The following is a 140,969-nucleotide window of genomic DNA, read 5'->3' as shown; positions in this document are numbered from 1 at the left end:
ATGGGCAGAGGACATGAAGACACATTTCTCTAAAGACATACAGATGGCCAACAGACATTAAAAATGCTCAACCTCACTAATCATTAGAGAAATGAAAATAAAAACCACAATGAGATACCACCTCACTCCAGTCAGAATGGCTATCATCAATAAATCAACAAACAAGTGCTGACAAGGATGTGGAGAACAGGGAACGCTCATGCACTGTTGGTGGGATTGCAAATTAGTGCAGCCACTATGAAAAACTACGAAGTTACCTCAAAAAATTGAAAATGTAACTACCTTGTGACCCAGCAATTCCACTCCTGGGTATCTATCCAAAGAAATCCAAAACACCAGTTCAAAAAATATATATGCCCTGCCCCCATGTTTATTGCAGCAGTATTCACAACAGCCAAGATATGGAAATAACCAAAATGCCCATCAAAGGATGATTGGATAAAGAAACTGTGGTATATTTATACGATGGAGTATTACTCAACCATAAAAAAGAATGAAATATTAATATTTGCAATGGTATGGATGGACCTAGAGAATATTATGCTAAGTGAAAGTCAGACAGAGAAAGACAAATACCGTATGATCTTACTTATATGTGGAATCTAAGGATAAAGGAACAAACAAAACAGAAATAGACTCAGAGATATAGGGGGAAAAATACTGAGGGTTGCTAGGTGGGAGGAGGTGGGGATGGGTGAGAAGGTAAAGGGATTAGAAAGCACAAGTTAGTAATCACAATATAGCCACAGGGATATGAAATACAGTTTGGGGAATGTAATCAATAATGTTGTAAAGATTTTGTAGGGTGTCAGATGGGCATTTGTCATTTTAGGGAGACCACCTCATGGACTATGTAGATGTCCGATCACTGCACTGTACACCTGAAGCCGAAGCTGAGTAATATTGAATGTCAACTATAACATATATGTAGGCAAGGGATGTGGAGTACAGCATAGGAAAGAGAGTCAATGAAATTTTAACAGCTATATACGATATCGGATGGGTAGTAGATTGGGGGAGGGAGGTTATCACACTTGTAAATGTCTACCTATTACATTGTTTTGTACACCTGAAACTAATATATGTATATATTAGTTTCTGCAATATATATAATATATAATATATATATTAGTTTCTGCAATAAGTTTTGGGATATAGTAATAGAAAACAAGCAAATGAAAAAAAATGTAATTATCAATTCCAGAGAGAACAAAAGGCTGTACAAGAAAAGAAATATAACCATAATTCAGTACATGAATCAGCTGTGAATAGTGTTTGTACAACTATCATAATGTAAACACTGAACATTGATTTAAGCAAAAACTGTAACTTAATCATTTTAAAAGGATATTGGGGGCCGGTCCGGTGGCTCAGGCGGTTAGAGCTCCATGCTCCTAACTCCGAAGGCTGCCAGTTCGATTCCCACATGGGCCAGTGGGCTCTCGACCACAAGGTTGCCAGTTCAACTCCTCGAGTCCCGCAAGGGATGGTGGGCAGCGCCCCCTGCAACTAAGGTTGAACACGGCACCTTGAGCTGAGCTGCCTCCCGGATGGCTCAGTTGGTTGGAGCGCGGGCTCTCAACCACAAGGTTGCCGGTTCGACTCCCGCAAGGGATGGTGGGCTGTGCCCCCTGCAACTTGCAATGGCAACTGGACCTGGAGCTGAGCTGCGCCCTCCACAACTAAGACTGAAAGGACAACAACTTGAAGCTGAACAGCATCAGCTGAACAACTGAGATTGAAAAGGACAACAACTTGACTTGGAAAAAAGGCCTGGAAGTACACAGTGTTCCCCAATAAAGTCCTGTTCCCCTTCCCCAATAAAATCTTTAAAAAAAAAAAAAAGAAGGATATTGGGAGGAAGATTAGGAGGAAGAGAGAGAGAGAGTGTGTGTGTGTGTGTTTGTGAGTTAATTCTTCAACTTCTGCAGAAAGTCAATAGGTGATATACAAAATTGAAAAAAATAACAGAATAGCATGTTTTTAAAAAATATGGTGGGAAATATTGGGAGAAGTAGCTGAAAAAGTTGAAACTGTTTGCCCTAGGGAACTGAAATCAGGGGTGAAAACAGGACCTTTTAAAAGTTATAAGCCTTAGAGAATTATTTGATTGAAAATAAATTTTAATAATAGAAATATATATTAGGCATAAAGTTTTTTAAAAGTAGAAATTGCAATATTAACATCAGAAAAAACAAAATGCATTAAAAAGAAAAGGAGACTGTTTCATATTAATAGATGATATAGTCCACCAAGAAGATATAACAGGCATAAACATTTATGCATCTACTAATACCACTGTGACAGAAGTATAAGGAGAGAACAGAAGTAGGAGATTTTTAACACATTTCTCAGAAGATCAGATCAGACAGACATAAAATAAGGATATGGGTGGTTTGATAATAATTAAATAGCTTGATGAAAAATGTGACCTAAAATATTTTACCCTCGGAAAGAACACATTTTCTTCAAGCACATATGGCATTTTCCAAAAAAATTAAATATTTTTAGGCCACAAAAAATATAATTAAAACTCAAAAAACAGAAATTATATCATCACACCTTCACAAACCACATATAATAAAATTAGGATTTAAAAAAAAAAGAATAGCCAAATGCAACAACCATCACCAAACCATCCACTTGAAAAATTTTAAATACACTTATGAAAGAAAGTGCTTGAGTTAAACAGGAAATTCAAACCAGAATTACAAACTTTTATTGTTGTAAAATATACCTATCATAAAATTTTCACCATTCTTAAGTGTACAGTTCAATGGCATTAAGTACCTACTGTTGTGCAAGCATGACCACTATCGGCCTCTAGAAGTTTCTCGTCATCCCATACTGAAACACAGCCTTTTTAAAAGAACAAAAACATTACACAGTAAAACTTGTGAGGTTTATGTAAAACAATATTCAGAGGATCTATAGCCTTCAATGAATTTACTCAAAAGCAGTAAGGATTTAAAAAGTTAATTAAGCTCTCAACTCAAGGATCTAGAAGAAATAAATAAACACATAAACCCAAAGAAAGTAGAAAGAAAAAAATGGTAAAAATAAAAATAAAAAATTAATAAACTAGACCAAAAAACAAAAAAGAAGAAGAAGAAGTAGTGTTAATCAACAAAAGCTTTTCTTTCTTTCTTTTTTTTTAAATCCACCATTTGGGAATCTGATCAGAAAAAAAGAGAGAAGACATGAATGAATAACACTAGGAGCAATAGTGAGGACATGACCATGTGGATAAATAAAAATTAAGAATTGATCAAAATAGAACTACCATAGGACCCAGAAATTCCACTCCTGGGTATTTATCTGAAGAAATCCAAACATTAATTCAAAAGACATATGTATCCCTATGTTCATTGCAGCATTATTTACCATAGCCAAGATATGGAAACAACCTAAGTGCCCATCAATAGACAACTGGATAAAGAAGAAGTGATATATATATATATAATGGAATATTACTTGGCCATAAAAAATACAAGCTTGCCATTTGTGACAACATGGATGACTTAAAGGGTATTGTGCTAATTGAAATAAGTCAGACAGAGAAAGACAAATGCCATATGATCTCACTTATATGTGGAATCTAAAAAACAAAATAAACAAATAAACAAAATGGAAACAAACTCATAGATACAAAGACCAAACTGATGGTTGCCAGATGGGAAGGGGGTTGGAGGGCTGGGTGAAAAAGGTGAAGGGATTATGAAGTCAAACTGGTAGCTACACAATAGTCACAGGCATGCAAAGTACAGCACAGGGAATATAGTCAATAATATGGTAACAACTATGTATGGTGCCAGGTATGTACTAGACTAGTCAGGGGGGGTAGAGGAGGGGAGAGGGGGAAGGGGAAAATGTCTAATCACTATGCTGTACACCTGAAACTAATATAACACTGGATGTCAACTGTAATTGAAAAAAATTTTTTTAAAAAATACAAGGGGCTCAGGAGCTGGAAGAGCTTTGGAACATCAAAAGCTCTCCGCATACCCACCGGGACACTGCGCCCTGTGACCTAGATGAACTATTAACAGAGGAGAAGCCCGTCTCCCAGGGAATCCCCCCAGTGTGTGAGAAGCTGGAATAGTGCAGAGAAAACATAGCACTACCGTGTGGGAGAGGAAAAAAAAAAGCCTGCAGTCGGAGAAAAAGTAAAACGTTCTACCAACAAGTACTGGAAAACAAAAGAAAGACCTCTTCCTATCAACCTGTTGCAGAAGCCACTCCCGTAGATGTCTAGGAAGAGAAATAGTAAACCAGTAATCGCCATGAATAACCAAGGCAACAAGATAGCTCAGAAAGAAAGTGAAAAATCTCCAGAAAAGGCACTTAAAGATACAGAAATATGTGACTTAAATGACAGAGAATTTAAGACTGCAGTTCTGAAAAAACTCAACGAGATACAAGAAAACACAGATAGGCAGTTAAATGAACTCAGAAACTCAATCAAAGAACAGCATGAGCATTTTACGAAAGAGATTGAAATTTTGAAAAAGAACCAAATAGAATTTCTGGAGATTAAGAACTCAATAGAAGAAATTAAGAATGAAATAACCAGCTTAGGTAGTAGAGTTGACCAGATGGAGGAAAGAATCAGTGACATCGAAGATAGAAACCTGGAAATGACACAGATAGAAGAAGAAAGAGACTTGAGACTTAAAAGAAATGAAAGAACTCTACAAGAACTTTCTGACTCCATCAGAAAGAGCAATATAAGAATAATGGGCATACCAGAAGGAGAAGAAAGAGAGAAGGAACAGAGAATATATTCAAACAAATTGTCGATGAGAACTTCCCAAATTTGTGGACAGAACTGGACCCTCGAATCCAAGAAGCAAATAGAACACCTAGTTACCTCAATCCCAACAGGCCTTCTCCAAGGCACATTGTATTGAAGCTGTCTAAAATCAACGACAAAGAAAGAATCCTCAAGGCAGCCAGGGAAAAGAAGACGGTAACTTACAAAGGAAAACCCATTAGATTATCATCAGATATTTCAGCAGAAACTCTACAAGCCAGGAGGAGTGGAACCAAATATTCAAACTATTGAAAGAGAGAAATCATGAGCCAAGAATAATATATCCAGCAAAGATATCCTTTAGATATGAAGGAGGAATAAAGACCTTTCCAGACATACAGAAGCTGAGGGAATTTTCTAATACACGACCTGCACTACAAGAAATACTAAAGGAGGCTATTCGACCACCATCAACAGGGACAATTTGTGGCAACCAAAACTCAAAAAGGGGGAGAGTAAAGGCCTGAACCGGAATATGGGAATGGAGAAAGTAAGCGTGCTGAAGAAAATGGAATACTCTAAATATCAAACTTTCTTTTACATAAACTTAAGGGTAACCACTCAAAAAAAAATCCAGAACTGAAATATATACTGAAATAAAAGAAGAAACAGAGGGAAACATCATAGAATACCACCACAAACAAACAAACAAACAAAAAAAACAAGGGGCTCATATCCAGAATATATAAAGAACTCATACGAATCAATAACAAAAAGAATGACAGCCCAGTAGAAGAACAGGCAAAAGGCACTTTACGTAAAAGGATATCCAAGTGGACAATAAACAATGATGTTTGATTTCATTAATCATCAGGAAAATGCTAATTATAACCACAATGCAGTACTGCTACACACCCACAGAATGTCTAAAACTCAAAGCAGACACTGCTGAATGTTGATAAGAACTCTCACTGCTGGTGCCAATGTCAGTTGGTACATATTGAAACACTGTTTGGCATTATCGACTAAAGCTAAGTATACGCATACTCTACGGTCTTGCAATTCCACTCTTACATACATGTATAAATTCCCCAAAAGATACAGCATCATTTGTTATAAGAGCATTATTTCTAATAGCCCCAACTGGAAACAGCATAAATGTCTATCAACAGAAGTGTGAATAAATGAATTGTGTTATATTCACTCAAGGGAACACTATACAACAGTGAAAATGATATGCGACTAACGAACTATGTGCAATAACATGGATGATTCTCACAAACATAAGGTAAGAACAGGTAAAACTAACCTCTGATATTAGAAGTCAGGATAGTGGGGGCCGGGCAGTGACTGGAGAAGAGCGTGAGGGGCTGCTGGATAGGATATTTTCTTTTCATTGATCTGAGCACTAGTTATACATACTTTCTCTTTGTGAAAATACTTTTCTATATGTATGTTATACCTCAATAAAAATTTAACCAGAAACAATACCTCTTATGACATTGTTTCAAAAATACACAATGCAAAATAAGCAAAATTACAAGGAAAAATTGATAAATCCACAATGATAGAAGATATTAACACAACTTTCTCAGAAATTAATAGAGCAAGCAGACCGAAAAAATTGGTGAGGAAATAGAAAATGTAAACAAGACAATTAACAAACTCAATCTAGCGAACATATACTCATGTACCTGACAATTAACAATAAACATTCTTTTCAAACATATATTAACATTTACAAAAGATAACTACATACTATTCCTCAGAGCAAAATTTAATAATCATCAAATAACCAGCTTCATACAGTCCATGTCCTCTGACAACAATACAATGAAATTAATAACAAAAACAAAACAAAAGTGACCGGAAAAACAAAAACCACATCCATTTGGAAATTTCAAAGCACATGTTTAAATAATTCATGAGTCAGAGAACAAATCTCATGGAAATAAAATATTTAAAACTAAATGACAATGCAAACACTGTGTACCAAACCTTGGGGGTGGTATAGATCGGTACATAGGGGGGCATTAACAGCCATGAAGGCATATATTAAAATGAAGGAAGTTTACAATGAATGATTTAAGAACTGAACTCAAGTGTATTGGTCCGAGCAGCGCATTGGTCTGAGGCAGAGGGAGCCTGTGCCATACGTCCCACAGGGCTACACAGAGAGAAGGTTAGGATTCGTACCGACCGGATCCTGGGCAGCCTCCCAAGAGTCCCGTGCCCCAGTGTGGTGTGAAAGCAGCAAAAGACCTTAGTGAGAGGCCCCAGTGGGAGCTGAGCCCTGCCTGCAGGTCTCCCAGATGGTCAGGCTGGGCCTGGGCCCCACCTCGCTCTGCATGCAGTCAGTATGGAACAGAGACTCCACTTGGTTTACAGTCAACATCTTGCTCTGGGAACACCCAATAGGAGTAGCACCTCAGCTCTGCACTGAGACTGCGCTTGGTCCCCCCATGTGACATTTGTTCTTATAATATCCCAGGACCACAGTAGCTCAAGAGGAGGGCGAGTAGAGCCCTAGACCCTGGGTGGGGTGTGGATGGTGGGATGACACCTCCACATGCTCTTGGGGAGACGGAACGGAACCAGATGGAAGCGCCCTGAGCTGGGCTGTGCTCACAGCATCGTCCTATGTTTCCATACGGATACACGCGTGTTTATAAGTTCATGTCAAAAATGACCTGAAAAGAGAAACGCTCCCCTGTGAGAGTGGTCGCCAGTGGGGAGCGCTCTGGGAGAGCAGGTAGTGGCTCAAGGGGAGTTTCCGTTCATCAGTGGGTGTGTAGTCATCCCAGACAAAAATGCTTTCACATGCTACTCATGTAATTTAATAAAAAGTCTTTTAGAAAGAGACTGGAGGGATATAAAATGTTAACTATGGTTTTTGGTGAATGAGGGTATTTATTATAAAGGATAGATTATGTATCTATACCATTCTGTGTTTTTCAGTGCTCTCCGACAGCACTACCAGTAGAACTATCTGTGATGATGGAAATGTTTTACGCCTTTGCTGTCCAATGTACAGTAGCCACCAGCAAAGTGTGGCTGTGGGCACCTGTAATGTGGCTGGTGTGACTGAGGGACTGAAATTTTCATTTTACTTCATTTTAATTAATTAAAATTTAAATGTAAAGAACCACATTTGGCTAGTGATTGCTGTATAGGACCATGCAATTCTCTTATAAGTACATATTAGTTTTTTGCCTTATTTCCAAGAGTTACTTTTGCATTTTTAAAAATTGAGGTATAACCAATACAACAAAGTGCACAAGCCTTAAGGATACTGCTTGATGAATTTTTGTGTATGCGTACACCCGTGTAACCGCTACCCAAATTGAGATCTAGTACATTTCAGCACCTTGGAAGGCTCCTTTGACCCCTCCCCCCATCCTAGTCAGTGCCTTCCAACAGTAGTCTGACTTCTTTCGCCAACAATTAGTTTTGCCTGTATTTGAACTTCACATAAATGAAATCATGCACTGCATGTTCTTCTGTGTCTGCTTTTTCACGCACCATTGTGCCACCCAAGCTGTCGTGTGCAGTGGCGGCTCGTGTGGCATTCCACGGTTTGCTTATAACACAAGTTTTCTTCCCCATTCTACTCTTGGTGGCTAGTTTGATTATTTCCCATTTGGGTCTTGTGCTCGTCTTTTGACTGACATACATGCTGATTTCTATTGGATATGAGCCCAAGAGTGAAATTGCTGAATCATAAACTAATGTATCTTTAAGTTTAGTATAGTGTCAAAGATTTTTCCAAAGGGGCTATACTTATTTACATTTAATCATGCATAACTTTTATAATCAGGGGGAAAATGTTATTTTGAGAAATAAGAGAGCCAGCAGGAGAAACTCTCTCTCTAGACAAACTCCATAATTAGCAGCAATGTAACAATATATAACATATATTGTCCTTTGCTTACACTGGTTCATTAGAGGTATCAGGGAGCTTTGGCTTGGTGGCCGAGAGCTGGTGTTGGAGTCAGACAACCAAATACAAACCTCGACTTGCAAATCACCAGCTACATGACCGTCAGCAAATGATGAACCCTCTCTGCCCTTTGGTTTCTTTGCCTGTAAATTGGAATCATACTATTATCACCACACAAGATTATTGTAAGGATTAATACAATAATGCTTATAAATTCCATACTATATGCTGGAATATGGTAAGAGTCCCATAAATGTTCGCTACTAGTCTTGGTATTGTTAATATTTATACTAATATATTTGGTGACCATTAGCATTTTTAGTCAGTCTAGATTTTTACTTTATTAAACCTTTAAATCTTTAAACTAAAAATGTAGTTTATACAATTATATTAATCAAAGCCACTTTTATTAAAAAGCATTGATAATTAATTCTCCATTCTCATTCTTTTCCCATTTCAACACTGATCAATTGTTACGAAGGTCCTCTCTGATCTCTGATTGTGGCAGTTTTTCTCTCAAATGGTTGGAAGCCTTGAATGGCTTTTAGACTCAATTCAAGGACCAGTTTGCTAGTGTTGCTAAGAGAAAATGCAGCTAATTTGCCAAAACCAAATTAACTCCTAATACACAAGGGATGTGTTTAAGCGGCAAACAGCTGATAAAAGTATAAACACTTTTATTCTGCTCATTCCATGTGGACTTAAACTTAATTACTAAACTTGCATTTACATGTCCAGACAAAGCATACACAATTAGCACAGTTTAAAAAAAAATCATACCATTCTTCAAATTACCTAAATTACTTATCGAACCAAGAGATGATACAAAATCTTTCCAACTAATTTAATCCAACAAGTTGGTTTCATTTTCTACCCATCATGGGGTATTTGGATTTTTTTAAAAAATTCATATCAAGTCTCATTAGAATCACTGGACATATTTTGAACTAAACTCTAACATTGCAAGACATTTCATAATTCAATCTCTTTTATATGCCAGTCACAGCAGATCTTTCATTTTCAATATAATGTTATTCTCTATTGAGTCCTAAGGCAAAATCTTGTCACTGAGCACATATGTGTGGGTGGGTGTGTTGCAAATGCAATCAATTAATTGACACACTTCAACTGAAATGGCTCTTTCTCCACCCCTAATTTTCCAACAGAATTGCTGTTGTCAATATCTTTATGTCGATTTATAAGGTAAAAGTATTTGTTGGATCAGACTTGGCAATTTATGGCCTCTACACAGGGCCTTTCTTAGGTCTTATCCCTGGGTTTGGCTTTTCCAGCTGAGAACACTCCTCATCTCTGAAAGGACAAGGTACCCAGAATGCATCACCCTAAGTTCCGGGAGGGAAAACCGAGATTAGCATCACCACCAGGGAGTAACAGTCTCAAGTAATCTTTAGAGATGTTAGCCTCAGTTGTGGTTGTTTCTTAGATGTCATGGGTGGAGAGCTGCATTCTAGGCACAAGATCAACAGGCAGGGGACCCCACATGGGTTGTTGCTTCCTCAAAGAAGCAGTGCCTCCCTCTGTCCTTTTATATTAATGGACTTTCTCAAATGATCTGCAAGATGGTCCTCATCCCTGCTGCTCTTTAGGAGACCCTGCATGGCAGGGGATGGGGGGCCCTCCTTTCAAATTGCCATTCTGCAGACAGGGTTCTGATCTGATTCAAGGCCATATCCCAGGCATCTGGCTTCTCTAGCTCGGAGAATTACTGCTCTTGATAAATTGCTCTAAGTTCCAAGGCTACTGCTGTCATATTGCATTCTCTGACCATTTTCCAGGTCCCCTCAACACTCCCCCCCCACACACACACACATCCCTCAACCCAGTAGCCTCCATTCCCATGTAGCATCCAAATCAGTTTTCTGTCAAAACACACTAGAGATAGCTGAGCCAGCACAGCACCTGAAGCATATAATAGATGCTCAGAACAAGTGTGCACTGAATGAAAAGCTTTGGAGCCCTGGAGTGAGGGATGGAGGTGGGGATTACACCTTCAAACCTCTGCAGGTTCTCACAGAGCACGTGCCAGTGGCAGAGTCAGGCTTACGGGTTAAGTGAGGCAGAGACACACTTTAATCTGGTTTCTTGAGGGGAGGAAGTAAATCAGCTCTCCCATCTCTGGATAAGTACACATGGTGAGGATGCTGTAGAAAAGAATTAAACCTCAAAAGTAGGCCTCAAGATGGTGAAGTAGATACACACTGTGCTTGCCTCATCTGTGAACACATTAAAATTACAATTAAATTATAGAACAATCAACATGGAGAACCATCTGAAGTCTTGCTGAACAGAAGTTTTATAACTAAGGATACAAAGAAGAAGCCACATCAAGACCAGTAGCACGGGCAGGGATGTGAAATGGGCTGGCCCCCAACCTCTCCATGGAGGATAAAAACTGGGAGGGATATCTCGGCCACAGAGGTTCCCCATGAAGGAGCAAGGGAACCCACCCCACCCCCACACACCAGGCTCCTCAGCCTGGAGTACTGAAAAGAGTCCCCACAACATCTTGCTGTGAAAGACAGAGGGGATTCCGATCACACAAGTGGGACAGAAGGCTGCAGGGACCCCACATGTCCTCTTAAAGTGTCTATACAGACTTGCTTGTAGGCACTCACCCTGGACTCCTGTGGAGGGACAGTGACTCAGGGGGGCCTCACAGACATATGCGGGGCAGACTAAGGTGTGTGGCTTTGGGGTGTGGGCTGGAAGATAGTCACTATTTTCCCTGTGTGGGGCCCTTCTCCCATGCAGCTGACAGACGGATGCCATCTTTCCTGTGTTGAGCCCTCCCCCATGCCCATGGCCAAATCTGAATCTGAATTGGTCTGGTGAGCTCTACTTGCTTCACTCTGGCGACTTACTGAGACCCCACCACACCCAGCTCCCTACTGCTCAAGGCTTTATCAGTGGCTGAATCTTACAGCGGGAGCCGGCAGGTGGCAGCAGACCTTGTGGTATCCTGGCTTTTTGCAGAGCTACCCCAGACCTGGTACTGGTAGCAGCCGTCCTTGGTTCACAGCGTGGCTTTTCCCACATGCTTCCAGGTCCAGCATAGGCAGCCACCAAGTGTGGATCACTTTGTAGCTCCTACCAGGTAGTCCTCGGCCAATCACAGTCAGTGGCTGACCTGGGCCTAAACCAGAGCCCCTCCCAAGAGGCCCCAGAACCAACATACTTGGAAGTTGGCTTCAGACCACAGCAGAGCACCACCCAATTAGCCCCACAAGTGGCACACCCAAAGGGCAGTTCTTACCAGGCCTGCTGGGGGGAATCCTGCTCCATATGGCAAGCCCCGCCCCACCCCACAGCAGTTCATAAACTGTGGACGTGGCCAAATCCCACAGTCAGTCAGCCTGAGGGTCAATCCCACCCACTGATATACCAATAGCAATCAAGGCTCAAATGTAACAGGAGGGAACACACAACCCACACAAGGGACATTCCTGGAGCACCCAGCACAGGTGACCAGGGAGACTGTGCCACTGGGTCCCACAGGGCACTTACTACGTAAGGCCACCAGGCAAGACTGGGAGATGAGGCAGATCTACCTAATACATAGAAACAAACACAGAGAGGCAGCTTAAATGAAGAAACAAAAAAAAATACATCCCGAATAAAAGAACAGGACAAAACTCCAGAAAAAGAACTAATAGAGACAGAGTTCAAAATGCTGGTTATATGGATGCTCAAGGAACTTAGTGAGAACTTCAACAAAGAGATAGCAAGCATTTAAAAAAAAAAAAAAGATGTAGAAACCATAAAAAAGAACCAGTCAGAAGTGAAGAATACAATACCTGGAACGAAAAACGCACTAGAAGGAATCACAGCAGACTCGATGAAGCAGAGGACTGAATCACTGATTTGGAAGACAACATAGCAGAAGACACCCAATCAGAACAGCAAAAGGAAAAAAGAATCCAAAAAATGAGGAGACTTTAAGAGACTTCTGGGACAACATCAAGCATAAAAACTTTCACATCTTAAGGGTACCAGAAGGAGAAGGGGAAAAGCAAGGAATTTAGAACCTATTTGAAGAAATAATGACTGAAATCTTCCTTAACCTGGTGAAGGAAATAGACATACAAGACTAGGAAGCACAGAGAGTCCCAAACAAGATGAACCCAAACAGGCCCACACCAAGACACATTATAATTAAAATGCCAAAGGTTAAAGACAAAGATAGAATCCTAAAAGTAGCAAGAGAAAGACAACTAGTAACTTATAAGGGAGCTCCCATAAGACTGTCAGCTCATTTCTCAACAGAAACTTTGCAGGCCATAAGGGATTGGCAGGAAATATTCAAAGTGATGAAAAGCAAGGATCTACAACCAATATTACTCTACCCAGCAAAGCTATCATTTAAAATCAAAGGACAGGTAAAGAGCTTCCCAGACAAGAAAAAGCTAAAGGAATTCATCACCACCAAACTAGTATTACGAGGAATCTTAGAGGGACTTCAAGATGGAAAAAAAAATTCAAAACAGAAATAATAAAATGGCAATAACTACATATCTATCAACAATTACTTTCCATGTAAATGGATGAAATGCTCCAATCAAAACCATAGGGTGGCTGAATGAATAAGAAAACAAAACTCTTACTTATGCTGCCTACAAGAGACTAAGAGACTCAATTCAGATTGAAAGACACACACAGACTGAAAGTAAAGGGATGGAAAAAGTTATTTCATGAAAATGGAAATGGAAAATTAAAAAAGCTGAAGTAGCAATACTTATACCATACAAAATACACTTTACAACAAAGGCTATAACAAGAGACAAACAAGGACCCAGTAATCCCACTTCTGGGTATTTACCTGAAGAAACCCAAAATGCTACTTTGAGGGGATGTGTACATCCATATGTTCATTGCAGCATTATTTACAATAGCTAAGGTGTGGAAGCAGCCTGGGAGTCTACTGATGGATGAATAAAGAGGAGGTGGTACATATATACAATGGAATACTGCTCGGACAGGGAAGGGATGGGTTCTTGCCATCTGTGGTGGCATGGATGGACCTGAAGGGAATTGTGCTGAGTGGCGTATATCAGACAGAGAAAGACAGATGCAATGTAATTTTGCTTATATATGGAATCTAAAGAGCAAAATAAACAAACAAGCAGAATAGAAGCACACTCACAGATACAGAGAACATTTTGATGGTTGCCAGATGGGAGGGGGGTTGAGTGAAAAAGGGGAAGGGAATAAGAAGTACAAATTGGTTGTTACAAAGTAATCATGAGGATGTAGGTTATAGCACAGGAATATAGTGAATAATATTGTGATAGCGTGGTACAGTGTCAGATGGTTGCTGGACTCATGGCGATCACTTCTTTAGATATATAGATGTTGAACAACTATGGTGTACACCTGAGACTGATATAATGTTGTCTGTTAGCTGTATTTTTTAATAAAAATCTAAATAAAAAATAATTAAACCTCAAATGGGCAGTTGGATTAGCAAGTCTTCAGGGTCCCTTCAAACCCTGAGATTTTATGAGATTCTTGAGTAAGAAAAAAGGGAGAGGCAGAAAGAAAAAGAGGGAAGGAAATGAAAGAATAAAATACTAAAGGAGACAGAAAGGAAGGCCAGGGGCTACGGACCATTTTGTGCATATGACAAAGGTTCACACAGAAATGGGAGGGTTCCAAGAGGGCCGGTATGTCAGTGGGCCATCAGTGGAGTGTCACGACATCCTGGTCCTCCACCTCCAGCACCCACCCATTCCTGTCCTGTGGGCACAGCCTTTGGGCCTGACCTTGCTCAGGGAGCATGAGGCCTAGCTAAGCAGTATGTGCTCGTGTGTTAGGAAGTCTAGCCAGGGACAAAGAAGGCACAGAACTCTCAGCAACGGCACATCCCTCTGGGGACACTGAGCATCCTATGGGGTCTCCAGGAGAGCCCCTAATCCTTAGGACAGTAGGGGAAGGAAGGATCCCTTCTGCCCCTCTCTGGCCAGCAAAGCTGTGCCCAAATACAACCGTTGGGTAGATTCCTAAATCAGTCATAGGAATTGGGCCAGTCCCTGCCCCCTGCTCAAAGGCAGTATTTGCAGGTAGAGCAAAGCAGCCCTTTTCCTTAAAAGATTATATTTCTGAGCTGTGTCTGCCAGTGGGGTGGGCTGCAGTGGCAGAGCTCAGGCTGTGACTCTCAGAAGGGAAATTTTCTCTGAGACAGCTTTGCTGGTCTGGGCAGGCAGGGAACCTGGGGTCCAGCCCTGGGAAGTGTCACAGCTACCACCTCTGCCAGTAGTCAGGCTGGGACAGGATGCAGGGTCTCTAAACTTGGGCCTTGTCCACAACTTGGACTGGTCCAGTTAGGAAGACCTGACAGCCACAGAGAGAGTAGGATGGGCTCTTCATCTGCTCTCCTTATTTCTATTCCTTTCCTTTTCCACCCCACTTTCTGGCCACTCCCTGTCCTACCTGGGATTCAGCTGAAACACGCAACCCGCCCAGCGACAGCTCTTTAGGCTGAGCCTTATTCCACACAGCATCCACTCTGGATCTCTGTCTTTCCTGTTCCCCACCCAGGAAGCCCCATTTCTGAGACCATTAAATCAGTGTGCTTTCAGTCTGATTCTACGAGTGCACCCGCCTTAGCCCACCTGGCAGCCTCACACACCCTGACAGTTGTCCATACTCATTCACTGAGCACCCCACCCCCCAACACACATGCACACGCACTAGGCTCCTGCCAGCTTGTTGTGTGGAATCACCCTTGCCAGGTCGCCCCTTCTCTGCTCTCCATCGTTTGCCTACTCTGTAGTTGGTGACTTCTTTTGTGCAAGCCACAGCAGTCTTGCCCCTGTGAATCTCTCCGCTGGCTTCTCCACAGGCTGGTGTTGCGACACAGAAACTAGGCTGTCCTCACACACACAGCCACACCCCATCACAGCAACAAGAATTGTACACACACACATCACACCCACCCCAGAGTTCCTCATGTTCAGTCTGCAGAGACCCACCCTTTCCTTGCAAGCCCTCCCCACTCACTACCAGCCTTTCCCCTCCCACGTGGCTTTGCCCCTCCACCCCGGAGCTGGAAGCACCAGGAGTGGGCCCGGGTGTAAACACCTGGCAAAATCACAGGACAGTCAAACACGAGATCTCACAAAGGATCCCGACGGGAGGGGCCTCGGAGCTCCTTCTTCTCCGATTTCCTCCTGCACCCCCCAGGCTTCCTCCCTCTGTCCCCTGACAAAGAGTCACCGAGCCCAGTTCAAATCAATTGTTTTATTGACTGCACATACTGAAGCCTTTAGAAAAGGGCGCGGCCCGGCGCCCCCCACCCCCCACCCCCCCGGGCCGCACTTGTGCTGCGCCCCGTGTACAGGGCTGGTCCACACGCCCGAAAACCCCCACCCCAACCCCGACGCTTTCCTTCAAGGACCAAAAAAGGACCCCCGCGCGAGTCGCCGCAGCGCGTCCACCCTCCCCACCTTTCCCCCGTTCCCGCCCCTCGCCACACTACACGGTCACACATTACAAGACACAGACTTTTTTCCTACAGAGCACGCTCGGCTAGGACTACACGCCAGGCAAATATATTGTCGCGGAAGGAGAGGCGGGGCGGGGAGACGCTAGGGTCGAGGGGCTCTTCCCCATCCGGACCCCGCCATGCGCAGGCTTTGTGGGAACCAGGTCTCGCGCCCTCACGAGGGACCCTGCCCGGGAGGCCACAATCGGCTCCGATGGCCCCTGCGCTTCTCGAGCTGAAGTCTGGGCCCCGGGCAGCAGCGGAAGCGGAGCTGTCGAGTGCACCGATCTCCGGTAACCCCAATCAACCCCTAACGAAATTGGCCCGGGAGCAAGCCCGCACCCTCGGGCGGAAAAAGGGCCGGGTTCCGATGCGCTGTAAGTCAGGAGAGAGCGCGAAGGAAAACGGACCACACCACCCTCGACACCCACACACACACACACACACACACACACACACGCACGTTTTCCCAAAGGCTGGGAAAAGTGTTAGCACCAGACCAGGAGTGTCGCTGTCTTTGAAAACAACGAAAATATGAAAATCGGAGCGCGGAGCTGAGAGGCGCCCCAGGCACCGGGCTTCGCTCCAGCCAGCCGGTCAGAAGCCGAGTGGGGCGGGGAGGGGGGGCAACAGAAGAGTTTGGGTCCCAGTCGCAAGGGGGTTTTGAAACTAAAAATTAGGGAGTTGTCACCGAACCCTGGCTTCTGGGACATGCACCCGGGAAAGGGCAGAGTAGGGGTCTAAGAGGGACCCTACAAAGCTCCAAGCTAAGGACGTCTGCTGGGGGTCCCAGGCCGACGCCCGAGCCACAGCGTTACCGCCAGACGTTTCCAAAGTCTTCTCCCATTTCTGGCTCCAGGGCCCACAGTGGGGCGGGTTTCTGAGGGATGAATAAAGAGGAGGTGGTACATATATACAATGGAATACTGCTCGGACAGGGAAGGGATGGGTTCTTGCCATCTGTGGTGGCATGGATGGACCTGAAGGGAATTGTGCTGAGTGGCGTATATCAGACAGAGAAAGACAGATGCAATGTAATTTTGCTTATATATGGAATCTAAAGAGCAAAATAAACAAACAAGCAGAATAGAAGCACACTCACAGATACAGAGAACATTTTGATGGTTGCCAGATGGGAGGGGGGTTGAGTGAAAAAGGGGAAGGGAATAAGAAGTACAAATTGGTTGTTACAAAGTAATCATGAGGATGTAGGTTATAGCACAGGAATATAGTGAATAATATTGTGATAGCGTGGTACAGTGTCAGATGGTTGCTGGACTCATGGCGATCACTTCTTTAGATATATAGATGTTGAACAACTATGGTGTACACCTGAGACTGATATAATGTTGTCTGTTAGCTGTATTTTTTAATAAAAATCTAAATAAAAAATAATTAAACCTCAAATGGGCAGTTGGATTAGCAAGTCTTCAGGGTCCCTTCAAACCCTGAGATTTTATGAGATTCTTGAGTAAGAAAAAAGGGAGAGGCAGAAAGAAAAAGAGGGAAGGAAATGAAAGAATAAAATACTAAAGGAGACAGAAAGGAAGGCCAGGGGCTACGGACCATTTTGTGCATATGACAAAGGTTCACACAGAAATGGGAGGGTTCCAAGAGGGCTGGTATGTCAGTGGGCCATCAGTGGAGTGTCACGACATCCTGGTCCTCCACCTCCAGCACCCACCCATTCCTGTCCTGTGGGCACAGCCTTTGGGCCTGAACTTGCTCAGGGAGCATGAGGCCTAGCTAAGCAGTATGTGCTCGTGTGTTAGGAAGTCTAGCCAGGGACAAAGAAGGCACAGAACTCTCAGCAACGGCACATCCCTCTGGGGACACTGAGCATCCTATGGGGTCTCCAGGAGAGCCCCTAATCCTTAGGACAGTAGGGGAAGGAAGGATCCCTTCTGCCCCTCTCTGGCCAGCAAAGCTGTGCCCAAATACAACCGTTGGGTAGATTCCTAAATCAGTCATAGGAATTGGGCCAGTCCCTGCCCCCTGCTCAAAGGCAGTATTTGCAGGTAGAGCAAAGCAGCCCTTTTCCTTAAAAGATTATATTTCTGAGCTGTGTCTGCCAGTGGGGTGGGCTGCAGTGGCAGAGCTCAGGCTGTGACTCTCAGAAGGGAAATTTTCTCTGAGACAGCTTTGCTGGTCTGGGCAGGCAGGGAACCTGGGGTCCAGCCCTGGGAAGTGTCACAGCTACCACCTCTGCCAGTAGGCAGGCTGGGACAGGATGCAGGGTCTCTAAACTTGGGCCTTGTCCACAACTTGGACTGGTCCAGTTAGGAAGACCTGACAGCCACAGAGAGAGTAGGATGGGCTCTTCATCTGCTCCCCTTATTTCTATTCCTTTCCTTTTCCACCCCACTTTCTGGCCACTCCCTGTCCTACCTGGGATTCAGCTGAAACACGCAACCCGCCCAGCGACAGCTCTTTAGGCTGAGCCTTATTCCACACAGCATCCACTCTGGATCTCTGTCTTTCCTGTTCCCCACCCAGGAAGCCCCATTTCTGAGACCATTAAATCAGTGTGCTTTCAGTCTGATTCTACGAGTGCACCCGCCTTAGCCCACCTGGCAGCCTCACACACCCTGACAGTTGTCCATACTCACTCACTGAGCACCCCACCCCCCAACACACATGCACACGCACTAGGCTCCTGCCAGCTTGTTGTGTGGAATCACCCCCGCCAGGTCGCCCCTTCTCTGCTCTCCATCGTTTGCCTACTCTGTAGTTGGTGACTTCTTTTGTGCAAGCCACAGCAGTCTTGCCCCTGTGAATCTCTCCGCTGGCTTCTCCACAGGCTGGTGTTGCGACACAGAAACTAGGCTGTCCTCACACACACAGCCACACCCCATCACAGCAACAAGAATTGTACACACACACATCACACCCACCCCAGAGTTCCTCATGTTCAGTCTGCAGAGACCCACCCTTTCCTTGCAAGCCCTCCCCACTCACTACCAGCCTTTCCCCTCCCACGTGGCTTTGCCCCTCCACCCCGGAGCTGGAAGCACCAGGAGTGGGCCCGGGTGTAAACACCTGGCAAAATCACAGGACAGTCAAACACGAGATCTCACAAAGGATCCCGACGGGAGGGGCCTCGGAGCTCCTTCTTCTCCGATTTCCTCCTGCACCCCCCAGGCTTCCTCCCTCTGTCCCCTGACAAAGAGTCACCGAGCCCAGTTCAAATCAATTGTTTTATTGACTGCACATACTGAAGCCTTTAGAAAAGGGCGCGGCCCGGCGCCCCCCACCCCCCACCCCCCCGGGCCGCACTTGTGCTGCGCCCCGCGTACAGGGCTGGTCCACACGCCCGAAAACCCCCACCCCAACCCCGACGCTTTCCTTCAAGGACCAAAAAAGGACCCCCGCGCGAGTCGCCGCAGCGCGTCCACCCTCCCCACCTTTCCCCCCCTCCCGCCCCCCGCCACACTACACGGTCACACATTACAAGACACAGACTTTTTTCCTACAGAGCACGCTCGGCTAGGACTACACGCCAGGCAAATATATTGTCGCGGAAGGAGAGGCGGGGCGGGGAGACGCTAGGGTCGAGGGGCTCTTCCCCATCCGGACCCCGCCATGCGCAGGCTTTGTGGGAACCAGGTCTCGCGCCCTCACGAGGGACCCTGCCCGGGAGGCCACAATCGGCTCCGATGGCCCCTGCGCTTCTCGAGCTGAAGTCTGGGCCCCGGGCAGCAGCGGAAGCGGAGCTGTCGAGTGCACCGATCTCCGGTAACCCCAATCAACCCCTAACGAAATTGGCCCGGGAGCAAGCCCGCACCCTCGGGCGGAAAAAGGGCCGGGTTCCGATGCGCTGTAAGTCAGGAGAGAGCGCGAAGGAAAACGGACCACACCACCCTCGACACCCACACACACACACACACACACACGCACGTTTTCCCAAAGGCTGGGAAAAGTGTTAGCACCAGACCAGGAGTGTCGCTGTCTTTGAAAACAACGAAAATATGAAAATCGGAGCGCGGAGCTGAGAGGCGCCCCAGGCACCGGGCTTCGCTCCAGCCAGCCGGTCAGAAGCCGAGTGGGGTGGAGAGGGGGGGCAACAGAAGAGTTTGGGTCCCAGTCGCAAGGGGGTTTTGAAACTAAAAATTAGGGAGTTGTCACCGAACCCTGGCTTCTGGGACATGCACCCGGGAAAGGGCAGAGTAGGGGTCTAAGAGGGACCCTACAAAGCTCCAAGCTTAGGACGTCTGCTGGGGGTCCCCGGCCGACGCCCGAGCCACAGCGTTACCGCCAGACGTTTCCAAAGTCTTCTCCCATTTCTGGCTCCAGGGCCCACAGTGGGGCGGGTTTCGGAGGGGATTTCGAAGATAACAATTGCGTGGGAATGAAGAGGCGTGGATTTCGCCTCACGGTCAGCGGTGGTCTTACACGGGAGAGTGGAGCAGGAACTGTGCTTGCTGGATGGGGATTCAGTCCTCAAGGACAATGACGATAATGGATTGCAGGGGACTGGTGAAATCGTCCCACTCCCCACGATAAGTCCCCAGGAGTCAAGGTGGGGGGTAGTAAGGGGGCGGAGTAAGTGAGGGGGCCATAAATCCTGCCAGCCCTAGGCTTCCGTTCCCAGGCACCCAAGGTGGGGGATGAGAATGGGCGGGCCGGGCGCGCCGGGCGGGCAGGGGGTTCAGCCGGCTGTCTGCCTGTAGTTGCCGTTAATCTCCTCGGCAATGTTGACCGCCTCGGCACCCAGGGGCAGCCGATCACTGTACTCGGAGCTCGCCTCGAACTCCTCTTGGTTGGCCTTGGACTGGGACCCCACCAGTGAGCAGGTCGCCAGGCTCTCCTCTCTTTGCAAGGCCCCACCTGGGTCCTCCTGCTCCGCGTCTTCGCCAAGGCCCTCGCCAGGAGCCTGCTCTGGCTCCTCGCCGCCGGCTTCGCCGCCTGCCGCGTAGCTTTTCTCGGACTCGAGGTAGGAAGCACGAGGGTCGAAGTCGGCGGCGATGCGCTTCTCCATGGGGTCGGGCGCCTGGGGCCGCAGGATCAGCCGGTAAGGCTTTCCCGGGTGTTTGGCCAGCAGATGGCAGCAGGCGGCGCCCAGCAGAGGTACGGTGGCCAGCACCAGCAGGAACACGCTCACCCCTACGATAACCAGCAGCGAAGGCAACTCCTTCTTGGTGGCGAACACTACTTGCACGTGGCAGGCTTCCCCTGCCAGCGCCAGACACACGGAGTAGTTGGTGCCAGGCCGCAGGCCGCGGAACCAATAGGCGTTAACACCCTCCTCCACGCGTGACCACTGCACTGCTGAGCCGCCCCCCGCCGGGCACAGATAGAGCAGGCGCAGGAGCCGCCGCCCCTGCCGACCCGCTCCTCCAGGCCCGCCAGGTCCAGGACCCCAGCGCGCCGCCAGCGGCGTCAGCTGCACCCGCGCCTCGCGCTCTGCCACATCCAGCGCGATAACGCCCAGCTCAAAGACGTGTGGCTTCAGGTCGGCGCTCTGGTTGAACGCGTGGTTGGACACGTACCGCGAGGGGTCCCCGTGGCCACAGCGCTGCTCCTCCACCGGGTCTGCAGAGACCTGGTCTCCCACCTCCTCTCCCTCTCCTGCCTCCTCCTCCGGCCCCGCCTCCGTCTCCCCAAGGACGCTACCCTGGACCGGACCTTTGATTTTGCCCTCGGGCTTGGAGGGCAGGACGCTGTTGCCCCGGCCTTTAGCTGTGGACTTGCGCTCGGAGGTCGGCGCCTGCCCATCCGGGTCTCCCCCTGCGCCAGAAGCGTGCTTTGGGGGCCCGGCAGCCGCCACTGCCACGCGTACTGAGGTGGAGTTGGCGCCCAGCTCGTTGTGGGCACGGCACGTGTAGACGCCTGCTTCTTTGGCACTCAGGAGGGGCACCAACAGGGAGCCATTTGTGAGTGCCAGGAAGCGTGGGGTGGCTGGGGGCGCGGGCCAAGCGGGTGCCGGACTCGGGGTTGGAGCCTCTGTCTGCGCCGGCCCGTCTCCATCTCCTTCCCCCTCCCCGTCTTCTGGCCCGTCCTCGTCCTCCCCGCTCGGGACCGGCGGCTCTAAGACTACGGTACCACCCGGGATCTGAAGTTGCCATTGCAGGCGGGGCGTAGGGTGTCCTTCTGCGAGGCAATGTAAGAAGAGCGCCAGGCCAGCGCGCAGGGGGCTACCCGGCACCCCCAGCGGCGGCTCGGCACTCAGACTCACGCTGGGCGGTGCACAGGCCAAGGCCGGCAGGCGGTGCACCGGAACTCCCTGCAGCGCGGGAGGCGTGGCGCACGCAATGGAGTCGGGCTCCGGTAGCGAGACCCGGGTGCTGGCGGCCCATGCCTGCAGCCATACAAGGCTGCAACTGCAATGGAAGGGGTTATGATAGAGTTGCAGATGTGACAGCGCGCTTAGAGCGTCGAAGGTGCCAGGAGCCAGTGTACGCAGCCGGTTGTTGTTGATGCGCAGGGAGCGCAAGTCGGGCAACGCACCGAGTGCGTCCCGGGGCAGCGAGCCCAGGCGGTTGTGGTTCATTTTGAGCAGCTGCAGCGCGCTCAGGTTACGCAGATCGCTCCATGGGAAGCTGGATATGAGGTTGTGGCTCAGGTCGAGGTTCTTCAGCTGGCTCAGCACGGCCAGCGAGCCCAGCTCCACCGTGCGCACCTCATTGTGCGCCAGCCACAGCGACGTGACCTGCGTGACGTCGGCGAAGGCCCCGCGCCGCAGCACCGTGATTTTGTTGGCCGACAGACTGAGCGTGGTCACATTGGCCGGCAGTCCTTCGGGCACCTCGCTCAGCTCCTTGTACGCGCAGTCGGCGAACTGGTGCGCGTATTTGTCCACGCAGGCGCACGGCTCTGGGCAAGCTCCCGCCACTCCTAGCAGCGCCCAGGCCAGCCACACGGCGGGCAGGGGCACCATAGCGGATCCTGCAGGTGGAAGCGGGAGAAGAGGGGAGAACGTGACTTACTGAGCCCCAATTTCCTTCCCCCACCAAGCTCTGCCTCCGCAAACCAGTCTAGCATAGGCCCCAGGACTCCGATAACCTGTGTCCAGGAGCCTGTCTTGCGCACCGGTAGAGCTCAGTAAGCCTTGGGATCCAATGCATGTCCCCTCTCAGGGCCCCAACTTCCTTTTCCAGGGACCTCCTACCTGGCTCTTTTTTCCCTGCCTCTGCCCTCACCGTGGCGTCGGTCCTTCTGCACAGGCTCGGCCACTCGCCGGTCTGCCCTGGGCTCTGCACTGACCCTTGTCTGTATTTCTAAGCCTTTGTTTAATCTCGTGAAAGGGATACACGCAAAGAGCATTTTTGTCCGTGACTGCTGTGCTCCCTCGAGCTCTTTGGCCAACGCACAGCACTCGCACACACGCCCATACGGGCGCACAACAATACAAATACGTCCAAGCACCGCCACCAAACCGCCAACTTCTGCAGGGCTTTAGCGGTTCACAACACTTTTCGTAGACACACAAACGCACCCAGAGACAGACACAATACACTCTGAGACTTCATTGTTCTCACCTGAGCCCAGCATGTCTACAGCGTTCCCCACCACGGTGCAAACCTTTTCCCTGTTCACTGTGGGAACTGACAGATACAAGGATACCAGTCTTCACGCAAATCGACCCACACACAGGGACACAAGCGCTGGCGCGTGCACACAGCCCTCTACTGAGACTGAAATCCCAGCGGATCAGCAACGCGGAGAACTTAGCAAGAGCCATGGCACCCAGGGAAGCAGACTCGCAGGCCCCTCTCCCGCTGCGACCGAAGCTGCCCGCTCTGAGTTGCAGCTCCCGTCAGAGGAGAACCAGGGCTGCTCAGTCAGTCTTCGTCTGAGAAAGCAGGTCCTACTCTAGGCATGGACCAAAAGCATTGGGGGAATGTCACTAAAGATCTCTCCCCGTTCCCAGAGCCCAGGCAGCTGTCAGGGGAAGGGGGGGCAGACGGGTCCCCTGCTGATGGGTCATGGGGGCTGACACTTGCAAAGGAAGTAGGAGAGAAGGTTCGAGATTCTGCCCCTTTTTTGCAGCTCTACGATGCCCAAGGGCCCTCCCTCCAATAAAACCTTCTTAAACGCACTTACACACAGAATGCCTGCTCTCACCTGGGGCTTCAGGCAGGTGCAGCAGAGCCCCTCCCACATCGCCGTCTCTGGGAACCCTTGTACCCCACTCTGCCTTTGCTCCCAGGGGAGGGCCCCTCCCTTTCTCTTCCGGGTCTAGGCCGACCGCACTGGCCGGGTCCAGCACCCTAGGCGGGGTCTCCCCCAGCTGGATCGAGGTTGCGTGGCGGTCCCGCGGCTTACCCGCTGCTCGCAGACTCCCCGAGTGCTGCCTCGGGCTTCAACTCCTTCTCCAGACCCGATGTCTCGGAGCCAGGACGACAGCCCCAGGGGGCTTCCCACATCTGTTGCTGAGACTGTAGGGAAGATGGAGGAGGAGCAGAAAAAGGGTAAGTTTGGGGACTCCCTTGATCCTGAGGTCCCACTTCAGTCTTTCCTTTCGCGTCTGTTTCCCCACCTCTCGCTGGCTGCAGACTGAAAAGAGTCCTCGCGCGCTCCCGGCTCGGCTCGGCAGGGACGCGCACAGCCTCTCCCACCTCCCGCATCCGTCTACATTTGTTAAAGCTATAGAGGCTCTTCCCCTGAAGGAGACACGTTGGGGTCCCCACGCCCACCGTCCTCGTCTCGGCTCATCCCAGTTCACCGCAACCCCATAACCCACATCTCCTCCACTAACCCATCTGCAGACATTGCCACTGTCCCATATTACACCGATCCCCCCACGTTCAAACACATTAGCACAGACCCTCCCCACCCTCCACCAGTCGACTTTCACATGTTAGAATTATCCATCATCATGTAATAATCGCGTCGATATGCTGAGCTCCCGCCACGTTCACACACATTTTCAAAGGCACACCTTCACCCGGGACATTCACCATTCTCTCCCTCTCGCAGGCACACACATTCACGCGCCCTCACCCTCAAGCGCAGGTTGCGCCAGGGCCCCTGAGCTTCGCTGCTAATTAAATGCGAGTCGCTTTTATGCCCCTCAACACACGAGACAAACCATCTTTGAGGAATTTGGGGGAAGGCAACCACGACTGAAGGAGGTCTTTGCCTTTAAACTCTTTTTGCAAATGCAGGTTGTGGAGCAGAGAGACCTTGAGTGGGACCCGCTGCGCGCTCGCGCGGACCCTTCCTTCCCGCACCCCTCCCACTCTCCTACACCCCTGCTAGCCGCCTCCTCCCCGAAGCCATGTTCAACACGATGCATAATTGATAGTGTTAGCAGAGCGCCTCACCCTCCCTGCCATTTTTGCCTGAATCTGGGCAGATACAAGCCCAGGTCTCCCCTGCCCCAGGCCTGTTCAACCCGAAAACGAGAACGCATCGCCCTGCGGGGCGCACGGGAAAGCGATGCCCTCTCCCCAGCCCACCTCCGCCCCTGTCCAGCCTCTTAAACCCGAATAGTCACGTCTCATCTTTTGTGGCTAAAGTAGTACTGAAGCCCACCGCCCAACGCTTCAGCTTGTGCGCACTGCCCGGTGGGGCGGGGCGGGGCGGGGCGCGCGGGTGTCAGCCTCCGCCCCCAGGAAGCCTACCTGAGAGCACCCAACGCCTCCCCCTCAGGTCTAGCCAGCTAGAGGCGAGTGGGGGGCCTCGGGGCTTTAGCAGACATTGGATGGTACAGGATGGGTGCAGAACGCCTGCTCCTCTTGAGCATTGTGAGCTGGGAACTTAAGGTCCGAGCACCTCTCTTCCTCCCATTCCCCCGCCAATATCTTCACAGCTTCACAAGCGAACACGCCGCCAAACCCACACACGGCTTCCCACAGTCCTGCGCCGCTGGTCACCGCCCCACTGTCTCACACGCTCACACAACAGCCGGCCTCAGCAGACTCCAATACTCGCTGTTCCCGACTCTCGCTCCCTGCCTCTGGCGAGACCCGACATGTCTTTTAGCGACAAGGAGGTGGAAGCGCGGGACTGTCCAGGCTAAAACTCGATTCCTGTCTCCCTGCTCTGCGCACTGCGGCCCTGGAGACAGAGTTGCTGGTCAGAATTGGGCAAAGGGTACGGGCTCCTGGACACACGCAAAGCCCCCGCCTACCCCGTTCCTTTTCCTAGACACTGAGCTCTCCAGGGCGCCCTAGGCACCCAGCCCTCACCACACGCCGTGGAGGGGGGTTGTTTCTGGCGGTGGCGCGGGTTGGGGGCCTCTGAGCTCAGTTTCGCGATCTGAGTGTTGAGCATTTCAGTGAACTGGGGAGGTGGAGGAGAGAGACCGGCGAGGAGCGCAGCATCTAAAGAGACAACCCAACCGGGGTTCGGAGGATCCTTTGTAAATTAAATACGAACAGACTGGCGCACGCTTGTTCGGCGTCCCTTCCTCTCTCCTCCTCCTGCAGCCGCTACAGGCGGCGGAGCGGGCTGGGACCCGCGCATCTTGCTCAGCCCAGAATTCAGAACTCAGAACTTCATTCCATCTACTTGGGCCTGTGGTCCCCACAGCCGACTCAGGGGGAGGGCGGCGGAGCAATGAGGGCATCTTCATCCTGCGGCAGGACAGATGGAGTGGGTCCCTAGTTCGTGAGTGAGTCCCAGCGGTTTGGGCCTGGCGGTGCCGGGGAGTGGAGCAGTCCGCAGACCTGGCAAAGCCTCTTTGTCTACGGAGGAAGAGGGGCGTCCTGAGAGTGTTGTCCGCGCGTTGGGAAACCTGAAGGTGCGGTTCCGAAAGCCTTGGCCCGGGAAGAAGGGTCTGGGAGAGAGAGGGTCTGGGAGCAGCGAGGAAGGAGAGTGGGTCCTGCAGACTTTACCGGGCGGGGGCGGGGCGCCTGGCGCCGCGACAGGGACCGAGGCTCTGGCTGGGAGCGCAAGGCTCGTAGACTCTCCACCCAATTGTCACCTCTCTTCTAGCTCTTTTTACAAGGCAGACGGAGAGGCGGGCGGGCGGAGGACTACTTGGAAGGGTTGAGGGAGTGTAAGGCAGAGGGTGGAGAATGGGCTCGCTCACTCTCCGCGGAGCGCTTCCTGGGCCGCAGGGACCCGCCCTGCCAGCTTCCCGAGAAGCCCCGGGATCGGCGGACCAAGAAAGACCCCCTTTCCTTGTTTTCTTGCCGGGGCTGCAAAAGCCAGGGGAATTTGGCAGGGAGACAGGGCTGCAGGTGCCAGGACGGAGGTTAAGGGCGCGATGGTCCCCCGGCGAGGACGCTGGCTCCCGGGGGCCCTGGGGCTCCCGCCCACTCTCCAGCGAGCGCTTTTGTCCCCCGAGCTTGCCCGGGGGAAAGACAGCCCTTACCCCGGCCTTCGACCCTGGAGAGCCCAGTGCCTGTCCCTGAAGCCTGCAGCCAAGTCGCCCCGGGTAAGGTCCGCTGAAGCCTGGGGTGGGAGCCACAACTCTGGGTTCAGCCTCCGAGCTCAGCTAGAAGATTGAGCGCATGTCGACCGGCGCCGCCAGCCGCGCAGGAGCGGTTTAATGACTATAATGTTAATAATGGTACAGTTACTGAGAGGCTGGGGAATCGGGAGCGATGACACCACCCCTGCCGCCGCCCACGCCTTTGATCGTTAAAGAAACAGGCCTTTAATCAGGTGGGTGGAAATAGGTGTGGGGAGAGGCAAGACACAAGGTGCCAAGCCTCCAGCGCGGCGGGGAGGGGGGCAGATTCGTAATCTGTAGAATCCCGGCTAAGGCTTTTTGACTAGGCTGGAGTCCGAACCCTAGACAGACCCAGAGGCCGAGAGCTGGAGCTTGGGATAGCTTTTTGCGGAACGACCTCTAACTTCGACGTTGCGGACCCCGACGGTCCCAATGGTGGGGCGGGTCGAAACCCAGTGGATCCCGGCACTAGCTCCGCGCTAGCTCTGTTCAAAGTCTCTCGGGCCCAGGTCTGGTTCGCGCGCGCCCCCTGCTGGATACCGCCTGCCGGGCGCCGAGACCCGGGGTGAAGACTGGGGGAACTGGGCGAGGTGGTCTGAGGCTGGAGCCTGCGCTGCCAGGGCTCTGCAGACCGACCGCGCAGTGTTCGGAAGAGGGGGAAGCTTACGCAAGGCACCGAAGTTTTCCTTCCCATGCGCACCAAGCCTGTGTCCCAGGAGTCTGCAGCCTCCTCCCTTGCCTGCCACAGGCACAGCCCCCACTTCGCACCCCTTGTGTTTCTAGCGCCCGGGGCACAATATAGTCACCCTCTGAGTACTCGATGAACGAATAGTCCTTGGCACGAACCCATGAGCTTAGTCCTCCTGAGACGCAACGTACTTCTACACCTTCCCCTTTCTCTTCGAGCCCTGTTGGGAGACTTGATAGGAGACCTAGAAAAGGCCCGAGATTTGAAAAGTAAAATCTGTTGGCTCGAAGAGAGGGAAAGAAAACTGCACAGTTGGAAGTGATGGATGTTGATTAAGGTTCAGTGGCACTCGCTGCATTCAGAGTTGTATGTGCCTTGTATTTAACGTGGCACTGGGTGATTTAATGGATGTGCGAGGGCCCCTGAAAGTAGAAGAACCAGGGCCCAGGAGGGCATCAAATATGCCCATGCAGCCTGCTCAGGAGACCCTCCCCACGGCTGTTCTCTAGCCAGAATCTCCTGAACACTCAGCACTTCCCACCTTTCAGCTTCTGCAGTCCAGTCTCCTCCCCTCCGCTCCCCCCCACACATTCACACAGGGTTCCCATCATTCTCAAATGCGGCTTTTGGAATTTCCAGCAGAAAGCTCACTCCTCTGGGAAGCCAGTCCCTATTTATAAACCCCTTCCACCTCCCATCTTTCCTCCCCCTCATACACACGCTACGTAGTGGTTAGGTGGAAAGATTCTAGCGTCAGACTCAGCATGTACCAGCTGTGTGACCTTGGCCAAGTTACCTAACCTCTCTGTGCCTTAGAAAAAAGCATATATAAGAATGCCAATTTTATTGGGTTGCTGTGAGGAGTAAATGAGTCAATGCACGCAAAGCTCCTAGTACCTAGCACTTAAGTACTGCTCAGAAACGAGCGATTACTTTTTTCAACAATACCTAGAATTAACGACAGCTTTTCCAGGGGCATTGCATGTAATTATCTGTGCTTATCTCACTAAAGATGGGAAACTCCTGCCTGGAAGAGGCAACATTCCTGCCTATGAGGGGCAACGTGCTTACTGTCCTACCCAGTGCAGGCAAGACCAGCTTGCCCTGGAGGGGGCGTCTGGGACAGCCAGCGTCTCCATGGCAGGGTGAAGCAGAGAACCACAGTGCTCCATCTGCAGATAAGAAAACTCCCATATCAAACGGTTTTACACGATTAAGTATATCATCTCACAAGCAGGAAGCAGGGCTGGCTTCGGGGCAGGTTGAATGAATGACATCAGCAGACCCAGGTTCTCTCTGTGTCTCCCCTCTGCCACCCTTAGTGAGGTTGCAGCCTGAGACTCCTGTGTCTTGGTTCCACCAGAAAGCTCATGCTTGTTGGTAACAGATGAGTGGAACAGAGAGACTGCATTCTTCCCAGAAGCCACAGCCTCTCCTTAGGTCTTATCAACACATGTTGGCTTAGGACTCCCATCTCTGAGCCAATCACAGCAAAAGGGATGGAATTGATTGAATTAGACCAATGATCATCTAGTCCTGATTTGCTACAAACAAGAAATCCCCTTTAAATATAAGTTGCATAATCAGAGGAATCTAATATTGTGTCAAAATGAGTGGAAATGAGACTGACCGTAATTACAGTAAACCATATTAGACACCCCCTTATCTGGAGATGAGACCAGTTTATGTCCACAGTATGTGACAGGGGTCAGGGCTCAGCGTGTGAGCAGGGTCGGGGCTCAGTGTGTGAGCAGGGTCGGGGCTCAGTGTGTGAGCAGGGTCGGGGCTCAGCGTGAGCAGGGTCGGGGCTCAGTGTGTGAGCAGGGTCGGGGCTCAGCGTGAGCAGGGTCGGGGCTCAGTGTGAGCAGTATTGGGGCTCAGTGTGAGCAGGGTGAGGGAACTCTCTTGGGTAGGCATGCATACAAACTAGAGGATTGTCTGCTTTCACAAAATTCTTGAAAGGATAACAATCTGTTCTTGGAAATGCCTATGCTGGGATGCAAAGCTATTTTGGGAGCAGCGAGGCTTCAGTCTTCAGTCGGGTGCTTATGAACAGGGGTGTTTAGGAGTCAAAGATGTCCCTACATGACTTCACATCCTGAGCATGTTGCCTGGTCCCATGGCGGAGAAGAGGCACTTTACTGCTGAGGTGGAAAACAGGAGGAAGACTTCTACCCTGATCTTATGAGAAGCGCGGAGGCAGCACAAAGCTGCCAGCTTCACAGACTCGCTGCGTGCCCGTGACCGTCAGCAACCCCTTACCCTCTCCTTCTGAGTCTCTACCCTTTCCAGGGAAGGGGAATGGGCGGATGTGCTCTGAGGCCCTGCTGCTGCTCTGTTCCTCCTGAGACCGGTCCTTGGCTCTTCGGCTTTAGAAGCGAGTTGGCGGATGAGTTAGGGCCTCTAGGGGGCTCCACAGGGGTAGGTGGGGTGGGGGGCTTCCTGCAGGAGGAGGTCTTCAGAAAGTCTGGAGGCCACTGTTGGCCTTCCTCCTTGTGCCCCTGGGCAGTTTGTTTTCCCTCCCATCATACTGCATCTGCCTCATCTCGAGGCCATCAGCACACCTGAGCCCAGGAGCGAACCCTCGGCCTAAAACTGCTGCTCATTGCTCTGTGGGCAGGGGGTGTCCCGCTACAAAACACTTCCTGAAGGCCCTTCACATAGCAGGATTCAGGAGGTGGAGGGTGACATCATTAGAGATGAAATCTGACCACTGAACAGTGTGTAGGCCCAGGAAGAAAGGTCAAGCCTGCCAGGAGCACCCTGGCTGGCAGGGGCACGCAGGCTGGCAGGGGCATGCAGAACGGAGACACGGCTCTGCGGTCCCGGCCACTGCTCTCTGCTCTGAGACCCTTACTTCTCTGTCGCCTGGTGCCATCAGACACGCAGAAAGGCCTCCATAAACACATATTCTGAGACTCACCCAAGGCAGGGGACGAGTTCAAGGGTCTGTCCCAGGGAGCTTTGGGCAGAAATCACATCTCGGAGTTTGTCCCATTTAGGCAGCTCAGGTCCCTCCCCGGCAGGTGAACACTGGATACGATGCGACCGAAAAAAGACAACACCAGAGCCACAGACAGGGTGTTCATATTACTCTAATCTTGACAGCAGCAGGTGGAGATACAAAAAGCAAACATCCGCCAACACCCCAACAAGGGGTCTTCCCACATCACAGCCCTGATGGCAGCCGGTTGGGGCACAGGAGGCAACATCTATGTATCTGCCATTATCACACCCGGGGAAGCAGCCACGGGAGTTACACAGAATGTAGAACAACAGTGGCTATGTGCCAACTAGTTACAGAAGTGCTTGCCCAGGGGTGCGTCCTGTGAGTTCATGGGCAGCCAGAGACCTGTGAGCAGGGCTGAGAGCCTGGGAACTGCTCTCTTAGAACCCCAGCACAACAGCGGAGTGGCTTCCATCGATGCACACCAGTCAGACATTGGCCAGGGGCTACCTCTGGGGATGGAAATTTCCAGGCATGCCCTTCTCTGTGCTTGTGGGCAATCAGCTTCAGTAGCCCAAGGGCAGATCTCAGAAGAAAGTCACAGGTGTGAGCTGTCAGAAGCAAAGCACATAGAAGCCAAGGGATGGGCGCACAGAAACGGGTCTGCTATGAATTCGTTCCACAAATAGTAATTGAATCTATCCCACGTTGCCAGGGCTGCGTTTGGCATGGGTGTGCTGTGAACCAGGCAGATGCTGTCTCTGCCCTAGGAGAGCTCACAGGCTCCTGCACCTCCCAGCATGTTCAGGTGCCCTGTGTGTGAAGCTTGGGGCTTCTGGAAGACAACCGTCTCCAAGAAGGCTCCATCTGCTCCAGCAGGTCACCTGAGGTCAAGGCTGAAAAGACGACCTGCACCCACTGGAATGCACAGGGAGCTGTCCAGAGTCCCGGAGTGGCAGCTTGGGGCCTGGAGCTTCTCTGTCCCTACCCCATTCACAGTATTGGGACGAAGACAGAGGCCAAGAGGGAGGTCACAGAGCAGATGGGCTGGGAAATGTGCCCAGCCTGCAGCTTCTCTGGTCCAGGACAGGCCATGCTTGGTGGCCATCATTGACCTTGCTGGTTAGGAGGCCCTTGAGACTCTCCAGCAGATGTGGCCTCCCTGAGGGCCGGTACTGAATGGGACAGGTGGCCCACTTCAGGTCTCCTTTATTAGCCCCCTGTACCTCGAGAGACTGCGGTTGTGCCCTGGATTGGAGCAGCTTTAATAAGGGCACGCTGGTCCCCAACCAGGCCCCACAGAGAGAGGACCTCCAGCCAGGCAGCTGGCTGGGGCAGCAATTTGGAGGACGAGAGCCCTTCCTGAGGTGGCATGTTGCAGAAGTGCCTGTAATTCTGCACCCAGGCAAGGCCAGTTCTAATGGCCACATCTTGAGGACCACTAGGTACAATTCAGTGTAAGGGGGCCTGGAGCAGGAGATCAGGGCTCAGGTGGCTGTACCTGCTTTTCCACTGACTTCCTGTGAGATTTTGGAAAAGTCTCTCTTTTCCTGTGCCATGAGGGAGATGTCCCTCCCCACTTGCCTGCCTCAGCTGATTCAGCAGCTTGGATCTGTCCCATTCTCACTCCTCAGGCCTGTCCCTACCACATCCAAAATAAGGAAGGGCCCCTCCATGCAGTGCCCTCCCAGGAAGTACAACCCCCCAGGCACAGTTCGCTGCAACATCCTCTTTGAAGCGCCCCAAATAAGCTTTCCTGGAGAAGCTAGTGCTGAGGGCCAGGAAGGGGACTGCTGCAGTGCCTGTGTGAATGCCTCAGCCTCCTCTCCCTGAGAGCTTATCTCCAGACCCAGCTGGAAACTTGATGTATTTATTGGCTTCTCCCAGGATCTCCTCTGTACAACCCACATCTCTGCCGGTGCTGCAAGAAAGTGACCCCTGCGGATGGCTGTGTCTGGCAGCCAGCCGGGGGCTGATGGAGGGGACTGCTGTAAATCCCTCCAGCCTGCAGCCTGCAGGGTCACCCGGTCAGGAGAGAGGAGACAGTCCAGGAGGCTCAGAGAGATAGGGGGCAGACTCACCCGGATCCTAAATGATCTAGAACCAGGAAAGGGACAGAAGGAAGGAATGGAGACAGGAGAGGAGCGATGGGGAGGGGGTGGGAAGGCAGGGGAAGGGAGGGAGAAGCCCACAGTGCTTTCTAGAAGTCGGCACAGTATACCTTCTCCTCCATGGTGTTGGATGTATACTTATTTTTTATTGAGCATTGCCAAGTCACAAAGTTCAGTGTTTTATTTATGTTCTCATTTAATCCTCAGAAGTTTTGAGGTGTATATTGTCACCCTCCATTTGCATATGACCACAAAAACTAAGCAGTTTGTGCAAGGTCACACAGCAGAGCTGGCATTTGAACCAGGTCTGTCCAAAGCTCACGTTCTACCACATGTCACCCTTCCCTGCTCCTGAGCAGACTCTATGAGGGTACCACCATGGGCCCACCCTTTGCCTCCTCCTTGGGTGGTTGGGTTTACTGTAGGGTCAGCCCACTGTGGTGTCAGCCAGGGCTTTATGGCTGTACAACTCCAGGAGAGAGTCAGCCCTTGGGTAAGTTCTGCTCCCCAGGCCCTCTGTACTCAGTCTGGCCAACAAACACAGTTTTAGATAATCAGATAAGTGACACAGGATGTCGCAAATCTCCTATCATACTTGTTTGGTTGGCTAGCTTCGTGGAAAATTTCAGTGGTTAGCTAGTCAGTTTTTGCAATCTGCTTGGCAATCAAGTTTGGGATATTTGTATTTATAAACTGACTTTAGCATAGTGCAGGCAGCTGGTCTTTAAAGAATTCCTCTGGGATGAGTTTAAGGAAGTTCCTTGAGCCAAGAAGGAAGGAATTTTCCCCACTTGTCAGCAAATGCATTTTGTAAGGGTGGGTGGAGACGTCCAAACTTTCTGTTTTGTTTTGTTTTTTTGAGGAGGGGAGTTAGTTAAAATTCTAGACTCTTCTCTCAACAGAGTTACCACAGGCATGTGCTTTATTCAAGTACAAAGGGTCTGGAGCTGACATCTAGATTCAGACACACAAATGAATGATGCTGCGCCTCCATCCCTCCCCCAGCCCCAGCTTCCACCAGCAGGCTCCGTCCAGGACCTAGGTCACCCCAGAGAAGCATGTCCTCGGCCCATGTTTCCTTCCACCTCCCTGTAGCCTGGTCCCACCACCCCCCACCCCCATGAGCTGAGCCACACCCCCTGTCACTTCTGACTTGCATCCTGACTGGGGATAGGGCCTTCCCTGAACTCACGCGTTCTCAACAGGGGCAAAATTACCCCACAGAGGGTTGAAACTAGTTCAAGGGGGGACTATTAACAATCTTAGATATTCCAGTGGTTTCTGATCCCTAAAGGACCAGAGTTCATGAACAGATATACAGTATATCTATGTAAGGAAGAAGTAAAATGCTATTTGCAGATGACATGATCTTGTATGTAGAAAATCCTAAAGAGTCTATAATATAGCTATGGTATTAAAATTTAATTGTGGGGAGCCGTGCCTAGGAAAAAATGTCTAAAAAGTTCCTTATGGGGGCAATAATTGGGGGAAAAAGATTTGAGAAGCACTGCTCTGAAAGAAAAAGTTACAATTAAGGTACGTTTAAGTGCTGGGACCAGAAAGATGGTGTGAGCTTTCTGGGGCCTGAATTTCGCCTCCTGTGAGACCAGCAGACCAGGAGGGCGTGGGAAGGAGACAGCTGAAAACTGGTTCCACCGACCTGCAGCAATGCAGCTGGCAGTGTAGGAGAGGGCTCCTCCAGACACAGGCTTCCTGTGGGGCACATCCCAGCTCTGCCACATACAAGCTTAATGACCTTGACCAAGGAACTCAACCTGCCACCCCAAGTTCGCCTGTAACATGAAGATGACGGTTGTTGGGAGACTGAATGAGGTGACCTGTGCTAATGAGAAATGCTTGGGAGGGGCCGCTGCCCTTGGAAGGCCATATTTGGGGGTCTTCCTCAGAAGCTGCTGCTCAGCTGCCCATAGTTTCATGGACTTTGTTGCTAGAATCTCAAATACTTGCAGCCCCAAAAGTGACGCCAACTCCATTCCTAATTAAATTCCTAACTCCATTCCTTAACTTAATCACCAAATGTGACCCTAAATTTGATATAACCCCAAATCCTAACCTTAGGCCTCACCTCAACTCCTAATCCCACACCAGGCTTACCCCAATTCTAACCTGGCCCTGACCTTTGCTCTAACCCTTATCCATAACCCGCACTCACTGGTAACCCAGGGTTTCCCAAAATTGCCACTCACTTCCATGGTCACAAGTTTTGATATAGTGTTCCTTCTGAGCTGGTAGCTACTTAATATTTGTCCTTAGACCTTTGAAAAATCCCACTGTAGCGTCATTCTGAGCATGTTCCAGAACTGATTAATATTTTAAAAATGTTTCTCCGTGTACCATCTACCTAACGATATCTCCCATGCCAGCGTAGCGCTTTGGAAAAGACTGTGCTACCTGAGCCTAAAGTCCACGCACCACAAGTCCCGCCTCCCTCCCCTCTCCCCTCCCCCCCTCCGCCTCCCTCCCCTCTCCCCTCCCCCCCTCCGCCTCCCTCTCCCCTTGGGAGCAGCGGCCATCTTGCCTGGCCCGGTGGGGCTGCAGCGCCCTCTGCTGGCGGAGTCTGGAGGCAGCTCTAGCACAGCTCTGCTTTCCTCTGGGCGGAGTCCGCAATATACTACCCTCTCTGCCATGGCATTTGGTGTCACTGTCTGTGGGGTTCTCTTAGTTGTGAGTGAAGGTGAGAAAGGGCCCTCTTACTCTAGGCACAGGGGCTGGGACACTGGGGTGCAGGGCGGAGACAGGCCTGAAGTCAGAGGACGAGACAGGAGCAGGGCCTGCGGGGAGGTTTAGGGTACAAGATAAACTCTGAGATGTGGAGTACAGTCAGGGCTGGGACTAGGGGTCAGAGTGAGTCTAAGGCAGGGATAAGAATGGGAGTGGGCAGGCCAGCACCGGGTAAGGGGGGGGTGCAGAGGGGAGCACAGCGGGGCCAGGTACCAGGTGGCAGCCCGGTGTTATGCAGGGAGAAGAGCGAGATTGAAGCGGATTTTTTTTAGTGAGCTTTCTGGCGTGTGAATGAGCCCTGGGACCTCAGAAGGAGGTACTTAAGCAGCGTAGGGCCGCCAAGGCTGAGCTGAGCTGTCACAGGAAGTCTGTTCTCTGCTCCAGGTCCTTGTGGCTACAGCTCCCATCTGGGTGTCCTCAGGGCATAGCGCCACCGACTGCTCAGCCACTGCTGCTCTCCTTCCTGCCTCCCTCAGGCCCCAGGACTCCAGTTATCTGTTCTGCCCCACATCTTGTTCTTTATTCCCCTGAAGAAGGCCCATGTACTGTTTTTTTGCTAAGGTCTAGTATCTATTTTTCTATAACTTATAATGCAGGAACACTGTCATCTCAGCTGTCTGTAAAATAAGATCTTACATTTGTGTGGCTCTTCATATATTAAAGAACTATTTTCAAACATTTGATCACACAAGATACTGTGAGGTTAAAATTATCCTTATTATCTCATTTTACAGAGTCAGAGCCTGAGCTTGACACAACAGACCAGTCGTAGGCTACGGAGGATTGAAATTTAGTACCCTGAGCTCTCGCCCAGCAGGCTCATGGTTAGTTGGATAAACCTCAGATAGAATTCAAAGTACAGGTAACATGTTTGAAGTTGCTCTTAGAGACTGAAAACTCCAGGACAGGAATTTGGGCATCTGGGACAGGGAGATGTGGTTGAGGGTGGTGGCAGTGACCAAATCACATTACCTGGCTGCCCACCCAGGCCAGGGGAGGGCTGACACCTACACTGCCTGTCACGGGAATCCCTGCCGATACTAACGTGAATTACACCCGCGACATCCAAGACAGCAACACATTAGTCACACACTGCTAGTATACTGGGCCTCCCCAACCTCCCTTGTTAATGGTTTTACCACTTGTGGCTCTGGGGACACAGATAAGAGACCAGATTACCCAGCGGGGAGCAGAGGTAAGTTCCTACACACCCTGGTCCCTGGCTCCTGACTCCCTCTAGGAGTAATTCTTGCAGTTGTTGCTTCTTTCCCTCCATGTGCTCTCCCCTTTGGAGATGATCCTGGGTAAGGCCTACCCTGGTTTCCCCACTTAGAATGGGGGGCGGTTTGCATCCGAGGCCCTCAAGCACTCAGCAATGAGGCTCTCTGCTCTGCTAAGTCCTGAAAGGTCTCCACAAAGAACAGCTCCCCCAGGCCTGGGAGCGTCCCCGTCACCAGGCAAAAGGCTACTCAGTGGCTGCTCAGGTGGGCTGAACAGAGCTTGGGACCGGGGCACCAGGCTTTAGAGTCACATCTTTATTAAAGGTTGAGAAAGTGGAGAGAAGGTAGAACAGCCCTTTGTTATAAAACCTAGCATCAACTACATCTGAAAAAGCATTGTGGGGCTGGAAATCAGTGGGTGTCCTCAGGCAGGGTGAGGCTTCCTGGCAGCTGCCGAGACAGCAGTCATCACAGCCAGGCTGATCCCTGCCCCTCTCCCTGTCAGTCTGTGCACACCAAGCTTCAGTCAGCATCTGTTTTAAATCAGAATCCTATTTTAAATACATCGGAGCTCACTGTTAGAGGTAGCACTCCCACCATGGTGGCGAGGTCCTATGTGATCCCTCAGTGTGTCTTCGGGACACCCACTGGATGGGGGCTGATGTGTGGACACACACATTTCACCGCTGTGGAAGCTGAGGTCACAGAGGCTGAGGGCCTGGGCTGTGTCCCAGTAGCAGGGAACCAAGGAAGAAGGAAGGGAAGGGGACAGGCATAGCGGTTCTGCTCATTAGAGGGGACGGCCCTGCCTCTCTGTGCCCTGCTGCTGCCCTCGGGGGTGATCACAGGCTGGGGACCTTAGCTCAGGGCTGGGAGCTAGGGTGCGAGAATGCAACCGTCTTGCCCATGGTCTCAGTGGCCTGCTGGCCATTCCTAAAACCCAAGTGGCAGAGTTGGACTGGACTCTGAGCCAACCAGCCCATTTTACAGGTGGGGACATGGCAGCTCAGGAAGGGGCCTTTTCCTAGGTCACCTCCAATGTGCACCGTTGGGGCTGGGTCAGGACTTTCTCTGCTGCTTCACATTGCTTCTCCTTTGAGGATCAGTTACACAGCAATGGTTCTGGAACTTAGCAGGCATCAGAATCATCTGGAGAACTTGCTAAACTAAGCAGCTTGCTGGGCCCCACCCCAGACAATCCAATCCCAGAGGTCCGGGGTAGAGGCCGTCAGAAGCCAACGTGCAGGTCCTTGGACTACACAGAGAATGGTGCTGGGTTAGAGGACATTCCTCGGGAGGGCTGAGGTGGGCAGTGGAGACAGAGTGAAGGGTCGTGCTGAGAGAGGTTGGTGGCCTGAGGACCAAAAAGGAAAGGCTTCACTGAGGGGAGGCATTTGTATGGCCAAGAGGAAGGAAGCAAGCGTGGAGGGTCAGACTTTGTAAGTGGGGACAGACATGACACAGCAGCTTCTGCCTCTGCAGATATGAGGCCCTCCAGGGATGAAAACGCTTCAGAGAGAGCCAGCCTCCAGGCAGGCAGCAGCTAGGAGAACCCAAGCTCATTTGGGACAGTTTGGTTTAGAAGGCACTTTGGGTACCCATGGGGCAACTGGTGTTGTAGGCAGTGTCAGCAGGTCCCCCAGGCAGTGGCCGGGGGTCAGGGAAGCGCTGCAAGGACACTCATGGAAGTGGCAAGTCAGGTGTCTGGGGCAAGGTGGGGGCTGCTTAGAGAGCCCAGAAGCCATACCTTCATCACCCAAGACCTGGTTCTGGCTCCTGGAAGGGAGGGGCAGGGTCCTGATGAGTTCACCTACTGGTGCTCCCAGGGCCTGCATGGGTTATCTGATGGCCTCAGGAGGGGCAGGCGGCTGCTTGGCCTTGGAACGTTCTCTGTAGGGTTTTTAGAGAAGAGGAATTTGGTCCCAGAGAAGGAGAACTGATGCTGAACCAAATGCCAGCTGAGTACTAGGGACCAGGAACTGGGAATGTTGTGATGGGCGGAGCCTGGCTCAGGGACCCCCTCCCTGTCTGTCCCCAGAGATGCCAAGCTAGCCATCCTCTCCTTTCAGCTCTGTTGGGAGGCCAGGCTGTGGCCAGTGAGAGGGGCCGAGGGGCCTTCTGCCCGAGCCAAGGCCGTCCTTGCCAACAGGTCTCTGAAGTAGATGTTCAGAGCCTGCAGGTTGAGAGCAGGCTGGGCAGGGGGTGACTCAGGGTCCTGCAGGTAGCGGCTGTACTTCTTTAAGCCCCTCTGGGGGTCCCTGCGGTGTGCGGTCAGCAGCTCCGTGTAGCTCACATTGTGGAGGGCCAGGAGGCGGGCCTCGGCCCGGGACAGCACAGCCGCCAGCACCAGGGGCTGCAGGGACGCGAAGCACTGCAGGTTGCTGAAGAAATAGACGTGCTGGGCCAGCTGGGGGCCCGGGGAGACCTCGAGGAGGCGGCACAGGTCACGCATGGCCAGCACCGCGGCCAGGGCACTGCGCTCGCTCATGTTTCTCGCCAGGTAGGTCTTGGCCAGACTCCTGAGTTTGAAGCTGCTGGCCTGGGGCACACGCTCCTGGATGAGGGGCAGGGTGGCCAGGAAGCCTGAGGTGGCCTCCTTGAACTCCCACAGCCTGTTCATGTCCTCCAGGGCCCGGAAGAAGTAGGGGAGGCTGGGCCCCCACAGCTTATAGCAAGCCAAGATGGGGCGGCACATGGAGGTCAGGAAGCGAAGGAAGTGCTGCAGCCCCACTTCCAGGGACACGGCCTTGGAGTAGACGTTGAAGGCCTCGGGCTGGATGAGCACTCGGAACTTGCTTTCCTGGTTCACGGCGGCCAGCTGGCTAATCTTCTGGGCTGGGCAGGAGAGAAGGGCAGGGTGAGGCCCCAGGGGCAGGGCAGGCACCAGGCGGCAGTGGGGGACCTCTAGGGCCGCCATCCAGAGACCCCACCTTGGGGCCTGCTGCCAGCCACCAAACACTAGCCTCCAAATGCAGCTCTGACCCTGGCTGTGTGGGGAGGGGGGCAGAAGGAGGTCGGCTGGACCTCAAACGCCCCTTGCTTACCTGCAAAGGAGTCCAGCTCCCCACTCCTCTGCCACCTGCCCCAGGGCTCACCAAACCCTTTACATCCAGGTCCGTCCTGTCTGTCTTGTTTCTACCTGGCCCTCCACTCCCTGCCCCTGGCCTCCAATCCCATCAGTCACTTAGCTAAGGCTCCCAGCCAGTTGGAGCCCTGGGACAGACAGCACACCTGCCCAATCTACTACACTCAGTGTGGCCGAGCCTCCTGTGAGGTCTGCGAGTGAGTTCCCTGTCCTATGGGAACACCTGCTGCTTCTGGCTGGCTGGGCTTGGCCTGGGCTGAGTCTGTGTCACAGGGAAGGACCCCCGGCAAGCACTGTGGGAGTTGAGGGGCTTCTGGGAGAAGAGGTCCTATCTCTCTGTGACCTCAGCTCTGTTGGGCTCCCTGTGAAGCCCCTGTAGACTGGGCTCTGTACTCAGAAATGTGCAGTCACAGCCCAAGGCCTGGCTTGGGTTGCCGGTCTCTTAGCAGTGACTTCCCACACTGTTTCTTTTAGAGGTGTCTTCCCAAGGCTCTCCATCTAAGAGAAGCCCTCACCAGAGGTGAACTCCTAGAGGTGCTTGCCTCACGCTTTCAGGCACTGGTCGAGGCAGCTGTCATTCAAACAACCAACGGGTATACCTGGGAGTCCCGGGGTAACGCAGCGCTCTGCCCCCTCTCTGGCTGTGGTCACTGGCCAGAGCTCAGGGCTCCTCTGGGCCTTGCAGATGTCTCTGCCTACACTTAACTTGGGGACTTAGAGACTAAGCTAGAAAGGGTTGGGGATAGCCACTAGAGCACCCACTTTCATTGTCAATCTTGAGGTCAAAGAAAACCAAGGGCCTGTCTTCTGCTTGGGGGCTGGCAAGGCTGTCATCCAGGACCCTGAGGGAGCTGGAGCCCTCCAGCTGAAGGTCACTGGACTCGCTGCTGCTGTCATCCAGCTCTCGGAAGGACTGCAACACAGAAAAACCAACAGGTCAGGGGTCCAAAGGGCAAGAGGGAACATACTGGTAATAGGAGTGTGTGCCCATGAGCAGGTGTGTGTGTGAATGTGAGTGTGTGGGAACAGAGCAAACTGGTGTGGCCGATGCCTCTGCACGCACACGACGAAGGGCATGTCATCGGGGAAGGGAAGTGTGTCTAGGTGAGCACATGTGCACGTGAGAATGTGTGCATGAAAAGACATGGATGTGCGTGTGCACATGTGTGGGCCGTGCATGTCAACAGGCACACACGTTAGTGAGTGATGAGGGGTGAGGATGAAATCATGTGACAAGTGTGTGTGTGCATCTGGGTGTGCACGAGGGGCTGTGAACCTGTGTTGACACACATATGTGTGAAAGGGTGAACATGTGAGCGAGTGTGTGCAGGGGTGAGTAGTGCTGGGTGTGGAGGTTGGGGGAGGGCCCAGTGCTATGGTGAGTAGGGCCCGAGGTGTCTGTTCCTCACTTCATCTCTGAGCAGACTCAGAAGAAACTCAGAGACAGGAGGAAAGAGCCTCATCTTGAAACCCAGCTGTTTCTCTGGAAGGGGCCAGGAGCCTGGCTTTTCTTGTCCTCAAAGCTAGCCGAGGTCCCAGTGTCCTACACAAAGAGGAGGTGGAGGACTGCTCGGCCCCTAGGATGCCACATCTAGGTGGACACAGAGCCTGGGAGAGAGAACAGGGGAGGAAAAAGCTCAGAGCCTGGAGACCCTGCACGCTGCTTAAGGAAGCCTGAAGCCTGGGCTCCTGCAGGCTGAGCACCTGAGGGCCTGTTTTCTCCAGCACCAAGGCCAGAACAGTTTGAAAGGCCTCAGGGTAGGGGAAGGGCTCCGGCTTCCAAGGGGCTGGGACTACAGAGGGAGACGCAGCCTCTCACAATATGGAGTTGCTCGTCGTCTGCACAGCTGCCAAATCCAGACGTTCAGACTTTGGTGGCCTGCTCAGAACCTCCTGTGAGTGCCACCTGTGGACACTAGCCAGTGACCCAGAGGAAGGGACATGGCCAGCGTCCCAGGGCTGGCTGGGGGCACTGCTGAGACACAGCCCAGAGCAGGCTCGGCCTTTCCTGCTATGGACTGCCTCTGGCTGGCTGATGGAGCAGCCTCACCTGGAGCCAACTGAGGCCTCCATGAGCCCTGACCTCTGAGTAATGTCCCTGCCCTGGGAGATAATTAGCATATTCTCCTAGGCCCTCCCACTGTCCAGGTGAAACATTTGTTTGAACAAAACTTCAGCTAAGAGTGAAATTACTAACAACCACAGGTACTAAGTGCTGGATTTTCCTAGGAGTGGCTGGTTTTTACTTTATTTGCACCTCTAGCCCTACCCTGGGACCCCCAACTTCCTCCCAGTCATTGATAGAAACAGATATTCTCGAGGAATCCATCCAGAACTGGTTTGACTTAGAGAAGCCTGTGAGTTCTGGAACTTTAGACAGAAGGCCCTAGTAAGAGACTTTGGCAGATGCTTTGCATATCAGTCCCCTTGAATCAGCGGTATGTCAAAGGCTGAGTTTGCATGTCTTGCTCTGACATGGTCTTGCTTCCTGGCTTCCTTCCCTCCCTTGTCAGGAGTCTTCTACAGCAGCTCCTTAAGTTGCTGGCTGGTGCACCGGAGACCAGGCCTTCTTCCCCATGGGAGAATCCAGTGCCTTTCTCTCTCCCGATTTCCAGAGCCTATTCTGTTCTCAAGACAGTGGTGCTCTTGCACCTGGGCTGGTGGGAAGCTGTATCCTCCCCTGGGCCTCAGCTCCCTCTCACCAGTAGCTGAATCCTCTCTGCCACCCACCGACATGGCACCCTGGGCTTTCTAGTCTTCCTTCTTCTTTGTCCTCCAAACATCACTGCAAAAGTCCTTGCAGTGGCCCTGGGGGCTCCACCTGTCTCCTTCCTTCTGCCGAGTCTCTTCAGGTATTCTCTTCCAAAGGTTAAACTCCCTGAAGAGTGGCAGATGGGCCAGCTCCCCCATCTTTATACCTGGGTCATTTATGATGGCCATGCAAGCTTCCTGGGGTCATTTGCTCTTTTATAGTCTTGGAACTGTCTGTCCTTTGTTCTGAACTTACTTTGTCCTGAACCTGCTGACTCCCTTAATAAAAGTGCATCCCTTGTCTGCTGAACTTGTCAATGGAGGGAAGCTCCCAGATTCCCCCTGCCCTTGGGGACCTGCATAAAGTATGGCTTCCCTGTGGGGCTGGTCTCACTGGAACACCTTCCACTAAACTCTAGCCAGCTGTAAACTCAATTCCCCCTCCCTGGGATGTACCGGTACATTTAAAAGAGACTTCTCTAAGGACCCAGGTTTAACAGAAAGGCCATCAACCCATAAAGGCTTTGGCACAAAACATCTTTCCACCCCTGCTCACTAAGGAAAACACTCCTGTTTCATCCCCACAGCCCCATGTCAGGATAACTGAGTGGGTGGGGGAGCAGAGACTGGGACCATGGTGGAGACCAGAACCCCAGATGCCAGGAAAGGGCCTTTCCTTGCAAAAGGCTAAGGTTTGCTTGGCAGGGAAAAGACGGGCAGGGAGGCAGTGAGGAGAGATACGAGTCCACGTGCGAGGACAGGAAGTGAAGAGTGCAGACACGCTGAGGACCCAGTGAGAGGACGATGATGAGAGCTGAAGGAAAGCAGGAGAGGAATGTAAGAAGTGCTGCTATGCGTTGCGTATTGGATCCCTTTTAATAGTCTTTGAAAGATACAAGCAAATACTGGAATTTCCTTATTATACTTGGCTAATGGACTGTGTTTCTTAGACTGAGCCATGAGGAATCCAGGATTTTTTCAGGATACACATGCAATCTGGTTCATGAGCTGTATTTCCCTCATTTTCATCGCACATCAACTTAGCAGGTCAACCACATACCAACTCAACCCAGCAGGTCTGAAGGCCGTCCCACGGCTGTCGCTAGGAAGTGGCTGGGTTGATATCTTAATCACCTTCCAAAAGTCTAGGTTTATCTGGGAAGATCCAGCTCTCCTCTCCCCTGCTGGGTCCATATCCCAGGAGGTACATCTCACCTCCATTCAAGGCTGACACATGCACATCTGATACAGGTCTGCAACGGAACCCCACTTCTCTCAGGGCTCTGTCCTTTGACTCTGCATTAGTAGCTTGAAAAACTCTTGATGCCCAGCCTGCACCCCAGACTGACTCGGATCTCTGGGGCGGAGCCTAGGAATCCTGTCACTGGTAAAATCTCAAGTCATCAGTGTCAGGCAGGGTTGAGAACTGTCCTAATTACTGATTTAGTTCGTGTTTGGTCATCAGCCAGTCAGGAGCCAAACCCTGTGATACGCAGCACCCAGTCACCTGAAGATACCTCCCTAAGTATCTGAATATGACATTGCTTATCAAGAGTACTAGACTCTCTCAGCACCCAAGCTTTAAGCAACAGCTGGGATTAGTTTGGCAAGACACATGCATTGCTAGTTTCTGCACAAATAAAACCCCAATTCTTGCAAAGTCTGGAAGGCCCCTGAGATACCTCACATGTACCTGTGAACTGGACCATCCCATTAGCTGGCCTGTGGCCGGCCCGTCAGGGAACACAGCTCCCATCTCCTCAGCTGAGCACCTTTTTGTAACCTGATGTGCACATTCGGCAGCATCACTATCCCGTCCCCTGCTGGTCACCACGGCCACTTCTGCCAGGGGCTGCCCCCTTGGCTAGGCCCCTGGGACCAGTCCGGTCACAGGCGGTAACAACACCTATCTTCCTCTGGCTTGGCTGCTAACACAGGGCCGAGGGCAGAGGCACTGCTGACTACCCTTGTTTTTAATCAGCGTCCTCCCCCCAGGTCTCCATCATCAGGCCTGGGTCTTGCCCTGCCACCCGACTGCGGCCCCTCTGCCATGCCCAGCAGGTCCAGGGCTCTTTCAGAGTGCCCCTCCTGCCCACAGCCTCTCTCCACGCCCATCGGGCCTGCAGCGCAGCTCCCAGACACAGCAACTGACACGGCTGCAGCACAGGCACTGGTACGCTTGGGAAATTCAGATCTTAGCAGGCCAGCATTCTACAACTGTCACACACTGGAAGGTCGGATAAAGGCCACAGAGAGGGGGACATGGGAATGCGCGAGCCACGGGAGCCTGGAGCACCCAGCGAATATCGCCCTGCCCCCTCCAAGGTGCTGCAAACACTCTACAAGCACCAGGGGTCTGCAAGGGGCACAGAAGGTGGGTAAGAAATATAGCATGGGGACCTAATTTGTTTTCTGCTAAAGTTTTTTTCAAAAGTATGGGACTCCTATAATGGTTAATTTAAAAACTGTGTGGCTGAAGAAAGCCTACACAAAAGCAGTGGCCCTCTGGCTCTCCACACCTCCAGACCTGGGCTCAAAGGCGAGCAGCTGCTTCTAAATGTTTAATTCTTTGTAACCTGCAAGGCGCGTGCTTCTCCCTCATTCCCTGATTACTCTCAGGCATCACCTAGCTCCTGGCTGACAGCGGAGGATTAGACTGACACCCCTACCACCCAAACGTGGCTGGTGTCAGCTCCTCCACTTGACTTCCAGAGTCTGGGGAGACCAATGGCACCCAGTCCTTTCCTCTCTTGCCTTCCCAGGCTTCACCTCGACCTATGCTGTTTTGTTATAATTTTATCAAGGTTATGGGTGGAAAGAAGTGCCCAGATTTCAGAGGAATGCAGAACATGGAAAGATAAGACTCAAACATGGACTGGCTGCGAGGAATAATAGAAAGGGGGGGGGGTGTCCTGGGTGGCCCCGGGGTCTCAGCTTGTGTAACTGGGCAGATGGTGTAATTCGCTGAGAGGAAGAGATGAGTTTGCGGTCTCTACGGGGCATCTGAGTGCAGCTGTGGGAGGGCTGCGGGCAGAGGTCCTTGACCCCACTCCTACCAGACATTCAGATGTGGGAGAAAGAGGGACATAGCAACCCCACAGAACCAAGTTCCAGTGCAGGGAGAAGACAAAAGCCACCTGCAGGGAAGAGCTAAGTACAGCAGGGAATCTGTTGGTCATGGAAGAAGGGTTTGCAAGGTGATCTTTCAACAAATATTTATTGAGCAGCCACATCTGCCAGGTCCTGGGATTGACACTGTTCTCATGGGCTTAGACCCTGGCAGAGGCCCAGTGGAAAGGGCAGGGTAGGGGGCTGGGGTGCCAAGGGTGAGAGAAGCTTCCTTGTCTCGGGCAGAGGCCCAGGCATGCGAGGAGTGGTGGCCTGAATCTGCCTGCCCTCTCGACTGAAGAGGACTGGTCTCTCTGCCAAGTCCAAGCAGCCATTCCTTCCTTGGTTCCCTCCTTGACGGAGATGTATGAATACCTACTGTGTGCAGGGCCTGTAGGTGTGTGTGGGCTGGGCTGGGCAGTGGGATGGAGGAGGCCGAAGCAGGCATGGGTGTTGGCCAGGTTACAAGAGGATGGAGGCCAACAGCTGTAAAGGGAGGCACATGGGGTCCTCAGAGGCTTGTATGAGCGGTGTCTGGGCTGGTGAGGGGATTCTCTGGAGGGCGGGGTGGCAGGACTTCCAGTGGTACCTGGATCTGGGGATTCCCCAAGGGGGTTCTGTCAGAATCCTGGGGGAAGACTTCTGCCCCAAGGGTCTGGAGAGCTCTGCCTCCTGCCCTGTACCCCCTAACAGAGGCATCAGGCTGGGGAGCCACAGAGGACAGAGGAAGAGTGAAGACGTTGTTGAGCCACTGGGTTAAATGGGGGGATCCTCGGAGGGAGAGACCGCGGGACCGCCTTGCCCTTCGTGCCCGGCGGGGTTGGTCACTGGCCCTTTGGAGGTGGGCAGGAGACTCCTGGGGGTTGGCAGGATGGTTGGGAGGCCCTGTGATGGCAGGGATGGTAGCAAGGGAAGGACAAGTCCACATGGGGGCACAATGCATATTGAGCGGCAAGCGGAAGACATGGCGAAGGCGGATGGCTCTTTGCACTCGCCGAGACAGGCCGCTGGCCCCACGATGGATGGCATCGTGCTCCTGGTGTCCGGCAGGCTGGCTGGCAGACTCGGCATCGGGGATGACAGCCTCCTCGGCGGGACGGTGGGGAGGCCGAGACGGGGGGTGGCATGTGCCACGGGGCAGATGGGAGGCCCGGCTGGGGTGGGATGCTCCTGGAGCTCTCAGCAGGGAGTGGGCTGGCGGGGAGTGTGGCACATCGGTCTCCGTGGGCTCCGCGTGCTTTCCAATACAGAACCTCAGACTGAGGGCTGGAAGGGACTCAGGGGCCACCCAGTTCCACCTTGTACTCTGTTCAGAGCCCCCTTTCCCCTGGACAGGGTACTGCCCAACCCCCATTAGCAAACCTCAGGACAGAAGGGTCACAACCCACAAAGCCACTGTTCCATTATAGGATGGCTTTAAAGTTGTCTCTTACATGGTGTGAAAACTCGCTTGTCTGGCCCTGTACGGTGCTGCCTCAGGCCCTCACACCCCTGCAATGGTCCTTACTGCTGTCCACCCTTCTTGTTGAGGGCTTCAAGGACAGAAAATGCATGAGGACGCTCCCAGCAAAGGCATTGGCTAGTCCCAAAAGGAGGTAGGGCTCCAGAAAGAAGCACTCTACCAGCATTTCAGAAGAGAACAGAGGTTACTGGAGGCCCCTGCCCTGGTCTGGAGGGAGAGCGGGGTGGGGGAGGGTCCATGCCCACAGCTGGCCTTTAGTGACTGTCCTCAGGACAACTCAGGACTTAATGCCTCGCTGGACAACTCCCCAGGCCCGAGGCAAGTGTGAGAGTCCCCTGCTGCGGCTGTGACCCCTGGGAGCTGGACTGGGGGCAGGAAGAAGTCCGGGGGTGAACTTCTGGGCCACTCACCTGGTTTTCAGCATCGGAGTCGTCTGAGCTGATCACCACAACACGCTCCTCGGAAAGGGGCTGGGGGGCAGCATTCGGCCCTGCTGGGGATGCCTGCTGCCTCCCCCACTCACGGTTCTCCTGTGGGACTCCTTGTAGGCCCGTGGACTGGGTGGGTGACATGTGCCCTGCGGGGGAAATGTGAACAGTCACCGTGTGTGCCCATGTGGGTCTGTTTATTCACAGAGGCTTTCCACCATTGCCTGCCGCGCCCTGTCTGAACACTCCATTCAGTGGTTGGCCCCGAATGCACAATTTGCGTCCTGCACAGGAGGCTTGACAGGCCCACCTGGTTTGGAACCTTTCGCACTCCTGAAGAAGAAGCACGCTGGTTTATTCCAATTCCCATCCCTGTGAGCTGATATGTTCAAGTTCAAAGATACGCAGTGCCTACTTAATCAAAACCATCTGATGTTCCCATAGCACTTGTGAGCAAGGAACATACAGCAGTCAGGGCTGTGTGTGAGCAGGCGCAGGGCTCCGACTGGGACATAGAATGAAAACAAAGCTGGACTGTCTGAGACATCCCAGAATTCTATGGGTTGACCTCATGCTCAAGAACTCCCTGCCTGTAGTGTCCATAAACGATATCTAGGACACATGAGGACCTCGGGCAGAAAATTAGGGAACTGCCAGGACTTCACCCAAGTCCTGTCTGGAAGCATGCTAGGCACCCACCAGACAAGCGTTTCTTGGGGAGACCCACGCTGTGCAGAGGCATGGCACTGAGTTCTGTAAGAGTGTGTTGGGGGAAGGAGCTAAGGAACTATGGGCTTCAGCCCCTCATGACCCCCACACTGGAACCCAGCAAAGCACATAGTAAAAGAAACTGCATCCACTCTCAGCCCCCAGGCAAACCACGGGCTCTCCTTGCCCCATTTGGTGGTGGCTGAGAGAAAGACACGGAATGCTATTGGCTTTGGGCATCCTGGGTGTGTGCAGGATGCAGACGAGGGGCCCCACCAAGACCCTGGAGGGCAGCATGGAGGCCTCAGCCCCTGCTGACCCTTACCTCCCTACCTGCCTCCTCAGAGTCGCCAGTTGTATGGTTGCTGTTGAGCAGTAAGACCTCATTTCCTACGGTGGGGGTCTTGGGGCTGGTGGGCTCGTCCAGGTGGGGTGGCGAGACTGCCTTGGAGGTGCTGGGCCTGGGCTGCTCAGGGGAGCTCTGGGCCAACCTGGCCTCCTTCTCCGCCTCAGACTCCATCTTGATAACCTTCCTGGGGCTGTCGGTTTGGCAGGACTTCCTCTTTTGTGATGTGGCTGTGTTGGAGAACTCCTACGCAGTGGGGAATTACAGGGCCAGGTCAGGGTGCTCCAGAGGTCCTGGGGTGGTGGGCAGAGACCCAGAGCCGGGTGGCAGGGGCCTGTGGATGCCCCCTTTGCTCCTGCGGCTCCCTCCGCTAGCCGCCATGCAGACCATGCCTTGCTCCATACAGAAAGCCCTCCCAAGATGCCATGCACGCTGGCCCTGCCTGCTGACCACCCGCCTCTCTGGCCTGATGGCCCTGGGAGTGGCTCCTGCTCAGAGCAGAGAACCTCCTGACGGGGCAGCCAAGGGCAAGGAAGGTGCTGACTAAGGTCTGGATTTTCTCCCAGCTGTCTCTCTCACAGCCTGGTGGGATCTGGATCCTTGGGAGGGGAGGCGGGCGCTGGGGAGAACTCACCTCTCTGCGGGAGGGGTCTTTGATGGAGTAGGCATACACAGGCATAGGGTGTGCCCCAGGCACCGACTGCACCACGGCCACAGGCTGGGACTCAGCCAGCCCCACTGGCTGTGCCTGAGCCATCTGTGTCCTCTCTGGCTGCAAAGTCAGGAAAGGAGAGTCAGAAATGACTGGGCAGCAGGACCAGGGCTGGGAATCCAGGCCTGGGGTCAGTCCAACACCCAGGGGCTCAACCAGCCACAGGTGCAGGCTGCCCGGTCCAAAGCCCAGAGCCCACCGGGGCCCATGAGTCCTCCCCACACCCTCCATGGCTTCACGTCCTTGTGACCTGATGTGCTGGCATCCAGAGATCACTGCCCAACAACTCCTCCAGGCATGCTGGACATCTAGCCTACGCAAGTCCGGGACAAAGTGCTCACTGCTGCTGGAACCAGCTGCTCTACAGCAGCAGAGGCGTAACAGGAAGGACACCCTTCCACTGAGGTGAAACTAGCCTCACTCTGCCTTGACTCTGCCTGGGTTAGAACAGCCATTGCACACCTTGGACAAGTCATTTCAAACTCCTCGGCCTCAGTACCCCTCTGTACAGAGTGCCCACAGTATCTCCCTCACAGGGTAGTGGGGATGAAGTGCTTCTCCAGGAAAACGTTTACAAGAGCACCTGGCACGTAGCACATGCTGCTGCTGATAAATAAACAGTGTTTTCATTACTGCTCTGTCGGCACAGTGCTCTGAATATGCAGCACAAAAGGAAGTAGGCATGGCATTTTTATATGATCCAGTAATTCTACTCCTAGGTATGTATCCAAAGGAACAGAAAACGGATGTTCAGACGAAACCTTGCACATGAATGTTCACAGCAGCACTACTCACCTCACCAAACGTGGAGGAGTGGCTACACCAAGTGCAGTATAGCCATGCGGGCTTTATGCAGCCGTAAAAAGGAATGAAGTTCTGATACACACGGGACGAACCTCGAGCACATTATGCTAAGTGGGAAGAAGCCAGCCACTGCAGGATACATATTATGTTTCCATTTATGTGAAATATCCAGAATAGCTAGCTGCAGCTTCGTGGTTCCTGGGGCGGGGGGCAGAGGGAATGAGAAGTGACTGCTTCATGGCTACGGGGTTTCCTTTTGGGGTAATGAAAATATTCTAGAACTAGATAGGTGGGATGGTTGTACAAGATTGTGAGTGTACTAAATGTCACCTTAAAATGGTGAGTGTTCAGGCCTGCCTGGTGGCTCAGGTGGTTGGAGCTCCATGCTCCTAACAGCAAAGGCTGCCGGTACAATTCCCACATGGGCCAGTGCCAGATGGCTCAGTTGGTTGGAGTGCGGACTCTCAACCACAAGGTTGCCGGTTCGACTCCCGCAAGGGATGGTGGGCTGTGTCCCCTGCAACTCACAATGGCAACTGGACCTGGAGCTGAGCTGTGCCCTCCACAACTAAGACTGAAAGGACAACTTGGAAAAGTCCCGGAAGTATACACTGTTCTCCAATAAAGTCCTGTTCCCCTTCCCCAATAAATAAATAAATAAAATAAAACGGTGAGTTTTCTTGTGTGAATTTTATCACAATAAAAAGAAATTAAAGTTAAAAAAAGGGATAGGTACCATCCTATAATTATCACCACTCTACAGAAAAGGAAACTGAGGCACAGAGATTTCCTAAGGTCACACGCCTAGTAAGGGCCTGCACCAGGGTTTGAACACAGTGTTTCTGCAATGGAAGTTCTCTTCCTGCGCCTGCCCAAGCTTACTTTTCTTCAGTCTGTCTCCTTCACACCCCTCTCCACCATCCTTCGCTCCTGTGTGAAACTCAGCAGCTTACTGGACCATTGGCTGAAAATGAGTGAGTGACGTGGGAAGGACTCCTCTGAAGGGGCCCAGACTCGGGTCCCTGCCCCTCCTATCCTCAATCTCACCCCTTGGTGTCTAATTCCATGTGCTCTCAGTGGGTGACCATCACTCGGGAGCCTGCAGTCTGTCCACACAGTGAAGGACAGGCAGTCCAACACAGCCGGCGGGCTCTTCACGGAGCAGAGCTGAATCGCCGACTGGGAGCCAGGGGTATGCTTTCTGCCTGTGGGGGGTGGGCGTGGTCAGGCCACCCTCAGAGGGGACAGCAGCACACAGGACCCAGAGCCAGGCACAGCTCCTTTTGGCATCAGCACGCTGATGGCCTTTGGGCTCTTACTCGGTCTGCTGTAATGACTTTCTTCTTTCCTCCCTCATCCCCGGGTTTCTTTTGCTCAACTTCGTCACAAAAACGGAGGAGAGTTGTCTCTGGATCAGAGACTGGAGTCTGTCTCGGGGACGGGGAGAGAATGGACGATCTCTGACTCTAGGAAAGTACACAATCTCCACTGAGTGCTCTATGCCAGTGTTTTTCAAACTACACTCTGTGACCCATGAAGTAGGTCATGACCTGCATTTTTTTATATTACATAGAACACAAAGTATTAGAGTAATCCTATGTAATAAGTCTAATTTGTTTTTCAAAACTGCTGTTTTACTTAGAGGTGTGTGTGTATATAGAGGCTAGATGTAAAATATATTTTTTACAATGGGTGGCAGTCAAAAAAGCTTAAACCACCTACGATAAAACAAAAAGTGTGGGTGACAGTGTGGAGAAATTGGAACCTCTGTGCACTCTTGGTGGAAATGTAGAATAGTGCAGCCACTGTGGAACACTGAATGGCAGTTCCTCAAAAAAAACTAGAACTACAATATATACGATCCAGTAATGCCACTTGTAGGTAAACTTTATGTTAGTGTATTTTATCACCACTAAAATATGTTTTTATAAAGTTGAAAAGACCCTGCGCTCTGCCCTTTCATGTCTGGCTCTACGGACAGCTGGTATGTAAAGATTTCCCTGTGGGCCGTGGGCTGTGAACTCCCCCCAGGCAGGGCGCCTCATACCCACCTCCAATGTTAATGAAGCAGGGGACACAATGAGGAAAAAAAAATCATGATGACTGATTTATAGTTGTTTTATAGCTTTACATTCGTTTTTTATTTTTTTTCATTCAAGTACTATCACATCATTACAAAAAAAGCCTATGAGATACAAAGGAGGGAAAATGCCAGAGCCCCCCACCCCCATCCCAGCAGTCCTAGCTAAGCCTGTGGGCATGTTTTGTCATCATCTCCACCGAGGCACTTGGTTGCAATGAAAGTTAACCAACAGTTTCAAGAGGGATGAGTGTTGGCACTAGAAGGCCAGCTCCTGCCTCCTAAGGTAGAGACATGAGTCCAAGAGCTGCCTTTTTCTTGGGCCAGCTGATGGTCCTGACTCTCCTGCGACAGCCAGACCATGCCTGCCTCACTCAAGCTGCCACACCTGTCCTTTGCACTCAGTGTTACCCACTTCTTTCCCCAACTCCACCCACCTGCACGTTGCCCGACCCCCCACGCCTATTATTTAAAGAACACAAGAGGCTCCGCAAAAAGAGCATTCTTCTGATGTTCCAAGTTCAAGTTGCTTAGCAGTAGATAGTGACAGGTCACCTGAAGACGGACCTGGCAAAATGCCTGGACCTTACACAGATAGTATGGGTTCTCTCGCTATTCACTAACCAGCAACTGGCACCTGAGAGACAGCTGAGATCTGTGGACCTAGATCACTTTTCACGATTATTCAATGATATCTTTGGGGACATTATTCATTCTAGCACTGTTTGTAATGCAAAACAACCTAAATATGCATCGGCAGAGAACTGGCTAAATAAAGCATGCTACATCCATTCAATGGCCCACTCACAGGTGCAAAAAGGTATCAGGAAGGAATACTTCACTGGCTAAAAAGCCTGGGGCACAATACTGCTACCTTTGTACAAAAAGAGAATGGAAAAAACAAGTATCTCTCATCATATTTACTTTAATTACATAGAGAAATTCTGTAAGGATATATAAGAATTATTATAATAAGGATAGGCATGTGGGCATCAGAACTGACAGATGGGGGACAAGGTGGGAGTGAGACATTTCTACGTTTTTATTTCTAACCATGTGATTACCTATTCAAAAATTAAATTAATTATTTGATTTTATATTTTTTTAACTTTTGAAGCAGTGTATATGGGGATGCAGTACCCAAAGCAGTTCGGTGTTGGTTCCTAGGCCCCTAGCTCACCATGTGGTCTCAGGTTAAGTCACACCCTCTCTCAGGGCCTTAGCTTCATCCTCTGAAAGAAGGAGGGGTTAGACTCTATGCTCTTTCCTAGCTCTAAAACTCTCAGATCCTCAATCCTGCCTCCTCCAGGAAGCCTCTCTTATTGCCTCAGCCATCTCTCTCTATAGGCTATGCCATAGCAAGGCTAGGAAGGCTTGCCACCCTGACCACCCCACCAGAAGACCTGCTTTCCATGGAGGTCTGATCAGTCCTGGGCCCAGAAACCTGGATGAGCAGGATGGGGAGGAGACCAGGTGCCTGGGAACTGAGGAAGCTGATCCTGATGGGGAGAAACCATGCAGACAAGCAGCACAGAGGGCAAGGCATTAGGGTGCCATTGCCTTTCTACCCAAGGAAGCACTCTAAGTCAGAGCAGTCCAGAGGTGGGAATAGCTGCCTCAAGAATGAGCGAGTTTCCTGTCCCTGGAGGTATGTGCATGAAAGCTGAACAGCCACAGGTCAGGGGCACTGCAGAGGGAATGCCAACATTAGAGGGGGTATGGGCACCTTCCTGAGAAACTATGGTTGTTAGATATATGCTGGCCTTGAAATCACACCAATGGAACCCAGTCTGACTCCTGGCCCCATTCTCTATTCCTTTCCAAGAACCATGTGTAGGGGGAAAGGAGGGGAGGGTCGACATGTTGACCCCAGGAAAAGGCCCACATATCTGGGGTGGAGTGCAGAGAAGGTAGAGGTCATCAGGGGCACCTATCAGCTCCTTCACCTCCTGTCCACCTCTGGGTCGAACAGCTCTTGAACCCATCAACAGCTACTGTAGCATTTAGGAACCCAGAGTAAACCTTCCTTTACTCCCTCCCAATGAAAGCTCCAGTCCAGCCATTTGCTATCCCTTTCTCAGGCATTCTTCCTTTTCTATTACCTGCAGACCCGAGGTCAGCAAGACTCAGTTTCCTTTCTGACACAGGGTAACTCCCAACCTGCCTGACCTGCTGGACCATACTACGTCCCCTTCAGACCTCAAACCCATCTCACCAGGTCAACAGCAGAAGGGTCCCTGGGACTGCTGGCAACCTCTGGGTTGGCTCTCCTCGGTGGAGCTGCATCTGGAGAACAAAGTGGGACATAGGCAGGTCAGGGACATCCTTAGTGAGGTATCCTGGCCTGGGACAGTGGCAGAAGTGCTGCTTTTCCTGGAGACCCCTTTTCCAGGACCTCTCGCAGCACTGGAGCAGCTCCAAGGAGAGGGTGGCAGTTGGAAGGAAAGCTCCCTTCTGTGGGCATAAACCTCATCAGAGGGAGAAAGGGGTGGCATTAGAGTGCTTGCCTTTGGCTCCAAACTCAAGGGCACCTCCCTCCATCTCCAGGCCAACACCAAAGCAAAGTGTGACAATGCTAAAGGTGTACTGCTCACTGACTTCTCCACAGACGGAGAGCCCCACGATACTCTTCTCACCCACAGCCTCGTTTTCATGAAATCTAATCTAAATCTTGTGCTTTAGAATAAAATACGTAATTCCTTTCTTTGCCACAGCCAAGGCAAGCTGTTTAAACTGTGAGGTCATTTCCTGTATATGGGTAGCATTCAGTGCCTAGCTGGAGAAGGCACAAGTCCATACCCACTCTAGGACTGTGAGCCCATGTCCATCCACTCCAAGGGCAGGAGGGAGCGAGCCCTCTATCACTGGCACCTGCCGGGGGACCTTCAGATTCTTGCCTCCCTCCGCTTCTTCACACCAGCTCTCCAGAGCTCAGATTCTAGCCTAGAGCTTTCATCAGAAAGCCATTGAAGCCTCTCACCCCAGAGGCCCTCTTGTGCACCCCCATCCCCTTGCCTCTTGGAAGCCCCCTGGCATATCCAGCTCTGTAGAGCTGCTACAACTCCTGAATTTGGACTGCAGAGCCAAGCACTGTATCATTCCCCAGCTATGTGATGTGCCCCCATCTTGTCTCCCAGTTGGACTGGACAACTTGAGATGAGGAACTGGTCTGCCATCTCCCACTTCTCAAGTGCCCAGAGCCCACAAAAGTTGGCAGTTGGTCCAGATGGCAGGCCATCCCGGGGGCAAAGGATCGCCTCCACTGAGCATAGTGTGCTTCTGGGTAAGCACCCCACCACCACAGGGGGTATTCTCAGGCGGCTTCCGCCCCAACCTCCTGGTCCAGCACCCTTCTCTGTTGCTGGACGCAAGTGGCTTAAGAAGACGTCCTGGAGTGGTTGGTCCCCCTGGGGCTAAAATGATATGGGGTCTGGTTCTCAGAGTTGTAGTTTCTTAATGTCCCCAAGTGTCAAAAGATCACAGCTAATCTATAGGGTTTCGTAAATGAATAAAGCATGTCCCCTCTGGGTGGCTGCAGCCTCAGTCAGGGCAAATTCAAGAGACAGTGAAAAAACCCGTTTCCTTTTCTGTCACGTGAAGATGATCTTTCTTGCCCTGTCTTCCCCAGCAGGCAGCATCAACGCACAAGCCCCTGCACAGTGAACAGCCCGGCCATGAGAGTGGTTTGGGTGCTCACCTGTCCTCTGGGTGATGCAAGAGATGAGGTCCTGCAGGCACCCCCTGAATTCGTCGAAGCTGTCGGTGCGCACGGCGGCCTGCAGGTCCTGGGGCTTCTCCTGCTGCAGGCGGCTGAGCGCGTCCCGTAGGAAGGTGTGCATCTCTAGCACCTCCTGGTCCGAGGCGTAGCGCTTCATCCTTTGCACCAGAGCGCTGCCCGTGTGGATGCGCTGCAGCACAGCCTCCATGTGGCCCATCTGGCCCGCAATCTCGCCGTAGTCGCGTTGGTACCGCTCGTTCACTGCCTCCAGGAGCAAGCTCTCCTGTGCCCGTGCGTGCTCTATTATTTGGCGCACACGCGCGCGGATCAGCTCCTCCGTGTCAGTACGCATGCGCGCCAGCCGGCCGATGCTGGAGTTCATCTGCGCCTGCATCGCACCGAAGGCTTGGTCCTGCTCCTGCAGCGCATGCGTCATGCTGTCCAGCTCCTCCTGCCGCTGCTGGATCTCCACGCCGATGCCGCACTTGAGGTCGCTGTGGGCGCTATCCAGAAGTGCGCATGTGCAGCACAGTGGCTTGGAGCAGCCTCGGCAGTAGATGCTGCGGACACACAGGTAGGCCTGATTAAGGGCTCTCCTGCTTTTTCCCTTTTAAATTTTTATTAAATTCCTCTTATAAAATTACAAAGCTTTGAATCATGGTATATTTCTAGGTTCGTGCTTTTCCCAATTCAGTGTTTGTGGTTAGGGTGATAGTATCCAAACTACTAATAAAACATTAGAATATAAAAAAAGTTAGTAGGGGCCGCCGGATGGCTCAGTTGGTTAGAGCAGGAGCTCTGAACGACAGGGTTGCTGCTTGGATTCACATGGGATGGGGGGCTGTGCCCCTTGCAACTAAAGATTGAAAACGGCGACTGGACTTGGAGCTGAGCTGCACCCTCCACAACTAGATTGAAGGACAACGACTTGGAGCTGATGGGCCCTGGAGAAACACACTGTTCCCCAAAATGCCACAATAAAAATTTTTAAAAAATAAATAAAGAGTTCATCATAAAAAAAGATACTAAAGTAACAATGGCTAGCCTCCATTCATGAAACAACGCAATGATGTATTTTTTTAAAGTTAATCATCTCTTCCCACCACATCTGCATTTCCTTTCCCCACATCCGAAGTAACCCGGTGAGCATCCTCTTTCCACACAAACCACCTTACACAAATACCCAGATTATGAAGCCGCTTGTAGGATTCTAAGGACTTGATATTAGGTTGGTGCAAAAGTAATTGTGGTTTAATAGGTTAAAAATAATTGCAAAAACCGCAATTATTTTTGCACAACCAAATATATTTCATTCCATTTCATCCTCAGAGCCCGTTAGGAGAGAATGATTGTTATCCTCATTTCACAGATAAAGAAACAGATATTCAGAGGTTAAATAATTGGCTCAAATATCTACAGCAATTTTGAGGGGTTGATGCTTATACTTAAAAAAATGAGATCATGCTATACCATTACTTGGTAGCTTCCATCTCTAATATAACTTTCATTCTAGATGTTGCTCTAGGTCTATTAAGTATAGATCTAATGCATCCTCTTTAATAGCTCACTATAGTTCAGATGGACCACAACTGTCATTCTCCTGTTAATGGACATGATCCTATTTATGAATTTTTTCTTTTTTCTTCCTTCCTTCCTTCCTCCCTTTATGGCCAATATGGACAATGTTTTATGCATCCGAATGCATGGATACATATAATTTTGTTTCTACAAAATGGATTACAAAAAATAGTATTGCTAGGCCAAAGACTGTATATTTTTATTTCGTAGGTTTCAGACAATTCCATAGCACTTACTATGTGTCAGACACTATCATAAACATTTGACAAATACTAACTCATGTAATCCTAAAATCCTATGGGGTAAGAACTATCATTATGCCCATTTTAAGAATGGGGGAACTGAACAAGAGGTAAAATAACTTGCCCAAGGTTACACAATTAGTAAGTGGTAAGAGTCCAGATGCAAACTGTAGTAGGCAGAAGAACGCGCCCCTCCTCCCCCACCCCATCCATGTACTAATTCCTGGAACCTGTGAATATGTTAGCTTACATGGCAGAAAGGGCTTTGCAGGAGTGAATACATTAAGGATCCTGAAATGGAGAGATCATGCTGGATTATCTTGGTGGACCCAATGTGCTCACAAGAGTCCTTAGAAAGGAAAGGGGGAGGCAGGAGAGTGAGAGAAGGGGGATATGATGATGGAAGCAGAGATCAGAGTGACACTATCTTGTTGGCTTGGAAGATGGAAGGGGGTCGTGAACCAAGGAATGCAGGCAGTCTCTAGAAGCTGGAAAAAGCAAGAAAATCAGTTCTCTCCAAGAGCCGTTAGAAGGAAGACAGCCCTGCTGACATCTTGATTTTAGCTCAATGAGACCCACTTCAGACTTCTGATCTCCAGAGCTATACAATAATAAATTTACATTGTTTTAAGCCCCTAAATTTGTGGTAATTTGTTACAGCAGCAATAGACAACTAATATAAAAACCCAGACAATCTGGCTCAGAGTCCATGCTCTTAACCATTGCAATGTTGCCTCTTCAAATATCACCAGAAAAAAAATTATTATTAGTTACTTCCCCAGAAATACTGTTGTAATTTACTCTCATCAGCAGCTAGGCTGGGAGAAAGGCTCTTAGCTGGGGTCATTTTGGCCTCAGTTACTGAGATCAGCTTGTCTTAGATCTGCAAACAGACAGCCTGATAGCCAACCTGATTCCAAAATCATGGCACCAGGCACTGGTCCTCAGGTTCGCCGACTCTCAACCTTCCCAAGCTACCCAAGAATGTAGTCTCAGGGCTTGGTCCTCCTGATTAAACACAGGAGACTTATTCCGGGCTAGCAGAGGCTTCCTGGAGAGCCCAGAGAGTGGGAAAAGGGATTGAGGTTTGTCACTGGGGCATGCGCTCAGCTCCTGCAGCCTCAGTCCATCTTGATCTAAGTAACAGAGAGATCCGTCACCCAGAGACGGCACCAGTGACTGAGATTAAGTGACAGCTGGAGCAGAGAAAAGAGCCTGGCACATGTGGATCTGACCTCAGTTCTGTGTCCTTGGCAGGTCACTTTAACCTCTTTGCAACTCAATTTTCTTATCTGTAAAACAGGGACAATTCCCACCACATATGAGAGTGCTGTAGAGGATCAAATCAGAGAAGTCCTATATAAACGTCCTTAACGACTATGATTATTCTAATTGAATGAAATATTAGTGCTCACCAATGTCACTATTAGTAAGAATTGCTAAGCAATTATGAAAATAACTAATAATTTTACAGAGGGCAATTAGGCAATGTCCATCAAAATCACAAATGTATTTATTTATCCTTTGACATGGCAGTCCCCCTTCTAGGTATCTATTCTGCAGCTCTATCTCCACACGTAGGAAATGACATCTGTACAATCCAACACAGCCCATAATAGCAAAGAAGAGAAACAACCTAAGTGTCCATCACTAGGCAATGAGTTACATAAATTATGATGAACCCATACAGTGGAATACTATGCAGCTGTAAAAAATTAAGGAAGCTCTTTATATAGAAAAATCTCCATGGCAAAATGAGGATAATAATAGGATTACTAGGAGGATTAAATGAGATTTTCTATAAAGAAAAGGTTAGAACAGTGATTAGCAATGAGTATTCAATATCTGTATTATTATGATGTATAGTCTATGCGCTATAGGATGCTACCTTTTGTGTAAGAATGGAGAAAATAAGAACATATTTACATTTGGTTATATTTGAATAAAGAAATCTACAAAGGACACATAAATTAATAACAGTAGTTATGGATGGGGCAGGGCAGAGGAGGGAGACATTTCACTGTATGCCTTTTATATTGCTTTCATGTTTGAACCTTGTGCATATACCGTGTTTCCCCGAAAATAAGACCGAGCCGGGCCATCAGCTCTAATGGTCTTTTGGAGCAAAAGTTAATATAAGACCCAGTCTTATAAGACTGGGTATATAATATAATATAATAACACCGGAGCAAAATAATTTTTGCTCCAAAAGACGCATTAGAGCTGATGGTCTGGCTATGTCTTATTTTCAGGGAAAGACTGTATTACCCATTTTTTAAATTAAAGAACAGATTACTAATAAATGTGGGCAACTATACAGGGTATAGAAATAAAGGAGTACTAGAGCCAGTAATCATTTTCCCTGCTTTGGTTGCATGGGAAAGTTGGCTTCCTTTGCTTAGGAAGAGTGCTCCAAGCTTGGAAGGGGCACACCTTGGCAGCCTGGCTAGAGAGATAGCAACATGTTCTGGGTCGACCACATCTCTGCTATTTCTAGGCCCTTCCGCCTCAAATGGGGTCTCTCTAGGGAAAGTGGTCGCTGCTTCCCGTTTGGATGGAAGTGGACAATTGGCATTAGGTCTCTGTGAGTTGGTTGACCTGAATCAGACCCCATGGGTCCAAAAGCCCCAAGCTTTTTTCCTTTTAAAAAATCATTTATTTATTTACTTATCTACTTACTTACTTATAGCACAAAATTGTTTCATGGATTTTGGACAATATGTTCAAGCCATATACTTCAATGCATTTACTTAGAATTATGTACCTTGTATCTGATTATTTACTTTTCAAGCTTGATAGATATCCTTAGAAAGTAACAGTAGTATCTTGGTTAGAGTCATTTTCACTACAATTAAGAAAATAAAATGCGTAATAGTATTTTGATTTTAGAATAACAGTATTAGTATAATACACTGACCACTAGATGGAGACAAGCTCTCCTAATTTTACCCATGATAGTTTTCTTTTTCTTTTTCTTTTTTTAATTAAAGTTTATTGGGGTGATAACGGTTAGTAAAGTTACATAGGTTTCAGGTGTACAACTCTGAACCCATGCTTTCTGATAAGACTGAGGTGTAGATCCTGAATTGGGGTGACCCATTAAGGGGCTGCCCCAGGACCAGGAACGACCTCCTTCGCCTAGAATACCTCCACTCTCATTCAGGGGACACTCACTGAACACCTACTGTGTGCTTGGCATTTTGGAGGAGGCAGAGGTGAGGCAGACACCTGCCCACAAGGAGCTTCATGACAAGAACCCAGACAACACAGGCAGAGAGAGGAGTAGCTCTGGAAAGCAAAATGACAGTTATTAGCTCCTGGAACAGTCAAATGAATAAAACTAAACACCACAAAATTAGTAAGAAATAAGTCAGCAAAGTGGCTAGATTATACCAGAATTAAGAGAAGATAGCCTAGCTTAATTCTATCCCAACAAAGCAAATGAAAAGAAACGTGGAAAACAAACTTCTCATGCTCCTATTCACAAGAGCAATTTTTAAAGTACTTTAAAAAAAAAAAAAAAAAAAAAAAAGAAAGAAAGAAAAGAAACTCTAGAATCCTAACAAGAAATATCTAGGCGTGATATGGAGAAAAGACAAAAACCTACTGAGAAAGTCTGAAAAACAAGGCCTTGACCAGTGCTTCCCCTGCAGCCATTGTGACACGGAACCAAGACAGATACATGGGGTGGGCCACCCTGAGCTTTCACAGTGGAGGCTGTTATTACTGTCTAAAATGGAAGCGTTTCATTACAAGCAAACTACAAAGACAGTCACCCCTTATTGTCTTAGTAATCGTTTTTGCTTAATCTTAGAGTTTTTAGGAAAATATTTTAGGATGAAGAAATATTTCTTTGAAGCTTTGCTGATCCCATTTTACTTCAGTTTCTTTGTCTTCTGTTAAAGTCAAGGGAAAGTAAATTTCAACATTGCTCAAATAGCACACTTCCTTTTAATAATTTAATTCTAAGGGAAAACATACTTTGAGTTCTAAACAAGTGACTTAGCGAATCCTTTTTTTGCAATTCAGCCCAGTTGTCAGTGGAGGACAGGCTGGACGCAGAGGCCAGCAGCAGCAGGAAAGGAGCACAGCCACATCCTGTCTGGCCCTGGTTTGCAGGAGCTCCTCCTTGGGTTAGCTCCCGGGAATGCTCTGGCCTCTGGCCTCTGGCCTCGTGGGACAGCCTAGTCTCTGGCCACACTGGAAAAGGGAAGTGTCCCATTGGAAAGGGGCAGCCCAGGAGCCAAGCGCGCAGGGAGCTTCACTTGAGGCTAGCTTCCAACTTGCTCCCCGCACTCTGGCTTCTGCTTCCCTGCATCCCACACGCCTGGGATCTCTTCTCTTCTTTGCTTTCACTTGCAGTGGTGGCGGGAGATTTTTCCAAGATATACAGAGGACACAGTCCTCTTTCTTTTTGTACCAGGCCCCTTTAGGGCACACACTCCATGTTCTCAGCCCATGAGCTTTGGGGGAACCACGTGACTCAGTCTTACATCAGTCTGGGTATCCCCCAGCAGCCTCAGCAAGCCTTTCAATAACAGGAACCTGATGCAGTCAGAGACATGCTGAGACTTGGCATGGAATTCTGGGAAGCTTCTCACTCTCTCCCATTGGCTTTGAGGATGAGCGTGTGTGACCTCTGGGGCCGCTGCAATCATTTGGCCGCCAAGAGAGAGAAGCCCTTCTGTGAATGGAGCTGACTTGCAGGAGACCCACATCATAAGCAATGTATCTAATAAGGTTAGGTCAGAGGCCAGCTCCATACCTATTCCCTTACATAAGCCATTCATTTGTTTGTTGCTTAAGCCACTAATTAAAAATTTGTCACTAATTTATGCATTTGTTTTAGTTGAAACTCATACAGACAAACCTCTAAGGTCAAGGCATGGCTCAAATGTCAACTCTTACATCAAGGTTTCCCTGATCCTCCCAACTAAACCCAACTTTCCCCTCCTTAAAACCGCCCCAGCCCTTTATCTGACCGTGTCTTCCAGGATCTGTGGGTCCCTGCCACAGAGCACAGGATGTGCATACCCACAACTTATCTGTAGACAGAAACCCTCCACAGATCCAGACTTCAAAGTCAGGGATTCTTATTCCCCCAGCAACAGCGATCGAGGTGCTGGGCAGGAAATAAATGCTCAAGAAATGGTTGTTCAATGGCTGCTGGACAAATGGATGGATGTATGTCCAGGTAGTTTAATCTTAGGAGTTAGGAATCAATGACCAAAACCATTCATTTCAAGTCTGATTGTTAAAAATTCTTCTAAAATGTCCAAGGCCTCCACCCCTGAGCAGTAACGCCCACTCTTTCCAGGTGGAGAAAGCAGAGCGTGAGGCAGGGACACTGACGGTAAACCTGATCTTGGCTTGGGTCACTTTAAATTCCTCACTTCTTTTTCCAACACAGAAGGGCACTAAGGGGGAAACATCCCTTTTATTCACATATTATTCAACCAAATTTACCTTTGAGCCTGCTCCACCTCGCCCCCATGAAAGGAAAAGCAGTTGCTCCTAGCTCTGACACCAAGTGCCCTGGGAGAGTTCACAGAAACACTTGAAACAGGTCATTTGACTCTGCCCTAACTCCTGGCAGCAGCCTTTCTTCTACTCATGTGATGCTCCTCGCAGGCCAGCATTCGATCCCAGGGAGACTACCAATCCCAGTAAGGTGCAACTTACTAAGAACTTCATGGAGGGTACCAGGACGGCACCGGGCAGGGCCAGGACGAGCACGGCAGCTGGATACCTAGTAGGCAGGCTTTCAGAAGGGAAGGGAGCTCCTTCAAGTTTGCGCCCATGGCATCTGGCTTTCCTCCCACAGCCCTGGCCCTGAGTGGGCCCATAAGGATCTGTCTTTTCCATTGCCTCTTAGGCCAGCAGCCCTTCCTTTCCCTGCCAACACGTTTGCCATTACATGATACCTGCCTGTGCCCTGGGACCCTCCCTGGGGCTGCCCAGCATGCTTCTCCCTGACCTGTTGCCAATTACTCCAACTTCTGGTCTTGGGAATTCTTTTCCCAGTTTATGATCTCATCCCACCTGTCAAACTTGATGGATAAGTCTTTTATTTTCGCCACTCAACTAATTCAAGCTCTTTCTGGCTACAAGCTTTGAAGGCCCTGGATTAATTCCTCCACCATATCTGGCCAAGCTTCAGGTTCTGACACCCATACATGGGTCTCCGCTCCACCTGCATCCCAGACCCATATTACTCTTGGGTGGGAAGACACTCCCAGGGTACCCGTCACACATGATAGAAAGGCTGGCAGCCACCTTGACCTCCAGGTCAGGCAGGCCCTGGCAGTGTGAGACTCGGGCCTTCTCCCCACCGCTCCATCTCTGCATTCTCAGTCCTCACCCCCACCTTTACCATGGCCTCAGTTTCTCAATGGGCTCCCTTTTCCCTGGTCCAGATTCTTTGCTTCAGTTTCTGTTGGTACTTATACCCAACAGCACGGTTGTAAATCTCAAATTCTTTATGGAATGGTGTGAAATACAAATAAGCGTGCAGCCAAAGAAACAACTACTGGTCTCCCTGCTCCCAGACTTGCCCACTTCAATCACAGTAGACAAGACAGAGGGAATCCGATCATCCCACTCTCTCCTGCACACCCATCAGTGGGTTTCCAACAGGGCCCCATAAGGTACCATGCACACTGTGTTCTATAGGACATTTGCTGGTAAAACACGAGTAAACTGCATGAGAAAGAAGCAAGCCGAGAACATTCTCCGTCCCAGAAATTGTAGGAGAGTCCTAACTCCTCCAAGCCCGCCATTTCTGACCCAAGCTCACCCTTCCAGCCCCTGCCTTCATGCACACCCCTTACTTGCAGCTCCTGAAATGTAGCAGACTCGATAACGCCTCTGCCACATATGTCTATGTGACACCCTCTTGGAAGCTGCCTGTCCCAGCCAATACAGGCTGGGCAGGTGGCCTTCTCTGAGATCACTGGCTTGTGTGCCTGTCTTCCTTCTTCCTGCTGCCTTTAAACTGACGGAGTACACACCAGATGTCAGCCCTGTGGACAGGGCTACTGGCAAGGGAAAAATGTAAGCTAGAGGACAGTATGATAAGGGCAGCTGTCAAAGCACATAGTAACAATGGCAAGCAGGTTTCCTCGCGGTACTCTGCAGCCTTGATTGTTAATTGCGGAACTGGTTCCTCCACCAGACTTTGACCTCACCGAGGGCCAGGGCTGTACCTGTTCGTATTCATACCCCTATCACCTAACAGAGGATTTGCCACACAGTAGAAACGTGGGCCGAAAGAATGGACTCCACAGACTTGGTGATCAAATGACAAAGACTCCAGGTCAGACAATTCCAGGCTTGGTTCCAAGTTCAAAGCCACCTGTGGTGCTGCTCCCCAACGTGTGTCCTAAGTCACCTCAGTGTCAAACGATAAACTGGTTTATTACTGAGGAAAGTTGTAGTGATTTATGGCACTGAGGTTTTGTGCAGAAAAAACAAGTTGAAATTTTCCAGTAACTACTGGTAAATTGTGAAACAATGTGAATTAAGACTGTGCGTATGATTTTTAAACAATAGGGTCAAATTTTTTAAGCCATCTGCCATCCTCACAGGACCGGAATCCGGCCCTCTTGCTGGCTGGACCAGCCTTGCCCATTGTACCTGGGGAGAAATCCACCCCTGACTCCCACACTAGAGGTAGGACTACCTGTAAGCAACCACCATCTGGAGGAGAGACCCCATTCTCACTGCAGGGGTGGGAGGTGGAAACTGTGGTTTATGCAACTGCTGCCTGCCCATATCAACTACCAGAACTATATACAATGTAGATATCAACATTTACATGTGAGCAGACAACACAGAACCACAGGACCTATAAAGAGAATCAGCAACCAAAATGGGAACCAAACTGATTCTTGGTCCACACTAAAAACAGGTTAACATAGGAAACCTAAAACTTCCAAAAATTCTAACTTTGTTTTGCAGAGTGATTAAGAACATACCACATAGAGAAAACAAGAACAGGATGACAAGAAAAAACATCCTGAGAACATGAACTGTTTTTGGAAATAAAAATACATGATTGCTAAGAAAAACAAACTAAAACAAAATTTATCATAGGTGGTAAATAGCAGAAAGGGGTCTCCTGAAAAAAAAAGAAAGGAAGGGAGGAAGGGAGGGAGAGGGAGAGGGAGGGAGGGAGGGAGGGAGGGAGGGAGAGAGAGAGAGAGAAAGAAAGTTGGTAAATTAGAAAATCAATTCAAGGAACATTCTGAGAATCCAGAAGAATGAAAGCAAAGTAACAGAATTAATGAATAAAAGGATAAAAGAGATAATAGATGGATTTGGAGTTCCAATCTCCATAGGACAACAGTTGTAAAAAGAAAAAAACCAAGCAAATGAAGGCAAATCAATACACACAAAAGCAGAAAACAATATCTTTGAGCTGAAGAAAGACTTTTATTTTCAGATCAACAATGTCATGCAGGATTATTGAAAAAAAAAAGAGACATACCTGATCTAGCCCAATCAATCATTTCAAGAAAAAAAGAATTATATGAAATCCTTAGCAAATAAAAACTGGTTACCCACAAAGAAAAAAATAATTAGACAATAACTGAATTCTTGTCTGCAATGCAGGAGGCCAGAAATTTATGAAGCAACGCTTATACATTCCAAGATGAAGGAATGGTGATTGTGACCCAGAATTTCACACCTCGTTAACCTTTCCTTTATGTGTGACAGCAAACTCACATGCAGTGTTTCCCCAAAAGTAAGACCTAGCCGGACCATCAGTTCTAATGCGTCTTTTGAAGCAAAAATTAATATAAGACCCGGTCTTATTTTATGATAAGACTGAGTCTATATAATATAATATAATACAATACAATACAATACAATACAATACAATACAATACAATACAATACAATATAATATAATATAATTTCCGGTCTTATTTTACTATAAGACCCGGTATAATATAATATAATAATATAATACCTGGTCTTATTTTAGTATAAGACCCAATATAATATAACATAATATAATATAATATAATATACCGGGTCTTATATTAATTTTTGCTCCAAAAGACTCTTTAGAGCTGATTGTCGGCTAGGTCTTATTTTCGGGGAAACGGGGTGTTAGTTAAGGCACTCAAGGCCTCAAAAAGAAAACTTTCTGAAAAACAAACAAACGAAATTACGTGAGGTATTCCAGCCAAATGGGAAATTAATCACATTAAGTAGTTCAAGAAAGGGAAAGATATGCTATAGTAGAAAAACATTATTGTGAGCAATGAAACCAATTAAAATCTAAGGTTATGGATAACAAGAGGGTTATAAGGTAATTATGACAATAACTGTTAAGAAAGGATGTTTAGAATAGAAAAGGCCTAAAAATTCAGTAGCCTAGAACTAAAATTTCATGTTATTTCAACTAACTCTGGGTATGGAAAGGGAATGTGGAAAAGAAAAAGTATGATAAAGGATTTATCTTATCTGGAAGAACAGTGATAATCTACTCTTGATAAATGTATACACGCATACACAAACATGTTTGAGTATGTTTGCTAAAATTTTAAACAAGAGTAGAAAGATATATGAGATACAATATATGCATATATATAGTTGTGTGTATATATAGATGTGTGTGTATACTCTACAAAGAATACAGATTTTTTTAAAAGTCCTAGGAATATACTCATTCAAGGAATATGCTGGACACCCCCAAAAATCTCAATATAGCCTCAGATATAGAACTCTTACATGTTAACTGATTGGGCTGTAGAAATTAACATCAAATATAGAAACCAAACATTACACACTTCTTGAAAAGAAAACATTAATATCAGCAAGGAATATAAGGGAAGACCAAAAGCTAGTACTTTGAAAAGATCACTAAAATAACCACAAGTGTATAATATTAGAAATAAGAAAGGGGATATAATTACAGGTATAGAGGAGATTCTTAAATTATGAAAGATAGCTCAGAATGAACTAGAAAATGTTCCAGAAAATCTGAGTCAAAATCCCAAACAGACCAATACCATGGGGGAGAAAAATCTACTCTTCAAAAAAGGCACCAGTCTCAGATAGTTTTTCAAGAAACTTCTATAAACCTTAATTGGCTATGTTTTCTAAATTGTTCTAGAGCAGAGAAAGGATAAGAATAGTAAGATTTTAACATTTATTGAGTATTTAATATGTGCCAGGCACTATGCTAAGTAATTTATATATTATCATATTCAAAAAAGGAAAGCTTACAAATTTATTGAAAGAGATTATCATAAAATGGATAAGAAAATTTGACAATGAAATTACACATATTCACAAAAATTGATCACATCTATAAATACAGATAATAGACTAAAATGTTGCTAAATGGAATCTAGCTATGAATAATAATAATAATAATAAACAGTATATCATGACCAAATAGAGTTTTTTCTCCTGGGAATTAAAAAATGGTTCAAGACAAAGAAACCTTTGAATATAATTCATCATACTAAAAGGTGAAACGAAAGCTTCATAGAATCCAAAAGAACACCGTTCCCGAGTATTTAACACATATCTTTATTTGTTAAAAATAAAACAAAATGGGATGGCCAGGTGGTTCAGTTGGTCTGAGCACACCGCGGGCTCTGGGCCCCAGCGTTGCCGGGTACGATTTCCACACGGGCCAGTGAGCTGCGCCCTCCACAACTAGATTGAAGACAACATGAGCCAAGCTGCCACTGAGCTGCCGGAGGGGCTGCTGGAGGGGCTGCCGGATGGCTCAGTTGGTTATAGTGGGAGCTCTCAATAGCAAAGTTGCCGGTTCAATTCCCACATGGGATGAGGGGCTGCACTCCCTGCAACTAGATTGAGGCTGGAGACTGGACTTGGAGCTGAGCTGCGCCCTCCACAACTAAACTGAAGGACAACTACTTGACTTGGAGCTGATGGGTCCTGGGAAAAACACACTGTTCCCCAAAAAAGTCCTGGAAATACCCACTGTTCCCCTTCCCCAATAATACATAAATAAATAAATAAATAAATAAATAAATAAATAAATAAATAAAACAAAATGACAACAAAGCTCTTAGTAAACCAGAAAAGGGAGGTAACTTTCTTAATATGATTTTTTAAAGTTACCTAAGGAAGACAATATAATAATAAACATCATACTAAACAAGAAAGCCTAAGGGACTTTTTCATAAAAGGCAGGAACAAGATAGACTTGCTTTTTCTAATGACTATTATTCAATATTCTGGCCAATGAAACAAAGCCGCAAAGAAGTAACGTGTAAAAATACTGAAAAGAAAAAAACTTTTTATTATTTGCAGATGATACGATTGTTTATCTAGAAAATCCAAAAGAATTGAAAAACTTACAAGAATAAAAGAGTTTGATAAGATGGCCAGGTATAATTAATACACATAAATTAAGAGCATTACTGAATGCTAAGGATAACCAGTTAGAAATTATAATGGAAAAAGATTCCATTCATAATATTATTAAATATTCTAAATTTAATTATAATTTAGAAGTTCAAGATGTATGTGAATAAAACTATAAAACCCAAAAGATATAACCAGAGATGAGGCCAATTCTCTCCAGATTTATTGCAATTTCAATCAAAATCCCAATGTATATGTAAGTTCTGAAACTGCATGAACTGTAAGAGCAAAAGAAAAGCAGATTATTTTTGAGTGGGAACTTGAACTTGCCCTATCAAAAACAAAGCTACAGAATGCCTTACAGCAGTAAGGATTAGCACTGGCATAGTCACCTTATTGGCACAGAACAGAGATTTACAAACATGCCCATGACTACATGGGCATTTAGTACGTGATAAAAAGGGTAAGAGTGGACTATTGAAATCTCTCAATAAAAGTAGAGAGAACTGGCTTTCTATTTGGAGAGAAAAGCAAAGTGAAGTTATCTACCTTACTTATACCATCCACAAAAATAAATGCCATTCGAATTAAAGACTTACTTATAAAAACAAAACCATCAAATTACTAAAATAGAATGTAAGAAAATATTTTTAACATTGGCATGGGAAAAATGTTTCCTAGGATGATCAAAGCCAGAACCATAAAGAAGAGACTGATGGATTAGACAACATAAAACTAAACACTTAAACACAACATCAAATGAGGTATTGTGTCTGCACTAGAACAAGCTCTTACAATTAACGAGACTAACTCCTCCAAGGGGGGACACAAATGAAGGAAAAGTGGTAAATAAATGTATGTAAAGCCGCTGGACCTCAACCTTCAAAAGAAGCAAAGAAATCCAAATTTAAATGATAATATCCGCTAATGTGGAATCCGAGGTGGGGGGGGAATGCATTCCATGCTGCAGGTGATAAGTCACAAGCAGGAAGCAGGCCACGTTCAGTTTAGCAGGAATGCACTTGTGAGTGTTTCCCCAACGGGCAAACAATACCTTCACTTTGCAAACAGAACAGATCCGCAAGAACAAGGACACAAAAGAATCTTACACAACAATTTTTTTTTCAGGAGGTGGGGGAAATCCCAAAGTTCACATAGGTATGCTACCTTTTTGTCTAAACGGGGTAAAAATAAGACCTCAAAAGACTACATACTCCTAACTGTGTATGCATTCACAGAAACCGGAAACATTAGAAACTAGTGACAATGGTTATTTGGATGAGGGAGAGGCAGATGATTTGAGAGGAATGGAGACTTGGCCCTCTCTTTATAAATTTTGTTCCTATTTTTTTTTAACCATTTAATTGTAGTCTTTATCAAAAAAGGAATTAAAATCTTACGCTGTTTAATAAAAATAATAATCGCCATACCTACATTCCCAGATAGCACGGTATTGCAACTGTGACTTTTCAGCAGAAACTAACTACCTGCATTTTATCCCACTAGAATCCAGCTATACAGAGGGAAGCTCCCATGACAGCACTTCCGGAGAATTCCACTATTAAGATTTTCTGAAGGGCAGTTTGGTAACATGTAACAATGTAAAATTTTCATGCCCCTTAACCTAGCAATGGCATTTCTAAAAATTGATCCTAAAGGAATTACCGAATAGGGTGCAAAGATGGCTCTGCAGCATTATTTATTAGAGTGAAAAATCATAAACTCTTACTATCCACGCAGGTCGGAGAGCATAAATTGTGGACATCGTCAGAGATGCTGCTCGTTGCAAGACCGTGCAAGCTCCTCATCCCACGTTCTCAGCTTTATGACCCTGGATCTCTGCTCCCCGCACCCTCTCCCCAGCTCTTGGATGCGCCACCCCACCGCAGCCAGCCCACTGACTCACCTTGTCAGCTCAGGGGTGCGGTGGGTGGGGTTGGAGCAGAAGATGTTGTTGGACTTGCGCGTGCTGTCCAGGAAGTCGCACACCGACTGGCTGCGGAGCTCGGCCAGGGGCCGGGCCTCGTGCTTGAGGAACCACTGGTGCGCCTCGAAGCACTTGGCGCAGAGGAGCTGCTCGCACTCGAAGCACCAGAAGTCGGCCGACTCTCTGCAGCGGGTGCACACGGCCTGTGCAGTAGCGATCTGCCGGTACACCGACAGGCGCCGCTGCAGGCTCTCGAAGAAGACGTTATCCAGGGCCGGCCCGTGAGCGCCTGCGGGCTGGGGCACCTTACAGATAGGGCACCGCATGCTGGGCACTTCCAGGCATCCTGAACACAGCGTGTGCAGACAAGGCAGCAGCTTAGGGCACTTGGCTTCGGCCCGGCAGCCCTGGCAGCGCAGGAACTGGAAGTCCTCCTCCGTCGCTTGCTGGGGGGGCGGGGGGGGGGGACCAGAGGGGAGGAGGGTGAGGCCTGAGGTCCCAGGAATCCTCAACCACCCAATACCTGCCCCAAAGGCTGGAGGCTGGAATGGGATTTCATATTCCATTCCAGGCAGTCATAGGATGATGCAAAACCCAGGTTTATCAGCACCCCAGTTTCCCATTTACTCAGGCCTTCCCACTCTCATTCCACAATTTATTGAGCGTCTACTTTCCATCAGACATAGTACCAGGCCCTGAGATACAAAGATGTATCTGCCTTCATGGAATTCAGTTTAGAAAGAAGATACATTAAGTATCAACCTCATATAAAGTGCTTAACAGTTTGGTGGTTCTTCAAAGTTAAAGATCAACCATATGAGCCAACAATTGCACTCCTAGATATACATCCAAAAGAACTGAAAACACTGACCCAAACAGATACTTGCACACCCACATAAATAGCAGCATTATTCACAACAGCCAGAAGGTGGAAACAACCCAAACGTCCATCAACAGATGAATGGATAATCAAAATGTGGCATATACATGCAATGGACTATTATTCAGACTTGAAATGGAAAGACATTCTGACACTGCTACAACAACGCGGATGGACCTTCAGGTCATTATGCGAAATGACAAAAGGACAAATATCATATGAATCCACTTATATGAAATTATCTAGAGTAGGCAAATTCAGAGACAGAAAGTAGATTAGAGATTACTAGGGACTGGAGAAAGGGGAGAGGAAGGAGTTAAGGGGAGAGGAAGGTGTTAAGGTGTACCGAGTTTCTATTTGAAAAAAATCCCAGAAATAGACAGTGGAGACAGTTACACAACATGGTTAATGTACTTAATACCACTGAATCATACACTTAGAAATGGTTAGAATGGCAGATCTTATGTTCTGTTTATTTTACCACAATTTAAAAAATGCAAAAAAGTGCTTACTACAGTACCTGGCACCTGAAAAGTGCTCATAAATGTTAACTAGTAATGTTAAGCAATACTATCCCTAGTTGTAATTATGCAAATAATACAAAGTACTGCAATCTGTGCTATCAAACGGGTCTGGAAGAACATAGAGCTTGTGTCTAAGTAGTTCCTTCGGGTATGTAAGGCTGGGGTTTGTCCAGAAGAAGATTAAGGCAAAAGCTTACAGGAGGAAAGCCTAATAAACCCCCTTGGTGATAGGGGTTAGGCAGGTAGGGTGTTCCCAGAGAAGGATCTGGAAGGCTTCCTAGGGGAGAAACCACAGGAGCTGGGGAGGCCTTAGCTGATACATCTCTCTTGTCCGGGCCACGGTTTCCCATTCTGAGCTGGGATTGGGTGCTTTTTTGTTGTTGTTGTTTTTTCCCCCTACACGTGGAACATGACCCTGGCTCCAGGCGGGGGCTTTAGGGCTACTACCTCCATTCTCCTAACCTGCCGGTCTTGGTCACGGCAAGGGCAAAGAGGCAAGCCGGCGGCGCGCAGGCGGAAGTGTCCGGTCCCAGGTGGCACTGCTCAGTGGAGAATCGCAGCCCAGAGTGGCTCCCCTAACTCATCCCCTCGTTCCCTTTTCTACTCTCCCCTACCCCTAATCGAGCCAAGTGGGTCAGGACCCTGGCATCTGGTTTTCCCTCTGTGTACGTGGCCAAGTTCCCTCTCCCTTCTCACCTCTCCCACCATAGCAAACCAACAGAGCCGAAACCCTATCTCCCCAAACCCAGTAGTACCTCTGTGGGGCTGTGGCCGGAGCTGCGCTGCTGGCCTGCGGAGAGGGGCTCCGGGGTAGGCATGGTGGACGTGTGGGGCAGTGCGGGGTCCTGCTGGGGCCCGGATGATCGGGCGGGTGCCGGCTCCTGCTGCATGGATCTCAGCGCAGTTTCGATTCTCGGATTTGATCTCAAGGGGCGGGAAGATAGGCTGAACGAGACTCGCGCGCCAAATGGCTGAGTCTCCGGAGCTGTCCGAAAGTGGTGGTGCCGACTCAGGGCCAGCCTCCCGGGAGGAAGTGACACACGAGCTGGGGGCGGTTCAAGGGGCGGAGAAGCCGACTGGGGGTTTCGAAGACAGACACAGGGCGGTGAGGAGGAAGGCGGAGAGGAGACACACTACTGACCTGGGGGTATGATCCGGACGGCGGCCCAGCCAACCTGGAGGAGGCAGCCCCCGCTCTCCGCTTTGAACCTTCCATCATTTCACAGTGGTACAGCTTTGTGCCAGCCCTCCGCTGGAAGTTGGGGGACACAGAGATGAGCCACACGTGGCTCCTGCTTTGGAGGAACCCCAGATCTAGTGCAAGGGCAGGCCCTCAAACGGAGATTTTTCACACTGTATTGAAACTGGCTGGAAAGGAGATTCCTCAGCTGGGACTTGAAACGGTGGGAATTCACCAGGGATTCAGAGATTAGGGAGACACTTTAAACAGAGCGAACAGCATGTGCAAATGCATGGAGGTTTGCAACAGGAGAGCCTGTTTAGAAAGTAGTTTGGGTTTTTTTCTGATTTAAGAGGGGACCCAAGCTCTATATCAGCCCAGGAGTGGGCTGGAGCAAAATCAAAGCTAGGTAGATGGGCCAGTTTTATAGGCGATAGAGTCAGGTTGGAATCCAGGTACAGCGTGATGTGTTGTGCATGTTGTGAAGGTCACTCAGACAACCTAGGGGCAGGTGGCCTGGTCTAGGACAGTGGCTGTGCGATGCACGGAGGGACCTGAGTCAGAGACACTGGAAGGACACGAGTGGAGATGAGGGGGACAGGGTGATGCCTTGGGTGACAGTTGGAAAGGCTGGTGTATCTGAGGCAGTGGGGAGTGGGGGGAGGGGGAGAGCTGGTGAATGGGTATGAAGAGTGAGGAGAGAGCAAGTTAGCTCTTGGCCAGCAGAGATGCATGCCAGACCCCCACCTGGTGAGGGGAGACTGCACAGCTCCAGGCGGCCTCACTGGGCCAGTGCCCCTGACTTCAAACTTCAAATCATCCCAACCACTGTGCTGGCTCCTGGGTACCCATTCTGTGCTCAGTTACAGCTTCGAACAGGCTTGAAGCGATGGTGATAGGGCATTGCTCTTGTAAAAGTTTATGAAGGTGTTTGGAGGAGAAATGGGGGGAAACCCATGTTCCCCGGGACTGTGTGAGGCCCCAGGAGCCGGCCCTACCCTCCAACCTGATCAATACTCCTAGGGCTTTCGAATCGGGCCATCAAACTAGGAAAAGCCAAAGATGGTGAGCAGCCATCTGCAGAAGGGACCTGGAACTGGGCTATGGCTGGGGGGCTGAGGGACATGAGTAGTCAGACTGGCATGTGCCTGAGACAAGGAAAGCTTTATTAATTTCTTCACTCTTGGAAGACAGCTGCCTCAATGCCCTATTGGGAGTTAATGCTTCTCAGAGTAAATCTGCAATTTGCATTTGGGTTTGCTCAGGCTGTGGAGTCACATTACCGCTGGGTACCGGGAACAAGGGGTGTGCTATTTCGAGACCTGCAGGACTGAGGATCCCACGTCTGAGATGCTCTGGAGGGCCTGCCACGTGGTAGCTCTGTGCTAACCCCCCACTCCTTACTCCACCATGCTCCCTGAGGTGTGCACATGAAATGTCTCTCTTTTTGTGCCCAAGTTCAGGCCCTCCTGCCCCACCTTGACCACAGTAACCTGGTCAACAAGTACTGAGATCCACTCTGTGCCAGTACCTGCTTGCTGGGCTGTGGGCACACAAAGTGCAATAATTTGCTGACCATGTCCTGGAGATACTGTAATTCTAGATAAGCACCCCTCCCCTCCCAACACACACATACACACCCACCCCAGTATGTGAGTTTGGAGAGGGAGTGCTGAGAAGACTGGTACTATTTCCTTGATCCTGGAGAGGATTCGGCTCCTGAAAAACCCCTTACAAAGCCGAGTTCCTCATGCTCCTTTTCTAAGGTCCAGGCGGAACATGCAGGAGGAGGCAAGGACTCCTTCGGGCTCCCAGGAACGCAGCTCATGCTCCCGCCCCGCCGCCGCAGTTCGGTCCTCCTAGAGCAGGTGGCGCTGTGCGACGACCGGAGCCTAGCGGGCAAGCCTCCTCTTCCTGCGCGCCGGCCGGCACCACCGGCTGCGCACGGGAAACCGGAAGCGGGGGCCGGCAGGGGCGGGGCGGCCTAGGGGCTGGCAGGTCAGGCCGGGCTCTTTGAAGGGGGGTGTGTCCCGTCGGGAGTCATGCTCGGCAGGTCTGGGTACCGGCCGCTGCCCTTGGGGGACTTTGACCGTTTCCAGCAGTCGAGCTTAGGCTTCCTGGGCTCGCAGAAAGGCTGCTTGTTCCCGGAGCCAGGCGGCGTGCAGACGGAAGCTGGTGAGTGGCCGCCCAGCACTGCGGAGCCCGGGGGGACCGGCCGGCACCCCCAGGCCCGAACTCTCTGCCCCAGAAGTCGGCTGGTCCTGCGCTCGCACTCTAAGAGGAGGGACCGAGGGGGCCGCGGTGCGGAGAGGGGCCGGGACTGGGCGCTGGATGCCAGCGCTGAGCGGCTCTTTCTAGGGCCGTGGGGCTCCAACTGCAGAGCTCTTATCGTCTAGCAAGGCTCGTCCCACCTCGTTCCTCCTCCGCTCATCAGCTCTGCTTGCTGGCCTCGGGGCACACAAAGGAGAATAATTTGCTGACCGCGCCCTGGAGAAACCGTAATTCTAGATAATCACGCCTCCCCTACCAGCACCCGCGTACACACCTACCCCAGTTCGTGAGTTTGGAGAGGGAGTGCTGAGAAGGCTGATGTCATTTCCTTGATTCTGGAAAGGATTCAGCGCCTGAAAAAACCCCTACCACGCCAATTTCCCCTCATGCACCTTTTCTAAGGCTCAGCGAAACATGCAGGAGGCAAGGACTCCTGCGGGATCCCCAGGAACGCAGACAACTCTCCCTCTCCGCAGAGGAGGAAACCTGGGCAGAGGTTTCAAGTTGTCGTTTTGACTAGAAAGAAACCAAGGTCTAGCCATAGAAGGTCACCAGCACACCAAGGGCACTTGGCTGCAGAGAAACGGCAGAATCTTCACCCCCAGGGCACCTCTAGACTAGACACCCTGAGCTTGAACATCTCCCTGGTTCCTGGTGGACATGCACTGGCCAAAAAGGCCCCTAATGGCCTGTGGGTCTGCTCTGGCCCTGTCTTGCTTCAAAGCCTGAGTTCCACATCCCAGATCCCACATTCCTCAGCCTCACACCAAACCATAGAGGATTTGGTCCCTCCCGGGCCCTCCTGTAATGACAGCTGCCCCATCCAAGGGTTCCTTTCCTGCAGGGGACACGCGGATCAAGGCCAGGCAGGAAAGGAGACAGCTTCCTGGGGTTCGGAGAGCCCTGAGGATGTGCGGTTCCTGGGAAGATGGAGCAGAGGCTCCAGTCTGCTTCCTTTGCAGGGTTGGGAGGAAAGCAGAGCAGATAACCTCATCCCAGATTCTGAGGCTGTCTCAGCTTCACTCATCCTGGGCTCCTGGCTCTTCAGGGGCCAACACCCTGGGCTCAGATGAGCCTCCTCTTTCTAGTTTGCCCCTCCCCCATCTCCCACCTGAAGCTCTTTAAGTGAAGCATTCATTTGATGGTCCTTACGGCATTAAAATGGGGTGAAGAATTGTGAGCTAAGAAAGAACATCTTAGCCCTCACCTATGGCTCCTACTGGTGAGTCATTAATGCTTTATCCCTGTAGGCTAAGGCATTATCTGCAAAAGGACTCCTTGAAAGCACACTTCTGGGACTGGTGGTAGAAGAGGGATGAGTTATGGCAACAGGAATCAGTTCAACTCCGCTGGTGCTTACAGGTGCCCGGATGCGTCTGACGTTGTGCCATGTATGGGAAGGCAGTATAAACCAGACAAGAAGACTGACTGATGTTCTGTCCAGTGAGGAGAGCATTACGTGGTTTGGCTTCTCAGATCCAGTGGCTGTTGCCCAGAAGAGAATAGCCTTGTGAGGGTGGGACTTGCCCAAAGCTATGGGAGTATTAGGCAAGGAGGCAGATTGAGAGCCCTGAGAAAGAAGGAGCTGCTGAAGTGGGAGGTGGTCGAAAGGTACATTTGACTGCGTTTACTCTGCCTGCAGTTGGCATCCCTTGCCTGCCTCTGTTCTCTTTCCCTAGATGCACCTCAGACCTGGCCTTCCTGCATCTGCCACAGTTTCATCAGTTTCCTGGGCTTCTTGCTGCTGCTGATCACCTTCCCCATTTCCGGCTGGTTTGCCCTGAAGGTAGGGATGATTGGGTTGGGTCTCACTGAGAGCTTTGGCACTGATGGCTGATGGGCACATTCTCTGTGTTCTGCCCCCGTCCCTGAAATATTGTATTATTGCACTTCTACAAAATGGACTGGGCAAGGATTGTTCATTCCCATCTTTCAGATGAGGAAACTGAGGCTCAGACTTGTCCAACATTGTACTGGGAGCCAAACTCCCAAGTCCTGGTGTCTGGTGCACACAGATGTCTTTGCCCAATCTTCCTCCCTTTGGGTTATGCTAAATTAGAAATGAAAAACACTCAAATTGGCCCAGCAGGTACTGAGTGATAGGAATTCAGGCCTGGTTTCCACAGCGAGTGGTACAGAGAGGAAAAAGGATGAACTATGGTTGAGGATCATAGCTGCAAACTGCAGTGAAGGTGGAAGCCCAGGCAAGTCTTGCCCTCTGTGCGGCCCTAGACCAAAGTCAGCTTGTCTAGACGGCCTTTGAATTTGGTGTGGTCTGGAAGGGAGTTCTTAGAAGGTCCTAAATCCTAGTCCTAAAACTTTCACTGAAATGAATACTGTGTGACCTTGGGTAAGTCACTTTGCCTCTCTGAGTTTCATTGCTCAATCGGGACATATTTGCTTCTTTGAGGACTCTAGGGACCTGAAGTTGGTAGAGCCCTTTGCTTGGGGTTGCTGGTAGAGCAGCCAGCCTTTGCTCCTAACTACTCCAAGGCAGACATTTCCTGGTTTGAGTCATGTCAAGCTTCAGACCACAGAAGTGCAGCGTTCCTCTGGGGACCAAGTCAGTACTGGTGGTAGTCGAGAGCCTGGCTTCTGGAGTCATTCAGAAATACATTCAGACCTTACCTGTTTCACTTAGGGGCTGTGTGATTTTTGAGCAAGTCACCTAACCCTTCAGAGCCTTGGTTTTCTCATTTAAAAACAGCTAAGGATACCTGACACCGCCCAGGGTGAGGGGAGACAGGTGCGGGAGGGCCCTGGGCAGCGTCCTGGCCATCCTGGGCTCACTCTCAACCCTTCCCTTGCCGTTGCGGACAGATAGTGCCCACCTATGAGCGGATGATCGTGTTTCGACTGGGCCGGATCCGCACCCCTCAGGGGCCTGGCATGGTTCTGCTCCTGCCCTGCATCGACTCCTTTCAGAGGGTGGATCTGAGGACACGCGCCTTTAATGTCCCTCCCTGCAAGGTGAGGGGCGTCTCAGCTCCCCTGGACAGAGGAAGTGGGGCTTGTGCAGAGGGTATTCTGTATGCCTGGCCTGTGAGTAGCCATCAGAGGCAGGGAGAGGGCTTGGGAGGAGACCAGAAAATCAAGGGTAAAGGCTGGGAGGATGTCCCTGTTCCATATACTTAACCCCATGCACTTGGGGACACCATTTTGTCTGTGAGGCACTAGCTGCCAGGCAGGTGGATCCAGCTGGGTGGGTTCGGTGGGCCCGACCTCCCTGCAGCCCCTTGAGTGTCTCCTCTTTCGTGGCCTCCCCCAACAGCTGGCCTCTAAGGATGGGGCTGTGCTGTCCGTGGGAGCCGATGTCCAGTTCCGCATCTGGGACCCAGTGCTGTCCGTGATGACCGTGAAGGACCTGAACGCAGCCACGCGCATGACGGCCCAGAATGCCCTGACCAAGGCCCTGCTCAGGAGGCCTCTGCGGGACATCCAGATGGAGAAGCTGAAGATCAGCGAGCAGCTCCTGGTAGGCAGCTCCCGAGGGAGAGCTGCGCCTGGGCCAAGCCTGGCTCCGTGCACTTTGAGCACATACCAGCTCACTCAGCCTCAGTTTACCATACGCCCCTAGAATGTGGCACCTTGAAAGAGCCAGGGTCTGGGTGGGACTGTGAGTTGAGGAAGAGAAGATGGGCACAGACCATAGTGACCTGGAGAGCAAGGCCAAAGGCACTCGGATGGGGCAGGGCCTGACAGGAATGGCTGCCCTTTGCTGCTCTGTGCACGTTGCCATGACAGCACTGGGCCTCAGGGGCCCGCCCCGCCTGGCCACCTTCCAGGGAGCTCTGTGCTCCACGGTGCAGCGTGTGCATTTTTGTGGTTTTGTGTTCCTTGTTCTGACAGACCAAAGGGATACGAGGACATTTGGACCTTTTCCCTGCCTCTTCTCCATGTGTGAGCAATTCTCTACACTGGAATTCACCTCAAATCCTTCTGTGACAAGATGGGGTAGAAATGGATACACAAGTGGCAGTGTGTCCCCTGCTGCCATGTCCTGACAGGGGAACCCGGGTGAAGTTTTCCCCATTCCGCTCAGCTCTGCTTTCCCCAGAGAGCTGTGGTTAGAGGACAGGAGGGGGAGTGGGGTAATGCCAGTCCTGGAGGCCCCAGTCCCTTCAGGAAGTAAATCAACAAGCTGGGTGAAATTCCCAGGAAAATACTACTTGTGACAGTAGCAATAGCATTTTATAGTTTCCCAAGTCCTTTTGCCCACCCCAATGTATCTCAGCTTTATATTTTGCAGCAATCTTATACACCTCAATCTTATACACCTCAGATAACAAGTTGGCTAGCCATTTTTATTCATGGAACCATATTCCATTTTAATGTATCTTTAGGAAGGAAAACTGATGGCGGCCTGTTGCCCTTGGCTTTGAGCCGAGAGAGGTAGTTTGGGGGAAGTCAGTCCCACACCAGGATGTTACGGTCATTTAGGGCCCATTGCCCAGACTGAGTTGGCCCTTAGTGAGGTCGGGTCAGTGCCTGTGGTGAAAATGAAATCTCAGGAAAGCCAGCACAGCTGCCTTCAGCCCTGGTTCAGGCATACACCTCTCATTCTCACTCCTCTTTTTGCATGCGTTTCATCTGGAGGGATTGCATTCTCCCCACCTCTCACTGGCCAGGTCCTCCTTACCTGCTGCAGGCCGGCTCCGTCACCCCTCGCTGCCTTGGTCCAGCCTCCCACCCCCACCCACCACTCTGCTACCGGCCTTGCCTCCTAATCCTCAGAAGAAACTGTAGGACAAGAACCCCTTCAGCTTCCTCTAGCATCGTCCCTTCAAACTCACCAAACTCACCGCCATCTGTGCTGGGAGTCCTCCCCTGGCAGCAGCCACTCCCCTGTGAGGCTCCTCCCTGCTCCAGCTGTGCTCTGGGCCCAGAACCCGGCTCCCTCCCTGCTTTCATCCTCTTCTTCCTTTCTGCCTCTCTCCTTTTTCCTTCCTCCTCTCTTGTCTTTAGTCTAGGATCTCCCCAGGCTCCCGAGATAGACATCATGGTGACCTCCCTCTTGCTAACACAGAGGGCACTTCTCAGCCCCTCGCCTACTTCTCCTGGCAGCGGCCTGGGACTCTGGACCCATCCTTCTCTTACTCCTGATCAATTGAGGGGTCATCTGCTTCCCCCTCCTGCCATTACTCCACACCCCTGCTTTCCTCCTCCCTTCCTGTCACTCCTCTTACCGCTTGTTCTCCTGCCTTTCAGTTTCCCGGTTTCCATCAATGGCCTCATTTTATGTGTGACCTCCTGGGGAGAGCTCATCCTCCTGGGGCTTTATGCTGCCTCTGGACACTGATTATTTACACCACTCTGCCCCACTCTCTCCTGCACTCTGTACCCATGTGTTCAACTGCCTATTGGATAGTTGGCTGTGCCATACACACCTCACGCTTAACGTATGGAGGAGGTTGTCATCCCTCCCCTCCCCACCCCCAAATCTCCGTCTCCCTCCCTGGGTCCTGCTAGGTGAACGCCCACGCTCATGATCATGCAGGAACCCCCCAGAGATCTGGCTTCTCCGCTGCTTCTCACACCCTCCCGGTCAGCGCACAGCAGGCTGCGAGCCGCCCAGGGCTTCTCTTTGGGGGCTTGTTGTAGCTTCATGCAGTTCCCAGAGCGTCGTGGCTTCACAGCCACGTCTCTGCCTGACACCAGACCCACAGTATTTCTGCCTGCAGTTTGAAGCAACGTCTGGCTTGGTCTCCTTGCCTCTACCCTCAGCCCCTCCAGTCCGGTGTCACATGGCAACCAAGAGAACCTTTCCAAGCAGCAAGTCTGCTCCGAAGCTCCCTAGTAAACTCCTCTCTGGGGCTCCGTGTGCTTCAGGAGCAAGCAGGAGCAGCCGCCTCTGACCCCTCCGCTGCCTCCAGTCTCCCAGCCCACACCCGAGTGTTTAGCTAAAGGGAACTGTGCTCACTTGCAGTTCCAGAACATTCCAGGTCCTCTCTGGGCTCATGCACATGGTGTCCCCTTTGTCTGGAAGGTCCTCCTGCTGCTGCCCCTTCACCTGACATCACCCCCCTCATGGCCCCGTGCCCTCTCTGGCCCCCTGGCTGCTCAGTGCCAGCAGCCCACCGCGGGCTCGTCCTTGCCTCATGCCTGCGTGCCCAGGCAGGAGCTTCTCAAGGGCCAGTGCAGTTTCTCATGGCCGCCGTGTCCACGTGTGGCTGTACCAGCCTGCCCTGAGACGGTGTGTGAATGAATTCTGTTTCTCCTCACGCTGTCCTCCAGCTGGAGATCAATGACGTGACCAGAGCCTGGGGACTGGAGGTGGACCGCATGGAGCTGGCAGTGGAGGCCGTGCTGCAGCCGCCCCAGGACAGCCTGGCTGGGCCCAGCCTGGACGACTCCCTCCAACAACTGGCTCTCCACTTCCTTGGAGGAGGCATGTCTGCAGGGGCCGGAGGTGCCCTGCCCCCAGGGCCAGGTGAGGAGACTCCCAGAAAGGGTGGGGGCTCAGCAGGGCTCTCAGCTCGGTGCTTCACACAGGCGGAGCTTTGCTACTTGCTCTCTTAACCAAGCACCTTTGTGCAGTCCACACCCTGCCCATCTGTTCAGGACACCCTGATTCTACAGCTGACCAGAGCTCAGGCTGTGGGGAGAGTGCATGGAGCCTTCACAGCAGGAAGCAGCAGCATCCAGAAAAGAGTTTCACATTCAAGGCTAGAGTAGCTTAGAAATGGCGTTTGGGGTTAAGGTTGAAAACTCAAGGGTGGCTTCTTAGCAGAAGCGGAAGTTGAACTCAGACCTGACGGGCATGTAAGCGGGAACTGCCGCTAAGGTACGGAGCCATCCTCACCTTGGCAGCACATGATCTCTCGCTGCCTCCCTCCCCACCCCTGCAGACACCGTGGAGATAGTGGACGAAGTGGAGCTTCCTGTTGGTGCTGGACCTGGCTTCAAGCAGCCTGTGGCTGAGGGGCTGCTAACTGCTCTGCAGCCCTTCCTGTCGGAGGCCCTGGTCAGCCAAGTTGGGGCCTGCTACCAGTTCAATGTCATCGTGCCCGGTGGCACTCAGAGCACCTACTTCCTGGATCTGACTACAGGTGCCACTGCCCTCCCTGCCCTCTCCTTCCCACTGCCCTCCCACCCCCTAGCCCTTTTTTAGATGCCCCTGCTCCTGCCAACATTTGAGGGTGAACCCATAGCAGTCGTGGCTCAGACACCATTTGCGGACAATGATTATCCAGGCCTTGGTCTCCCCGACCTGTCCTCAGTAGCCGAGCTTCCTGTACCAAGAGCCCTGCACGTGCTGTAGGCCTACTATGTGCCAAGCTCTGTGCGGAGTACTTTTCGTGCATTATCTCACCTACTTCTCTCCACGAGGCTATGATTTAGGGATTATCATCCCCATTTCAGCAGTTTAGAAAGTGAGGCTCTGAGTGGTCACACAGCCAATAGGACTTAGACCCCGGATGTCAGAACCGGAAGGCCTAACCACTGCACTCCTCCTGAAGGGACATGCCAACCCCCTCTTCCCCACCGCACAGCTGCTCCCCTACTAACGCTGTTTTCTTTCTCCCCACAGGACAAGGGAGGGTGGGACACGGGGTGCCTGATGGCACCCCTGACGTGGTGGTGGAGATGACTGAGGCAGACCTGCGGGCCCTGTTATTCAGGGAGCTGCGACCCCTGGGGGCCTACATGAGTGGACGGCTGAAGGTGAAGGGCGACCTGGCAATGGCCATGAAGCTGGAGGCTGTTCTTAGCGCCCTGAAGTAGCAGCCTGGGCTGACCATCCATAGCCCAGCCCGATCCTGGCACTAAGCCAGGGGGGCGTCTTGGAGGAGGAGGCATTGGCTCTGCACTTTGGATTATTGAGGCCCTCAGGCCAAGCCAGGAGCCGATGAATGGAGGTGGGAGACACTGGAGGCTGGGAGAGGCCGAGTCAGGCTGCCCTGCTCCTCTGACCTACAGTGGTTCTCTGGAAAAGCCCAATCCCCTGCTGAGTACCCAGCCCTGAGCCGGGTACACAACATGATGACAGGAGAACCAGTCCTGCAGTGCTTGTCTGGCTACCTGACTGGACAGGCAGGACCTATAAAAGCAGCCTGACAGCAGCTGGGTTGGTCCCAGTGTGAGGGAGCAATGCAGGTGGCCTAGGCTCCCAGCTCCAGAGTGCGGGGATCAGAGAGGTTGGGGGAGAGAGATGGAAATGGCCACCAAGAAGAGGTCCGTGCAGTGAGGGGGATCTGGGCCCGCCTTACTGACTGTGGCCCAGCCCAGGCCAGTGGGGTGGGGACGGCAAAGAGTGGGGCCTGCTCCTGTCCTGTTCCCGAAGACCTCTTGACTTGTTCACCAGCTCCGTCTTGCATGCCTGATGGGCTGGGCAAGGGCCTAGGGCAGCATGAAGGCGAGCCCGGCCCTTCCTATGCTGCCACCAGAGGCTTGAAAACTCGAATAAATGTGCTGTTTACAGAGTATTGGACAGCAGTGGGGGCATGGGGGTAGGCGTTCCCCAGGCTGTGCCAGGTTCCCTGCGGCTGGCCAGGGACCAGGGCCCCAGCCTGCTACCCCTCAGCTCATCTGGAGGCCTCCCATCCCCGCTGGCCACATTCCTGCCACCCTGACTGAGGCCGAGTGGGAATGGTCCTCTCCGCTCTCGCCTGTGCCCCTCTCCACTGAGGCTGTCATCGTGCCCATTCCCCACTGTCTGTCACTTCCTTGCACAGGCGACTGGCCTCCCACTGGAACCATGAGCTTCATGCACGATTGCCCTCAGTTCCCGCCATTGCTACTGCACACGGCACACCATGTGTTAATGGGGCGTCCAGGCGTCTTCATTCTGAAACTCCAGATTTTCTCTGTGGGCGTGGGAGGATCAACATAACGTTTAGGGGAAACTGAAACTAGTAGATGTCTGTGGAGACCGGCTGCCAGTCAGTAATGCCCCATCCTCGGGCTGTTGGCCACTCCTTGGTGAGGCCACACCTCCAGGAAAGGGAGCTCAAGGGCTTAGGGGCCCCTGGGCTTCTGAGGACTGAGCAGGAGGAGGCCTGGGGTGGGAGGGGGAGGGTGTCGATCAGAGAAGGCTTTCTGAGGAGGTCATGCCTGAGATCTGCAGGTTCACTGGTGAGGGGAGAACAAAAGGGGGGAAACATGGGACGAAGGGAAAGCCCCTGTGAGGACAGAAGAGACAGCTGGGCACCTTGATTTGGGGAACTGGAACCTAAAGCATGAGGGGGATAAAAATAGTGTTACTGTGTGCCTACTATGCCCCTGCCCTGGACGAGACTGCCTCCACAGTACTTATGGTATGTTGATGTCCTAATATATAATGTATCATTTTGATGCTACTTTTTAAATAAGTATTTCAATTTTGAATAGCTAGTATGGTCGCATGGTTCAAAAATTGTTTTAAATTAAAAAGGCATACTATGAAAATTATCCCTCATACTCCTGACTCCATCCGCATATTTCCCACATCGTCCTCCAAACAGGCATCTCCTGATAATAGTTTCTTGGTTATTCTTCCAGAAAAAAAAATTTTTTTTAACATGTGTATAAGAAAATCCAAATATATATCCTCTGGATTTTTATTACACAAGTTGCAACGTAGCAAACACAGTGTTGCTTTGTTCACTTAACATTACACCTTGAGAGTTTTTCTGTATTAGTTAGCACACGCAGACTTTCCCCATCTGGTTTTGTAGTCACATAGAATTCCTCGGATGGATGTGGATGTATCATAACTTATTTAACCTGTGTTGCATTGATGGACATTTAGATTTTTTTTTTTTTGAGTTTTGCTATTTCACACAATGTTGCAATAATAACCTTTAACATATGCTATTTCAACTGTGGTTGAGTTTATCCGTAAAATAAAATCCTACGAGGGAGAGGTTGCCAGATCAAGCATTTGTAATTTAGTAAATATTGCCCAAATGCCCTCTTTGGGGTTATTCTAATTGACACTCCCATCATCAGTGATTAATAGTGTGCTTTTCCTCATAGCCATACCAACACAGTGTGTTATTACACTTTTGGATTTTTTTTGACAATCTCGTTGAGTGAAAAACTGCGTTTTACTGTAGTTTTTAAAAATTGTTCAACTGTTTATTATTTTTTAAGGTTTGTAGTTCCAGTCCCGGCAAAAGCACAGAGTTTTTGCTATCTTCCTCCAGCATTTCCTTTTTTTTTAGTATAATACACTAACATGCACCCATTTTAATGTAGTGCTTGATGTGTTTTGACAAATGTGAACATCCGTGTAACCACCAGCCACCACAATCAAGATATATTAATAGAATGTTTTCTTGAACACACCAAGTTCCCTCCTGTCCCTTCCCAGTCAGTCCTCATCGGCCCCCAGGTCCAGGCCACCACTGATCAACTCTGTAACTTTGGTTACATTTCACTTCTGTAGAATTACGTACAAATGAAACCATACAGTATGTATTTTTTTAAAAAAAAGATTTTATTGGGGGAAGGGAACAGGACTTTATTGGGGAACAGTGCGTACTTCCAGGACTTTTTCCAAATCAAGTTGTTGTCCTTTCTGTCTTAGTTGTGGAGGGCACAGCTCAGTTCCAGGTCCAGTTGCCATTGCTAGTTGCAGGGGGCGCAGCCCATCATCCCTTGTGGGACTCGAGGAATTGAACCGGCAACCTTGTGGTTGAGAGCCCACTGGCCCATGTGGGAATCGAACCGGCAGCCTTAGGAGTTAGGAACACGGAGCTCTAACCGCCTGAGCCACTGGGCTGGCCCCCAGTATATACTCTTTTGTGTCTAGCTTCTTTCTCATCCTGTATTGTTTTTTGAGAGTCATCCATGTTATGATATGTATCTGTAGCTTTTATTTTCAGTAATATTCTGTGTTTTGTGTCAGGCTCAGCTTATCAATAACCAGTGATGTGGCTGGACCAGCCCTGGTGGTTCTTGTGATTACAAGACACCCTTCAGCAATAGCCATCAGGAAACTGAAAAAACAAGCTGTATGACTCACATGGCCTGGAAATTACACAGTACACCTGGGGCCATACACCGAGGTCAGAGTGGGTGGGAGCGAGAAAGTCAGCATGGGCCTGGGGTGCTGCTTTTATTGGGGTTGAGGGTGGGGGCCTAGGATTTCACAGGCTCACCCTTTCTTCTGCCTCTCCCCCGCCCACTCCGATTCAAACCGTTGTGTCTCAGTCTAGTTGTGTAGGGCACAGATCCCTGGCCCATGCTGGTATTATACGCCTTGCGCTCCCCGAGCTGAGGCAGTCGGTCGCCAGTCATCGGTCAGCTGCTCACAGTGGCTCACGGCAGCTTTCGCTGGCTGCTGGCGACTCACACTGGCCACCAGCCGCTCACTGCAGCACACAGTAGCCCACAGCAGCACTCAGCAGTCCACCACAGCTCACGCCAACGTCTGACTGTTCACCACAGCCCAGCTCCAGGGAGAGCTGTTGTTCACGATCTTAGCTGTAGAGGGTGCAACTCACTGGCCCATGTAGGAATCGAACCAGTGACCTCAGCATTGGGAGCACAGTGCTCCAACCACCTGAGCGACCAGACCGGCCCAGGCTCACTCTTTATTGGTGAATTTAACACACAAGAGTGGTATTTAAACAATGGACAAACAACAACAAAACCAAGTAGCCCAATGGCCAGTTATTGAAATTAAGGTCTCTAAAACAAAGGAGCCTCAGTGTGGGAAGTAGGCGGCCCTTTATCTAGTGGCTGGCAGTGTGTTTAATCAAGTTATTTGAAGTGGAAGCCTCTTTGAAATGGGTGGCTCTGCAATCAAATCTTAAGTCAAGCACTTGCTTTACAAAAATACAAACAAACCAACAAACAAAAAACAACTGTCAGGGCTCACACTACATATCCTGTTATATGAATAGATGCATGATGGATTTCCCATTCGTTGGACATTTGAGTGGTTTTCAGGTTTTGATTATCAAAGCACCTCTGGACATCTGTGTACAAGTCTTTATATGGACATATGGTTTCATTTGGGTAAATACTTAGGAGTAGAACTTCTGGGTCAGGAAACTGCCAAACCAATTCCACAGCAGTGGTGTCAACACTTGGTTTTGTCAGTCTTTTTAATTTTAGCCACTCTAGTGGGTGTGTCCGATGATGTTGAGCCTCTTTCTATGTGCTCATTGGGCATGTCTTCTTTTGTGAAGCGTCTATTCAAATATTTCTCCCATTATACCATCTTATTGGTATAACATTAGTATTAGCTGTAAGAGTTCTTAGTATAGACTCTGGATACAAGTCTTTTACCAGGTATGTGTCTTTGGGATGTTTTCTCCCACCTTGCCTTCCTAACTTCCTGATGCTTTAACTTGACAAGTAAGTTCTTAATTCTGATGAAGTTCAATCTATAATGTTTTAATGGTTAGAAGTTTTGTATCCTGTCTTGGAAGTCTTCACTCATCCCAAGGTCTAGAAGATTTTCTCTTATGTTTTCCTCTGAAAGTATTACTTTTAGTCTCTGATCCACTTTGAGTTACTTTTTGTCTATGGTATGAGAGAAAAGATTGAGGTTCTTTTTATCCCCCCCATGTGGATCTCCAATTATTCCAGCACTTTTTGTTGAAAAGGTATCTTTCCCCCATTGAATTATGTTGAAGCCTTTTAATTATCCTTTCTCTTATTTTGCGTTGAACATTTTGTAGCATGTTTAAGAGCCACTGTGTTTCCTTTTCTGTGAACTGTCATTTCATTGACTTTGTCCATTTTTCTAGTGTTAGTGGTTTCTTTTCTTTTTCTTTGTTTGTTTGTTTGTTTCTTTTTTTTTTTTTACATCTGAGAGCTTTTCAAATGCACAGGAGGTGAGCTGATTTTGATGAATTGTAAAGCTCTTTTTTAAAAAATACCCAGTTTGTTGTTTGTATTTTGACTTTGGTGGTGATATTTTTCCATGAAATTTGAAAAATGTTTTTGAATTGATGAATATTTGATAGCTTTTGGATTTTGAGTCATAAGTAAAAATCCTTCATTCTGAGATCATAAATGAATTCCATGTACTCTTGTAATTTCATTTTTTACATATACATTTTTGAGCCATTTGGAATTTAAATGGCGGGGGGGGGGGAGAGAGAGAGAGAGAGAGAGAGAGAGAGAGAGAGAGAAAGCGTGAAAGAGAAGGGAGTTTCTAGAGGAAAAGAAGGGAAAGGGATCTTGAGCCCTGATGGAGGCTTTAGCTGTGGACAAAAAGTGACACCCGCCCTGGAGAAAGAAGGGAGGCAGTGAGGACAGGGAAAATATGCACCCACTCTCACATCCAGCCTAGCACATGGGGTGAGGCAGGGTGTTATGTGACTCTGGGATGTTTATTAACTGTAACAAAGTAAAGGGAAAGAAGTGCTGGGGTTAAATCTTAGTCACTGGGTCACTCACACAGACCTCCCTAAGTTAGCCCCTCGATGGAGCCTCTAAACCCAAAACTATGAACTGAGAATGATGAGGAGGTGGGGCCTTGGGGAGATTTGTTTGTGTCAGAGGGGTGGAAGCTGGGAGGACATTTCTGGCTCTTTCTGGTGAATGACTGTTGATTACCATCCTAAGCTAAGAGGAGTCCAGGTCACTGGCTAGGACAGTGAGTCTTTAAGTGATGACTGCGGGCCAAAGCCCTCAATACTGGTGAGAAGCTGGGAGTGAGAGATGAGCCTGCGAGGCCAAGGTGGGGGTGGGGTGGGTAGTCCTGAGAACCTCAGGGTCGGGAAGGGAGTAAATGATTGATAACCCAGCTCATTTCACAGACGGGAAGGAGGCAGGATAGAGAGCCTAGGAAATTGACCACCCCCTCCAGGGTACAAGGTGAGGTGCCTCACTCGTTATACAACAAGTGACTGTATCCAGTACCTGCAGCTGTAGAAAAACAAGAACTAGTTTCATCTAGCTAGGCTAATACCCATGACGGGGAAAACCTGACCTTTAGCTAATTATAGTGTCATTATAATCTCATTTACACTGAGGTTACTACGACTCCCATCATGCACCTGACACCACGACCGTTCTGGAGGAGCCAAATAAGGAAGAAAAAGCGGGAAACGGAGGGTCCCACCCAGGGGAGGAGATGAATGGACTATGTAAATAACATCACTAATTCCCGTCCTAGGAAAGATAAAAACCCCTGATCGTGACTTCCTCGGGGTGACTCATTATCTGAGTTCGCCCACACTTACCTTTCAAGTGTGTACAGTGGTACCTCGGTTTCCAAAAGTCTCCGTTGACGAACATTTCGGTTTACGAATGCCGTAAATTTTACGGATCTATGGTATCATTAGATAGTAAAATTCAGGCTAAATTGCTGTTTTAGGGGTTGATTTTAAAGGTCTGGAACGGATTAATCCATTTTGCATTACTTTCTATGGGAAACCGCACCTTGGTTTTCGAACATTTTAGAACTCGAACGGTCTTCCGAATGATTTACACTGGAAAACCGAGGTACCACTGTACTTTCATTTTCAATAAATCACTTTCACTTTCCTGCATCTGTCTCGCTCTCGAATTCTTTCTTGTGTGGAGACAGGAACCGGTCACCGCTGCTCCAGGTTGAGTCCTCTCTGGACAGCCCTGTGAGCTTCCGGCGGCAGGAAGACCGAGACCCATCAGGCCCAGAGACAACTTTCTAAGAGGGATTTGGGGAGGAGCTGGGCCAAGAAACTATGGCCACTACATCAGTGGGTACCATGGGGCAGTGGGATTGGCTTAGGATATTGTCGTGCGGGGGACCCTGCTCGCTGCGCCATTTGTCATGCGGGGAGGCCTGCAGGGTCTCTGCTCCCGCTCCCCATACAAGAACGCAGGATATGGTGAGGCCAAAAAGGAACACCCACGGAGCCATAGATGGGGGAGTCATACCACTATATTCTCTCTGGCGGCACTATACTCTCACTGGAGGCTGGATCCACACTGTCCGCAAACCGCCATCCACACTTGCCAGCCCAGCCGCCATCTTCTTGCTAGCCCCCATTCTTCTCCCTTCCTCCTTCTCTCCTAGCGTAGCCACCGCAGTTATATTAGTGGCCAATGGCTCACTGGTTACAGCTGACGGCCAACTAGCCACAGCTGATGGCCATGCAATCACAGTTGGCCATTTACTACCTGAGCCAGGCACCTGTCTATGTGAGGCCGAGAGCCTGGAAACTACTCTCTGGGGCTCCGCCCCCACAGATATCCTGGGGCTTCGTGTTGCTCTGCCAAGCCTGACTCCACGGTATGGGGGTGGGGCAAGGGGGACACAGTCCCAACCCCCACTGCTCCAGATTCTCTACTACTCAGCCAGTGGGAGGAAAGGCGACAAGGGGAGAAGGGACTGGGAGGAGGCTGAGGATGAAAGACTGCTGCTCACCACAGTCCTCTGTGGGGAGCTAACGCCCCTGGACTGGAATCCAGCTTGCTTTCATTGACTTTCCAGAGCCTGCCTGGCACAGCGTCTGCCATGGAATAGACACCAGTGACTGGTAAATAAAACTCGTTGAATAAGATAGAGTATTAGATTTGTTGAGTAAGATGGAGATAGAGACAGAGGGGGAGAGAGACGGAGGCAGGAAGAGGGAGAGGGGGCGGGAGACAGGTAGGGGGAGGGGAAGAGAGAGAGAGAAGGCGAAAGAGAAAGATGGGGATAGGGAGATAGAGAGAAAAATAGAGACAGGGAGGGGGAGACTGCAAAGTGAACAAGGAGAGGGAAAACAATAGGGAGACAGGGAGTAGGAGGCCAGCCGCTGTGTCTGCCACAGCGATGAAAATAGAGCCATGCGGGTCGCCCTGGAGGGGCCAAAGTCACTCTGAGGAGGAGAAGATGCCTGGGGAAGGCACCCAGGGACCTCCAGGGGCACCGTGGCTTCCCGGTCTGAGTGTTGTCTCCCTGAAGGGACCGTGCAGAAGTTCACTTATGAACTTGTGGCATCATCTAGTGGCGATTTGGGGGATAGCTGGTTTCTCACTCCAGACGTAGCTTTCTTTCATGGATGAGAAAGATCTCAGGGACCCCTGGAGAGAAAGGGGCGAGAGGAAAGGAGCCTGAGACTCAGGCTGGGAAATGGGACGTTGCCTGATCGGTCCCATGTTCATTCACATATACACACATCCCTGTGCCCAGGCCAGGCTGAGCTTGGTGGTGATGGGGGCAGGGAGAGCAGCAGGATGTGTGGAAGGTTTGGCCAGGAGAAATTAGGGAAGCTTGACTAGTGTGACTCAGAAACGGCAGATCAGGGAGTTAAATCCGTAGGACGGGGCTAATTATATCAAAGGCCATTTCAAGACTTCCTTAGGCTGTGTTGTTATTACTCTTGGAGTTCCCTCCCCAAACCAATTATTTAAATGGACAGAATTGCTACACTAAACAGAACATATGACTGTAAAATAATACAAGTGATTTTTGTAAGTTTGCCTGGGAAATTATTTGGCTAAGAGTAATTCATTTACAGTATAATTATCCGCACATTCTCAGAACTTCTTTGGCATTTATTTGCATTCTTAAAGTACTCGCAGAGTTTTAAAAAAATCCAACCTAAAAATTATTTCCAAATGTTGGCACAGAATCAATGACATAAATTAACAATGATGACATTTTGCAGATATGTGGTTAAACATGAATTAATTTGGGTTATTCTGAAGTTTTGGCATTTTAGAACCAGTTTTCTCAGGTTTCAAACATTTATGTAGGTCCTTGAGAAGCTCTAGGACTCGGCACTGTGTCCCTTGGGACTCCTTACCTGTAAAGTGGCTCTGATAATGCTTACCCTATAGGAGAGCTATAAAGAATAAAAATGGGATAATGGATGAAAGCACTTAGCACAGTAGCCAGTAAACTCCAGGCACCCAATAAAAAGTACTCAATGTTATTAGGTCTATCTGCACACACACACACACACACACACACTCACATATTCACTCATTCATTTAAAAAATCTCTCCTGGGCACTCACTGTGTGCCAGACAAGGCGATGTTTTAGGTGCTGGGATAGTAGTGAACAAATCAACCCAGACTCTTATCCTTGTGGAATTTATAAGCTAGTGGGGAATAAGCATTGAAAAGAAGGGGAAACTTAAAGAATAAGCATTGAAAAGAAGAAAGTCGTGCAGTGGGGTGGCTGGATGGCTCAGTTGGTTAGAGCGCGAGCTCTCAACAAGGCTGCTGGTTCAATTCCCACATGGGATGGTGGGCTGCGCCCCCTGCAACTAAAGACTGAAAACGGCGACTGCACTTGGAGCTGAGCTGCGCCCTCCACAACTAGATCGAAGGACAATGACTTGGAGCTGATGGGCCCTGGAGAAACACACTGTTCCCCAATTTAAAAAAAACAAAAAAGGAAGTCATACAGTAAGTCATGCAGTGTGTTCAAAGGCCATCAGTACCTTGGGAGAGGGCCTGGAATGTTCTAGAACAGCAAAGAGGCTGAAGTGGAGCGCGGGGGAGAGTGGGAGGAGATGAGGCTAGAGCTGAAGATGGGGCCAGTTCATGTAGGGCTTGTGGACCAGTGTAGAGGTCTCTGTGTGAGTGGACACTGCTGGAGGGGGCCCAGAGCAATGTGAGAGACTGAAGATACAAATAGGTGATGGCCAGACCACGTATACAAATAGAACTCTGACCTGCAACTTGGGGCAACCTGCCCAGGAAGCCAACCTTTCATACAATAACCCAGCCTGCTGGAAGTCAGACTTGCAGGAAGCCAGACTGTTATCTCTGGTGATAATCCAGGAAACTAAACAATAACTTCTGTAACAATCAGCCCCAAATGGTCAGGACCTGATTCATAACTGACAGTTTCCCTAATTTTTGTCCCTGTTTCCAACTTAGGACCAGCCAGAGAAAACCAAATAAGCACCATAACCAATCAACCAATGACAGCTGCCCCAGGCCACCAGCTTCCCTTTTTTCCACTATAAAGCTTTCCCACTCCTCTGCCTCCTCTGAGTCTCTGCCAACACAAAGCGACAGGGCTGCCTCCCGTGTTAGAGTCAGCTCTGAATAAATAGCCTTTGCTTTTCTCATTTGGCTGGTCTTTATTTATATCCACAAATGACAGGAAATGCCTAAAAGCTGCTCTGTTGAGAAAAGACTGCATAAAAGCATGGAAGCCCATTAAGAGGCTGTTGCAATAATCCAGGCAAGAGATGAGAGTATCCTGGACCAGGCTGGTAGCAGGACAGGTGATTAGAAGGAGCTGGACTCTAGTTGTATATATTTTAATTTCTTTATTTTGAAATTATAGATTGACTCAGTTGCAAAGAAATGCCCAGAGAAGTCCCATGAACCTCTCCTCCAGCCATGTCCCTTCAACATCTCATGTAAGCACAGCACAGTATCGAAACTGACATTAGCACACTCCACACTGATTTCACCGGCTATTATGTGGCACTCATGTGCGCGTGTGTGTGTAGCTCTGTACCATTCTGTCACATGTGGAGCCTGCGGTCCCCACCACAGCAGTCAGGATGTTGCTGTGTGACAACACCATGATGTGCTGTCACCCCTTTATAGCCACACCCCTCCCCTCCCATTCTTGACCCTTGACAACCACTAATCTGTAGACGGTCTCCATAAATGGAATCATGCAGGATGGATCCTTTTGAGGCTGGCTTTTTCACTCAGCATCATTCCTTAGAGAGTCATCCAAGCTGCTGCTCGTATCAATGGTTAATTCCTGTTCATTGCCAAGTAGTATTCTACAGTATGGATGTGCCGTGGGTCATTTAACCATTCACCCTTGGAAGGACCTCTGGGTAGTTTCCAGGCTTGGGCTCTTACAAATATAGCTGCTGTGAACATTTGTGTACAGGTTCCTCCATGAAAAGAAGTCTTCATTTCTCTGGGATAAATGCAATTGCTGGTCCCTTGGTAAGTCCATTTTTTTGTTGTTGTTTTGAAAGGAGCTGGTTATATTTTGAAGATATGGCCAACATCACCTGGTAGACCGGATGTGGGTTTGAGAGGAAAGAGAGGAGTCAGGGATGGCTTGAAATGAGCTAATACACTTGGAACAGTGCTGGAACAGAAGAGGGGCTCAGTGCATGTCAGCTACACAAGTGCCAGCAAACAACCCGCAGTTTGGGGCAATGAGAAAACCCATGAGACACTGTAAGCCACGGACAGACATGGCCTTGTAAGGCAGCAGGAGTTACTCAGTGTACAGAAACCCCTTTCATTATTTGAGTGTATTTAAAGTGAAAGAGAGCAGTTCCGCTTCTTCTGAGGATGTAGAAGGCCACAAGAGAATGTCTCTCCCTTTTAACAACAAGAAAACTTCAGATAATCTACAAAACTATAATTTTTTGAACTGATCAGAGAGCCGAGGTTGTTATAGGCAGTTAAGACGCTCACAGAGTGACAAATCTTTCTGAGGAAAGATGGGACAAAATGTTTTGCCTTGAGAGAGCACGTGGGGGGTGGGAGGGAGTTTGCCACTCCCCCACCATTTCCCAAGAGGTAGGTTGGGGGAGAGCAGGGGGGAGCAGGAAAGGGGGAGAGGCCCCCCCATACACACACACTTGGAGGCACAGATATACAAGAGGTGACTGGCTGCTGCTGGAGTCAGGCACACAACCTCACCTGCTTCTGGAGGAGGTTCTTTCAAATAAAGCCATTTGGGTGGTGGTTGGGGAGCAGGAGAAGACTCTTTGGTCCAAGGGCTGTAGGAGGACAGATAGAAAGACCTACTACTTCTGGGGGAAGGATAAAAGTCAACGCTGGCACTAGCCCTGTGGGAGGGGCAGGAAACGCTCTCCTGCCCAAGTCCCACCAGAGATACAAGGCCAGGGTCAGGAACACTGCCAAGGAGCCCTCTCTGAGTCCCAGGTGCACAGGCTCTCCAAGGCTGGGCCAGGAGAACAGAGAAACAGTCACAGCAGGAAACCAACCACTAGGGGGAGAGCAAGAGCACGCACAGGGAACCCTGCGTGGAGGCGTGCAAGGGACCTCTGAAAGCTGACGTGAAACAGCAGAAAGGAGAAAAACCCTCTGGAACCCCAGGCTGTCCACGAGAAACCTAAACATAAAGATCTAGGTAGATTAAAAGTAAACGAATGACAAAAAGACATGCCATTCCAACATTCATCCAAAGAAAGCTCAGTGTCTATATTAAAACGCGGCAAAGTAGACTTCGGGATGGCATATTTCCAGGAATAAAGAGGGCAATACATAACGATAAAGAGGTGAAGTTCATCAAGAAGCAAAACAACCTTCATGTGTATGCACTGGAGAACAGACCCTCGGGGTACATACCATTACAAGAGAGAGAACTGAAAGGAGACATAGACAAATCCACTTCTCTCTCAACACTTGATAGAATGCGAGTAGACAGAGTATCAGCCTGGATATGGAGTTAACCAATTTCAGTCGATTGACATTTATAGGACACCACTCAACTACAGCAGAACACACATTCCTTTCAAGGCATATGGCACTGCATTAAGATAGACCATATTCTGAGCCACAAAATAAATCTCAACAAATTAAAAATAATTAAAATCATGCAAGTATGTCTTTTCATCACAGTAAAATTAAACTATAAATCAACAACTGAAAGACATCTGGAGAATCCCCAAATATTTGGAAATGAAATAACACACTTTTAAATAAGTCATGATTGAAAGAAGAAACCATGAGCATAATTAGAAATATTTTAATTAAATGAAATGAAAACACAACATATCAAAATCTGTGAGACAATTTAAAGCTGAAGGGAAATTATAGCATTACAGGTTTATGTTAGGAAATATAGGAGAATATCTTTGTGACCTAGTTTAGGTAGAGAGTTCTGAGATAGGACAAACTGTACAATCCATACAAGAGAAAACATAATTATATTGGCTTTCACCAAAATTATGAATGTCTGCTCTTCCAAAGGTACTATTAAGAAAATAAAAATATAAGCCACAGATTGGGAGAAAATACTTGCAAAACACATAACCGATAAAGGACTTGAATCCAGAATAGATATACAACTCTTCCGATTCAATAATAAGACAGATAAGCCCTTTAAAAATGGCAAAGGATTTAAACAGAAACTTCATCAAAGATGAGATGGGGTGGGTAAGATGTACATGGACAGATGGCTCACATTGTCAGTGACCAGGGAAATGAAACTAATGACAACCACAACGAAACACCACTACATACCTACTAGAACGGCTTGAAAACACCAACCGGAAGTGCTGACAATGCCACTTGGAGCAATAGCCACTTGGAAAATAGTTCGGCAGTTTCTTTCTTTCTTTCTTTCTTTCTTTCTTTCTTTCTTTCTTTCTTTCTTTCTTTTTTTTTTTTTAAAGATTTTATTGGGGAAGGGGAACAGGACTTTATTGGGGAACAGTGTGTACTTCCAGGACTTCTTTTTTCCAAGTTAAGTTGTTGTCCTTTCAGTCTTAGTTGTGGAGGGCGCAGCTCAGCTCCAGGTCCAGTTGCCGTTGCTAGTTGCAGGGGGCACAGCCCACCATCCCTTGCGGGAGTCGAACTGGCAACCTTGTGGTTGAGAGGAAGTGCTCCAACCAACTGAGCCATCCGGGAGCTAAGTGGCAGCTCAACTCAAGGTGCTGTGTTCAATCTTAGTTGCAGGGGGCGCTGTCCACCATCCCTTGCGGGACTTGAGGAATTGAACTGCCAACCTTGTGGTTGAGAACCCACTGGCCCATGTGGGAATCGAACCGGCAGCCTTAGGCGTTAGGAGCATGGAGCTCTAACCGCCTGAGCCACCGGGCCGGCCCTCGGCAGTTTCTTGTACAGTTAAACGTACCCTCATATGACTCAGTAACCTCCTCCCTAGGTGTATACCCAAGGAAAATGAAAACGTATGTCCGTTCAAAGACCCGTGGGTGGATATTTATAGCAGTCTTTTCCATAATGGCTCCAACATGGAAACAACCCAAATATTTATTCATATATGTAAAAATAAATGAAGGTCCACACAATGGAATAGTACATAGCAAAAACAAGGAACAAGCTATTGCTGCACATACACAGGATACACATGGAGACAGACTCAAAAGGCCACATATGATATCATCCCATTTACATGAGATTCTGGAAAAGGCAAAACTAGGGACAGAAAGCAGATTAGGGGCTGGGGGTGAGAATAGAAAAATGACTACAACGAGGCAGGAGAGAACTTTTAAGGGTGATGAAAATATTTGCATCTTGATTGTGTTCTACAACTGCACATAATTGTCAAAACTCATCAAACTGTAGACCCCAAATGGGTGAATCTCACTATGCAAATTATTCCTTAAAATACTTTAATTATATTTAGAAAGCGAAAAAACAAGAGGTGTGAGTCAGAAATGAGATGGCCTTTGATGTCACATATGGTGGAGAGAGAAGCCTGCACCCTCTGGTGGTCGCCAGGGGCAGTAACCGTCTGTTTCCTGGCTGAGAAGCTCCCAGGCTGCTGGGACCCCCGACCCAGGCCAAGGGCCTCCTCTCTTGGCTGGCATGGGTGCACTGCCAGCTGGACCACGTCCGTGGGCCCAGGTTTCGGTTGTCCAGATCACCACAGGCAGGCACTGTCCCCTAGTTTTGGGGGTCTGCACATTGATACAGCAAAAGACTTGGTTATTTAGTCAGATGTCACCAAGCCCAAAAGGGAGAAGGCAGAGAATGTGACCTATTTAAAAACAAACAAACCAACAAACTTTTCAAAAAGGAAAAGAAATGACAAAGTATCGACCCAACAGGGTATTCCAGCTGACTACAAGTTTCCAGTCAGCAGCAGAAATTCCAGCTGTAGCCTTTTTGTATTTTTGCACGCTTTGCACTCCTGCTCCATTTTTACCATCTCTGCTTCCTAAGAGGAACACTTAGGATGGTACAAAGTGAATGTTGTGTACAAGTTGCCTGGGCCCAGATATTGGGCTCCAATTTTGCCCCAGCACAGATGTGCACAATTGGAAAGTATGCCGAACATTAGCACTTGGGCAACTGTGGGCACTACTGACTGATTAGACAACGCGGTAACACAGTCTTCCTTTTGCTGGCATTTTCTTTGGGACTTTTGTATCTATTGTCATGAGAATATTGGTCTGTAATTATCATCACGAAGACGGGTGGGATAGGATGGCTATCTTTGTCAGTCTTATGTTGGGATTATGTTAGCTTCATAAAATCCATTCAGAAGCATAAAATCAATCCATCATCTCCCCCACATGCTCCGGAAGAATTTAAATAATGTAGAAATGACCTTTTCCTCCAGTTTGAAAGAACTCACACTCAAACTCTCTACACCTGGTGTCTTTTTCAAAGACACCAACATTTAAACTCTCTTCTGTGGTCTTTCAATCATTGAGTCAGTTTTGGGAATTTACAAATTTATTCCTGAATATTATTATTTAATGTTGATAGCATGGAGTTGCGTATACTATTCTGTTAAATTTCAAACGTCATCTCCATGGTTGTGTTAATATTCCCTTTCTCATCTCATGTTTTTTATTTTTATTTCTGCACTGTCCAGGGCGACGTGTGTCCTGTGCACCCTTGGTCTGGGTTCTGGCTGCTCCCCACAACTCCATCCACAGGCTTCAATGAGGTTTCTGGGGTGTGGGCAGTGCCTCTCATTCTCCCTAGCGAGGCCAGCCCACGGGCACTTCCTGCAGGACTCAATCTGGGGGATACCAGGGGGCTTTGCAGAAAGCTGTGCAGTAATTTCCAGCAACCACTGTGGCTGTGGTGTGTGCCTGGATGCAGCCATCCGAGGAGCGCTTTCTTGTGCGTGACCAGCTGGCCTCAGGGCTGTGAGCGGGCAGCCAAGGGGGCCTTGGAATCTTGTCTTGGCCACAAAGGTAGGCGAGGAGATGCCTGTCGGGAGCTGGGAAGTAGCCCCCCCCCCCCCCGAAGAGCAGGTGTCGTCACCTTGCTCTGCCTGGCATTAGCAGGGCCAGCAGGACCCTCCCTTAGCTGAGGGGCAGGCATCACAGGCGTGAGGCGCGGCCTGTGTGCCCGTGTGTTGCCCCGGGATTGGACTGAGAGCCCGCCAACACAGAGGGGTAGGGCTGGGCCCTGGGCTCCCCCTTCTAGGGTTAAACTTCCAAGGCTTTGTTTTCATGAAATCTGTAAATATCACAGCCTCCACTCCTGGCCAAGCAGCTATTAAAGTGCTCTCTTAAGAGTCAATTCTATAGATTAAGAAGCATCTCACCTAAAAGTCAGGAAGGAGATCTGCATGGGTCTGCCATCCATACGGTGGTTCTCAGCCGCGTCCATGACACAGGCCTAAGTAGCTTCTCAAAAAACACGGGATTTTTATAGAGCGAGGGGAACCAGGAGGGTAATGTGTTTGCCTGGGTCCTACGCTGAGGGTGTAGCAACCCTGTGTAGGGGGCAGGTGTGGAGCCATGGGCATGGGGGCTGGGTGAGTGGGAGAAGACTGAGGCTGTGGACAAGACAGCAGTGGGATGTAGGTCCCAGCCGCCTCTAAGCCCATGTCCTTCAGAGGCCCCGCCCTCTGCCCCCAGCCACACCCTCCCCTGTTCCTCCCCGCCCCTCCTCCTCCCCCACAACACCTCTCAGCATCTTCTTTCTAATAAGAAGCCTTTGTGAAGGCTCCAGGTCCAGCCTGGTTTGGTGTCTCATGCCCCTACTTCAGGCCTCTGTCTGCAGTGATGCCCCAGGCTCTCCCAGGCTGCAGTCTCCCTCCTACCTGACCCCATACAGGCTGGGCTTTGTCTATTACCTCTCCTCTTCTTCTCTCCCGCCCCTTCCCTACCTTCCCCTGCCCCAGTCTCTGGCATAAGGAGCAGCAATGGAGCTCAAGGAGCTTAGGCCCTCAGGACACAGATGGGCAGAATTAGTCCCCTGCCACTTGCACCGCCTCTGCTCTCTCTGTCCCTCCTGCTCGCCAGCTACACCCACTCCAAACTGTTACTACTTAACAAATTCTGTGGCCCTGACCAAGGGGGAGGCTGTAGGGAGGTCCGTATCTCTCAAAGTGTTTCTAACAGCAGCATCTGAGAGGTGGTGAGCCTCTCAGCTCTGGCGCTCAGCAAGCAGAGGACGAGGGGAGTTAGGCAGGTGACAGAGGCCCTTTGCGGCCCAGGTGGATTCCTGCACATCAGTGCCCAGAGGTGCTGGCAGAAGCTCTCGGGGTCTGAACTCCAGAGGGAGGGAGGGAGGTTCTGGGTCAGGAGAGGAGACGACCTGCCCACGATGCCTCCCTCCTTCCTCTGGAAGGCCTTGTGTGACGCTGAGCACCAGGTGCTTAGGTGAGTACAGGGGCACTGCTACGGACCAAAAGGGATCCTCACCAATCTGCAGGGACTGTCTTCTTAGAAACCCACTGTCCTTGTTCAGGCAGGGAAGGTGGTCCTGTGCTCCTCCCCTCCCCCCTCCTGCTGGCCCCCTAGTCCCAGGGCCAGGCAGCCCCCACTGCCCCCCAGGAACCCTCCCTTGAGCATCGCTGAGCCTGTGGCCTCAGACGGTTTCTCATCCTGGGCTTCCTTCCTGACCTGGGACCTGGGGACTTTTGTTTCTACCTCAGGGATTGACTGAAGTCTGAGCCCTCCCTTGCTCATTCTCAGGGACACCTAGAATGGAGAGGGGTGGGGCTGGAATCAAGACAGCATGTCTGAGGCGTACAGGGGTGAGGGGTGTAGCAGGACTGTGACCCCTGGATGACAGGCTTCTGCCGAGGCTCCTCAGGCCTCCTAGTCTAGCCCCGGATGGAGTGGTAGGGCTACAGCTCCCTCCCTGTGCCTCAATGAGAGAAGGTGGGAAGGGTTCCAGCCACACTCCACTCCATCCTGCTGACTGGGCTGGCCAGTGACCCAAGGGCTCCAGGGGGCTGGGGCCAGGACCCTTCTGGAAGCACAGCAGGATTCCAAGAAGCCCTTCTTCTCCACCCTGTCAGGAGGCCTCTTTGCTACCAGGGACCTTGAGGCATGAATTGCATGAGAGCCCAAAGGGGGCCCCTTCTCCTTAGAGGACTCTGGGTGCAAAGGGGATGGGGTCCACGGTGGTCTGGAGGGGTGGGTCCACCCCCTGCAGCTCATGCAATGCCTGTCCTGCAGGAGGAGCTCAGTGGCTCTCCATTCCAGCCTGTGAGCCGGGCAGCATGCATTTCCCCTTTATGCTGGGGAAACCGAGGCCCTGAGGTGTAGCATGACTTGCTCAAAGTCTGCACAGCCAGTGAGCAGGATACGTGGCCCTGGAACGCACAGCCCTGGGTCTTGGACTATCTCTTGCCCTTTCTGACTACCGGTCCTCCTCTGGGAAGGCAGGGAGCTGGCAGGGGGCAGGCGGGTGCAGGAGTATCCTGAGGGCTCATGAGAGGGGAATGAAGAGGGGCCTCGCCCCCTTCGGCTTCTTCCTGCCCTGCCCCAGGGTTCAGGACCTGAAACACCACAGCCAGGGCAGGAGAGCAAGGGCCTCCCTCGACCTCTGACTCCCGCCCTCATCAGCCTCTGCCAAGAATACAACTGTTCCTTCCCTTCCTGGGGAGAAACCAGCCCCCATGGGAAGCCTCCACCTTCCCCCCAGGCATTGTCTCACTAGGTGTGGCATGCACCCCTCTCTGTGCCCTGTGAGTTCTGAGAGCAGGAACTGTGTCTCATTCTCCTGTGTGTGCTCAGCCCTAGCATGGCCCCAGCATTCAGCAGGTGCTCAATACGTGAACACGTGGCTATTACAGTGAGTGATTGCTTATGAGAGCAGGGGTTGGAGGGTGGGAAGTTGGTGGGGAGTGTGAGGCTGTAGGAAGAGGGGTGCTGGAGGATGGGGAGGCTGAGCAGAGGAATGGGTGGGAGCAAGAGTCCCCCCCCCCCAGGGGGATCCCCTTCCCACACAGTGCGTTTGGCCTTGGGGTAAACCCCTCGGGGTTTCCACAGGAGGCTTGATGCCCTCGATGCCCTCTTGGTCAAGCAGTGGTCCTGAGGGGTGGGGGTGGCTGCCCTTACGAGACTCTGCTAGGGGAAGCAGGAAGCCCCAGGGCGTCCCCTGAGCCCAAGCCAGCTCTGGCCAGCCCAGCTGGCAGGCCACATGCAGAACCGCAGAGTAGAAAAACCTTGTTTTATTCAGCCCAGGTCTGGGCAATCTTGCTCTGTGGTATGCCCAAAATATAAAAAATAAAAACCAACAACTGACAAAATAACGCGGTAGAGAAAAGTTAAGTACGACATAGGGCCTGGCATCCAGAATCCCTGTGGTTTCGGTCCATGTTCGCTCCCTGAGGCCGGCAGGGAGGGATGTCCCTGTGTCCCACTGCCCCTGCCTCTGGGGGTGGGGGCTGTGCCCCTTGGGCCAGGTTTGTCCTGGTGGGAGGCTGCCTGGGGAGCAGGACCTGCCTTGGGAAGTGGGGGTGTTGGCTGTCGGTCCACCCTCTCCGATCAGGATCTAAGGAGAGAAACAGAACAGGTCAATGGTAGGCAGAGGGGCAGGCCCTCACCTCACTGTCAGCAAGGCCCCCGCTGCCTCCCCAGCTGAAGGCTTCCCCTGCACAGCCCAGACCCCATGTGGAGGGCAGGCACGGGCCTCAGTTTGCCTCAGTAACCTGGGCTCGGGAGAAGGGGTCCTCAGCCCCATGTCCCAGAAGGGGGGTGTCATGGCCTCCCACCCAGGTACTATCTCAGGACCATCCCCTCCCTGTGCTGTGAGTTTCAGATTGTCTTGTTTTCTAGGCAGAGCTGCTACTGTCTGGAAATACTTTCTTTCTAACTCAGTACTTTTTTCCCCCAAAACCTCCTTTTTCCTCTTCGGAAACAAGATTGAAACCCACAGGCGTCAGTCCCGTGGCCTTTCTGGGAAGGCTCCTTCCTTCCAGCTTCCTGTGTGCTGGCCCAGACGCCTGCCTGCGGTCAGGGTCACAGAGACGCTCTAATAAAACCTGAGCCTTTCCAAGCACTTATGTAAAAGGCTCAAAGGGAAGGGCCCACAGGCCCCAGGGGAGGTGGGGAGGGAGGTGCTCTGCTTTGCTGTCTGCCTTGTTGAGGGGCCTAGCCTGTGGTGCTGCCTGGAAAAGGGAGGCTGTTTTAATCCACCTTCCCCAGCAGCAGGCAGAATAAGAGGGGCTGTAGGCTCCCTGCCCCACTGCATGCCCCTCAGCCCCCTTTTTTCTTGTATGCTCCCTTCCTTCCTTCCTTCCTTCCTTCCTTCCTTCCTTCCTTCCTTCCTTCCTTCCTTCCTTCCTTCTCCTTCCATAGAATGGCTTCCCAGAACACTTCTGCCATTTAGGTAACCCCTAAATTTAAATGGCTAATTGAGACAGGCCCTGAGGAGTGAGAAAGGGCTGGAAATACAGGCCTGAGAAAGAGCCATGCTGCCAGGGAGGGGCCAGGAGTCAGTTGTTTCAAACATACTCTATGACCTGAATAATTCTGATATATTAAGTTGGTGCAAAGGTAACTATTGTTTAACAGGTTAAAAATCATTGCAAAAACCACAATTACTTTTGTACCAACCTAATAATTCTGCTTATGAGGAACCTAATCTCTGCACAGAACTAGAGGCTGTTGTTCTCATTTTTAGTATACATGGTACGATGGGGAGTGGAGTCTGCTTCGTGGTAGCACCCAAGGCTGAAAGAGCTTTCTCTAAATGGGTCTTGATCCTGCTCACACACTGAGCCCTGACCCCGCTCACACGCTGAGCCCCGACCCTGCTCACACGCTGAGCCCCGACCCTGCTCACACTGAGCCCCGACCCTGCTCACACTGAGCCCCGACCCTCCTCACACGCTGAGCACCGACTCCTCACACACTGAGCCCCGATCCTGCTCACACACTGAGCCCCGACCCTCCTCACACACTGAGCCCCGAGCCTGCTCACACACTGAGCCCCGACCCTGCTCACACACTGAGCCCCGACCCTGCTCACACACTGAGCCCCGACCCTCCTCACACACTGAGCCCCGAGCCTGCTCACACACTGAGCCCCGACCCTGCTCACACTGAGCCCCGACCCTGCTCACACACTGAGCCCCGAGCCTGCTCACACACTGAGCCCCGACCCTGCTCACACACTGAGCCCCGACCCTCCTCACACACTGAGCCCCGACCCTGCTCACACACTGAGCCCCGACCCTGCTCACACACTGAGCCCCGATCCTGCTCACACACTGAGCCCCGACCCACCTCACACACTGACCCGACCCTGCTCACACACTGAGCCCCGACCCTGCTCACACACTGAGCCCCGACCCACCTCACACACTGACCCGACCCTGCTCACACACTGAGCCCCGACCCTCCTCACACACTGAGCCCTGACCCTGCTCACACACTGAGCCTTGATCCTGGTTACACGCTCCACCTGTCAAGCATTAATAAGCATCCACTTTTGGGTAAAGAGGACTCTCTGGGCCTTGGAATCTCTGCTGTTCATCCTCCAGCTGAGGGATTAAAGCTCTAGGATTTTGCTGTCTCTCCCTTTTTTTAATGCTAAAGAGTTGCTTTGACCTGATCAAACATTTTAAACTCACATGTAGTGGGGTGAGGTTTCTTTTGCAGGGGGCCGCTCTGCAAAGTACTTCATGGCAGGAATCAGGAGAGAGGCTGAGGACAGCCAGCATGAGACAGTGACAGCTGAGGACCCACCCTACCCAGGAGCCACATGCCAAAGGCCTGGGCTCAGAGCTTATCAACTTGACCATGGGCCCAGCGACCAACCATGTCTCATTCCAACCAGAATCACCTCTAACCTGGGACTGTTTAACTCAACCCACTTGATAAAGACACTAATGATCATAGGTGCCATTTATTGAGTGCCCCTGTGAAGGGTTCTTGAATGTGCACGGATGTCAAGCCTTTAAATCCTCCTCACAAGCCTACGTGGGATATAAACAGTGGCTATTGTACAGTTGACAAAAGCATCTCAGAGAGGGGAGGTGGAGCTGTCCAATGTCACAGAGTGAGGAAGTTACAGAACTAAGACTGCAGAGCCGCGCATGTCCACTCAGCGATGCTGCCTCTTGCTGGTTCCCACACGACAAATCTTAGGGAGCCACACCCCAGATCTACACGGCAGCCTGAGCCCCACCACGGGAACACAGCCTGGGGCTGCTGCAGACAAGACTCCCCCTGCCCTGCCTGTGGGCTGGGCCCACCTGCAGCTGTGTGTGGCCGCAGAGGTGAAAAGTGCAGGTATCCTGGTGTGTGTTTCACGTGGCCTGGCTTGTTCCCGGGGCAGGAAAGGGGTGGAGCAGGCGAGCACTTACTGGACAATTTTGCAGTTTGTTGTAGAAACATAGCGGCCTGTGTAGTGGATGTTGCATCTGACCACATTGTTGGTGAAGTCGGACTCCAACACAATGTACTTGGGGTTCACATGCACCTGGAGGAAACGGGCAACAGAGGGAACGGGACCTGGTCAGAGGGGTGTGTCTCACTTGGTCACCAGGCAAGGTGGTGGAGAGGCAGACAGACAGAAAGAGGGAGACGGGGAGGTGGAGAAAGACTGCGTGAGAGGTAGGAGGTAGGAGACAGATACACTGATGGAGAGGCGCGGAGAGATGCAGAGAGACAGAGGGAGGAAAGAAGAGGCCGCCCTAGTTAAGAGCACATCAGGTCACCCTTATCAGAAGGTGGGAAACTTCCCCAGGCCAGTGGGCTCCGCACAGGGCATTCAGGCTCAGAGAGGTTGAATCACTGCCCTAGGAAACACAGCAGGGAGGGAGGGGCCGAGCAGGGCTCCCATGCCCGGTCTCCCGACTCCGAAGCTCACACCCTTTCACCGCATACGTGCCCGGCTAGATGACCTGCTGAAGGCCTGTCTCATGCCAGGTGGCATCCTCTGCCTGGAGCCCAAGATGCCTGACACTCACTGAGAGGGGCCAAGCACAAGCTGTGCTTTTTGTCTGAAGAAAAGCTGTCAGGACACAAGGAAGCCTTTTCAATGTTGGATTACTGGGGGGCGGCTCACGGGGGTAGGCTACACCCAGCTTTATTTGCGGAACACTTGAGATCAGGTGGGAGGAGGCTACTTTTAAATCCTCGTACACTCCTTATGGGCGCGAACTGCGTGTTGCTTATGTGCTTGGCTCTGCAGGGCCCATAATTCAGAGGGGCCTTTGTACAGTCTGTGAGTGGATGCACGAGGGGAGGGCAGAAGAGCCTGGACAACCTCGGCCCCGGGGGACATGCAGCAGGGCCCCCCGAGCCTGCTGAGAGGTGCTCAGATGAGGCTGCAACAGCTTCCAGGTAGCTGAGTTCTGAATATGGCCGCCCCAGCAGCCCATTTCATGCAGGTTAAAACCGTTTCCCAAGCCTGTCTTCACTGCTCTTGCTTCACTGAACTTCAGTGTGGAGCAGCAGGTCCAGGGGGACCTGGCACAATGTACCCGCCCTCACTTCGTACCTGGGTGGAGGAGGCTGATTTGGTTCCCCAGATGAGGTCATAATGGCCCGGCCCTGGTAAGCCTGCACAGGGGTATACCACGTGGGGCGGTGTGTCCCCACCGTGCTTTTCTACCTGTTTCCTCCCAAGGGACGGGGTATTGGAGTGAGTGTGCTTTGGAGGTGGGGTTCAGGCTGGAAGGGACTATTGGTCACAGGAGTCCCTGGCTTTGCAGGGGTCACTGTGAGGAGCTGAGTATCTCTCTCAGACGGCAGTGTCCTCTCCCAGATGGCCTGCCCTGCCCACAGACGGGGGATGGACCACATGGCTTTCTACGTACTCTGTCACTTAGGAAAGACAGAATCCCCACTCTCTGACACCACCACACCTGGGCCGAGGGCTCCTTGGTGTCTTTATGGAAAGAGGCTGTATGTGCCCGAGGCTAAGACCTTCATGGGAAGGGCAGACCTCTGTGTGAAGGCCCAGGATGCTGGGGAGGGACACAGCCAGAGGCTGGAGTGTATTTCAGAGGTGGGGACACTGACAAGAGCAGCAGGCGGAGGGGGTGCCCAGACCAGGGGCCCACCTTGAGGATGTAGTTCCCGGGCTGCACGTCAGTGATGTCAATCCACTGGCAGTCGATGTCCGCGTTGTAAGTGTCATAGCAGCCTGGGCTCAGGCCCTAGGAAAAGGCACAAGAGTAGAAGTCGGGTGTTGCATCCTCCTCAGAGCCTGGGGCCTCCTTCCTGTGCTTCGCCCGACCCCGGCCCAGGCAGCTGCTCGGAATGGGGCTGCTCCTGCCTCAGCCCATCGGTGGCCTAGAGGGATCAAATGAAAAAGGGGGCATGCCTGGGAGAAATGGGTGGAGGGGCACATAAAGGGACAAACAGGCAGTACAGATGGCCACTCTGTGATGATGGGACAGATGGAGAGAAAGGTGGATTTGGGTGCACAAGTCGGCAAACAGAACACCATGCCATCCTGACTTTGTTGGAATGTTCCTTTCTTTCCAAGAGAAGACACCTGGGAATGAAGCAGGAAGGGGCCGGGGGCGGGGGTATGCAGTCCCCAAGGGGCCCTGTAGTGGCCTGAGGACTGACGAGAAGAGCCTCCTCTGGATGACCTGAGTGGCCAGAGCCTTGGCCAGAGCCAGGCTGCACAGCTGTCCACTCCTCCAGCTCCATTGGGCTGGGCCGTATCCTGCACCCCTCGCCCCTACCCTGCTTCTCTAGCCCAACCTGCGTGTGTGAGGTGCATGCGTAGCGCTTGAGGTTGCCGAAGTCGCAGGTGCTGTCCTCCAGGCAGAAGCTGGCCTTGTGGCCCTCGGCCACCTTCTTGCCTGTGGCTGCATCCAGCAGGTCATAATGGCTGAACTCGTCCATGCTGTGGTAATGTCTGGAGGCAGCGGACAGGTTGGGGGAGAGAGAAGAGGGCCTCGTCATCCCAGGGCTTCCCATCCTGGCCCCCTCCTGAGATGGGCCCAGGTGACCCGGATGTGACACAGCCTCCTGACCAGTCTGGGCTCCTGTGTCCCCTGGGTCCCTGCGTCCCACAGGGCGGCATCTCTGTGTCCCCACCTAGCCAGGTCACCCTCCCCTGCCAGGGCTTCTTACTTCCTTTTGGGCAGCCACTGATACCGGCCTCCCTTGGGCAATGCCCTCGTTCCAAGCAATTTCATCCCTATCAAGACTGATCTTTCCATGTCTCCTGTTCCAGCCCAGCTTTTGCTAAGGCTCCTCTGAGAAGCCCTTGCCCCGCTGATGGATCCTTGGGAGAAAACAACTCACAGGGCCCTCCCACCAGCACCTGCCCCTCCCGAGCACTAATGTGGTGGGGAACTAGGGCACAGGTCCCCCAGTCCAAAGGGAGGGCAGGAGAGGCCGCTGGCCCCACTCACTGGTGGCAGCTGTGCCACTCCCAGGTGTGCCGCGGCCGGTTCGGAAGGAAGTCTGCTGTGCCCTGGTTCTTCACACGCTGGGGGAAGCGCAGTAGTACCCTCACGTCGTAATCGGTGGCCTCTGGGGCGTAGGCTGTGCTGCAGGGACAGACGGGAAGCACAGAGTGGGGCTGGGCACCATGACCCCGAAACCCAGAATGGCCGACTTATCCCTGAAGACGCTGGCATCTGACCCCCTGCTCTGTGACGGAGGCTCAGGCCTCTCCCCCTCTTTCCACTCTGGGGCTGGCAGCTGTCACCAGGGTCAGGCCTGACAGTGGGTCCCTGATGCCTGCAGGTGACTCTCAGCTCGGAACAGCCCCTGGGGTGGGGCCATTCAAAATCTTCAGAGGTCTTTTTAACAGTAGCCCTCCCAGGAGATTCTGACAGTCTTGCCTCCTCCAGACGGAGCCCTGCTCGTTGACTAAAGCGCTGTCTCAGGGGTGGGCCTGAGAAGCAGGTCAACATCTTCGTGTCAAAGCCTCTTCACTCTCCTGGTCCTGTTTGCCTTCCGCTTCCCCACGCACTCGCACTCTGGGCTCCAGCTTCCAACACTGTTTTCCAAACAGACTTAACTCTTCTGCTAATCTACACATTTGCTCAAGCTGTTTGCCTGACCCAGAACTCACCCAACCCCTAGGCCAACTCAGGCCACTCCCCCAGGAAGTCGCCCTGATTGCCCCACTGAAAGGAATGTGACTGCCTGTGAACTCCGCCAGCATGGCCTGCAGCACACCCTGTTACACAGACCTCACTCGGTCCCTGTGACTGGGCCACCTCTCCCTGACTGCTTGTGTGGCTTCAGGGCCAGCGCCCTGGCCTTTCCTTCAGGGAGCACACATCTGGTGCAGTCCGTGCTCACAGTTCACTCATTGACCCCCAGTTCCCACCTGAGATGGGCCCCTGAGAGTTGTCCTGAGCAGCTTCCAGGCACGTCCCTGGACCCATTAAGGTCTGGGTCGTCAGGCCAGAGGCAGGAGGTGGCCAGCTGTGGGTATTAGCTCTCTCGGAGAGGATGTCTGGACGCCAGGCAGTGCAGGCTCCTCTCTGCCAGGACATACGGCCCTTGGCCTTGTCTGGGGGAGGCTTGGAATCCATCTGTGTCTGGGTTGGAACAAACATCCTCCTTCCCTCTGCTGAGCTCAATGCTGCCCTTCTGTCCGGCTCAGCACACCGTGGGAAACCATCAGGGTCTAGGTTCTAGGCCCAGCTTGGCCACAAAATCGTGGTGAGACTTGGAGCAAGTCCCTTCCCTCGTCTGGGTCCTGCTGGCTGTCTGCACTCTGGCACAGCCGAGCCCACACTCCCGATGATCTCCGAGGCTTTGTGCTCCAGGGCTTCAGCTTTGGCAGGTCTTCTAGGTCTCACCCTGCGCCCAGCTGCCTCTCAGGCCTCAGCCCTTGCTGACCTCTCCCCTCTGGCCGTATACAGCTCCAGCCTGCAAACTGCTCATGCTAGCCCCTCCTCCCACCCTGCTGCTAAACCAGGAGACCCCTCCAGGACAGGGCCCGGCTGTCTCTTCCCCAGCCCATCCAGAGCTCAGGTCTGGACACAACGGGATGCTCCAGGAAGATGGAGGGATAGTTGGGTTTTGACTCAGATGCCTCAAAACTCAGCCTTCATGGATTGCTACGGAGACTGTGAGTCCCTCATGCTGGAGGAATCAGCCTAGTAGCGTCACCACTGTCTTCTCTTCCCAGGGACCGCTGGGACACAAGGCCTGAATGCACAGGCCACAGGCCAAGTGGCACTCAGCGTGTGGTCCTAGGGCTGTTGCCAGTCTGTAATGAGATAAGGAACTCACACCAGCATGAGAATCAATTACATCACTAATCACACTTTTCAGTTCAGCTGACACATTTTTTTTGAAGCCAGACTTTCTCAGTGGAGGAAGCAGTGAGCTGAGTGACATCCTGGCACAAGCTCCTTGTTACAGATAGGTAACAGCTGTGGTCAGCTACTCTGAGTGGCAGTGGACTAGAGGTTCCCTACGTGAGACAATGTTTAGATTCCAAAGGGGTTCCCAGATACTAAGAAATAAAAGTAAATAAAGAGTTCAAATGTCAAAAGCAAGTAATGAAGAAAACTAGGTGCTTCCGGCATAGAGAACTGTCAACAAAAGAAGTATGTCTGTGTAATCTTTAACTAGTTCTTTTAGCACAGGACGATGTCCGCAAAGCATACATATTTGAACAGAATATTCGCTGTTAATAAATTTAGAAGCCAGCTCTGCAGGAGGCAGAATCGCCTCGGAATAATGAAGAGTTGGCTGTGTTCACCTTCTGGGGTCACGTCAACTGGTCTTTCCCCTCTCTGGTGCCACACACAACTGAGGCTTCTTTGCCACCCATGCATACTGGCCCTGCTGTGACCCAGGCAGACAGCCTGGGTCAGCCACAGCCACACTGTGAAGGTGGCCCATATTCTGGCCCCATCCTGAAGGCTCGGTCCCCCCAGAGGACTTCCCCAGGTCCTCGTGGAAGCATTGGCAATCTGAACTCCCCATGAGGAAACTTCTCATGAGGCAGCTCGGATCGGAAAAGTTTTAGTTCCTGTCATTGCACCTCGGTTTCCTGATGGGGCAACACAAACCTTCAGGGCTGGAGTGAAGATTCAGGCCACAGCAAAAGGAAGCTCCCTTGTGTAGTGATGTGTTCAGAAATGATGGATAACAGCTTGTTCCCTTCCCCTCCTGACTCCCTTGGGGCAGGCAAGGCTCACAGATGATGAGGGCCAGGTCCTGAGAGGCTCAGATGCTTGGCCGAGGTCATGCAGATTGCAGGCAGCCTGGCAGCCTGGCCAGCACACATGTGGGTTCTGGGTGACTCCCAGGGACTGTCCCAATGCTCCAAGTTTCATCCTTAGCTCCTTACCTGGCCAGGCATTTCTCCTCTGCTGCACAGCGCAGAGAGTACAGGTGGGCTCTCTGGACGTAAGTGGATGCTTGCACGTAGTTGGGGTCCGGGACCAAGTCAGGGAGACCTGGAGCAGGCAGTGGGGGAAACGGGGATGGAGCAGGGGAAAGAGCGTGACATTAAGGAGGGTCAGGCTGGCCGTGGTTAATGCCCAGAGACCTCCCCAGCCCCAAATACCCTTTGTCATTCTCCTTCCTCTATACAGGCCGTCACCATCTTCAGGAAGCCTCCCAGCCTGAGCTAGGTGTGGGAGGTGAACCTTTCTGCCTGGGTTCAGGTGTGGGTCAGGGAGGTCAGGGAGCTCTGGAGCTCTGTGCTGTGGGAGCACTGAGACCTCTTGGCAGAGCTGGGACGTGAGCAAGAGTGGGGGACAGGGTGGAATGTGGAGCCAGAGAAGAGGGAAGGGTATTTTTTAGGGGAACGGCATGGACAAGGGCTTGGAGGCAGGACTGAATGAACCCGGTAACTTCCTGGCAGAGACACTTCCCTGCACCTCCTTATTCCCCAGTCCTCTGCACCAGCCTCCACACACCCTCTGTTCCTCTCGTCCAGCATTCTTCATGAACTACCAAGAGAGCCCTGGGTTTCTGGCCCCAAGTGGGTCCCAGCAGGCTCATGGCAGAGCCAGGTGAATGTTGGCTGGCAGAAGTGGAGGTGGGCAGGAAGGAAGGGGCTAGGAGGAAAACACGGCCCTAGAGCAGGCTGCTGACCGGGCAGGATTCTCAGCCTGGGCGCCCGGCCAAGTTCCTTTCTTCCTGCCATCTGCCCCTGGACCACCATGTGCTCCCGTCTGCAGCCTCTGGCCTCCAACCTGAAGGGCATCTGGCTCCCTCCCCTAACAGGGCGCAGGGGAAGTCTGGAATCTGCTCCAGTTCCTGTGCTCACTTGTTCCCAGGATATCCTAGAGCCTGGGTCTGTCCATCCTGCCTTCCTTCCCCTCAACCCTTCACCAAGCATTAGTTCCAGTGAGGAATTAGCAGAAACCAAACTCAGGTGTCTAGACCCCATCTGCATGAAATCAAGAAGCAATGACCTTGATGCTGGGAGTGTGGGGGTGCTGGGTGGGATGGGTGGGAGGTGGGCAGACAACTCCAGAGCCCTGGGCTCCATCCCAGCTGGTTCACTGACTTAAAGGAGACTGGGCCTGGAGCCTCTACGTCCCCTCCCGTCTCAGGCTTCGGGGACTCTGGCAGATAAATGATGAAATGAGGCTGTAAGTTCCTCCCAGTTTCTTTCAAGCCCTCTGTCCTTGGGGGCCAAGCGAGGTAGGGGGACTTGAGTCACATGGCCAGGTTTCCAGCTCCCTCTCCTTGCTGCCAAAACCCTTGTCGGCTTTTAGGTCCAGAGATGAGGCAGAGGAGGGGGACGCTGGCACCTCAGCCTTTCACAGAGGTGTCGGCCTGCACACCACCCCTCACACACACATACCTTGGGATCCCAGACTGTGCTGCTGCTCACCCGGGGCCCAGGCCTCATGCAGGGCCGGGGCCAGGCAGCCAGCGTGACCTCACCTACTCGGAATGGAGAGAAAGCTCGGAGCACAAGGGTGGGTGAGGATGAGGTGGCTCCTGGCGGATGGGGGCTGTCTTGGCCAGCCGAGGGCCCGTTACGCAAGCCCCCAGGAATGCCTGCAATCATTTCCCCAGGGATTCTCAGGCCCTCGAAGCAAAGGGCCACCTCGGTGCCACGCCGGCTCTCACCCACTGTCCCTGGAAGTCTTTGCGGGGACGTAAGGAAGACAGGAATAGTCCCCTTCCCCAACACCAAAGCGCCTTTCCTTCAGCACATGTGGGGGTGGGTCAACTGGGCCTGAAGCCTCATGAGACCCACCATTTGGCACCAGACAGCCGCCTCCCCCATCCCAGGCCCGGTTTCAATAAACACTGCACAGATGGCTCCACAAAGCTTTCCTGGCCCGACCCTTCCTCTCTAGCCCATTGCATGAGTTAGCTGTGCCGTCCAGGGAAGTTAGAAGAGCCAGCCAAGTAAGAGGCCAGGGGTATTCAGGGCCAGTGAGGGTCAGTGCCGCTACTCTCCTCTGACTGAGCCCTGACCATGGTCATACAGAGCCTGACCCTGGTCAGACTGAACCCTGACCCGGGTCCTAGACTGAGCCCGAATCCTGGCCACACACTGAGGTCTGACACCTGTCAACAACTCTGAACCTCAGACTCACTGCTGTTTGTCCAAATTACAGACTAAAGCTCAGTACTTAAACAAACAAACAAACAAACACCTTAAAAGGAGTTGCTTTGATGTCACCAATCCTCTTTGATTGTAGCTGAGTGGTGTGGGCTTTTTAAAAATAAGCTCCAGAGCCATGGGGGAGAAGCCGTTGTGTAGTGCTACATGTAGGCATGTGGGAGAAAGACTAAGGACAGACAGACACCTCAGAGCTGCTGATTGCAATGTGAGCCCTGACCCTGGTCATCGATGATCTTCCTCTTATTGTTGAGCGATCTCAGGTTCAGATGGGTGCCTCCTGCTCCAGGAAGTCTTCCCTGATTGGCCTCTGTGAGGCAAGCTTCTTTAACGATTAGCGGCTTAATGCAGTCATCCCTCAGTATCCAAGGGGGCTCGGTTCCAGAAACCCCCACCCCAAGAACACCCAAATCTGCAGATGCGTAAGTCTCTTAGTCGGCCCTCTGTATCTGTGGGTTCCCCAGCCCCAGAAACGGAGGGCCAACTGTAGTTTTCTGTTCCAAACATCCACAAGCAGCTCCTCACGCTGTGCTCCAGGACACCAGGGCGCATGGAGGTGCTGGAGCGACCTGAGGCTCAGGAGTGCAGCGCAGCTGCCCAGTCACAGGTCGAGTTGGGGCAGCTCTAGGAGGAGACCCCAGGCCCCGACACACTCCCAGGACTCCTCCTCATTCTTTTTATGAAAATGAACTTTTTTGAAATTTTATCTACATACAGTCAAATACACAGGTTTTTGGTGTACAATTTGGTAAGTTTTGACAAAATGTATACACCATGTAACTATCACCACAATCAAGCTGTGGTTTCCATCATTCCTGAAGGTTCCCTCCTGCTCCTTCCCTGTAAATCCCGTTTGCCCCTCCAGCACCCCAGGTAATCATTGATCTGCTTTTTCATTACTTTAGTTAATGCCTTTTCCAGAACATAAACAGAATCACACCGTCTTTATCTTCTTTTTGCTCCACATCTCACAGGGGCTCTGTGACGCCCCCAACTGAGTCCCCCTTCCCCCCCCATCAGCCAAGCTCCACCCTGTCACACATACATTGCCTCCCAGAAATCTGCTGGAAGAGAGCCACCTTTAGGCCCTGTACCCTCCTCCCCACCCCCTGCTGAGGTCCCTGGGAACAGCAGGCCCCCTCCCTCTGCTGGTATGTTTTTCCAGGAAGGAACAACCCCTCCTTCTCTGGCCTGCTCTCCCAGGAGGCACAGTCAGAAGCCAGGCCTGCAGCGTGGGCTGTCCGTCCCTTCACAGGGTCTTGGGCAGGGGGCAGGTTGTGTGATGAGAGAATGCTTGAGCAGGGGTGTGTGGAGTAGAGGCAGGGGTACTGGTCTGTTGTCTCTGGCTTATGGGGTGCAACCACACCCTCCAGGCTGGATTGGGTGATGTCCAGTTACAACCAGACCGTGTGCTCACCCCCCCCCCACCTCATCCCAAGAAGACCCTGGAGAGGGTAATGCTTAGTCAGAAGGCAGAGAGAACCACCAGTCACGGGGACATAATTTTGAGGAGGGGCTGGGATCTCTTATCCAGAATGAATGGAGTCATCCAGTTCTTGGACATGGCACTGGAGACTCTATTAAGTGGGTTCCATTGAGAAGTTTTCCTGGAGACTCGTTTTCATAAATGCAGAAAATGGAATTAATCATAATTCTCATTTCAGAGCAAACTAGTCATTATCATCGGTCTTTGCGAGTCCCGTCTCTTGTAGTAAAATTTGTTAATCTTCACCCTCACCTCTGACTGTTAGATATGTCCACAAACATCTGTGCCTCTGTGTAAAATCTGCCGTGCGTATGTATTCTTGAAATATATAAATGATATTGTCTTACAATCGCATTCTGTTTTTTAGGTTCTCAGTCAATGTAAACATTTAAGATCTGTCTAGTTCATTGCTTGTCATTGCTATAAATAAACAGGCTTCATAGCGTGCACCCACAGGCCAATCTCGCCGGTCTCCTGGGACGGACGCCAGGGATGGGCTAACCACCTGAAGGCTGCCTGGGGAGGCTTTGTCACCATCAGCATCTCAGGAGGCAGACAGGAACCTGGCTTCTTACCAACTCTGTCCCAGGCCTTCTGTGTGGCCCTGGGCAGGCCTGGCCCCTCTTCAGGCCTCAGTGCCTCCATTTCTCCAGATTCTGATTGTCCTCTAGCCTACTCATGGCCTGGAGCCCTGGGCTGCCCCTCTGTGGGCACCCCTCCATACTGACCACGGGGTCGTGCACACAGGGAGTCAGGCTGCACAGAGCTGGGCCGGAGTGGGGGGGGCACTGAGTCAGAAGGCAGCAAGGGCCCCTGGGCTGGCCAAAGCCAGGCTACTTGGCTAGGGAGGAGCTGGGTGGAAGCGTAGTGGGTCCCAAGGCCCTTCCGCAGGTGGCTGCTGGTCTGGGAAGCCCGTCAGCCTCTGAGGGCCGTGTCAGACCTCCAGGGCAGTGAAGTCACAGAGTCAAGGACAAGGCCCAGCTTCTGCACGCTGGCTCGGGCCCGGGAGCTTCCTCTGTGCGGGGTCCAGGCCCCTCACAAGGTGCTCAGGCCAGCCTGCCCCACCCTCCACCCAGCCTGGGCCTGGGCCTGCGGCTGGTCCACATGCCAGCCCATGGGAACCTGGGACAGTCTTCCCTTCCCCTGGCAGGACACAGGCTGGGCCTTCTCGGTAGTAAGACTCGCAGGCGAGTTCACCATCTTGTCCAATTCCCTGCTGTCCAGGTCCCTTCCCTTTTCAGCTCCCCCATGTGGACAATGGGGAGATTGGACTAACCGGTCCTTGAGCATAATTTGATGGCTCCATAAACACTTGGAGATTAAAATACTTTTCAGGGGATATTCAGTCCATTCCCCAGCCTTGGGCAAGAGCCCAGGACCTCTCACAACCTCTACAGACTATCCTTTAGCAGCCAGGAAATTCTCCCACGTCTGACCTAAATCCTCCTGCCTTATGAGCGATCTGTTCCCTCCTGCTCAGCGGTTCCTGGAGGCTGCCCAGTGCAGAGGGCCTGCGGTTACATTCCTGCCACTTGCCCACACCTCACCTGTTTCCCTGTTGGCTTCCCCTTTTCTGTGGGTTCCATAAACCTCATCTCCTTGGAAATCTTCCCTCCCCAGGCCCTCTGCTCACAAGAAGCAGATGAAGGAGAGTGGAATGCAAAACAGCCCCAGTCCCCTGAGCCTGGTACAAGGATAAACAATGCCCAGCAGACAATGGGCAGTGGGTGTGACACACGTGCGCAGCGGGTTGTCCTGGCTCCCTGAGCAGCCAGACTCCAGAGGAGCCCTAGGTAGGGAAAGCAGGGAGCTGAGAGCATGGCCTTGAGGAGCGATGAGCTGAGAGGGCCCCCGGGGTGGGAGCTGGCAGCTCCGTGCCCCATGAAATTATCATCTAATAATCAGGACATTAAGTTGTCAGCAGCAGCCCGGCAGAGCCAAACGTGCGTGACAGGCAGGCCGGCAAGGTGGCAGTGGGGTCTGCACCCCACTGTGAGGGGCGATCCCAGCCCAGGCAAAGGCGCTGTGCTAGCCATGAAGCCAGCCCCAAGCCTTCCATGGCTCCCCACTGCCCACACAATCAGCCCAGACTGCTCAGGGTGGCAGCCACAGCGTCCTTAACCTGGCCTCCCAGATCTCTTAACACTGAGGATCAGTAGACAGCTCCCTAACACACCTGACATTTTCTGCCCCCGCCTCTGGTGCTGTGGTGCCCTTGCCTTGGAATTCCCTACCACACACACACACGCACACACACGTACAGCCCAGCTCTGCCCTCACTGGGGTACAGTTTTTAGGCCCCACAGCTTCCCCTGTCAGTCCTGACCACCCCTCTGCCACCGCCCTGCCACCCCTCTTCCAGCCCATCTGCTGCCTCCACCAGACTGGGAGACACTGTCCGGTGGCAGAGATGGCCTCACTCCTCTCTGTGGCAGGGCCCAGCTCAGAGAAGGGCATCTGTGAGTGTTCAATTGAGCAAACCACCCAGGAAGCAGGCCGGGGCTGAGCTGGGAGGAGGCCGATGCCAACCTTTGGGGAGGTTAGCGACCTTCCTTGCCGGCCAAGGCTTCTGCCACCTCCCTGCACACCTCACTGACCTGCACCCTTCCCAGTGTGAGCACAGCCTCTACCTCTCCCGGCCTCCCGCCCTTGCAGGCCCTGCTCAGGGCGCCTGCCCCACCTCCAGAAACCTTCCTGGATGTTTTAGGCCTCTGGGCTCCCGCCCTGCCCCTCAGATCCTTGCCTGTGACCTTTTTCCATCTCAGCTTCTAGCAGCTTCACCCTTCTAGCTGCACAGGCCATAAACCTTTACGTTATGCCTGACCCCTTCTCTTTATCTTACACCCACGTCCAATCCATCAGGAAATCCCTTCAGCTCTATCTCCAAAATACATCCTGAATCTGACTTCTACCACCTCCATTGTTGTCTCCCTGCCCAGCTGCCGTCATCTCTGCCTGAATCTCTGTACCAGCCTCCTCGCAGTCTCTTACCTGTCTCCCCACTGTCCACTCGCAGCACAGCTGTCAGGGCCTCTATTTAAATGTCACTTCTCAGCTCAAACCCTGCAGTAGCTCCCCGATGCAGGAGAATCCGAGCCAAAGTGGCCACAAGGTCTTCCATGGTCTGGGCCTGTTACGTTTCTCACCTGTCTCCTATTATGCTCCCCGCTCCCAGGCCACTGTGCTCTAACCACACTGACACACACTTGAAACCCCCAGGGAACTCTAGCCTCAGGGCCTTTGCACTGGTTGTTTCCTCTATCTGGAATGCTCTTCCTGCAAATAGCTGCATGGCTTGCTCATTCCCCTCCTTCCAGTCTCTGTTCAAATGTCACTTTCAAGAGGCCTGTTCTGACCACCTTTGCAATCTGCCCCCTCTACGCTCCAGCTCTCCCTTACTTATTGCTATTGTTTCCACAGTACTTACAACCTTTGATTATTTACCTATTTATTATGTTTACGCATGAAAATACAAGACCCATGGGACAAAAACTTTGTGCGTTTCTTTTCACTAATGAATACCCAGCTTTAGGCCACTGCCCAGCACACAATATTGTTGAATGGCTGAATATCCTCATGAGGTGCTCAGCCAGACAAGAGCTCCTGGGAGTGGGTGGGGTTCTCCTTTGCCTGCTCCCCAGCTGCAAGCCCAGACCTCAGGGTACAGCAGGTCTGGGAGCTGCAGAGATGGAGGTGGGCTTGGGCCACTGCATCCTGTGTGCCTGCCTTCTTGCTGCTGGGCTGAGACCTCAGCGAGACACGGGTAGGTCTGGGGCATCCCTGCACTCAGCTCATGGCCTGGCACCTATACACCCATGGGGTGAGCATGTTCACAAATCACTGCACCCCATAGAGGGTCTGGTGCCATCTGCCTGTATGAGCACAGATTTCATGACCAAACAAAGAATGGGACTGATTCCAAAAGTCCTTTTTTTTTGGAAACAGGATTAGCTTTGGGGTTGGAAAACCTGTGGTATCAGTTGTCTCCTGAGCAGGAGGAAAGGTGGGTTGTCTCTCGAGGCTTTTGATGGCACAGGTTTTTCAGGCCTTGCCTTCCTAACCTGAGTCCCTTCCTGCTCTGGCGTTCTGACACCAGCATTACCCATTTCCAGGTGATACGCAAATGCCTGATTTCTGAGTGCCCATGAGCAAGCGGGAGAAGGACCCTGGCCTGACCCTGGCCCGACATCTGAATGCAGACACAAAGGCTCTCTGGGTGCGGCTGCCTGTGGTGAGGAGGCTGCTAGGGCAGGGCAGGGCAGGGGACCAGACCTGGCCGCTCATTCCGGCCTCCCGAGCCCAGCCAACTGCTGCTCCACAGGAATGCCTGCATGGGAATTAGAAGCAGGTGTGGGCCGCCTGGGCTGACCACCCTCCTCCCCTCGCCCTTCCTCTCCTGCCATTCCAGCCACTGCCCTGGGGACTTTTCCATGTGTTCTTGGCTTGGACAGGAGTGGGTGGACTCAGGCTGGGACTACTGGGGAGGAGGGACCCTTCAGAGCCAAGAGGACATTGAGACGGGGGCTCTGGGGTTTGGAGAGAGGGAGGAGGGGGACGAAAGGCCAGGACACCCAGGTCAAGTGCGGCGGGAGCCTGGTGCCCACAGGCCCTGATGATGTCCCACCCTGCTCTGCCACCACCTCCAAAGGCTCTGTGGGGCCTGTGGATGCGAGACAAAACTCCAAATGTGGGTTTTCCAGGGGGTTTAGACTTGAGAGAAACAATGAACGTGAAGACATACCCTTCCTTCCCTGAAGGCAGTCAGTGGGCTAGAGAGTCAGCCTGGATGCAAGCTTGGCCACTGATGAGCTCTGAGACCTCAGATGGGTTACTGACCTTCTCTAGCCTCGGTTTCCTGGTCTGTAAACTGAGGGTGATAATACTATCTATCCCACAGGTTGCTGGGGGGATTAAGAGAAAATGAAAATAAAATACCTGGCATAGTGTCTGGTGCATAGTAAGTGTTCAATAAATATCCGCTTCTATTATTATTATTTAAAATAGGAGCTGTTTGTTCTGGCAATGATGGCCCAGTTTGAGACCAGGGGAGAGAAGATGTGACCTGGCAACTGGATGAGAGAAGAGGCAGGAAGTCTGCCTTAGATGAGGCTGCCAGGACACCACTTGTTTGTTCCCACACTAGTGGCATTCGACTGCCTTACAGGGAATTAGGAAGAAGACCCAGGTCCCTCTCTCCACTGCTCACTGGACCCTTTACGACAGTTTCCTCTGCCTGAAGACTCCATATCTTCCTGAAGGAGCACCTGAGGCAACTTCAGGGAAGGAGGGAGGGGTGCTGAGCTGTGATTCTGGCTCTTCCAGTCACCACTTATATGACCTGGGCAAGTCACTTAACCTCTGAGGGTCTCAGTTGCGTCATCTGCAAAATGGGAATAATAATAATACCTCGGGTTGTTATGAGGATTAAGTGACCCTACTTGTAAAGTTCTAAGAACAGTGTCCGGCACTTAGGAAGCAGTAGATAAGTGTTTGTTAAGTAAAGGTCCTGGAGTCTGGCATGAGGATGGCAAGGCTCTAACACCATCCTGCCAAGGGAGTCTTCACTTCCAAAGCCTTCACACTCACTGGCCTATCTCACCCTGTCACACACAACCTGTGCTTGGAACAGAGATGACTATCAAATGTCTGTTGAATGACCAAAAAAATGAGTGAATAAATGAAGTGTGCAGGGTATGCAAGAATACATAAAAATTAAATACGGGGTATACATAAAAATTTTAAAAATAATAATGTATAACAATTAAGAACTCGGGATGGGGAAGTCATGCAGACTCAAATCATGGTTCTGCTACTAAGAGGTTGTGTGACAATTAGCAAGTGGGCCTGTCGCCTTCTATGAAATGGGATGAATAACTACCTGGTTCATGGGGTGGCTGCAGGAACTAAGAGGGGTGATGTGTAAAGTGCCCTATAGATGCTAGTGTAATTATCTTGCCCGCTGCAGCTGGAGGAACAGAGGCCCAGGGAGGGGAAGTTGGTGGAGGAGGTCCAGGCTGTCGCCCTGCCCACCTGGAGGAGGCAGGGTGGGGGTCCTCCTAGGTGGTTTCTGTGCAAAGCAGAGATGACAGGCTCGGTGTGAATTCTGGATCAGCTGCATCCAGCCTGTGAGATCTCCCTAAGTCTACGTTTTCTCATCTGTACCATAATGTCCAACCTCTCTAGGAGGCTGTGGGGGTGAATAAAATTACACACTTAAACCGCTAAGCTCAGCAGGTGTTCTTCAGCAAATGGCCACGTTGTCACCATCATCTCCACCTTGGGACTCTAATTCGGGATGCTTGCTGTGGGAGGCTGCTTCCATCCTTCCCTGTCTCTACTCCCAGCCCTGTGGAGGTGGGTAGGTGACCTGGAGGGGCGGGGGGGGGGGCAGGGCGCCAAGGCCATTCTCAGGGACTAAAGGGAGTCTGACCTCTTGGGTATGAGGCACTGGATGGAGAGGTGAACACCCCAGAAACACCCCGTGTGTGCAGGGAGGTGAACCCTCTAGGTCTAGGTATAGCACAGTCCCCATGGGGGCTGTGGAGACCTGAGAGAGGGACGAGGTGGCGGGGAGAGGAAGGAGGTGCCTCAAGGCTCTGGAGCCACGGGCATTCAGATTTTGTCCTGGAGGCATTGGGAGCCACAGAAACTCCTGAGCGGGAGAGAAACATGGCCAGCAACTCGGGGTTTATCTGCCCCATGTGTAGGATGGACTGGTGAGGGAGAGGCAGGGACCAGGGCATCAGGGAGGAGGCAGCCACAGCTCCCTGCTGACCTCCAACTGGCTGTGTGAGGGCAGGGATGGAGGATTCATGCCAGGCAAGGCTGGCACAGAGATGCCCTGAGAGGCTCCATGTAACTTTCACAGGGTTGTCAGAGCCAGTAAATCAGGCTAGGGGTGTAAGGGAGAGGCCCTGGGAGAAGAGCCGTGGTCTTCTGGGGCTGGCACTAAGACCACCAGCTCAGAGAAGCTGAGGCTGCGGGGAGGACGGAGCAGGGGCAAGGAGGCCGGAGAGGGGGGTCTGGTCGTGGGAGACAGACAGTGCTGAGGACACAGCCGGGCCTGGGAAGCAGGCGGCCACCCTCCAGGCCTCTGCATGGATTTGCTGAGGGCCAGGAGAATATGTGACTCTCTCTGGGCCTGTTTCCTGGTCTTCTCTCCAGTTACATGTTGCAGAGTTGGAGGCCTTGGGCATCCCCCACCCAGGATGGGAGGGAAGAGGGTCCAGGCCCCTCAGGGAGAAACTGGGTCCTAGAAAGGCGCTTGGAAACCACCCAAAGATGGCGGGACGAGGGTGGTGCGCACATGTGTCTGGTGTTGTGAGGACACGTTCACGCCCACGCACACAGGCTGCCAGCGCCCTGCTTCAGACCCCTGGGTGTGTGGCCAGGAGGAATGAGGTCAGCCTCGGAGAATCCGCCCTGGACTCCCACACCAGGCTTGGGGGTCTGAGCTCAAGAACAAGACTTGGACTTCTCTGAACAGGGATTTTCCATGGTCCCAGCCTAGTAGGGTGGGGATGGGGAACCAATGATGGGCGGGAAAGTAGTGCTCCCTCTCTGAGCCCCAAACTGGCCCATACCCCCAACAGTCCCACCCACACACCATCCCCTCCATGACTAGGGGAGGGTGCAGATGGCTCTCCCTGCAGCAGTGCTTGAGCAGGTCCCCTGAGTCCCCAGACCCTGCCTGGGGAGGCTCCTCCTCTGGGCTCCCCTAGCCCATCCCCCCAATGCCTGCCCAACCGCAGCACTGAGGTATGCCCCAGAGCAGGGCCTGGATTTGGTGCATACCAGGATATGGGGCCTGGCCCCTAGTATCTACCTTCAGGGGAGAAATGTCTTTCATCCAAATGAATTGTGGGGCTCAGGAGCAATGGCCAGAGGCCCTGCCAAGCACCAAGCACCCCCAGTCCAGCTATAGCCTTGCCGTGGTTGGTCCCCCTCTGAACCTTAAGAACTACAGGCCAAAGAGGGGCCCTGGAAAACCCACTGGCTTGGAGCACAGATGTCCAGTCCCAGGCCTGGCTCTGCCAGCAGTGCTGTGGAATTTGAGGTCTCGGTTTTCTCCTCTGCTCAGAGGTTTGAGGGGGGGCGGTTGGCTGAGCCCCACTCTGTGGTGTTGCATTCTAAGAAAAGCTACTGCAAAAGTTTAGCACCTTAGGGGCGGCCGGATGGCTCAGTTGGTTAGAGCGTGAGCTCTTAACAAAAGGTTTGCTGGTTCAATTCCCACATGGGATGGTGGCCTGTGCCCCTACAACTAAAGGTTGAAAACGGCAACTGGACTTGGAGCTTAGCTGCCCCTCCACAGCTAGTTTGAAGGACAACGACTCGGAGCTGATGGGCCCTGGAGAAACACACTGTTCCCCAATATTCCCCAATAAAATAAAATAAAATAAAAAGTTTAGCACCCTATATGTCTTCTCCTGCAAGGAGTTTTCTAGGAGCAGCTGAGCAGCTGACGCTCAGCTGCAGGGTCCCGGTGAGAATGAGGGTGGCTCCTTATCATATCATATCACAGAGGGCCCTCTACCTTACTCCTGCATGTTCTCACACTGCGATTCAGCGCCCAACTTGAGGGCTATGCCTCGGATGTGAGGGGGACACTCCCTCACCTAGCCTTGGGTTCCAGCTGCCCCTAGGGAAACAGGAACGCCCCCGCCCCCCTCACACACACACCCCCTTACCCCTGCTTCAGCAGCAACCTGTCACCCAAGGTCGGTGTGGCTGAAGACAAGGCATCAGTCCCCATGCTGACAGAGGCAGAGGAGCTAATGCTGGGGGTGCAGCACCTGAGCCCCTGGACCCCGAAGACCTCAGTTCTCACCTGGTGGGCCTGGCACAGTAACCTTGGTGTGGAGCAGGGAATCTAAGAGGTAGGGCAGGAGTGGATTGCATGGACAATGGGGACGGAAGGAAGGCTGCCCCCTGCACTGCGTCCTCGTGTGCAGATGGCTTGGGCCTTCCCAGGTCATAAAATCACCCACACCCCACCCACACCCAAAAAAGCCAGAGGGAGGCCCATCCACAGCAGCCTCCTAAGATTCTCACCCAGGGCCTAGACTAGGATGAGCTGTGTGAAGTGAGTGAGGCACTGGCCTGGGGTGCAAAATTTAAGAGGGTGCCAAAAAACTCAGGAACCAGATAAGTAATATTTCATGCAATATTTTTAAAAATCAAAATTAATGCAAAGAAGTCTAGGATGAACAAAACATCAAAATTTCAAATAAAGAGAGCATCAGCATTGCTGATTTTTCTGTTTGCCGTAGGCTCCAATGTGGCTTGGCATGGCACCGTTACTGATTCTATTTAAAATTGGGATATTTTGTTCATGATGGAATGTTTTACATTATTTTGCTCTGAAAATGCATTAACATATTACCTACCTCAATGACTGAGTTTTTTGGTACCCCCTTAAATTTTGCACCCAGGCTAGTGCCTCACTGGCCCCTCCAGTGTCCCTGAGAGAACTCTTGTCATCTAGTCTGGATTCCTAGGGCAAGAGCTTCTCCTCTAACCTCCTGCTCACTGGGGCCAAGCTCATGGCGCCCAGGGACCAGGAACTTGCCACATCTCCAGAGGGATCCTATAAGGCCTTTCTGACCTGCGTTATCCCTGCTTCACCCTGTGAGGCTGGCATAGGGGCATCTCCAAGGGTGGAGGACATGCCCTGATTGGAATGAGGAAGAGGCAGGGAGAAGAGCTCCTTCCCTTTGTCCCCAAATGACCCAAACCAGGTCTGGAAGGTGCTTCTTCCCAGAGCCCCCTGCCCCCAAGCCAGGGTCAGAGCCCAGGCCTGCCTGGCCAAATCCTGGCACCAATGATGTGTAGCCAGGGAAAGGCTGAAAGGTGGGATGTGCAGGGCTCCTGATAGGGGGGTGGGGGATCCTTAGCAACGCAGGGTGCTGGGGGGGTCTTTGGTTAAGGACGGAGGAGGGTCTGGGCTCACAGAGCGGTTCACCTTCACCAGGGACCAGGAGGACCAAGCACGGGGTGTGGGGACAGTACTCACCTCGGCCGTTCTGGGTGGGCCGGTACACGCTGCCCACGCTGAGACGGCCCTGCTGCGCGCCGTTGCGCTCCCCCACGGCCGGGGGCGCATCCGAGCTGCGCACCGGTAGGTATGGCGGCTCCACCACGAGGAACGGGGGCTGCGGCTCCACGGCCCTCGGCGGGACGTAGGCCTCGGGCGGAACGTTGGCATAAGGCGGGTACCAGCCGAGGCGGGGGTCGCCGCCATAGGCGCCGCCGTTGCCCTGAGCGGCGTCGGGGCTAGGGTCGGGGTGGGCCTGCTCGGAGCCCGCGGCGCTCTCGTGGTACAGGCTGTGCGAATAGCGACGGTCTAGGCCGTCGGCGGGCTGCGGCGGCGGCGCGTAGGGCCTCTCCGGGGCCGGGTAGAAGCCCTGCGGCGAGTACTCAGGCTGCTCCTCGCCCGCGCCGTACTCCTCGTAGCGCGCCCGGGGCTGGAAGGGGTAGACGACTCCCGCCGAGGCCACGGCCGCAGCCCCAGCGCCCAGGCCGCCGCCCGCGCCGCGGTAGTACACGTAGCCCTGGTCGTAGGTCCGCGCCACGGGATCATAGGTCTCGTACTGGCTGACGAAGGGCGCCTGCGGGTAGGGGAACTGCTGCGGGAAGGAGGGTGGCTGGCGGTAGGAGGTGGCGGCGAAGGCCGAGGCCGAGACCGAGGAGGTGGAGCCCCCGTGTTGGGAAACCGAGGTGCGGGCCCGGGCCATGCCCGTGCTGTCCCCGACGGCCACCTCGCGCCAGTTGTCGGGCACCTGGCCGAAGCCGAACGGGTGCCGCGCTTGGCCGCGCACAGTGTCTGAGCCGACGCGCCCGGGCAGGGGCAGGGAAGGGGCCTGCCGCCGCCGGGGGCCTCCTTGGCTGCGCCGCTGCGGGGTCTGGGGGGCGCCCGCCAAAAGCACTCGGGAGCTACTCTCGCCGCGCTGAGGTCCTGCAGGCACGTACTCGGAGCCCGAGTTGAGCAGGCTGTACACCTGCCCGTTATTCTCCCACTGGATCAGCTGTCGCCAGCGCCCCGGGTCTGAGCCCTGTCCCTGCTGGGCCTGCTGCCCGTGCACCAGGACGCAGAGGCAGGCGCCCCACACCAGGGCTCCCAGCTGCCAGCCGATTCGGGCCAGAGCCATGGTGGCCCCTCTGCAGAGGCCTGGCGGACCGAGAGGCTCTCAGACTGTGCGTGCTTCTCTTCCCACGGCCTCGAGGACAGGATGGCGCCTTGCCTGCCCCAGCTCTAGCTTTGTCCATCCTGGCCTTGGTCCGAGCGGGAAGGCTCCTCCGATGACAGCATTTCGAGGCCAAGGGGTCAGGGCAGGGCAGGGGCGGTGCCCAGGGCTGCAAGAGGCTCTCTGCAGGGCACCGGGCAGGACCGCCTGGGGGTCTTACTGGGGCAGCCGGGCACTGGCTGCCCGCGGGCTGGCGCTTTCCCACTCTGAATGAATAAGCAACAGGCTGGGAGCTTTGGGAGGTTTCGGGCAGCCTGGTCCGCCTGCTGGGGTCTCCTCCGCAGGGCCCTATGGCCCGCCGGGTTTTAGCTATGTGGCCTGTCCCACAGCTGCTGTGCTCCCTCAGTGCCTGGAGCTCCCAGCCAAGCCGCAGACCTGCCTCTGAGGAAGGGAATGAAATAAAGTGTAGGAGGGGTCCTCTGGGGACTCAGACTTGGGAAGTGGGGCCCAGGCAGGCTAAACAGGGCTGGGTCGGGGGAGTCAGCACCACCCTGGCCATTTCTCTCTGTTTTGGACCCAGACTCCCCTGGTCTCCATCTTACTTACTGCTTGTGTGGGCTTGAATGAGCCCCTGACTCCTGTCTGCTCCAGCCTCTCCCCAGGACCCCTGGGCTCCAAGTCCCCAAAGCCAGGGCTAAAAGACACCCTCCTTGGGGAGATGCCGAACCCCAGCTGAACCACCCTCTAATTCTGGACCTCAGGTGCTCCTCAGTTTCTTGGGCCTGAGTATCGAGGGGCTGGAGCTTCAGCTTTTTGTCTCCTGGCATACCTCTGGGGCTTACTCTCCTGGTTTATAGACTGGGCGTATGCCCTGTGCTGAATAGAACTTGTGAAATCATGCGAGAGATCACCTTCTCACACATTATGTATGGTTTCTGCTCTTGAGTTGACATAACCTGGAAATATCCTGAGTGTGCACATGAATAAAATGAAACCCAGGCCTATCTGATATGGGGTGGGGGTCGTGTCACTGGCAGCATGGTTCACTGTAAGCAGAGAACAGCAGAAGTGGAATTCAGGAAAATGGGCCCAGGCCTGTTGCTGTGATTAAGTTGCTGGGTGATCTTGGGCAAGTCCCTTCCCCTCTCTGATCCAGTCACCCTATCTGATCATTGGAGGATTAGACCAGATGGTTCCCAAGAGGGCTTCCGGAGGTTCTCTGTTTCCTCTGGGGACAGCGGAGAGAGGAGGGGTCCTAGAAATTTGAACTTTGGTGTCCAAGAAATCTCACTCTGAATACCTCTTCTGGGCTGCCTTCTGCCTTCTCCAACCTTGCTTCTGGGAACTGGAGAGCAGAAAACCCCCTCTGGTGCTTATAAACCAAGTAGAAAGACCCTGCCCTTAACCTGACCCCTGCAGATTGCCCTTCTACTTTGGGAGCTCCTGGAGCCCACCTTAGGAAGACACAGCCAGAGTGGACATTTCTTGGGGATCCTTGGACCCCTTCCCCCTAGCTAGCATTTGTTCATCCATCACACTGTGCTTTAGGATGAAACTTGGTTCAGGTGACTTGGGGCATCTGTCTACCTTTAAATGCTTATAACCTAGCCAGCATCCATTCAACACTGGCCCCTCAGCTCTCCAGTGTGGAGTTTGGTTTCAGGCTCCAGACAGGACTCCTGCAAGGAGTGACTAGTTTGGCTTAGTACACAAAGCCGCCTGCGGAGCCAGCTTACCCAGGGCCGGGGCCTGGAGGGTTAAGCCTTCCTTCCCTCCTGCCTGCCCCCTGCAGTGCTGGCCTCAGCTGCCTGGAATCCCTGGGGTCCTGTAGGGCCCTCCCGCTAGCCAGATGGGCAGCAGCGCCAGGAGAGGAGGAGGTGAAGTGGAAACAGGCCTCAGGGTACCCCCAGGCAGGAGGGGAAGGGAAGAGGAGGAAGGGAGGGAGGACAGAAGCAGGGGAGCCCCACTGGCCTAGAGTGGAGAAGGCAGAACCCCTTTTCTCAAGCCAGGCAGGGGGCAGGGGCCACCTCAGGGCTTTTGAGCAGTGGGGAGATCAAGGCACAGGCCATTATGCTCAGCTGGCCTCTAACTCAGAGCCAGCTCTTGGCATGAAACCCTACCCGCTGCTGGCTCCCGCTCCGCTTTCTTTCTTTTTTTTTTTTCAATAAGGTCGAATCAGAGTGAGTCAGAGAAGCCAAGTTTCCTGTTAGGCTCTGTTTGAATAAACTGCTCTGAACATAGTTTGGGCCTCTGCAAAGTCTTCCAGGGCCAGGCTGCCAGGCCCTGCCAGCTCCCTGCTGAGAATGGAGACCTGAGGACCCAGGATGACTGAGCCTGGGTCCTGGCCTGGCCACGGCCACAGCCCAGGAAAACCAGTTAAGCTGTCAGAGCTTTAGCGTCTTCATTTATAACCTGGGGGCAATACCTTTCTTGTGGCATATTTGGGAGGAGGAAATGAGAGGAGTATGGAAAGTGCCCAGGCATGTAGCCACTATTTTCTTTTCTTCCTTCGGACTGGTGAAAGAAGGGGGGAGTTCATCTCCTAAGGGTGTCTCCTCACCCTCCTTCCCCCTCTTCCCTTCCTGTTTTTCACCTGTCTTCAGCATCCTTCCTTGCCCAAGGTGAAGTTGAACAAGGCAAAGCTCCTCCCCTGGGGCCTGTCCTCTTCCCTCCAATCCATGCCCTTCCTTTGACCTTTTTCTCCCTTCAGTCGGGTCTCCCACAGTGGCTGACAGGGCCCAGCAGCTCTGGGACCCCAGGGGAGCCTATGTGATTCCACCTTTTTACACAGGGCCAGGCATTGTCTTAGTGGCTGGAGGTGTCCTGGCATCATTCCGTTGACACCTGCAGAGTGGTGGCCTGAGAGAGACCTGGGCAGGCTGTAGAGGGTGCAGAGCTCAGGTCACATGAGGACTTGAGTCCCCAGGCTGGGCTGGAGCTGAGCAGCTCCTCTGGAGGCCGTGTCCCACAGGCCAGGATTCACACTCACTATTTTAAGACTCAAGGCTTGTTGCCAGTCCCTAGTGCTAGAAACCAGTCTCAAGGAACCTAGGAGGGCCAGTGATATAGGGCTGCAAGAGCTTGTCCGTCGTGCAGAACTCTATTAAACACCTACTGTGTACTCAGCTCTGGGCTGGCTGCTCTGTTGCTGGGGCTCCCATGGAGTGGCCAGTATCCCTTGCCCTTGTGATGAAACTCCAGGCTCTGGAAAATCTGTGGGGGAGCAAGGAGGCATCTGGCCTGACCAGCAGAGGGTTTGGGGAGCAGAAAAGGGACAGGAGTCATGGCATGCCTCATGGCTTTGCAGAGGAAAGGACCAGGAGGCCCACTGTGGGTCAGAACGTTTCTGTGGCAGAGGGGAAGGGGTGAGGCAGGCTCTCATGCCCCTGCCCTGGGTCTCCCACACTGGGCAGGGCTGGGCCTCCCCCTCTTCCCATGATCGCTGCCTGGTGAGCCCAGGCCCTGGCACCTGGTGTGGGGGGTGGCTCAGGAAAGCCATGGCTAGGATTTGTGCTGAATGGGGACTGGAAGCCCTAGCCACTGCCTTTGGAAAGTGGGCCAGAGGAAGTGCTGAGTGGGGAGGCCTGGCAGCTGGCATAGAACCGGCTGACTAAGCAGGGAGAGGACCACCAAGTGACCACTGCCAGCTGGGCCCCACGCTTGCTCACCCCTCCCCCGCAGACACATCTGGCACAGTGGTGGGGGAGGCAGTGGGGCTTCAGTCCCTGGAGCCCAGGCAGCCTGGAGGGGCCCGTGGAGGGGGCTGCGGCCCTTTGGCTTGAAAGTGTCTCTCTTCAGGGCTGGAACTGCAGAGAAGCCCGGAAGTGGGGGAGGTGAGGTCACAGACAGATGGGGTGAGGGGAGGGGAGGGAAGGGAAGGAACCCACCCATCTCTAGGACCCAGGGAAATTTGGTGGCTCTGGCCACCTCCCTTTCTGTTTTCTCTCCCAGCCAGGGCCTCTCTGGGCCCCTCCTCCGTGGTTCTTGGGGAATTGGAAATACCAGTGCTGATATAACACACCGGGCATCAAGGCCCCTCGGTCCCCACAGCCCACAGTCCAGCCAGCTTCTCCACTTTGTGACTTTCTCCCCCTCCCAAGAAACAGGCATGGCTCTGGGGCCTAATGAATGGTACATTCCCCTTTCTCATCCTTACCCCCTCCAGCCCCTGGGGGCTGGTAGAAGCAAGGGATAGTCAGCTGGAGGAGAGGGGTCTCATCCTGGGCTTTCCTTGGTAGAGGGATTTGGCTGAAGCTGGCGGCTGGGAGAACCCCTTCTGTCAATGCGGGGGTGGATCTCAGCCAGCATGCAGTGGGGAGAAGGCGTCCCTTGCCCCGAGGAGAGGGATGGCAAGACCAAGCAGGGTGCCCAGTCCCTTAGGCTACAGCCCAGCTAACCCTGGACAGCTAGCAGGGAAACTGAGGCTGGAAACCAATGGTTCTGACTAATAACTGCCTGGCAAGGCTAAGGGAAGGCTCTTCTCTCCATTCTCCCCCCATCCCGCTCTCTGCTTTTGTTTTCTTGCCTCTCTATGTTAAACTTTCTCTCTGGGTCTCTCTGAGTCTTTCTGGGTCTTTCTAGCTTTTTTGTTTCTGTTTTCAGTACTCTCCCCCACCTTTCCCTCCCTCCCTCCCTCCTTCCCTCTCTCCCTTTTCTCTGTCTCTCTCTGTTTCTGGGTCTTGCAGTCTCTATTCTTCCGCATCTCTCTCACTCTGTCTCTGTCTGCTGTTGTTTCTTCCAGTGACCCCCTCATCTGTCCACTCCCTCCATCATTGTGTTCCCTGGGCAACTGAGCCAGCTGTGGGAGTTACAGAGAGAAGCAGACCTGTCTGGTCCCCAAAGAGCTCACAGGCTAGTGAGGGTGACACAAGTGAACAGAAGGAACAGAGTGATGAGTCCTGAGTGGAGACGAAGACATTGCACTGCTTTTCTGAGACCTTTGAGAGACATTTCTGTCTTCCTCAGCCTCCGTTTGTCGGCCCATCCCTGTCCATCTGTGACTCTCCTGGTGTCACTTCGTGTGAGGTGGCTTGCTCTCCTCTTTCTGCCCAACACATGCAGTTTGCGTCTTTCCTTGTGGTGGGGGAGGCAGGTGGTCTGGGCAGGTGAGCATGGAGGTTGGCGATGGAAGGAGCTCGCCCTTGGGGATGCTGATAGCTGCGCCTGCCTGTCGAGGGCTGGGGCCAGGCCTCCCTCCCCAGGACGCTGCTCCACTGAACTTCTGAGGCCCCGAGTCTGACGCAGATTCTATTCAAAGGGCGTGTCCTTAAAGGCAGTTCTGGGTGAGATGAGATGAAGGTCATGGGTATGGAGTAAGCTCCTGCTGTATACCACAGGACTGGAATGTAAGTGACCCCCATCCCCCACCTTGCCCACCTCGGGGCTGGAAGGGGATGGGGCCACAGGGTGATGAAAGAGGAGTGGAGACAAGATATTAGCAATCTCTCCCTTAAAATTTTTTTGTAGCTTTTCATTTCAGATTATGAAAGAACTATGTCAATGGTAAGAAATTTAGAATACAGAATAGAAAGGGTAACTGCCGTCATGACTCACTCCCCTTTTCAGTATTCATGTTGATCACAGGGGCTCCCGCCTACCCAGATGAGGAGGTGGTCAACTCCCCGCCCCCCAGTGCCGTCTGTCTGGGGCTGGCTCTGGCGGCGGGCGAGGCTCCAGCCTCAGCTCCCCCACTATTAGAACCTCATGTCCTCCAGGACTGGACCTGAGCCCACAGTCAGATCTTCTGTTTCACTCTGACAGATCTCAGGTGGGGCGTATGGACCACTGGTTGACATGGGAAGGTGGAGTGGTGGGGTTGCCTTATTTCTGTCTACTCAGGAGGCAGCCACTTCCTTCCGGTGGTGTTGGAAGGACCAGACTTTCTTGAACCATAAATTGTTGGTAGAAAACCCTGTGGAGCAGGTGTGACAGCCTTATGTCTACATGACCAAAGGAACTAGTGATTTCTCTGACACCAGAAGACCTGCTCCGCAGATTTTTTTTGTGTTCCCCCAGGAGAAGCATCTGGCAACTTAAATTAAAAAAACAAACAAACGTTAAAAAATCTTTACTGTAACACAGAGAAAAGTACACAAAGTGTACAGCTTGATGAATGATCCCAAAGTGAACGCACCTGTGGAGCTCCCACCTAGATGAGGAAGTGGGACGTCACAGCAGCTGGCACCTCCTGACAGGAAGCGCCTTGCAGTGCCGCCTGCCTGTGTCAGCACCTGGCTGCATGAAAAAACATTTTTCTTCAACACGAGTTTTAACGACTGAACTATGTGGGTAAATGATCATTTAATGAAAACTCCCTTTGTTGATTTCTTGTTGTTGTTTTTTTCTCTTATAAGCAATACTGTAATGAACACCCCTGACCAAGGATCCTTGTGTGTACCTGCCTCTGCTATGTACGTAGCGGCCTCAGGGGGCCTGGGTTTGGTTCCAGCCCTTATGTGTGACCTGTGTGACTCACTGTGCCTTTTTTATTTCTGTACAGTGGGAATAATGATAAAGATTTAAACATGGTGACATAGGGGTGTATTTAGTGCAGAGTCTGGTGCATACAAACACTCAATAAGCAACAGCCATTTTTAGTCCCTCACATTAATTTATTGAAATTGGATTTCTGGTGAAAGGGGTCGAAGGTTTCTGAGGGTTTGGCACAGGTTACCCAGCTGCCCCCAGAAAGGTGGTCTCCATTTACCTGCCAGGAGTGCCCTTGCCCTTATCAACACTGGGTACTATCTTCTTAAAAGGGCATTAAACATTGAATAAGTTAAAAACAAGTGAATACGTTTTTTAAATTGCATATCTTTGATCACTGGTGAGAGGAAGCAGTTTGTCTTGTGTTCGGTGACCTCCCAAATGGTTTTCCTGCTTCTTGTTTGTACACAAGATGTCAACTCTAAGACAGTACCCAGAATGATCCTTTTAAGACACAAATCACCATGTCATTCTGCTGAAAACCCAGCGACGGTTCCCCATTTCACTGGGAATAAAAGCCAACGCCCTCGTAATGGCCTGCAGGGTCCTCCCCAGCTGGCCCTCCTCTCCCTGCTTCAGCCACACTGGTCTCCCCGTTCCTCTGCTACACCTGAGCTGTTAACCTGCCTCCCTCCCCCCATAGCCAGCTCCCTGAACTCGTGCAAGGCTTTGCCCAAATGTCACCTCACTGACACTTGCCCTTCATGCCTCACTCCTAATCACCTTAGTTACTCATTTTTCTTTGACCGGTAGTACTTACCACCTTATAAAATACTCCATAATTTACTGGTTTGTTTATTGTCTGTCTGTCCCCCCTGGAATGTAGGGTCCAGGGGAGACACCCTCTTGTCTTGTTCACTGCGGTGTCCCAGTACCTAGAATTGTCTGGCGTTTCAAAGGCACTCAGTAGGTATCTGTCTAATGAATGAATGAGTGGTGAACTCCCTGTCCGTATTCTCCAACGATATTTCTGTTGTAATGTTCATCTGTTTAGTATTGGTTTATAAGGTGTAATATACTTGGTAGCATCTTTTCATGTACCAGTCTTTTCACATATTGTGCAATTAGTTTATAAAATTTATCATTTACATCAATATTTTTAATACTTTTCTGCTATACCAAAGTGCTTGCTTCCCTTCCCTTCCCTTCCTTCCTTCCTTCCTTCCTTCCTTCCTTCCTTCCTTCCTTCCTTCCTTCCTTCCCTTCCTTCCCTTCCTTCCTTCCTTCCTTCCTTCCTTCCTTCCTTCCTTCCTTCCTTCCTTCCTTTCCTTCTTTTCCTTCCTTCCTTCCCTTCCTTCCTTCCTTCCTTCCTTCCTTCCTTCCTTCCTTCCTTCCTTCCTTCCTCCTTCCTTCCCTTCCCTTCCCTTCCTTTTTTTCGTTTTTTTTTAAGGAGGGTGCAGCCTAGTGGCCCATGTGGGGATCGACTGGCAACCTTGGTGTTATCAGCACCGCGCTCTAACCAACTGACCTAACCGGTCACCCCTCAAAGTACTTTATTTTTAAGCTGTCAAATTGTTACTTTTTCCTTTATGATCTCAGACTTTATTGTTGTGTGACCTTTGCCTTCACCAAGAATATATACATTTTTGATTAAAATTTCTTCCGTGATTTTATGATTTCATTTCATTTTTTAATTTAACTCTTTATTTACATCTATGGGGAGAGGTAAGACCATAACTGTAAAATAAATTAAGCAGCTATTCCAACATGAATCATAAAGGAATTCATTATTTCCCAGTGATCTGAAAGACCATTTTATCATGTACTGAACATTTTTGTGTGTTTGACTGGGCTTTCTATGCTGTTCCATTGGCCTATCAGGTAATCTTACACTGATATTACTCTATTTTCATAATTGTTACAAGTCCCCTTTATTTTTAAAAAATTACTCTTTTTAGAGTTTATCATTTAGATAAACTCTAGATTGTTTTTTTCCAAATTAAACAAAAACAAAGCAAAAGATCCCTCTAGGAATTGGAATTGGATTAAATTTATAGCTTAATGTGATAATCAACTTTGCAACATTGAGTGTTTCCATCTGGGAACATAGCATATCTTTCTATTTTTAAGGCCTTTTTCATTGTTGTTCTTCAGTGTGGTTTTAGTTCATAGTTGAGTATATGTGTGTGGTGCTTCTTTTCATAAGATAGAGCAATGGCATCTGTGGGAGGTGGCCTCTGAAATGGCTCCCAATGATCCCTGGATTACACTGCCTTGTGCAATCCTCTCCCCATGTGTGTAGGCTGGACCTCGTGACTCACTTCTCATGAATAGAATGTGGCAACAAGGGATGGGGTGTTACTTCTGAGATTAGCGGCTCAGAGACTGACTTCTGTCTTGCTAGAGCCCCCTTACCTGCCTGCTCTGAGGAAACCAGCTGCCTTGTTGTGAGCTGCCTTACGGGACTCCCCTGTGGCAAGGAACTGGGGGGCGGGGGCTTCTGGCCAACAACTAGCAAGGAACTGAGGCCCTCAGCTCAACAACTGCGGGGAGTGGAATCCTGCCAACAACCACATGAGTGGGCTTCCCACTTGAACCTTCGGTTGAGACCATAGCCTGGCTAACAACCTGATTGCACCTTGTGTGAGACCCTGAGACAGAGAACCTGGCCACAGAGATCCCTGACCCACAGAAACGGTGACATAATAACTGTTTAAACCACCAAACTTTTGGGGTAATTTGTTATGCAGCAATGGAAAACCAATGCATCACCATTTTTTTCACTGTGTTTTCTCATCATGTTATTAGACAGTGGAAAAGATTAATTTTTCTGCAGTTATTTTATAACTGGCCACTTTACTGAAATCTTTTATTCTGATAATTTTGTATTTCTTTTCCTAGTTTTTCTAAGACAGTTATATTTGCAAATAATTATAATTTGTTTTACTCTTTTTATATTTGTTCTGTCTAATTTCATTAGCTAGGATCTTTAGAACAATGTTGAACAACAAGATAGTAGAAATCTTTGTCTTGTTCCCATATTTAATGGGAATGCTTGCATTTCACTCTTTGATATTGGCTGTGGGTTTGAATTAATATTTTTTAATCATGTGAAATAAGTATACTTCTATTTCCAATTCACTAGAACTTTTTAAAAGAAAATCAGGAATGGTTGTTGACATTTACCAAATATCGGTTCAGCATGCACAATGCTCTTTCTGCTTTGACCTATTGCTGTGAGAGTCAGCTGACTCCAGTTCTGACGTAATATCATCTATGCATTCCAGGAGTGTCTGCTCATGGTGTATTCTTTTAATTTGTCGGGCTCGAGCTGATTAAATTTGTATTAGGACTTTGCATTTACTATATAGAGAAGAGACTAGTGACTGACTCGTTCATTCATTCTGTCTTTCTCTGTGCCATTGGTCCAGTTTTAGTATCAAATTTATTCTGGCTTTACAATAAGAATTGAGAAGTGTGTGAGTCAAGGTCCTGGCAAGAAACACTCACCCAAGATGGTTTAAATAGAGATTTTAATTAGGGTCTACTTATAGAAGTGTGGATAAGGTGAAGGGCGATGGTGAGGTACCGGGGACTAGCAAACACCGGGGGCCATTACCATCCCCAGAATTGCAGAGAATGGAGGAACCAGTGTGACTGGAGCCCAGAGACAGTTGGAACCTGTGAGAGTGGAGGTTGGGGACGCTGCCACTGCCAGAGCGAGGACACCAAAGTAGGGAGGGAGCAGGAAGGATACACAAACCTTTCCCTCCACCCAGCCTTCAGTCTCCTGCCTACAACCCCCCCAGAAAGCCTGGGGGATGAGTCAGTCTGTTGGGGTGCAGCCTCCTGGGGCAGGGACAAGGGAGAGAGAATGTGGTTTCTGGTGTGGCTTCTGTCTTGTGCCTGGGCCCTGACGGATACATTCCAAGTCATGTGCCTATCGAGGTTTTTACCTGCACTTCCAGGTCTTTTAACAACAACCTCCCCATACTGACTTGTTTGTTTACTATGATATCGCTTATTTCGAGTCTTTCCTGCTTGCCAAGAGTGCATGTCTGAGCATCTCCCCATGAAAGGCAGAGCCACACATGGCACGTATCCGAAGTCTGGCATGTAGAAAAGACCCTTCCACCATCTTCATGCCTGAATGCCCCTGGCAGAGTGTGGAAATTTTAGGTCACAACTGTGATCTCTCAAAATTCTGTAGAAGAGTGGCTTTGAAAGTGCGTTACACCTAGCACCCCTCTTCCCACGCAGTCGACGGAAAAGGGTTTCGTCATCGAGCGCGTTCGGGAAACTATGCTTGCCAACATCATTCACTTAACAATATGCACGTACATTTTAAAACCACGAAAAAGCCTCAGTATAAGATTTTGTCTTTTTTCTCTCTTCATTCGGCATTTTCCAAGTTTTTTTATTTTTATTTTATTTTATTTTTTTATGACCGGAGACTTTGTTCCCCCCTCAAATATAAGCACTTCCCAACATTCTATGGAATCTCTCTTCCAATTACACGTTTTCAAAAGTGTAGATTTTTCCCTCTGCATGCGCACTGACAGGATTATTTCTTTACTCTTAAAATGGACAAAATCCTGCATGGTATTTTTAAGTATTTGTTTCTTTTCATTAAGTCGACTAAGATAAAAAGGAACCTTTTAACTTTATAGGCTCAGAGTTTTCATCAGCTCTGAAGTATTGTCTCCTTTCTTCTTTGATTCTTGTTTTTGTTTCCTTTGTTTAGTTTCTTCCTTGCGCCTCGGTGTCTGTTATGTTCTCTCTCTCTTCATTTTTATCCCTTTGGGCTTTCCCTCTGCATTCTCAGAGAACTCTTATCTGTCCTCCACATTTACAGATTGAATTTTCTGAAGTTTCCATTCTGTTCTTTACCATCGTAATGCAATCTTAAATTTGCAGCTGCATTTTTAGTTTCCTCACAGCCTTTCTCTTATATGTTTTGCTTTCCTACCTCTCAGCCAATAACCTTCTCATTTCATTTTTTCCATCTTGTTTTTCAACTCTCCTTTCATAGAGTTCACATTTTAATTAAATGAAGTGGGTACAAAGCAGATGTGGTCTGAAAGTTATTTGGGTTGCTGTGAGAAATCTTTTTCAAAGGGATTCTTTCTCTCTGCCCTTTCAGGGACACATTCTCCTTTCATGATACAGAGTCTTTTGAAAGACCATGTGTGTTTGCAAGTGTATGTGTGCGCGTGCCGGTATGTGTTTGCTTTTACTCCTGCTTAAGAAATGAGGGTTTCTAGTGTCTTATTTTCCCCAAGTGGATTCTCTTTAGCTCACCATCCACCAAGACAATTGGATGTCTTTCCAATTGTCTTGTCATATTTTAGGCAGAAGGACTGGTTAAAGCAAACTCGTGTCACCAGTTGACTGTGAACACAAATTATCTGTGACATATGCCCCCCACCATCTCCAGAGTTGACTTGGGGTCTAGCTGCTTGCAGGGTGTGTGTGTCCTGTTCTTTCTCCACTCAAATAGAACCTTTCCGGGCCATGACCAGCTTAGGGACCTAGCTGGGGGAAAGGGGTGGGAGTTGGCTGGGGGAAGGCACAGTGGGGAACCTTGCCTCTGGACCAGGGGCCAGTTATATGGCAGGCAGCTCCTCTTGGTAACCGATGTCACCATGACAAGGCTTGTGCCCACCCTGTCGGATAGAAGAAACACAGTATCAGAGAAACTGATTGAGGGAGCACTCCCCGCAATGATCTGCTTGGCCTACTGGTCACGTGCCCCTAAGCTCCTTCTACACTGTCATCCGCAGCACCCACATATTCTCTGCAAACCCGTGCCTCACCCCTTGCCCTCCACTTGGGGGCAGGAGACAGATGCTGCCAGGGTGTCCTCCGCTTGCTTTTCCTGGTATGCATTGTGAGTCTACCCTGGGGGTCTCCCTTAGATCTGGATCTTGCACATTTCCCACAGAGCCCCCAGCATTCTTGGTGTGGGAACGCGCCTTCTCTGCTTTCATAGTCTTTTGATCAGTCTATCTGGACCCCGGAAGGGAGGAGAGCCCTGCACCAGCATAGCGGATGTCACACGGCACTTTTCCTCCTGTCCTGCAATGCAGTTAGGACCGAAAATTCAGTAGGAAAGACACCAGGGCCCCTATGTCCCTACATCCGAAGACTCTTACCATCTCCCTTCCATAGGGCTTGCAGGAGAGAGGCACTGGTTCTTTTCTCAGCACTCCCACCCCCCACGCCCTGCAGTGAGTGTAAAAGGAGCAGGGATGGGGGAGTCATTTGCCACGTGGGGGGTGCAGTGTTCGTGGCAGAGGCTACTCTCTCTCCTTTTTGGGGGCAAAAGGGGGTGCTTTCCCTCCCCGAAGCCACAGGGAATTTCTTGTAAGGCGAGATAAACATGTCATCCCCCACGTGGGTGTCTGCTTCCTTGTGGACTCTGTGATGTACCTTGAGCTGCCTGAGTGGGGAAGAGGCAAATAAGAGGCAGATGGCGGGGTGGAGAGAGCAGTGCGTGGGGTAGCTGGGCTCAGCTGTCATGCTGGTGCCTGCCCAGGAGGGCCTCACTCCAGGGCTTCAAAGAACACACAGGCCCTCCAGAGGGAGCCAGCTTTTGAACAGAGTATAGTCAGAGTAGCCAGAGAAACAGTGATAATCCACTCAGGAGAGGGCAGTCTCGCGAGTTTCCAATCCCTCCCCTGGTCTTGTTCCCAGAGGTCCCCGGGAGAGAGGGGGAGGTTGGCCACCACTCTGTCCGAGCAGAGGTGGGGATGCCTGCAGGAGATGAGCAGGAGAAAGTGTTGATTGCTGACGTGAGACTGTTCCGGCAGATGAAGATGGCAGTGGACTTTTAAGGTGCAGCCATGATGTCATGAAGAGCCCTGCCACCTAGATGGGCGAGAGTAGCTGTTAGAAAACAGTGTCACGTTTATACCCCAGCAATATGAGACGAGAACAAACATGTTCCTTGAAAAACACGTTATTAAAAGCAAAAGGGAAAAAAAACAGCTTTGGAACTTTTCAGGGGTAGCGAATGTACACAGTGTGGGATGGGAACATCTGTGAGTGAAGACGAAGAGGAGGTGGGGGACCGAGGAGTTGAGGAGCATGTCCTTGTCCCTTTGCTTTTAAGTGTCACAAGCCCGACTCATACCAACCTCAGCAGAGTGGGGGTTACTGTAAGGATCCTGGAGCATGTCACAGACTCTTATAAGGAAGAGTCCAGTAGTCGAGCCG

The 140,969-nt window shown here is 51.0% G+C and overlaps 4 protein-coding genes across 25 annotated transcripts; 1 reads left to right on the top strand and 3 right to left on the bottom strand.

The window, feature by feature from the left end:
* Positions 1-19,620: 19,620 nt before the first annotated feature.
* ISLR2 (immunoglobulin superfamily containing leucine rich repeat 2) lies at positions 19,621-27,965 on the bottom strand. 8 transcript variants are annotated; one of them, XM_019736046.2, is made up of 3 exons: positions 27,458-27,965; positions 24,460-24,572; positions 19,621-23,079 (listed from the first exon to the last, which is right to left on the bottom strand). In XM_019736046.2, the coding sequence occupies exon 3, from the start codon at positions 23,069-23,071 to the stop codon at positions 20,843-20,845; it is 2,229 nt and encodes a 742-aa protein (XP_019591605.2). In that variant the 5' UTR covers positions 23,072-23,079; positions 24,460-24,572; positions 27,458-27,965; the 3' UTR covers positions 19,621-20,842. The 8 variants fall into 8 exon arrangements, with proteins under 8 accessions (XP_019591605.2, XP_019591606.2, XP_074184366.1 ...); XM_019736047.2 differs by lacking the exon at positions 27,458-27,965 and adding an exon at positions 25,761-25,903; XM_074328265.1 differs by lacking the exon at positions 27,458-27,965 and adding an exon at positions 25,596-25,614.
* Positions 27,966-37,546: 9,581 nt separating this feature from the next.
* PML (PML nuclear body scaffold) lies at positions 37,547-73,984 on the bottom strand. 9 transcript variants are annotated; one of them, XR_012494870.1, is made up of 9 exons: positions 73,710-73,972; positions 71,530-71,996; positions 56,428-57,008; positions 54,946-55,016; positions 49,769-49,906; positions 49,114-49,380; positions 48,063-48,229; positions 41,094-41,244; positions 37,547-40,081 (listed from the first exon to the last, which is right to left on the bottom strand). XR_012494870.1 is itself a non-coding variant. In XM_019735990.2 (9 exons), the coding sequence occupies exons 1-9, from the start codon at positions 73,842-73,844 to the stop codon at positions 39,312-39,314; spliced, it is 2,739 nt and encodes a 912-aa protein (XP_019591549.2). In that variant the 5' UTR covers positions 73,845-73,984; the 3' UTR covers positions 37,547-39,311. The 9 variants fall into 9 exon arrangements, 8 of the variants coding, with proteins under 8 accessions (XP_019591549.2, XP_019591550.2, XP_019591548.1 ...); XM_019735990.2 differs by having other exon boundaries at positions 49,122-49,380; positions 73,710-73,984; XM_019735991.2 differs by having other exon boundaries at positions 39,934-40,076; positions 49,122-49,380.
* A 45-nt stretch (positions 73,985-74,029) lies between these two features.
* On the top strand, positions 74,030-84,829 carry STOML1 (stomatin like 1). Of its 6 annotated transcripts, none has more exons than XM_074328282.1 (8): positions 74,817-76,309; positions 77,768-77,848; positions 78,085-78,191; positions 79,226-79,375; positions 79,677-79,880; positions 82,640-82,835; positions 83,254-83,454; positions 83,937-84,829. In XM_074328282.1, the coding sequence occupies exons 1-8, from the start codon at positions 76,177-76,179 to the stop codon at positions 84,128-84,130; spliced, it is 1,266 nt and encodes a 421-aa protein (XP_074184383.1). In that variant the 5' UTR covers positions 74,817-76,176; the 3' UTR covers positions 84,131-84,829. The 6 variants fall into 6 exon arrangements, with proteins under 6 accessions (XP_019591595.2, XP_019591591.2, XP_074184383.1 ...); XM_019736034.2 differs by lacking the exon at positions 77,768-77,848 and adding an exon at positions 77,656-77,767 and having other exon boundaries at positions 74,821-76,309; XM_019736036.2 differs by lacking the exons at positions 74,817-76,309; positions 77,768-77,848 and adding an exon at positions 74,030-74,101.
* Positions 84,830-103,329: 18,500 nt separating this feature from the next.
* Positions 103,330-127,593, bottom strand: LOXL1 (lysyl oxidase like 1). Of its 2 annotated transcripts, XM_019736051.2 has the most exons (7): positions 126,155-127,593; positions 112,413-112,521; positions 109,501-109,638; positions 108,842-108,998; positions 108,190-108,285; positions 106,486-106,601; positions 103,330-103,667 (listed from the first exon to the last, which is right to left on the bottom strand). In XM_019736051.2, exons 1-7 carry the CDS (start codon positions 127,287-127,289, stop codon positions 103,661-103,663), a joined length of 1,758 nt encoding a protein of 585 aa, XP_019591610.2. In that variant the 5' UTR covers positions 127,290-127,593; the 3' UTR covers positions 103,330-103,660. The 2 variants fall into 2 exon arrangements, 1 of the variants encoding a protein (XP_019591610.2); XR_012494867.1 differs by having other exon boundaries at positions 108,190-108,998.
* Positions 127,594-140,969: the final 13,376 nt, after the last annotated feature.

The sequence above is a fragment of the Rhinolophus sinicus genome, linkage group LG03 (assembly GCF_036562045.2).
Source record: "Rhinolophus sinicus isolate RSC01 linkage group LG03, ASM3656204v1, whole genome shotgun sequence".
NCBI lineage: Eukaryota > Metazoa > Chordata > Mammalia > Chiroptera > Rhinolophidae > Rhinolophus > Rhinolophus sinicus.
This window is presented reverse-complemented; position numbering and strand designations above follow the sequence as displayed.

What these genes read in the sequence shown, in the direction of transcription:
- PML (XM_019735990.2), bottom strand. Translation starts at nt 73,844, where the DNA reads ATGCAGCAGGAGCCGGCACCCGCCCGATCATCCGGGCCCCAGCAGGAC. An exon ending in CGCACCCCTGAGCTGACAAG is followed by an intron (nt 57,009 to 71,529) that starts GTGAGTCAGTGG and finishes GTGTGTCCGCAG; the next exon opens with CATCTACTGCCGAGGCTGCT. An exon ending in CCTCAAGATTGACAATGAAA is followed by an intron (nt 40,082 to 41,093) that starts GTGGGTGCTCTA and finishes TCTCCTGCCCAG; the next exon opens with CCCAGAAGATTAGCCAGCTG.
- STOML1 (XM_074328282.1), top strand. Translation starts at nt 76,177, where the DNA reads ATGCTCGGCAGGTCTGGGTACCGGCCGCTGCCCTTGGGGGACTTTGAC. An exon ending in ACTGACTGATGTTCTGTCCA is followed by an intron (nt 77,849 to 78,084) that starts GTGAGGAGAGCA and finishes CTCTTTCCCTAG; the next exon opens with ATGCACCTCAGACCTGGCCT. An exon ending in AGATCAGCGAGCAGCTCCTG is followed by an intron (nt 79,881 to 82,639) that starts GTAGGCAGCTCC and finishes GCTGTCCTCCAG; the next exon opens with CTGGAGATCAATGACGTGAC.
- LOXL1 (XM_019736051.2), bottom strand. Translation starts at nt 127,289, where the DNA reads ATGGCTCTGGCCCGAATCGGCTGGCAGCTGGGAGCCCTGGTGTGGGGC. An exon ending in GAGGAGAAATGCCTGGCCAG is followed by an intron (nt 109,639 to 112,412) that starts GTAAGGAGCTAA and finishes CTGTCCCTGCAG; the next exon opens with CACAGCCTACGCCCCAGAGG. An exon ending in CATGCACCTCACACACGCAG is followed by an intron (nt 108,286 to 108,841) that starts GTTGGGCTAGAG and finishes GCCTTTTCCTAG; the next exon opens with GGCCTGAGCCCAGGCTGCTA.